Below are 143,725 nucleotides of genomic sequence, written 5' to 3'. Positions count from 1 at the left end.
CAAGTTAAACTAATCGCTTCTGCCAGTACATGGAAAATTACAGCTCAATACAGGCCCTTCGGCCCACAAAGTTGCGCCAACATTCAAACCTACTCCAGTATCGATCTAACCTGCTTGTCTATCATCCATGTTCCTGTCTAAGAGTCTCTTAAATGTCCGTAATGATTCTGTCACTACCACCACCCCTGGCAGCACGTTCCACGCACTCACCATTCTCTGTGTTAAAAAACCTCCCTCTGACACCCCCCCATCCTTTCCTCCAATCCCTTTAAAATTACCCTCCCCCCTCCGTATTAGCCATTTCCGCCCTGGGGAAAACATCTGGGGCTGTCCACTCTATGGCTTTTATCATCTATTGTACCTCTGCCAAGCCATATCTCCATATCCATTACCTGTGCGTTTAACAGCTTCTTAAACACCACTGTCTGACCCAGTACCACCATTTGCCTGTGTTAGTCCCAATTCTATCCAAGCCTTCCCTATCCCTGTACCTGTCCAAGTGTCTCTTAAATGTGGTAGCTGGCTAAACCACGTCCTCTGCTGGTGCATCACATACAGTAGATCTGCTACCCTCCATGTGAAAAAGTTACCCCTACCCCTCAAGACCCTTTAAAGCTCTCCCCGCTGGCACCTTTCAACCCAGCTCTCAAGTTTTACACAAGATAGATTGTAGATGTTGGACATAAGACCATAAGACACAGGAGCAGAATTAGACCATCTGGCCCATCGAGTCTGCTCCGGCATTCAGTCATGGCTGATCCTTTTTTCTATCTCCTCCTCAAACCCAGTTCTCGGCCTTCTCCCCATCACCTTTGATGCCATGTCCAATCAAGAACCTATCAATCTCTGTCTTAAATACACCCAGCGACCTCACCTCCACAGCTGCATGTGGCAACAAATTCCACAGATTCACCACCCTTTGTCTAAAGAAATTTCTCCACATCTGTTTTGAAAGGGCACCCCTCTGTCCTGAGGTTGTGCGCTCTTGTCCTAGACTCTCCCACCATGGGAAACATCCTTTCCACATCTCCTCTGTCTCGGCCTTTCAACATTCTAAAGGTTTCAATGAGATCCCCCCCCCCATCCTTCTGAATTCCAGGAGTACAGACTGAGAGCCATCAAACGTTCCTCATATGATAACCCTTTCATTCCCGGAATCATCCTTGTGAACCTCCTCTGGACCCTCTCCATTGCCAGCACACCTTTTCTCAGATGAGGGGCCCCAAACTGTTCACAATACTCAAGGTGAGACCTCATCAGTGCCTGATAAATCCTCATCATCACATCCTTAAATCCTGTATTCTAGACCTCTTGAAATGAATGCTAATATTGCATTTGCCTTCCTCACCACCGACTCAACCTGCAAGTTAACCTTCAGGGTGTTCTGCACAAGGACTCCCAAATCCCTCTGCATCTCAGATTCCAGTATTTTCTCCCCGTTCAGAAAATAGTCGGCACATTTATTTCTACGTATTACCAAAGTGCATGGCCATACATTTTCCAACATTGTATTTCATTTGCCATTTTCTTGCCCATTCTTCTAATCTGTCTTAAGTCCTTCTGCATCCTACTTGTTTCCTCAACACTACCTGCCCCTCCACATCGTAAGCAACACACACAGACTTTGCTGGAGGACATCAACAGTCGACGTTTCGGGTTTTGATGAAGAATCTCGGCCTGAAGCATCGACTGTTTATTCCCCTCCATAAATGACGCCTGACCTTCAGATTTCCTCCAACATTTCCAGCGTCCAAAGAACCTCTTAACTCCGCCACGGACGGTCCCAAGCCCGGCTGCGAAAGGACATGGACATGGGGGTGAGCAAACCCATCTCGTGGGCTCCAGAGACCTCATTCCTGGGAGAGGAAAGATCTTCGAAGATGGGCTACACCTGGAGAGAAGTTGAAAGACTGGCCCCGGACAGTGGACTCTGTCTGCGGTCACTGCCCCAATAGGGGTGATGGGCTGCAGTAAGTAATAGACCCTCTTGTGTGATCTTTCTGTGACTTTAGATCCCCCTTCCCCCGGGGAAATGGTTGCCTGCATCTCCCTCCCACGCAGGGGCAGGAAGTCGTCGTTACCCCGGAGAGATACGCACCGGCCCCAGCGTCGGCAGCCAGAATGCAATCATCGGCGATTCGGCAGCTGCATCGGTTTGTTAAACCCGCCCCCTGAACCAACTGCCCCCCCCCCCCACCCTGCCGGTCGAACGACCCGGCGGTGTTGCGCATGGTGAGCTGGGAGGTCTGCTCCGGGTGCGATGTCTCCGCCGCCGGAGATTCCGTGGGAAGAGGAAGTTACTAACATCTCTGCCGTGACGTGGGAGGCTGGATGTCCCACAGCCTCCCGGCACCCCGCTTGAGTACTCCGGGACCCCGCAATCACCCCTCACCCCGACATACACTCACCGTAGGCGCTCTTGCTCCGGATTTTGCGGGCCAATTTGCGAAACGGGCAATGCTGGGACCCCAGGCGGAACACGCACTGTCTGCGGCGCCGCTGCATTCTCTCGGTGGCTGCCATCCCGTCGCCAGCCCGGGAAGCCCAGCTCTTTCTCCTTTCCTCCCCCTGGGAAGCGACGCTCTCCTCCATCCCCTCCCTCCCCGCCTCTGCCGTTCCCCCGGGCGGATTCACGCAGCGGCGCGCCTCCCCTTAAAGGCACCAGCGAAGGAAACGACCGACACAAAATTTCACGGTGCGCCATGTCCTGGGTTACACCTCCAAACACTGGGACCATTCTATCCAGACCGAGGGAGCGCCGCCGTGTAAGAGGAGCGCCGCGCTGTGGGAGGGGCACTACAGAGGGAGCGATACATTAATGCCAGCGGCTATACCTCATTAGGAGCCCGGAGTGAGGAGATGTCACCAAAGAGCAGCGGATTTCTACAGCTGTACCTTGGAGAGCATTTTAACTGGCGGCATCACCGTCTGGTGTGGAGTGGCCGTGCACGGGATCGCAAGAGCGTTATAAACTCCGCCGGCTCCAAGACGGGAAATAGCCTCCCCACGACTGAGGACATCGCCAAGAAAGCGGCACCCTTCAATGGACCCTCACCAGCCGGGACATGCCCCCTTTTCGTTGCTACCATCAGGGAGGAGATACAGGAGCCAGAAGACACACACTCAGCGTTTGAGGACCAGCTTCTTCCCCTCCGCCATCATATTTCTGAATGGGGCCACGGACCCATGGACGCTATCTTGCTCTATTGCCCTGTCTCTGTTTTCATAAATAACTCGGTGATGATAAACCCGATCATGATTTTGTGTGTGTGTGTGTGTGTGTGTGTGGGGGGGGGGGGGTGGGGAGGGGTGGCGAGAAAGGAAGAGCGCACTGCGGTAGGAGCGGTACTGAGGGAGCGCCGCGCTGCAGCTGGGACATTGAGGGGGAAACGCTGTGCCTGTGGGCCGGGCTTCTCTTTGGATCTCTGGTTGACGGTAAAGGTTCCACAAATCCGTTCCGCAAAACAACAGGAGGCGTTTCCGCGGGGAAGAGCGACTTGCCTTCACTGAGTAACTGTTGGGGTTGTATCAGCCGATGGTGAGTCGATGGACTGTCCGAAGCCCGGCTGCGGAAGGAGGAGAGCCGCGGATGGGGGCTAGCAACGCCATCCCCTAAAAGCCAGGGGCGATAGAAACACCAACAGAAGCTTCCATGACCTCATCCCTGGATCTTCGAAGATGGGCTACCCCTGCAGGAAACGAGGAAGACTGGCCCCAGAACTGAGAACAAACACTGGCGCGGTGCTGTCAGCGGCCTGTGCCCAGCAGAGGCGAAGGGGCTCGAGAAGAAGAAGAAGAGGGAATATTGTGTTCAGTTTTGGTCGCCCTGCTACAGGAAAGGTGCAATTAAGCGCGGGGGGGGGGCGGGGGAGGTGGCGGGAAGGCGCAGAGGAAATTTAGGAAAACTCTGCCAGGATTCTGGAGAGTGAGTTATGGAGAGAGTTTGTACTCAACCCATCTGCTGCTTGGGACCTTTTCATGGGAGCGTCAATGACCCAGAGAGCTATTTCGGCTGCAGTCAGGGCTTTATGTTTTGGCTCTTGGAAGGGTCACCGAAGCCAAAAGAGGTTCATGGATAGAGGCCAGATTAACGATGGTCCACCGGTCCTCGAGGTTCAACCTGCCCCCTCAACCTCATCACAGAGCTGGAGTGAGGAGGAGGAGTATGACCGGGGTTGCGGCTTCCTGCCTGACCTCCTCATCTTCCGGATGATGGTCATCTGCTTAATGAGCGTGCACAGTCTCAAAATGACTGGCAGGGAGGTGGTTTTCTTCTTGGTGGGAGGAAATAGGTAACTGGTTCACACTGAAGGTCAGTAATCTTTTCTACCTGTAGAGGTTTCACTGTGAGAATCTCGTCTGGAGTCACAGGAACACACACAAATTGCTGGAGGAACTCAGCAGGTCAGGCAGCGTCCAAGGACACGAATTAACAGCTGATGTCTCGGGCTAAGACGAGTCCTGATGAAGGGTCTCAGCCCAAAACATCGACTGTTTATTCATTTCTATAGATGCTGCCTGACCTGCTGAGTTCCTCCAGAACCTTGTGTGTTTTGTTTCCATCCTATCCTGTCCCCTTTGTACGCATTTGCACTAAACCTTCCCTATCCCTGTACCTGCTGTAGTATCTTTTCAATGTTATTGAAGCTGCCTCAACCACTTCCTCCGGCAGCTCATTCTGACCACCCTCCGTGTAAAAGGTTGCCCCTCAAATTCCTTCCCTCTCACCTTAAACATCGCCCCTCTGGTTCTTGATTCCCCAATCCTGGGTGACCCTGACTACCTTCACTATGCTCCTCGTGATTGTATACACCTCTGTGTAATCATCTCTCAGAATCCTACGCTCCAAAGAGTGAAGTCCCAGACTGTCCAAGCTCTCCTATTCCTCAGGGCCTGGTAACATCCTTGTAACTCTTTTCAACACTTTTTCTAGTTTGATAACATCTTTCCAATTCTTCTTCTTCTTAAGCCCGTCACCTCTACTGGGGCATAGGCCACCGACAGTAGCTCACCAGAGTTCTCCATCCTGGGACAGTCTTTCAAGTTAGCACGATGCTCTTGCAGCTGAGGGTATTGGGGTTAAATTCCAAAGTAATCTGTAAGGAGGTTGGGTGCCCTTCCAGTGAATGGCTTTTGTGCTCTAGTTTGCACCTGCAGTCCAAAGACGTACCGGGTTAGGGGGTTAATTGTAGGTGTTCCTGTGATTAGGTTAGGGTTAAATCAGTGGGTTGCTGGGCAGCACAGCCCAAAGGGCCGGAAGGGCCTATTCTGTGCTATATCTCTAAGTAAAGTTGTCTCCAGGTGCAGCTAATCTTCCAAGATCGAGGTCTTCTGACCTGATGTTTCTGTAGCTCTGGGTTTTTACGGGATGGGGTTACGAGCCCCATGTCCAACTCTCCTCCTTTCACAGCCGGTGTTTGGGACCGTCTGTGGCGGAGCTACCTTTGTAACAGCTGAGCACAATATTGCAAGTGTGTCCTAAATTGGACATGGAGTTCATACCAAGTGTGGCCTCACCAATGTCTGTGCAACTTCAGCGTCCGGACCAATAAAGGCCAGCGTGCCAAAAGCCACCTTCACCACCCTAGCTACCTGTGACCCCTCCTCCGCCAGTGAACCTGAGAATTGTGCTCCAAGTCCCTCTGTTCGACGACACTCCCAATTTCTACAACATTCTGCATTCCACTCTTGTTTTCCCTTGTTCGGCCTCAACGAGCTGTGTGGTGATCTGACCTGCATGAAGAGTGTGCAAGATAAACTTTTCATTGTATCCTGGTACACGTGACCACGATACACCAATCCCAATAAAGAGACGGAGAGATCAAAGCACTGTGTTGGTAAACACGTCCACTAGAGCCAAAGGGAGTGCCTGAAGTACGTACCTTGACACCATTTTTATTTTATTTAGAGATACAATGCAGAAAAGACCCTTTCGGTCCCTCGAGCCACGCTGCCCAGCAACCCACGATTTAACCCTAGCTTAATATAACCATATAACAATTACAGCACGGAAACAGGCCATCTCGGCCCTTCTAGTCCGTGCCGAACTCTTACTCTCACCTAGTCCCACCGACCTGCACTCAGCCCTTAACCCTTCATTCCTTTCCTGTCCACATACCTAACCAATTCTTTTTTAAATGACAAAATCGAACCTGCCTCTACCACTTCTACTGTAAGCTCGTTCCACACAGCTGCCACTCTCTGAGTAAAGAAGTTCTCCCTCGTGTTACCCCCAAACTTTTGCCCCTTAACTCTCAACTCATGTCCTCTTGTTTGAATCTCCCCTACTCTCAATGGAAAAAGCCTATCCACGTCAACTCTATCTATCCCCCTCATAATTTTAAATACCTCTATCAAGTCCCCCCTTCTACGCTCCAAGGAATAAAGATCCAACTTGTTCAACTTTTCTCTGTAACGGGTCAATTGCAATGGACAATTAAGTTATGGACCAGTACGTCTTTGGACTTTGGGGAAAAAAACTTTAGCACTGGGAGGAAACTCATGCATTGTATGGGTAGGATTTACAAACTCTGAAATATGATCCCCTGAGCTGTAACAGCACTAACTAACCACAGTACATGGACTGGAAGGGTTTTGAGGGATATGGGTCAAATATGAGAAAATGGGACTTGCCTGTATTAGGTCTGTCTGGACTAGATGGGCTGAAGGGCCTTTATCTCAGATATGTGAGTCTATAAAATGTCGACTGTCATTTCCCCACCACCACCCTGGTTGCTGCTCAGTTCCTCCAGCAGCTCCAGGTTTCTGTGGCCTCAGTGTAGAGTACTGCAGAACAGACACAGGTCCTATGGCCTATCAAGTCCATGCCAAATTGTTGTTCTGCCTAGTCCGGTCAGCCCCCACCTGGACCACAGCCCTCCATATCCCTCCCATCCACGTACTTAGCCAAACTTCTCTTAAATGTTGCAATCAAACCCACTTGCGCTGGTGGCTCATTCTACACTCACACCACTCTCCGAAGAAGATCCCCCTCAGGTTCCCCTTAAATATTTCACCTTTCATCCTAAATCTATGACCTCTGCTTCTAGTCTCATCCAGCCTCAGTAGAAAAAGCTTGCTTGCATTTCCCATTCTATACACGTCATAATTTCGTATATCTCTATGAAAACTCCCCTCATTCTCCTCTGCTCCAGAGAATAAAGTCCAAACCTATTCAACCTTTCCTTATAACGCAGGTCCTCGAGCACTGGCAACATCCCTGTAAATTTTCTCCAACCTCTTTCTGTTTTGTTTTAACCTTTCCTGCAGGTAGGTGACCCGAATTGCACACAATATTCCAAATTTGGCCTCACCAACATCTTATACAACTTCAACAGGACATCTCAACTCCAGTGCTTTCCTGCATGTAGGTGACCAGAACAGCACATAAAACTCGCTTGGCCTCACTCACCACTGGCCAAGAGCCCAGCCACGGCTCCCTCTGCACCTGTGGGATCTTCCTGAGTCAACCATTTCCCACAATTTCTTGAAACTACGAGCTGCTTCCGGACATCCATGAAAGGGACAGGCCAGGCGTTTCGAAACTGCAGGCCAACTTTTCCCTGCAGCCTCAGGTGGTAACAGTTAACCGGGATACATCAGAAACTACAGAACCTCCCAGAATGTTTAGTTTATTCAGAGTTTGCCCAGTCGCCAGTAGCCACTCTGTTGCAGCCAAGAATGTATAGATGTGACACTATAAGAATATAAGACATAGGAGCAGATTTAAGCTATTCGGCCCATCGACTGCTTTGCTATTCGTGGCTATTTATTAATATGAAACAAAGGCTCACAAATTTATACAGAGGTACCACAGAGACCATTCTAAATGGTTGCATTACCATCTCATATGGGGCGAGGGGCACTGCACAGGATCCGAAAAAGTTGCAGAAAGTTATAAACTCTGCCGGCTCCATCATAGACACCAGCCTCCCCAGCATCTAGAACACCTTCAAGAGCCTCAAAAGTGTGGCCTCCATCATTAAGGATCCCCATCACCCAGGACATGCCCTCTTCTCATTGCTGCCATCAAGGAGGAGGTACAGGAGGCTGAAGGCACACTCTCAGTGATTCAGGAACAACTTCTTCCCCCTCCAACATCAGATTACTGAAGAGACAACCAACCCATGTACACAACCTCACAATTTTTTCTTTTTGTACTACATAATAATTCATATATGTGTGTGCGTGTGTGTGTCTTATTGCAATATTTTTAATTATGTATCGCATTGTACTGCTGCTGCAAAATAACAAATTTCATGACATATGCCGGTGATATTAAACCAGATTCTGAAGACGGCCAGGACGCTGACCAACAAAGAAACTCAAGAAGACAGGTTAACGTCCACTTTCCAAATACCGTTCACCCCCAGAACCTCTGGCGCGGGGCCTGACTCTGTTCCTCCTGGCTGAGGGAGGTCGAGAACATCTGATCGGGGGACAGCACGAACATGTAGCACAGATTGCAGATGAGTAGGCCCAGGATGGGGAAGAAGGTGAGGCCGTAGCCAAAACCCCTGAAGGTGCTGCTGATGGCGAAGGTTAGCCAGTAAATCAGCCTGGGGAGAGGGTGGAAGGGGAGGGAGTTACATACACACATTGAGATAAGTCAGCGTGGATCAGACAGAGAGTGAAGCTCCCGCTACATAATCCTATTGCACATTCCCAGGGTCAGGCACAGAGTGAAGCTCCCTCTACACCATCCCATCACACACTCCCAGGGTTAGGGACAGAGTGAAGCTCCCTCCACACTGTCCGATCACACACTCCCAGGGTCAGGAACAGAGTGCAGCTCCCTCTACACCATCCCAACACACCCTCCTGAGGTCAGACACAGAGTGAAGCTCCCTCTACACTGTCCCATCACACACTCCTGGGGTCAGACACAGAGTGAAACTCCCTCCACACCGTCCCATCACACACTCCCAGGGTCAGACACAGAGTGAAGCTCCCTCTACACTGTCCAAACACACCTTCCTGAGGTTGGGGACAGAATGAAGTTCCCTCTACACCATCCCATCACCCACACTCCTGGGGTCAGACACAGAGTGAAACTCCCTCCACACCGTCCCATCACACGCTCCTGGGGTCAGACACAGAATGAAGCTCCCTCTACACCATCCCATCACCCACACTCCTGGGGTCAGACACAGAGTGAAGCTCCCTCTACACCATCCCATCACCCACACTCCTGGGGTCAGACACAGAGTGAAGCTCCCTCTACACCATCCCATCACCCACACTCCTGGGGTCAGACACAGAGTGAAACTCCCTCCACACCGTCCCATCACACACTCCCAGGGTCAGACACAGAGTGAAGCTCCCACTACACTGTCCCATCACACACTCCTGGGGTCAGACACAGAGTGAAGCTCCCTCTACACTGTCCCATCACACGCTCCTGGGGTCAGACACAGAGTGAAGCTCCCTCCACACCGTCCCATCACATGCTCCTGGGGTCAAACACAAGTACAGCACAAGTCTCTGATGGTCATTTCTACCATTCATTCTGCTCCTATTTGGGTGTCTGGATGGGGTCTGTGGTTGGGGTGTCTACGGTCTGTTTACCAGGGTTTTCAAGGCAGAGAGCTTCCCGCTAGGGAGTGTTCGAGTACTTAAAGGGTAGGATTGAAGGGCTGTACGTAGATACTTAGACTTTGAGTTCATTGATACAAAGGGAGTTAACTGGTGTGCAAGACTCTTAGTGTTGTCAATGATCCCTCCCATCTGACCAACAACCTCTCTGACCCCCTACCATCAGGCAGGAGGTACTGTGGCATTAGGACAAGGACTGTCAGGATGGGAAACAGGCTGTGAGACTGTTGAACTCCCTGTCACATCACGTGTGAAGTGCCAGTAGTATTCTACTGTTTACTTTTTAACTTCTGTTGTCTACGCACCTTATTATTTGTTCATGTATTTCTGGTAATATAATTTTGTGTGTTATGTGTGTGAGTTACGTGTACTGTGTTGTGCACCTTGTACTGGAGGAACATTGTTCTGTTTGGCAGTATGCATGCGTACAGATGGTTGAATGATAATAAACAGACCGTGAATTTGAGCTTGTCTGTTGGTGTCCTGGGTCTTGTCTGGGAAATCTCTCTTCACCATCCGCTCAGAGGGACGGGGCGGAGAGAGTCGAGTGGGGAGGCGGGGGAAGACTCACCTGGCCAGGGCGAAGAAGGCCGTGAGGAGAGGCAGCAGTTTGAGCACCTCGTGCGGGAGGTAGGTGGAGAGCACCAGCAGGTTCACGAGGAACAGCAGGAAGAGATGGACCGAGTCCGTGAAGAAGCGCAGGTGGATCTCGACCTCCTCCTTCTGCTTATCGAACGGGTCAATCGAGGAGGAGCAGAGGCGCGCCAGCCCGTACACGATAATTCCTGTGGGGGGCAGGCAGGGGGGGAGGGACAAGGGTCAGCTGGTGGAGGCCGTAGGACCGTTCGTCGTGAGCCAGCCCCAGAGACAAACCCGGGGATACAACCTACACCAACCTGGCGGAGAGAGGAAAGACAGTCGTACTGTGGGCGGGGCAATGAGGGACGGTCATGTTGTGGGAGGTGTGGTATGAGGAAGGGGGGTGTTGAGGGAGCCGTGCCGTGGAGGGGCAGTGAGGGAGTTTGGCATTGTGTGAAGGGGCGGAGAAGGGGCTCTTCACTCTGTAAGCTGGGGGAACGGGGACAATGAGGAAACAGTGGGGGTGGGGGAGATGTTGAGGGAGCTCGGCGCTGTGTGGAGGTGGCGAGGGAGCTCGGCGCCGTGTGGGAGTGGCGAGGGAGCTCGGCGCCGTGCGGGAGGTGGCGAGGGAGCTCGGCGCCGTGCGGGAGGTGGCGAGGGAGCTCGGCGCCGTGCGGGAGGTGGCGAGGGAGCTCGGCGCTGTGCGGGAGGTGGCGAGGGAGCTCGGCGCTGTGCGGGAGTCAGGACCGACAGCATGCCGCATTATTGGGATGTGGATTTTTTTTGGATCCATGGTGACAGTCACCTCTCCCAGAGCTGCCCTCGGAGACGAGAGGAGCTGCTCTGTCAGCGACATGGTCAATAACTGCCCTTCGGACTGCACTGTTGGGGCATCGCCCGTAACCTGTCGGCGGGATTCCGCTTTAGGTCCTCACTGCGACAAGTCACGACACCGCCCACACCTTCCAGGCTGAGGGGAGGAGGGGGGAAGTGTTGCCCATCGGGCGGTGTGGGAGTCACATGGGGTGCGGGGGTTCAGAGGGGCTACCTGGGCAGGTAAAGAGTGCAGTTTGAAGGAGCCCAGGTAGTGAACAGAACCAGTGGCAGGGTTTCTGGGTGGGCTGTCAGTCTGGTGGGAGTGGGGGGAGTTTCAGCTGTTTTCTCCTGGACAAGGCTCAGCGTTCTCCCCATCAACGTCCCTCGGGCCACGACACCCCACCCTGTCACAGTTTTCCTTCTCCAGTGCCACCTCTCTGCAATCCTTGAGGGCTGTCGCTCAACCATTGAAGGCCACATCATCAGCCTGCATTCCCAATTCCCTCCTCCCCGACCCCCCCAAACATCTCTGCCCCTCTCTGTGAAACACTCTCTGACCCATAAGACATAGGAGACATAGGAGACATTTGGCCCATCAAGTCCGCTCCTCCAATTCGTCATGGCTGATTTATTTTCCCTCTCAACCCCATTCTCCTGCCTTCTCCCTGTAATTTGATGCTCTTACTTCAGTTCCACTACCCCAGTCACCCCCATCTGCATTGACCCCACCTCTAACCTTGTACCCCAAGCCGTCGGTTCTTCACTCATACCCACACGCCACTCCACCCCACCCATGCTGTCCGACCCGGCTCGGCCACCAGCTGCCCAGCATGGATAAGACGGGCCGAAGTGCCTTGCCCTTACCCATCAGGATGGGGACAGTGGCGAAGATGCTGCAGCGGAGGGTGTAGATGAGGCGGGCGCCGAGGTCGGGCATCAGGGGCACGTCGAAGGGCAGGAAGACATAGGCGCCGTACAGGAAGCAGGGGTAGACGAGCAGGGACCCCGCCAGGGCTGCCGTGCCCTTCAGGCTGGAGCGGCTGCAGCAGCCGCAGCAGCCCCTGTCCACCCCGTCCCCCTCGGCCTCCCAGGCCGCCTCCTCGTCCGGCTGCTCCCTGTCCATCGCAGCCCGGCTGCGGCTCCGGAACGCCAGGAAGGGCCGGTGCTCCGGATTGCTGCCCCCTTCCAAGGCCCTGCCTCCGTTGGCCAAGACACACACTTTCTCCTCCTCCTCCTCCTCACTGCTCCTCTGCGTCAGCTCCTGCTCGCTCAGCAGTGAGCCTCCGGGGACTACCCGTATGTGGACACTGGGATCGCAGAGATGCGGGGGTGGGGTCTCCGACCTCTCCTCCAGCAGGGGAGGGGCCTCGCCCGGTTCCTCCCCATCTGGCACCTCCTCGGCCGACGGGACAACCTCCAGGCAGCTGGGGCACTGCTTGTCACCTGGGTATTCAAGGGTTTCGGAGCTGTGCAGGGGGCTGCTGGCTTCCTCCGGAGGCATGGCGCTCCCCGTCCCCTCGGAGTCTGAGGCCTCATCCTTGAGATTATCCATTTGGTGCTCTGGATTGATCCGGACCAGTGGCAGAACGGCAGACATTCCGGGCTGTACCTGCAGCGGAGAGACAGAGTGATGTTTGTGCACGGATCAGAGCCCCTTACCCATGGGGACATCCACAGACACAGACTTCCCCCACCCCACATTGTCCAGAGACTCACCCCCCCTCCCCCAGAGTCAGAGTCAGGCCATTCAGCCCACCTGGCCCATGCTAGCCAAGACGCCCATCGAAGCCAGACCCCTCAAAGCACTGTCCCCAAGAGTACAGGCCATTTGGCCCACAATGCTGTGCTGACCTTTTAAACTATACCAAGATCAATCGTACCTGTCCTTCCCACGTCGCCCTCCGTTTTTCTGACATCCATGTGCCTATCTTCGAGTTTCTTAAATGCCTCTGGCAGCACGTTCCATATACCCACCACCCTCTGTGTAAAAAAAAACCTGCCTGACACCCTTCCCCATACTTTCCTCTAATCACCTTAAAATTAGCCTTGTATTAGCCGTCTCCATCCTGGGAAAAAGTCTCGCCCACTCAGTCTATTCCTTTTATCATCTTGTTCCCCTTTGTCAAGGAGCATCTCTCATCCTCTAAAAGAGGAAAAACCCAGCTCACTCAATCTATCCTCATTAGAGATGCTTCCTAATTCATGTAGCGTCCTGGTAAATCTCCACATTCTTCCTGTAATGAGGGAACTGACCCGAACACTTGTACTCCTTGTATCCCAAGTCAAGTCAATCGTTATTGTCATTTCGACAATAACTGCTGGTACAGTACACAGTAAAAATGAGACAACTTTTTCAGGTCCATGGTGCTACATGAAACAATACAAGAACTACACTAGACCAGGACTGCGTAAAGTGTACAAAACAGTGCAGGCATTACATAGTCATAGTCATACTTTATTAATCCCGGGGGAAATTGGTTTTTGTTACAGTTGCTCCATAAATAATAAATAGTAATAGAATCATAAATAGTTAAATAGTAATATGTAAATTACGCCAGGAAATTATGAAATAAATCCAGGACCAGCCTACTGGCTCAGGGTGTCTGACCCTCCAAGGGAGGAGTTGTAAAGTTTGATGGCCACAGGCAGGAATGACTTCCTATGACGCTCTGTGTTGCATCTCGGTGGAATGAGTCTCTGGCTGAATGTACTCCTGTGCCCAACCAGTACATTATGTAGTGGATGGGAAACATTGTCCAAGATGGCATGCAACTTAGACAGCATCCTCTTTTCAGACACCACCGTGAGAGAGTCCAGTTCCAGCCCCACAACATCACTGGCCTTACGAATGAGTTTGTTGATTCTGTTGGTGTCTGCTACCTTCAGCCTGCTGCCCCAGCACACAACAGCAAACATGATAGCACTGGCCACCACAGACTCGTAGAACATCCTCAGCATCGTCCGACAGATGTTAAAGGACCTCAGTCTCCTCGGGAAATAGAGACGGCTCTGACCCTTCTTGTAGACAGCCTCAGTGTTCTTTGACCAGTCCAGTTTATTGTCAATTCGTATCCCCAGGTATTTGTAATCCTCCACCATGTCCCCACTAACCCCCTGGATGGAAACAGGGGTCACCGGTACCTTAGCTCCCCTCGGGTCTACCACCAGCTCCTTATTGTTTACAATAAATAATAAACAAGACAATAGGTACAGTAGAGGACAGTAGGTTGGTGTCAGTGCAGGCTCTGGGTATTGAGGAGTCTTGTGGCTTGGGGGAATAGTCTGGCAGTGAGAGCCCAGTGCATTTTGCCAGATGGCAGGAGGGAGAAGAGCCTGGGGGCGGCAGGGGGGGGTCGGTCCTTCATAATGCTGTTTGCTTTACAGATGCAGCTTGTGGTGCATCAGCTGCAGGGTCTTGCGATCCGAGATGGTGCAATTTCCGAGCCAGGCGGCTCAGGATGCTCTCAATCCTGAATCTGTAGAATGTGGTGAAGATGGGGGTGGTGGGAACATCCCAGAATCCCTGAGGAAAAGAGCCACAGCAGTGTGACACTCCTTGATGGTTTCCAACACTCTCGTCGCCCTCCTCCTCTGGTTACGATGACCTGGATAGGTGGATTTGGAGGTGTGACTCCGCTTAGTGGTTTGCAAACTAGCCATAGGGTCCTGATGGGGACTTGATCCCCATCAGTGGGGTTGGGTTTAAGGGAGAAGGGGGTGTGCAGATTGGCGTGAGGCAGGAAAGGAGGAACGTTCTTCTCTTCAGCCCATTGAGACGATTTGACAGTCTTTATTATTATTCTTTTCTTGCCTGTGACGAGTGCTGTGTTGGTAATGGTTTTCGCACCCAGGCCCTGGAGGAACACTGTTTCCTTTGGCTGTGGTTCAAAGACAGGGAGCGTTCACGGATCTGTTCCCTAGCGGAGAGGCTGTGGCGGTGCTGGTGAAGAGTTCTGTGGGAGGGGCAGTGAGCGGTGCTGCGGGCCGGGCGGTGAGGGGGGGGGGGCACCATGCTGTGCTTCAAGTGAGATCCAAGACTTCTTAAGAGTCCAAGTCTTGTCACAGAAAAAAATCAATATATATCAGTTTAGTGTCAAATCAAAGCAGCGCGGTGGCAGCAGTGTAATAATTTTCCTGGGAAACTGGGGAATCCAGTGTTTCGAGGAGAATGCAGTGGGAATTGAACCCTCAACCCTGCTCTTAATGAAAGTTCAAAGTGAATTTATTATCAAAGTACATCGACAATCCTGAGATTCATTTTCTTGTGGGCAAGCTCAATAAATCAATAATAGAATAATAAAAATGAAATGAGTGAAACAACAGTTTAACATACCTGGCGGTGTAGGTGGTGTAGGTGTGGCGAGGTCCCTGTACATACCTACTGCAGGCAGGGCTGGCAGTGATTTCTCACTGAAAGTTTTGCCACAAGAGCTCGTTCAACTGGTTGGACGAGAGACCGGGAACAAACTTTCACTGCCAAAGCATTGCAACAGGGGCAAGCAGCCTTCAGATCCAAACTTCACCAAAGGACGGGCACCTCTCATACATTTTGTTTTAATTTTAATTTTCAATTTAGAAACACAGGCCCTTGCAGCCCAACGAGCCGCATTGCCTAATTACACCAATGTGACCTACTAACATTCTTTGGAAAACGGGACACCTGGAGGTCATGGGGGAACGTACAGACTGCGGCTGGTGTTGGAAGCAATGCACTACACTGCCATGATGCCCAAAATACTGAGAAGTGGCAGATGGAGTTCAACCCAGATAAGCGTGAGGTGGTTCATTTTATGATGGCATTAATGGTAAGACTCTTGGCAGTGTGGAGGATCAGAAGGATCTTGGGGTCCGAGTCCTTAGGACACTCAAAGCTGCTACGCAGGTTGACTCTGTGGTTAAGAAGGTGCACTGGCTTTCATCAATCAGATTGAGTTTAAGAGCCTGGTCAGGACCACACTTGGAGTACTGTGCTTAGTTCTGGTTGCCTCATTACAGGACGGATGTGGAGACCATAGAAAGGGTGCAGAGGAGATTTACAAGGATTGGGGAGCATGTCTTATGAGAATAGGTTGAGTGAACTCAGCCTTTTCTCCTTGGAGCGGCGGAGGATGAGAGGTGGCCTGATAGTGGTGAATAAGATGATGAAAGGCATTGATCGTGTGGATAGTCAGAGGCTTTTTCCCAGGGCTGAAATGGCTAACATGAGAGGGCACAGTTTTAAGGAGCTTGGAAGCAGGTACAGAGGAGATGTCAGGGGTAAGTTTTTTATGCAGAGTGTGGTGAGTGCGTGGAATGGGCTGCCGGCGGTGGTGGAGGCGGAAACGATACAGTCTTTTAAGAGACTCCTGGATGGCTACATGGAGCTTAGAAAAATAGAGGGCTATGGGTAAATCCTAGGTAGTTCTAAGGTAAGGACATGTTCGGCACAGCTTTGTGGGCCAAAGGGCCTGTATTATGCTGTAGGTTTTCTATGTTTCTACTTCATATTTAAAAAAATGCCCAACCCAGCTGTGCAGGCAGCAGGGAGCTGCGTGGCCTTGGTCATAGCGAGGGACTAGGCCTCAGGCCAGGGTGTCGCCTGTTTGCAGACATCCAGGAGAGAGGCATTGGTGCTGCCCCCCAGTGTTCACTTGGCAGAAGACAAGCTGTATTGTGTTCAACTGCAGACTGCTGCAATATTCATGGACTCAGGGACATTTTTTGTGTGACTGCATTTTACTGCCATCTTGTATGTGCTATGTGTGCCCTGTGCTGTGTATGAATGTTGGTACTGTGTTTTGCACCTTGGACCTGGAGGAACACTGTTTCGTTTGGCTGTATTCATGTATGGCTGAGTGACAATTAAACCTGAACTTGAACTACAATGAATTATGAAGACTTAAAATGCAGAACAGTTCAATGTCAGGTCATTGTTTTTCTTCTGAAGTCATGGTTTCCAAGCAATGAAAGTGTTGATTTGTGGGCTTCAAATTACAACGGAAAATAGAAAAGGCACGTTAAAAGTGCAATGTTGCGGTTATCATGGGGGATTTCAATATGCAAGCGGATTGGGAAAATCTGGTAGGGGCTAGATTTGAGGGGGAGTTTGTAGAATGCCACAAGATGGCTTTTTAGAGCAGTTTGTGGTTGAGCCCACTAGGGGAATGGCAATTCTGGATCAGGTGCTACGTAATGACCCAGATTTGATCAGGAAGCTTAAGGGAAAAGAACCCATAGGAGAGAGTGATCATAATATGAGAGTTCACCCTGCAGTTTGAGAAGGAGAATATAAAATCAAATGTGTCAGTATTACAGTGGAGTAAAGGGGATTACAGAGGCTTGAGAGAGGAGTTGGCCGAAGTTTTGTAAGGGGACACTACCAGGGATGGCTGGAGTTTCTGGGGGAATTCAGAAAGCGCAGGAAAGATACATCCCAAAGATGAAGAAGTATTGTAAAGTGAGGATGAGACAACCCTGGCTGAGAAGAGAAATCAAAAACAGCATAAAAGCAAAACAGAGGGTGTATGGTATAGAAAAATTAATGGGAAGGTAGAAGATTGGGAAGTTTTTAAGAACCAACAGACGACAACTAAGAAAGCCAGAAGGGAAGAAAAGATGAAATATGAAGGTAAGCTTATATTTTTGGTTAAAAATATTGAAAAGGTTAAAATGTTTTTATCAGATATATGAAGGGTCAAAGAGAGGGTAAATATCAGACTGCTGGAAAATAATGCTGGCGAGGTAGTAATGGGGGAACAAAGACACAGCCAAGGAAATCCATAAATATTTTCAGAATCAGATTCAGGTTTAATATCACCAACGTATGTTGTGAAACTTGTTAACTTTGTGCAGCAGAGCAATGCAATACATGATAACATTAAAAAACTGAACTGCAGTAAGTATATATGTATATTAAATAGTTAAATTAAATAAGTAGTGCAATAACAGAAATAATATTCTGCGTCAGTCTTCACCGTGTATGCCAGAAATTCGAGAGTATCGGGGGCAGAAGTGAGTGTCTAAGGAGAAGGTGCTTGGGAAGCTGAAAAGTCTGAAGGTGGATAAACCACCTGTACCAGAATAACTACTACTCCCTGGGTTCAGAAAGAGGTGGCTTAAGAGATTGTAGAAGCATTAATAATGATATTTCAGGAATCAATAGATTCTGGCATGGTTCTGGAGAACAAAAAAATGGCAATGTCACTCCACTCTTCGAGAAGGGAGAGAAGCAGAAGAAAGGAAATTATAGGCTAGTTAGCCTGACCTGACCTGGAAAAATGTTGGAGTCTATTACTAAGGATGAAGTTTCAGCCATATGATAAAGTAGCAAAATCAGCATGGTCTCTAAGTGGAAAACCTTGCCTGATAAATCTGTTGGAATTCTTTGAGGAAATAATAGGCAGAATAGATAAAGGAGAGTCAGTGGATAGTGTTTATTTGGATTTTCAGAAGGCCCTTGACAAGGTGCCAAACATGAGGCTGCTTAACAAGGTAAGAGCCAAGATGTTACAGGAAAGATACTAACATGGATAGCAGATTGGCTGACTGACAGGAGGCAAAGAATCAGAGTAAAGGGAGCCTTCTCTGCTTGGCTGCTGGTGACTAGTGGTGTTCAGTAGGGGTTGGCATTGCCACCGCTTCTTATCACGTTGTATGTCAATGATTGGAACGAAGGCTTTGTGGCCGAGTTTGCAGACAATATGAAGACAGGTAAAGAGGCAAGTTGTGTTAAGGAAGCAGGGAAAGTGCAGTGGGACTCAAACAGGTTGGTGGGATGGAGAAAGAAGTGGCAGATGGAATATAGTATCAGAGAGTGTATGGTCATGGACTTTGGTAGAAGGAATAAAGGTGTGGACTATTTTCTAAATGGGGAGATGGCAGTGATATCCTAACAAACTTTTCATGTGAAACTTTGTTTGTCCCAAAGATCTCAATTTAGCAATTAGATGCTTCCTTTGCTCTTCATAGAAACTGCATTCAAATAATATATGCAGCAAGTACGCTCCCTACAAATGCCTATATCATGCATATTAATTCTTAATAAGGTATTATTCCACCTGGTACGTCCAATACGCAAACATGTAAGTATAACTTCTCCCCTCTTTTTTTTTATACCCATCTCCCAATTGTGTACTTTAGGTTCTACATCAATCAGTGGTCACTTTGTTAGCTATACCTGTATACCCACTTGCTGATGCAGATATCTAGTCAACCAATCATGTGGCAGCAACTCAATGCAGAAAAGCATGCAGACATGGTCAAGAGGTTCAGTTGTTGTTCAGACCAAACATCAGAATGGGGAAGAAAATGTGATCGAAGTGACTTTGACCATGGAATGATAGTTGGTGCCAGACGGGGTGGTTTGAGTATCTCATCTCCTGGGATCTTCACAGATAATAGCATTTACAGAGGATGGTGTGAAAAACAAGAAACATTCAGAGCAGCAGCAGCTCTGTGGGTGAAAATGCCTTGTTGTTGAGAGAGGTCAGAGGAGAATGGCCAAACAGGTTCAAGCTGATAGGAAAGCGACAATAGCTGAAGTAACCACTGTTACAACAGTGGTGTGCAATAGAACATCTTTGAATCCACAACACGTCAAACCTTGAAGTGGATGGGCGACAGCAGCAGAAGACCACAAAACATACACTCAGTGGCCACTTTATTAGGTAGAAGGTATCCGTTAGTCTTGTGAGACCATGGATCTGCACCTGGAAAGTCTTCACTCTCCAGGGCGCAGGCCTGGGCAAGGTTGTATGGAAGACCAGCAGTTGCCCATGCCTGCAAGTCTCCCCTCTCCACAACACCAATGTTGTCCAAGGGAAGGGCATTAGGACCCATACAGCTTGGCACCAGTGTTGTCACAGAACAATGTTTGATCAAGGACACAACACGTTCCCTCGGCTGGGGCTTGAACTCACGACCTTTAGGTAGCTAGTCCAATGCCTTAACCACTTGGCCATGTGCCCATACAAGGTAGAAGAGGTATCTGATAAAGTGGCCACTGAGTTTAGAGTTTATACTAAGTCTATACACTGTTTATACACTGACAGTTTATACACTGACAGTTTATACACTGTCTTTAATCACAAGAAGCCGACTGTCAAGGTTGGGATGCAGGCATCATTGTGTCTCTCCATTATGGAGGGAAGGAATGCTTTACAAAAGCTACTTTTGGCATATTGAGGTAGGAATCTGGGGTTACATCTTGTACACACTCAGACCCCAAACACACGTAGAGGATGGTGTTTTTCACTAGAGAGGAACATGCCCACCTCAATCTAAAAACACCTCCCAAATCCCTTAATACAGAAATTAAGTTATGTCCCACTCTGCTTGGCAATAGAGGGAAGGGCATGGTGACTTCTGGAGATACTCAATCTACTGGTGTCATTTACAAACCGACTGACTTTCATAGTTAACTTGACTCTACCTCTTCCAACACTGTCATTTGCCCAAGGAAGCATAGAGGTTAGCCAAATGCTTTACACTACAGGTGACCCAGGCTCAATTCTTTCCATTCTCTGTGAGGAGTTTATACATTCTGCCCATGACCGGGTGGGTTTCCTCCAGATGCTCTGCTTTCTTCCCACATTCCAAAGATGTACGGGTTAGGGTTAATAAGTTATGGGCACGCTATGTTGGTGCCAGAGGTGTGGTGACACCAGTGGGCTGCCCCCAGAACATCCTTGGATGCTGTCGGTCATTGTTGCATACAGCACATTTCACTACATGTTTCGATGTACTTGTGACAAATAAAGCAAATCTTAATCTTATTGTCATGGTTTCCCGAGTGAATTTCCTTCAACTGCAAAGAGGAAGGTCCTCAGAATGAAGCCTTTCATCAGTTGACCTGTGGTCTGTGACCATGTGCCAAGGCAGGGAGACCCCAGAATGGGAATCAAGGTGCAATGCATGAATTCAGACAGACAAACAGACAGACAGACAGACAGACAGACACACACACACACACACACACAGTCTTCCTCAATCCCACTTCCCTGCCTTAAATGATCAAGGATGGCACACTGGGGACAAGAATCAAAACCCAGAGGGCACTGGCTTAACCAGTGAGGGGAGCGATTTAAACGGGACAGGGTCATGCAGATGTGTGTCGAGCTGACAGACGACGTGGTAGTGGCAGGTAAAATAATATTTAAAAGATACTTGGACAGGTCCATGGAAAGGAAAAGTTTAGAATCTTTCAAAAGTGAAAATAAAAGGTTTAGAATTTTTATAAAATGAATCTCAGGGTAGTATTTGGTGTCATATGTGGGGGTGTATAGGGTGTCAGGGACGGGTAGCGCCTCTGGTGGGGTAACATGTCGCGTCCTTTTCAAGGCAGTTAGTCCACTTTTGGTCCCCACCTGGCACTCAGCTCTCACCTGTGGCTCCCCGTAGCTGTTTGCATACGACAGCGGCCACACCCCGGGCAACGGCTTCGACAAGCCGGCTAAACCAGGTGAGGGTAGCTGATGGGTCTCAAACCCTCGGTGAGATAGGGAGTTGTCTATCCCAGCATGAAGACAGACTCCGGCGGATTGAGCGGATGAGACCAATGGAAGGTCCAACGGTCAAGAAGGCGGTCTCTGCAAGCGTCGTGGAACGTGTAGAGCAGGACAAGACACAGAAGACGTCCTGGTCATCCACTGCGCCTAGTCCCATCTCCAGCCGTCTAGACTCTGTCTTGCCACTGGATCCAGATGGGAATTGGGAAGAGAGAGTGAGGCTGACGCTGCGCAACTCTCCCTCACTTAAATCCAAATCACGCGCTAGTCTCGACACCATCAATGTTGAGGTCCTCATTGACGTACGATGGACAAACAACAACAAGAACAAGCACTTTGACAATAAATTTACTTTGAACTTGAGAGGGATATGGCCCAAATGTGGTCAAACTAGCTTTGATGTGCATCTTGGTCAGCATGGGCCAGTTGGGCCGAAGAGCCTGTTTCCCTGTTGTATGACTCTGAGGATTGCAGACTCAGCTGGAGAGGCAAGAGACAACAGATGCTGGAATCTGGAGCAACTCGGGAGGTCAGCAGGGGAAGGAATTGTCGGTGATTTCCCCAGCAGATAGTTTGTTGCTCCTAAAACAGCAGCTGTTTCTGTCTCCACAGACACTGCCCGACTTGCTGAGTTTTTCCAAGAGTTCCCATTTTTCTCCTTGCTCTGATCCATGCTCAGTTCACCATCTCTTCCTCAACCCACCACATCATCAGAATAAGAGTCAGTTCATCATCACTGATATATTTTATGTCCTGAAATTTGTTGTTTTTTTTGGCAAAAGTACATTGCAATATATGCAATGAATAAAATACATTATAAATTACAATAAAATATATATATGCTGTATAAAATTAAATTAGTGCAAATTCACACTGTATATAGAAACATAGAAACATAGAAAATAGGTGCAGGAGTAGGCCATTCGGCCCTTCGAGCCTGCACCGCCATTTATTATGATCATGGCTGATCATCCAACTCAGAACCCTGCCCCAGCCTTCCCTCCATACCCCCTGACCCCCGTAGCCACAAGGGCCATATCTAACTCCCTCTTAAACATAGCCAATGAACTGGCCTCAACAGTTTCCTGTAGCAGAGAATTCCACAGATTCACCACTCTCTGTGTGAAGAAGTTTTTCCTAATCTCAGTCCTAAATGGCTTCCCCTCTATCCTCAAACTGTGACCCCTCGTTCTGGACTTCCCCAACATCGGGAACAATCTTCCTGCATCTAGCCTGTCCAATCCCTTTAGGATCTTATACATTTCAATCAGATCCCCCCTCAATCTTCTAAATTCCAACGAGTACAAGCCCAGTTCATCCAGTCTTTCTTCATATGAAAGTCCTGCCATCCCAGGAATCAATCTGGTGAACCTTCTTTGTACTCCCTCTATGGCAAAGATGTCTTTCCTCAGATTAGGGGACCAAAACTGCACACAATACTCCAGGTGTGGTCTCACCAAGGCCTTGTACAACTGCAGTAGTACCTCCCTGCTCCTGTACTCGAATCCTCTCGCTATAAATGCCAGCATACCATTCGCCTTTTTCACCGCCTGCTGTACCTGCATGCCCACTTTCAATGACTGGTGTATAATGACACCCAGGTCTCGTTGCACCTCCCCTTTTCCTAATCGGCCACCATTCAGATAATAATCTGTTTTCCTATTTTTGCCACCAAAGTGGATAACTTCACATTTATCCACATTAAATTGCATCTGCCATGAGTTTGCCCACTCACCCAACCTATCCAAGTCACTGTGCATCCTCTTAACATCCTCCTCACTGCTAACACTGCCACCCAGCTTCGTGTCATCCGCAAACTTGGAGATGCTGCATTTAATTCCCTCATCCAAGTCATTAATATATATTGTAAACAACTGGGGTCCCAGCACTGAGCCTTGCGGTACCCCACTAGTCACCGCCTGCCATTCTGAAAAGGTCCCGTTTATTCCCACTCTTTGCTTCCTGTCTGCTAACCAATTCTCCACCCACACCAATACCTTACCCCCAATACCGTGTGCTTTAAGTTTGCACACTAATCTCCTGTGTGGGACCTTGTCAAAAGCCTTTTGAAAATCCAAATATACAACATCCGCTGGTTCTCCCCTATCCACTCTACTAGTTACATCCTCAAAAAATTCTATGAGATTCGTCAGACATGATTTTCCTTTCACAAATCCATGCTGACTTTGTCCGATCATTTCACCGCTTTCCAAATGTGCTGTTATCACATCCTTGATAACTGACTCCAGCAGTTTCCCCACCACCGATGTTAGGCTAACCGGTCTATAATTCCCTGGTTTCTCTCTCCCTCCTTTTTTAAAAAGTGGGGTTACATTAGCCACCCTCCAATCCTCAGGAACTAGTCCAGAATCTAACGAGTTTTGAAAAATTATCACTAATGCATCCACTATTTCATGGGCTACTTCCTTAAGCACTCTAGGATGCAGACCATCTGGCCCTGGGGATTTATCTGCCTTCAATCCCTTCAATTTACCTAACACCACTTCCCTACTAACATGTATTTCACTCAGTTCCTCCATCTCACTGGACCCTCTGTCCCTTACTATTTCTGGAAGATTATTTATGTCCTCCTTAGTGAAGACAGAACCAAAGTAATTATTCAATTGGTCTGCCATGTCCTTGCTCCCCATAATCAATTCACCTGTTTCTGTCTGCAGGGGACCTACATTTGTCTTTACCAGTCTTTTCCTTTTTACATATCTATAAAAGCTTTTACAGTCCGTTTTTATGTTCCCCGCCAGTTTTCTCTCATAATCTTTTTTTCCCCTTCCTAATTAAGCCCTTTGTCCTCCTCTGCTGAACTCTGAATTTCTCCCATATGTATTATATACCATAATATACTGCAAAAAGAATAAAAATATGGTTCATGGTTTATTCAGAAATCTGATGGCAGAGGGGAAGAAGCTGTTCATTGACTTTAGGTCTTCAGGCTCCTGTACCTCCTCCTTGATGGTAGTAATGAGGAGGGAGCATTTTCACGAGGCAGCATTTTCAAGAAGGCTGCATCCATCACTAACGACCCTCACTATCTTGACAAAGTTTAAGGGAAAGGGGGATTCTCAAGATTCCTGTAAACTATGGATTCAGTACTGACTATGTCTGTGACTGCAGTGTGTTTGAATAATGTCTCACAGCTGCCTTCTTTGGAGCAAGATGATTAAAGTTCGCCCAGATCCACATAGATGTCTCTGGGCTTTTCACACCTTTTGATTTTGACAAAAAGCAGTACCTGATGGAAATTAGACAGAACATTCCTTTCCTAATTAAAGCATAAATTTGACTGATGTTCTTATCTTTGTCATTAAGTTGTGACTCCAGCAAACCAGGTAGGACATTCCTTTCTTTAATTAAGGTGGCTGGAGTGTCTAACAAATTGATTATCTTTTGTATCAATAGTCCATTGACTTGGCCGGAATAGTTATCAAACTGATTGTTCTCTGTATCAATAATCCATTGACTTGACCGGAATGGTTATCAAACTGATTGCTCTTTTGTATCGGTAGCCTTATAACTTCTGACAATTTTGACATCGGGCAGTAAACTTGTAGAACCACCAGGGAGATGAGACAGGGTCGCTCCCTGATGTCAGGTCTAAGTTCATTCGCCGGCTGAGCTCGAAGAAATAAACAGATGAAAAGATAAGTAACAATCTTTTTGTGCTGTCGTTATTTGATCAAGCAAAGTTGTGTTTACAGTCTGGGAAATACCCTTTTCTGGTTACTACCATCAGGGAGAAGATACAGGAGTTTGAAGACACACACCCAACTTTTTATGAATATCTTCTTCCCCTCTACTATGAGATTTCTGAACGTTATCTGAACACTAATTACTCTTTATTTTGCATTATCTATATACTTTGTAATTTATTGTAATTTTTATGACCTGCAGTGTACAGCAAATTTCATGTCATAAAAGACAGCAATAATAAATCTGATTTCCCCCTCACTCTCCATTCTAGACTCTCTGGACTGTTACCTTGCTCTCTCCTGCCTCTCCCCAACCCTCCTCTGCCCCCTCCTCCATTTTCCCAGCCGTCCTCCCAGAGTAAAGCAGCTTGTTATAAACACAAGAGATTCTGCAGATGCTGGAAAACCAGAGCAACACACACAAAATGCCGGGAAAATTCAGCAGGCCGGGCAGCATCTATGGAGAGGAATAAACAGTCGATATTCTGTGCCAAGACCAAAATATCAAGTGTTTATTCCCCTCCATAAAAGAATCATACCATCACAATTCAGCCAACTCCATTATGGGCACTAGCCTCGAGGACACCTCAAAAAGGCAGCACCTATCAGCTAGGACCCCCGTTACCCAGGACATGCCCTCTTCTCATTGCTATCAAGGAGGAGGTACAGGAGCCTGAAGACACACACTCAACATTTCAGGAACAGCTTCTTCCCCTCTGCCATCCAATTTCTGAATGGGCAATAAATCCACGAACACCACCTCAGTATTTTTCGTACTACTTAATTTTAAAAATATATTTCTTGTTGTAAGTTGTAGATTTTATTACGTATAGCAATGTATTGCTACCACCAAACAACAAATTTCACAACAGGTGCCTGTGGTATTAAACCTAATTCTGCTCCACACCCTCCTCCCGTGACATCTGTCCCTGACAACAAGTCATCAGCTGCCTGCCCAGCACTGCCACTGGCTCCTGTGATTGAGTCTGTCATTTCCATGGGGTTTTCGGGGCCCACATATCTTCTCGAGGTGAGGTTGTGATGTGGCGCTCCCCTGAAGTGGCGGAACGAGGCCGCCCGTTTCCTCAGTAAGGACGGCAGTCATTCAGTCAACCATTCAACCGGCCCCAATGCAGAGCACGCCAGGGCGGTTCGCACAAAGCTCAGGGGACAGGGCGCCACGGTAGCGCTGGGGTCATGGAAATTCAATTACAGCTCAGGGTGTCAGAGTTCAGAGTTCAATTCTGGCGCCACCTTAACGGAGTTTGTACGTGCTCCCAGTGTCCGCGTGGGTTTCCCCCAGGTGCTCCAGTTTCCTCCCACAGTCCAAGGACGTACCGGTTAATAGACTAATTGGCCATTGTAAATTGTCTCATGATTAGACCAAGATTTAATAGGGGTGCAGCTCGAAGGGCCAGTTCCACACTGTATCACTAAATAAATTTGAAATTTATGAGAGGGAGAGAGAGACGTTGATGGAGGATTGGGGAGGGGGATGTAGGGTGTGGGGTGGTGGGAGAAGGGGTTGACTGGGAGAGTGGGATGGGGAAGGGGATAGGGAGAGAATGTGAAAGGGAGAGGGGAAGGGGTGAGTGGAGTTGGGGGAAGGAGAGGGGAACGTGGGAAGAGGTGTGTAAGGGAGGAGAGCAGCAGGTAGAGGTGCAGGTTGATGGTAGTGGGTAGATTAAATGGTTTCGGCATGGACTAGACGGGCAGAAAGGCCTGTTTCTGCGTTGTACTTTTCTATGACTCTATGGAGAGGGTGAGAGAGGGATAGATTTGCGAACCTTCACATTCTTCCCGTGAGATTTCATCCTCCTCGACTTAGGTCCGACACAGGTCTACATCTGTACTTGATTTCAGCGCAAATTTGGAGAACTAGGGAGCTCCTTGTTGCGAAGGGCTAGGATTGAGAGGGTGGGCAGCACAACGCATCGGAAATTTCATCTCTCAGGTGAGATGGTAAGTTGGGGCTGCATTTGACCTCTCGGACAGAGACCCGAGGGTGGTGGATCCCTGCGGGAACTGTCTCCGGTGAAGAGACGCAGCTCATCATCCCCACACCTTGCGTCCCACTTGCGACCCTACTCCGGGATTTCAGGTATAGCCCTTCACGCCCACCTCCTTCCACTGAGCGTTTCATTGGCGGACCTTCCTTAGGACCCCCACTCGGATTGGCTCTTGTTGCTGCTAATTATAAAATAGGTGGGGAAGAACCAATGGCAGGCGTTCCCTGTAGTGAGGGGCGCTCTCAATGGGATGTTGAAATGGAATTTCAGGAACGAAAACTTTTTGCTGAACATCGCAGCGAAACCAGAAGCAATTTTAGGGAAACAATTCTTACCTTAATCCTCCAGCAGATACACCGAAACCGATGAATTTAGATTCACCTCAAACACACAGCCAGCCTTGTTCTGATATTCAGTGCGTTCTAATAAACTACATCACTGCCTTCCATCAGAAAAAAAACTCCTATTTTCATGCCTTACTTCCTGCAGTCCACAAACCTGTTGGACCAGAACCCGTAATCGATCACCTTAAAGGGGAGGAGCATACAATTAAAGGGACAGGGAACTCTGAAAGGAATAGGTGTATTTATAATTGTTATTGCAACATGAGAAGGACGGCTTAGTGATTACTTCTCTGCGGGTTAACTTCAAGTTCAAGTTTATTGTCATTCAATCCTACACATGTAAACGAAACGAAATATCGTTCCTGTGGGGCTAAAGTGCAAAACACAATATACACAGTCACACACAGCTCATATCGTTATGATCCGGCACATACAGTCACAAAATAATATTAACACAAGACCCTGTGTGGTATGGCCTGAAGATTGACAGGTTGACATAAAGTGCAAGCTGCGTGATTACGTCAGACGGTATAACGTCACTGGCAGTATAATAACAAAATCAAAGGTTCAAGGGTTATTGCCAAAGTATGCAGGTACAATACAGCTCTGATATTCATCTCCTCCAGATAGTCATGAAATATGGAAAAAAAAGCAAGGGACTCATTGAAAGAAAAGACATCCACCCCCCCCCGCATGAAAAGGCAAAAGAAACAAAGAAACGAAACTCACAAACCTTAATCCCCCACCCCCTCCCTCACACAAAAGCGTGTAGATCTCCCACACGGATAACAGCGGATGGAACATCCAACCTCAAACCCCCAACACCCTGCCTTGCAAAAAACAATCAGCGACAATAACATCAAACCCTCTACCCCCTCCATGGCAAAATGGTACCATGGTAGTGGAGTGGTTAGCACAATGCTATTACAGCTCAGGGCCTAGGAGCTGGGAGTTCAATTCCAGCGTCATCTTTAAGGAGTCTGCATGTCATCCCCTGGAAATGCATGGGTTTTCTCCAGATGTTCCAGTTTCCTCCCACAGTCCAAATATATACTGGTTAGTAAGTTGATTGGTCATTGTAAACCATGCTGCGATTAGTCCAGGGTTGAATCGGGTGTTGTTGTATTAGACCATAAGATATAGGAGCAGAATTAGGCCATTCAGCCCATCGAGTCTGCTCCACCATTCCATCATGGCTGATTCGTTATCCCTCTCAACCCCGTTCTGCTGCCTTCTCCCCGTACTCCTTGACACCCTAATTAATCAAGAATCTATCAACCTCCACCTTAAATATACTTGGCATGCAAAGCTGGCTGTGACAATTAATTCCATAGATTCACCACCTTCTGGCTAAACAAATTTTTCCCCATCAGTGTTCTAAATGGACGTTCCTCAATTCTGAGGCTGTGCCCTCTGGTCCTAGACTTCCCCCAAGAAAAGAAACATCCACTCTATCTTGAATTGTATCTTTAAAAATAAAAAAAAGGGACTCATTGAAAGAAAAGATATCCACCCCTCCCCTCCTGCATGAAAAGGAAAAACAAGCAAAACTCGCAAACCTCAGTATGAAAAGTGACTCAGTTCAGGATGGGAGTGTGTTTGTGACTTAAGGAGTTGGGAGCATTCAGATAGGGTGTACATGTGTGATGGGTGGCAGCAGGCTGTTAAGAAATCTAACAAATTTCAAAGTTCAATGTAGATTTATTATCAAAGTTATTATATGTCACCATATACAACCCTGAGGTCCATTTCCTTGTGGGCAACCACAAGAAATACAAGAAACACAAGAGAATCAATAAAAGACCACACCCAACAGGATGGACAAACAACCGACAACAATCTGTGCAAATACAAAAAGAAAGGGAAAAAAATGATAATAATAAATAAGGAATTAATATCAAGAACATGAGATGTAGAGTCCTTAACCGTGAGTCTGTAGGTGGGGTGAGTGAAATTGAGTGATGTCCATGGAGGGGAGGCTGGATTCCATGATGTGCTGAGCTGTGTCCATGTAGAACAGTTCCCATGCCAACCTGTTATGTATCCAGACAGAATGCTTTCTATGGTGCATCGATAAATAATTGGTAAGGGTCGATCATATCTTCTGCTGTTACCCCTCTATAGTCAGCCATCTCCATCAGGATGGCTGCAGTAACGAGTACCTTGGGCAGAGGACCATGGATCCAAAACACTCCTCAGTGAGAGGTGCCCTCTCACCAGGGACTTAATGCACACAGGTATCTTTAGTGCAGTCAGAATTAATGGGTGGGAAACAGACAGCTTCCACATCACGTCAGGAGTCGGGCATGGCTCAAAGTACAAAAATTCAAAGTGAATTTGCTATCAAATTACATATATGTCATCATATACTACCCTGAGATTCATTTTCTTGCCAGCATTCACAGTCAATACAAAGAAACACAACAGAATCAATGAAAGACCACACACACAACAAAGACGCACCAAGTGCAAAAGAGAACAAATTGGATTACCCACTCTCCCTTTCTTGTTTGTGTGCTGTTTAGAACCGTTTGCTGAAGCCACCAGGAAGGACGAGAAGGTAATAGGTGTGACGTTGCCAGGTAGTAGAGGGACCTAGGAGAAAACCTCCCTGGACATGGACAAGATCTGCTTGGACGCTTCATCAGTTCTCAAACCGATCAGAAACCGCGACCAGTGTGAGTTGGCATCAGGGGCCAGAGTCAAACCATGTTCTTTGGCAACTGGCCCGACTGATCGAGTGCCCCCCTCACCATCAGGTTCAAGTACCTGAGCGCACTGGAGATTTGCTTTGGAGTGGCTGAAGCATTGAACGAGAATTGGTCAGAGCAGCTTGAAAAGGTCAAACAGAAAAATGGGTCTGTGAAATCAGCATTCTGTTAATAACTGGGAAGGACCTAGTCATCAGGTGCTATACTCAAAGTTCAAGATCGTTCAATTTCATCTCCAGCACACAAGTGCAAAGGAGAACAAAATAAATGTTACTCTAATCCAATGTAACACAAAAGAAACAATAAATGCTATATAGATACATAAGAAAGCTTATATACATAGACTGATTGTATATCCATAAAGCAATGCTAGGCACAGGACTGCCTGTACATAAAGTGACTCTGACAGGAAACGATTAAGTTCTGGTGGTCTCAGAGCTGCTGCACCTGGTGCAGTTGTGGCCTGTTCCCCACTGCTCTGCCTCGGCTATCACCTGGGAGGTCTTCCCGTTTATCTAGGGGTCCAAGATGGAGTGAGTCCAATGGGTCACAGAGACTGGGGGGGCAAAAGTGTACCCAATATTACCTCTTCCTGATGACCACCTTCATGTTATCAGTTAGTGTGTGGATGTAGAGTTCGCAGGCAACAGGTGTTCTGCACAGGTTAATAGGGTGGCCAAGAAAAAATATGGCATGCTGGCCTTTATTAGTAGTTGAGGCATTCAGTTCAGAAGTCAGGAAGTTATGTTGCAGCTTTTTAAAACTCTACAAAAAGAAAATCTGCAGATGCTGAAAATGCGAGCAACATACACAAAGTGCTAGAAGAACCCAGCAGGCCAGGCAGCACACGGAAAAGAGTAGAGTTGACATTTTGGTCCGAGACCTTTCACCAGGTCTGGAGAAAAAAAGACGAGGAGTCAGAGTAAGGAGGTGGGGGGAGGGGAGAAGAAACACAAGGTGATCTGTGAAACTGGGGGGGGGGAGGAGTGAAGTAAAGAGCTGGGAAAGAGAAACAGGGCTGGAGAAGGAGAGGACGGAAGGCCATGGAAGAAAGAGAAGGGGGAGGAACACCAGAGGAAGGTAATGGACAGGTAAGGAGATAAGGTGAGAGAGGGAAATGGGAATGGGGAATGATGAAGGGGATGGGGGCATTACTAGAAGTTTGAGAAATCTATGTTCATGCCATCAGGTTGGAGGCCACCCAGACGTATATAAGATGCTGCTTCTCCAACCTGAGTGTGGCCTCGTCACAACGGTAGAGGAGGCCATGGACTAACATGTCGAAATGGGAATAGGGAGTGGAAGTAAAATGGGTGGCCAATGGGAGATCCCACTTTTTCTGGCGGATGGAGCCCAGATGCTTGGCGAAGGTTCTCATTGATATACAGAAGGCCACACCGGAAGCACCGGGTACAGTAGATGACCCCAACAGACTCACAGGTGAAGTGTCACCTCACCTGGAAGGACTGTTTGGCACCCTGAATGGTAGTGAGGGAGGAGGTGTGGGAGCAGGTGTGGTACTTGTTCTGTTTGCAAGGTTAAGTGCCAGGGAGATCAGTGGGGAGGGACGAATGGACAAGGGAGTCACGTAGGGAGCGACCCTTGCTGAAAGCAGAATTTGGGGGGGGGGTGAAGATGTGCTTGGTGGTGGGATCCCATTGGAGGTGTCAGAAGTTTAGGAGAATTATGGGCTGGACACGGAGGCTGGTGGGGTGGTAGGTGAGGACAAAAGGAACCCTATCCCCGGTGGCGGGAGAATTGGGTGAGGACAGACATGCGTGAAATGGAAGAGATGTGGTTGAGGGCAGCATTGTTGGTGGAAGAAGGGAAGCCCCTTTCTTTGAAGAGGAGGGCATCTCCTTCGTTCTGGAATGAAAAGCCTCATCCTGAGAGCAGATGTGGCAGAGACGGAGGAATTAAGAGAATGGGGCCACATCTGGAGTACTGCATACAATTCTGCCAACCCCATTGTAGGAAGGATGTTGAGGCTTTGGAGAGGGTGCAGAAGAGGTTTACCAGGATGCTGCCTGGATCAGAGGGCATGGGCTACAACGAGAGGTTGGACAAACTTGGGTTGTTTTCTCTGGAATGGCGGAGGCTGGGGGGAGATCTGATAGAGATTTATAAGATTATGAGAGGCATAGACAAAGTAGGCAGTCAATATCTTTTTTCCAAGGGTTGAAATGTCTAATATCAGAGGGCAGCATTTAAGGCGAGAGGAGTTCATTTCAAGGGAGGCGTGAGAAGCAAGTTTTTTTACAGAGTGGTGGGTGTCTGGACTGTGCTACCTGGGGTGATGGTAGAGGTAGAAGCATTAGAGAGACATTTAGATAGGCACATGCTTGTGAGGAAAATTGAAGGATGTGGACATCATTGTGTAGGCAGAAGAAATAAGTTTAGTTGGCCATTTGATTACTAACTTAGTTGGTTTAGCCCTACATTGTGAGCCGAAGAGCCTGTTCCTGTATGGTACTGTTCTATGTTCGGAGTATCAGCACGTGCTGAGGGCGGTATCTGTCCTTGGTCTTGCTGAGGATAGACCTGGCCCCATTACCACACAACGGCCCAGTCCGCTGGATGTCGTCGCATTACGTGTCCTTTGTGGAAGAGACTTTTCGAGGAAACACCTTTGATCACAATTCCATCGGGCAGTGGTCAGTGCGGATGTCCTGCGGACACTGTGGGATGGGGGGCTCTATGGATTCTGTGGGCTTGTCAAGGAGTAGTGTTGCATCAATTGTCAAGGACCCCCACCATGTTCTCTTCTTGCTGCTGCCATCAGCAAGGAGGTACTGTAGCCTCCTTACACCACTGGGTTCAGCAACAGTTATTAGCCCTCAACCAACAGGATCCTGCACCAGAGGGATAACTTCACCCAACCCAACACTCAATTGTCCTACAACCTATGGACTCACATTTAAGGACTCTTCATCTCATGTTCTTGATTGATTGATTGATTGATTGATTTATTTACTTACTTACTTACTTTTTTTGTATTTGCAGAGTTTTGTTGTCTTTTCCAGATTGGTTGTTTGTTTGCCTTTGCTGTATGTGGTTTTGGTTCTTTTCTGTTTCTTTGTATCTGCCATGAATGCCCACAAGGCAATGAATCTCAGGGTTGTATATAGTGACACATATGTACTTTGATAATAAATTTATGTGGAACTTTGAACTATGCTCCCCAAGCAAACTATTTGGCAGAATGCCTCATCATCAGACGTAGCCAAAGAGCACCAAGACCCTGTGGTGAAAGGGACCCTCCCTGCGAGATCCTGTACAGACAGAATCTCATTCCCACTGCACACTGACCTCGGGGTGGCTGTGGTGGGCCAGAGACAGTCACCCACCTCTTGGCAGTCTCTGGCTTTGCTAATTGGGCAGGGAGACGGATGCAAGGTCCAGTGACCCGGTTAAATCCCATGCAGCTGGGTAAAAGAGGAGTCCCTGAACTATGGATTGATCCAAGGGACACACACCAAGAGAGACTTCAAGCGATCCTGGAAGATTATCAATTTTGCCTTGCCCTTTTGTTCTCCCGGCACAGCAAGATGTTTGTAAGGGAACGTTGCCAAGTGGCACAGCCCAGGCTGCAGGAGGGAGTGCTGACGGACATTGCTGGAGCTCAGTGCAGCCTCTGTGGGGAAGGACTACAGTCTGGGCTTCTTTCACCATTGCAAATGGAAGGGCTGAGTTGGGTGGGGAAGCTCCGCCAACAATGAAAGGTGTGTCACCTCAGGGAGACATGTGAGTGGCAATATGGGGCTGTATGTGAGTTTGTGGTTTTTCTTTAGTGTTTACATGACTGAACGTAACGACCGTGAATGTTCACATTTTCATTCTGCACCGTTTCTTTCTCTGCAAATTTGTTTAATCATGAATTAAGTCCATTTTTAAAATCTTGTCACTTACCCAGTGACAGGTTAAAGAACCAGCAGAAATGGAAAACACTTAGATTAGATTATGAACATATGCAGTCCTCTTTTATTGTCATTTAGTAATGCATGCATTAAGAAATGATACAATATTTCCTCCGGTGTGATATCACAAAACACAGGACAGACCAAGACTGAAAAAAACTAACAAAACCACATAATTATAACATATAGTTACAACAGTGCAACAATACCATAGCTTGATGAAGAAGTCCATGAGCACAGTAAAAGTTCAAAGTCTCTCAAATGTCCCAAATCTCACGCAGACGGGAGAAGGAATAAAAACTCTCCCTGCCATACCCGACCACGGTCCGACTCTGAGTCATCCGAAAACTTCGAGCTCTGATCAGCTCTCCGACACCGAGTACTGAGCGCCATTTCCATCCGAACGATTCGACCTCCATCTCAGTCGCCAACAGCAGGCAAGGCCGGGGATTTTGAGGCCTTCCCTCTGAAAGATTCCCGACCGTGCAGTAAGGACAGCAGCGAATGAGCGTTTCAGAAATTTTTCCAGATATTCCTCTGTGCTTTCACGTCCATCTCCATCAAATCAGAATTGTCCATGGCCCCTATTTAACGGATACGATATCATTTTCCACCGGAGGGCTGCGCACGCACAGGCGTGCCGCCATCTTCTCCTCCCGCCGTTGGAGTCCAGTATTGCTATTAACTAATGGTATTTATTAGTAAAATGCAGATAAATCAATCAGGTTAGCAATGATTATATATCTAAGTAAGTGTGGAAATATATGAAAACCAAGCTTCTTCAAGTCTAGGCGTAAATAGATAGTCTTACGATGATGAGTAAAGTTCATTTCAGTTCGTGGTATTGAGTTGAGTGGAGATGGAGAGAGAGAGAGGGAGAGATTTGAGTCTTCAGGTGAGCTGACGCCGTCCATCTTCCCGTTGTCCTCTGAAATCCTTTAGAAGTCACCGACTGTGACCACAACAAAGGGGACCGTTCTTCTGTGGTGGAATTATCAACCCAGGCGAGGGTTGGACACACGAATGACTGGAAAAATTGGATCAGCCCATGATTGAATGGCAGAGTAGATTCGATGAGCTGAATGGCCAACTTATGCTCCTATATCTTATACACTATGCTGCATGATTGGGGCAGGAGATTATTGCTGAGCAGTTTCTAACTAATATCAGTCGTGTGTACTTGTGTGGCTGTTAGACCCTACACGGTGCTTAGAGCAAAGAGTTTTTAGATAGCATCCATTGTGTTTTCATGTTCAAAAGACAGTGACTCTTGTCACTGATAGTTGGTGAGAAATAAATGGTAAGATGATTATAAACTATTTTTCTTCACTGTGGTTTCAAGCACTCAGACTTGGAGAGTCCAGAGTCGATTTCACTACCTCAACAAGTTGGGCACTACAAAGAATTTGAAGGTATTGACAATCATCTTGAATGTTACAATGAAAATGAAGATTTGGAGGATATAGCTGTTGAAAGCACTCTTTGAAGGCAGTCCACTATCCGTCCTTGGTGTCTGCACTGAATTTAGTCATAGTCATACTTTATTGATTCCGGGGGAAATTGCTTTTCATTACAGTTGCACCATAATTAAATAGTAATAAAACCATAAATAATTAAATAGTAATGTGTAAATTATGCCAGGAAATAAGTCCAGGACCAGCCTATTGGCTCAGGGTGTCTGATCCTCCAAGGGAGGAGTTGTAAAGTTTGATGGCCACAGGCAGGAATGACTTCCTATGACGCTCTGTGTTGCATCTCGGTGGAATGAGTCTCTGGCTGAATGTACTCCTGTGCCCACCCAGTACATTATGCAGTGGATGGGAGACATTGTCCAAGATGGCATTTTTTTCATTTACCGTCAATCAAAAGAACACATCAGCATCAATTGAATTAATTCCTTTGTCCATAACTATAAGTAACTGGTTGGCATCGGTTTGTCTCGAAGGACAATGGGTGATGATGATCAACACAAGCTTGGATGGAAGGTGTGGAGATCCTGAGATGCCCAGTCATCAAGATCCCCCTCTCAGCCTCACCCGTGCAGTCCAAAGGAAAGCTTATGAAGCAATATGTTATGAAGCAATATGTTTGAAGCAATATGTTTGGCACCAGATTGGCTACAGGAGCTGCCGGAAGGACGTTCAATGACGTCCAGCCACCTTAGGGACTCCACTCTGGATTTGCTGTCGGGGTTTACTCCCGTAGCCTTCGTCTCTCCCGAGGCAATGGGGCTATTTAGCTGACAGTAATACACAGTTTAAAGGAATCCAATCAAAAACAAGAGAAAATCTGCAGGTGCTGGAAAATCCAAGTGACACACGCAAACCGCTGGAGGAACTCAGCAGGCCAGGCAGCCTCTATGGAAAAGAGTAAACAGTCATCGTTTTGGGCTGAGACCCTTCAGCAGGACAGGAGAGAAAAAGATGAGGAGGAGATTTAAAAGCTGGGGATAGGGGAGGGAGAAACACAAGGTGATAGGTGAAACCGGGTGGGGGAGGTGTGAAGTAAAGAGCTGGGAAGTTGGTTGGTGAAAGAGATACAGGCCTGGAGAAGGGGGAATCTTATAGGAGAGGATAGAAGGCCATGGAAGAAAGAAAAGGGGGGGGGGTGGAGGAGCACCAGAGGGAAGTGATGGGCAAAAAGCAGATGGGAATGGTGAGGGGAGGGGCATTACTGGAAGTTTGAGAAATCGATGTTCATGCCATCAGGTTGGAGGCTACCCAGGCAGAATATAACGTGTTTCTTCTCCAAAATGAATGTGTCCTCATCACAACAATAGAGGAAGGCATGCATTGACGTATCGGCAAGGGAATGAGGTGGAACTAAAATGGGTGGTCACTGGGAGATCCTGCTTCTCCTGGCAGATGGAACGTGTGCTCGGGGAATCGATCTCCCATTTTACGTCGGGTCTCACCGATATACCGGAGGCTACACCGGGAGCACTGGACACAGTAAATGGCCCCAACAGGCTCACAGGTGAAGTGTCGCCTCACCTGGAAGGACCGTTTGGGACCCTGAATGGTAGTGAGGGAGGAGGTGTAGGGGCAGGTGTAGCACTTGTTCCACTTGCAGGGGTAAGTGCCAGGAGTGAGGATCAGTGGGGAGGGACGAATGGACAAGGGAGTCACGTAGGGAGTGAGGTGCGGGAACTATGATATTGTTGGGAGATCATTAGATCTAATAAGGTTGGTGATGGTGTGGGGTTTTCTTGGATTACCTTGCTGAAACTCAGTGACAGCTCTCAGACATCCCTTCTTACTTACCCCTTGCACAGGACCATGGCCTTCTGTCCTCTCCTATTACATTCCCTTCACCTGTGAAGACAGACTCTGGCGGATTGAGCGGATGAGACCAATGGAAGGTCCAACGGTCAAGAAGGCGGTCCCTGCAAGCGTCGTGGAACGTGTAGAGCAGGACAAGACACAGAAGACGTCCTGGTCATCCACCGCGCCTAGTCCCCTCTACAGCCGTCTCGACTCTTGTCTTGCCACTGGATCCAGATGAGAATTGGGAAGAGAATGAGGCTGACACTGCGCAACTCTCCCTCACTTAAATCCAAATCAAGCGCTAGTCTTGACATCATCAATAGCTGGCTGGTGGCATAGTGGCATCTGCACTGGACTTCAGGCGAGAGATCCCGAGTTCGAATCCAGCTGGCTCCCTTGCACGCTCTGCATCCGTGCTGGGTTCAGCGTTGAACTAGCAACTCGACTTTGTAAAAAAAAAGTATTAATGGTTTTGAGGTCTTCATCGATGACAATGGACGAACCTTATTAGATTCCCTCTTCTCCCGCCCCAATCAACTTCCCAGCTCTTTACTTCATCCCTCCCCATCCCGGTTTCACCTATCACCTTATATTTCTTCCTCCCTTCCCCCCAGCTTTTAAATCTACTCATATTTCTTTCTCCAGTCCTGCTGAAAGGTCTTGACCCGAAATGTCGACAGTACTCATTTCCATAGACGCTGCCTGGCCTGCTGAGTTCCTCTAGCGTCTTGTGTGGGTTGCACACTTTTATAATACAGTAGTAGTGTTGCTAGTGTTTTAATTTATTCTGTGTTTCATTTAAATACATAATTTGTTACCCAGTTAAATGATAGTTTGTCTGTTTTTATACTTTTTTAACTATTCCCATGAAACTTCGGCTAATTGGGGCAGCTGCTCAATTGGGCCAAAATGTACTGGTGCCAATGTGCCCCAGTTAACCGCAACCCACTGTACGTTGTTACCTCATCAAGAAGTATAAGATCTGCATTTAACTGTCCAAACAGCTATTATGTTATCTGATTAGTCCCCACCTTACCAAGTAAATAATAATCCTGTCCCTCAGAAAGGTTTACAATAATTTCCTTATTACTGCTGTGAGGCTCACGACTGAACTAGCTCACAGGTGACCTGACAGAGGTATACTAAATTGTAAGAGGGATAGACAGTAAAAATAATTTTTCCCTTGCTGGTGAATGTCTAAAATAAGAGGGATGTAGAACATAGAACAGTACAGCACAAGAACAGGCCATTCGGCCCACAATGTTGTGCCAAACCAGCTGAAAAGCAAATCAGAAACACCCAAACACTAATCTCTCCTTCCTGTATCATGTCCATATCCCTCCATCTTCCTCACATCCATGTGCCTATCCAAACTTCTCTTAATAGCCCCTAATGCATTTGCTTCTCCAGGCATCCTCGACTTTCTGAGTAAAAAAACTTACCCCTCACATCCCTCTTGAACCTAACCCCTCTCACCTTCAATGCATGCCGTCTGATATTAGACATTTCAGATCTGGGAAATAGATACTTTCTGTCCACTCTACCTATGCCTCTCATAATCCTGTAAACCTCTTTCAGATCTCCCCTCAGCCTCTGGTGGTCCAGAGAAGACAATCCAAGTTTATCTAACCTGTCGTGATAGCACATGCCCCCCAAACCAAGCATAATTGTTTTTTTTAAGTTTCTCTTACTTGCTTTTAAAGGTCTGGATGATCTGGGGTCAGAGTACATCACAGAATCGTCTTATAATCTTCCTCGAGCTCTCAGGTCTCTTATATATGACCAATCTCCCTCAGAAAATAATCGGCAAGTCAGCTTTTTTCAACTGCACTCCTACACTGTGAAATTGATACCTAAAACTATAAAGGATGCAGACTCAGTTGATACCTTTAAATACCAGCTCAAAAATATTTATTTAACCTTTAGTCATAGTCATACTTTATTGATCCCGAGGGAAATTGGTTTTCCTTACAGTTGCACCATAAATAATTAAATAGTAATAAAACCATAAATAATCAAATAATAATTTGTAAATTATGCCAGGAGATAAGTCCAGGACCAGCCTATTGGCTCAGGGTGTCTGACCCTCCAAGGGAGGAGTTGTAAAGTTTGATGGTCACAGGCAGGAATGACTTCCTATGACGCTCTGTGTTGCATCTCGGTGGAATGAGTCTCTGGCTGAATGTACTCCTGTGCCCACCCAGTACATTATGTAGTGGATGGGAGACATTGTCCAAGATGGCATGCAACTTGGACAGCATCCTCTTGTCAGACACCACCATCAGAGAGTCCAGTTCCATCCCCACAACATCACTGGCCTTACGACTGAGTCTGTTGATTCTGTTGGTGTCTGCTACCCTCAGCCTGCTGCCCCAGCACACAACAGCAAACATGATAGCACTGGCCACCACAGACTTTATTTTAACAAATATCTTTTTATGTTTTATTTTCATGTTTGTCTATCAATAATTTATTAAGTGAGTTATAGGAAGTTTGGAATGGATCTGAGGGACAACTTTTCCCCCCACAAAGAATGTTTTGTTCGTAGTGTATAGGAGTGTAAAAGAAGATGCAGATCGAAGGTGAGAGAACGTAAAACAATACAGCACAGGAATGGATCTTACGGCCCCTAATGTAGTGCCAAATGAATTAAACTGGGAATGAAATGCCTAACTGAGCTATTGTATTTGCCTCCACTGCCGCCCTGGTTGCATAATCCAAGCACCACCACTCTCTGCAAAAAGTACTTGTCCCACTCATCTCGTCACCTTAAGTGGATGCCTCTGGTATTAAACATTTCGACGCGGGGGAAAAGATGTCTACTCTGTCTACGCTTCCCATAATCTTGAGTTCAAATTCAAGTTCAGTTTGTTGTTATTTGATCGATACACGTATACTGCCAAGTTATAAAGCAGGGGTCGGGAACCTTTTTGCCTCTGTGGGCTGGATCGCCTACTAATGAGTGGACGGTGGGCCAGATAAATGCCATAAAAAACTTGAAATATGGTAATTATTCAATTAAGTACATCTAGTTATGTTTTGCCTCAAATTAATGAATTACACATGCTAGAAAATCATTTGTACTTAAGGTTGCCTACCCCTGTTATAAAGTCAACACTATAATGCTACTGGCTCTTCATACGTGATGAGTCGCTTTCTTTGAATCATTTTTGTTTTATAATTCTGCTCATTTCAGGTCTTCTGCCTGTCTCCTGCATGTTAAATGAAATTATTTTATGTAACCTTGCTTTTAACTAACATTTTAAAAAATCCTTTACCTTCATGTTTATTTTTAATTTCATTTTCATATTTGTACTTTTATCCAATTGTAAAACACTTTACTCTATAGCATCTGTATGAAAAGTTCTCTGTATTATTGTGCTGACTGCCACCTTGTAAAACTCTGTTGGGGAGGGGTTACAGAGTCAGGGAAAGGTGTAGGAGCCAGAGAGGGAGGGGTGTAGGGGTTCATAATGGATTACGGGGCAAAATGGGCCACAGAGACGGGGAGGGTGCAAAGACTGAAGAAGGTTAGAGAGACAGGGAGAGTATAGAGACTGGAGGAGTCACAGAGACGGAGAGGGGTGTAGGGGCTGGACGAGGTTACAGAGACGGGGAGCGTGCAGGAGCAGGAGAGTGTTAGAGATGGGGAGGGTGTAGGGGCTGGAGGGGGTTACGGAGACGGGGAGGGGTGTAGGGGCTGGAGGGGTCACAGAGACGTGGAGGGTGTAGAGACTGGAGGAGGTTACAGAGACGGGGAGGGTGGAAGGGCTGGAGGACGATACAGAAACGGGGAGGGGTGTAGGGGCTGGAGGGGGTTACGGAGACGGGGAGGGTGTAGGGGCTGGAGGGGGTTACGGAGACGGAGAGGGGTGTAGGGGCTGGAGGAGGTTACGGAGACGGGGAGGGTGTAGGGGCTGGAGGGGGTTACGGAGACGGGGAGAGGGTGTAGGGGCTGGAGGGGGTTACGGAGACGGGGAGGGTGTAGAGGCTGGAGGGGGTTACGGAGACGGGGAGGGTGTAGGGGCTGGAGGGGGTTACGGAGACGGGGAGGGTGTAGGGGCTGGAGGAGGTTACGGAGACGGAGAGGGGTTACAGAGACGGGGGGGTGTTGGGGCTGGAGGGGGTTACGGAGACGGGGGGAGGGGTGTAGGGAATGGAGGAGGTTACGGAGACGGGGAGGGTGTAGGGGCTGGAGGGGGTTACGGAGACGGGGAGGGGTGTAGGGGCTGGAGGGGGTTACGGAGACGGGGAGGGTGTGGGGCTGGAGGGGGTTACGGAGACGGGGAGGGGTGTAGGGGCTGGAGGGGGTTACGGAGACGGGGAGGGTGTAGGGGCTGGAGGGGGTTACGGAGACGGGGAGGGTGTAGGGGCTGGAGGGGGTTACGGAGACGGGGAGGGTGTAGGGGCTGGAGGGGGTTACGGAGAGGCGGAGACGGAGAGGGGTGTAGGGGCTGGAGGAGGTTACGGAGACGGGGAGGGTGTAGGGGCTGGAGGAGGTTACAGAGACGGAGAGGGGTTAGAGACGGAGAGGGGTTACGGAGACGAAGAGGGGTGTGGGGCTGGAGGGGTTCGAGACGGGGAGGGTGTAGGGGCTGGAGGGGGTTACGGAGACGGGGAGGGTGTAGGGGCTGGAGGGGGTTACAGAGACGGGGAGGGTGTGGGGCTGGAGGGGGTTACAGAGACGGGGAGGGTGTAGGGGCTGGAGGGGGTTACGGAGACGGGGAGGGTGTAGGGGCTGGAGGGGGTTACGGAGACGGGGCGGAGAGGGGTTACAGAGACGGAGAGGGGTGTAGGGGCTGGAGGGGGTTACGGAGACGGGGAGGGTGTAGGGGCTGGAGGGGGTTACGGAGACGGGGAGGGTGTAGGGGCTGGAGGGGGTTACGGAGACGGAGAGGGTGTAGGGGCTGGAGGAGGTTACGGAGACGGGGAGGGTGTAGGGGCTGGAGGGGGTTACGGAGACGGGGAGGGTGTAGGGGCTGGAGGGGGTTACGACGGTAGGGGCTGGAGGGGGTTACGGAGACGGGGAGGGTGTTGGGGCTGGAGGGGGTTACGGAGAGGGGTTACAGAGACGGGGGGGTGTAGGGGCTGGAGGGGGTTACAGAGACGGGGAGGGTGTAGGGGCTGGAGGGGGTTACGGAGACGGGGAGGGTGTAGGGGCTGGAGGGGGTTACAGAGACGGAGAGGGGTGTAGGGGCTGGAGGGGGTTACGGAGACGGGGAGGGTGTAGGGGCTGGAGGGGGTTACAGAGACGGGGAGGGTGTAGGGGCTGGAGGGGGTTACGGAGACGGGGAGGGTGTAGGGGCTGGAGGGGGTTACGGAGACGGGGAGGGTGTAGGGGCTGGAGGGGGTTACAGAGACGGGGAGGGTGTGGGGCTGGAGGGGGTTACAGAGACGGGGAGGGTGTAGGGGCTGGAGGAGGTTACGGAGACGGGGAGGGTGTAGGGGCTGGAGGGGGTTACAGAGACGGGGAGGGTGTAGGGGCTGGAGGGGGTTACGGAGACGGGGAGGGTGTAGGGGCTGGAGGGGGTTACGGAGAGGGGTTACAGAGACGGAGAGGGGTGTAGGGGCTGGAGGGGGTTACGGAGACGGAGAGGGGTGTAGGGGCTGGAGGGGGTTACGGAGACGGGGAGGGTGTAGGGGCTGGAGGAGGTTACGGAGACGGAGAGGGGTTACAGAGACGGAGAGGGGTGTAGGGGCTGGAGGGGGTTACGGAGACGGGGAGGGTGTAGGGGCTGGAGGGGGTTACAGAGACGGGGAGGGTGTAGGGGCTGGAGGGGGTTACGGAGACGGGGAGGGTGTAGGGGCTGGAGGGGGTTACGGAGACGGGGAGGGTGTAGGGGCTGGAGGGGGTTACAGAGACGGGGAGGGTGTAGGGGCTGGAGGGGGTTACGGAGACGGGGAGGGTGTAGGGGCTGGAGGAGGTTACAGAGATGAGGAGGGTGTAGGGGCTGGAGGGGGTTACGGAGACGGGGAGGGTGTAGGGGCTGGAGGGGGTTACGGAGACGGGGAGGGTGTAGGGGCTGGAGGGGGTTACGGAGACGGGGAGGGTGTAGGGGCTGGAGGGGGTTACGGAGATGGGGAGGGTGTAGGGAATGGAGGAGGTTACGGAGACGGGGAGGGTGTAGGGGCTGGAGGGGGTTACGGAGACAGGGAGGGTGTAGGGGCTGGAGGGGGTTACGGAGACGGGGAGGGTGTAGGGGCTGGAGGGGGTTACGGAGACGGAGAGGGGTGTAGGGGCTGGAGGGGGTTACGGAGACGGGAGGGGTGTAGGGGCTGGAGGGGGTTACGGAGACGGGGAGGGTGTAGGGGCTGGAGGGGGTTACGGAGACGGAGAGGGGTGTAGGGGCTGGAGGGGGTTACGGAGACGGGGAGGGTGTAGGGGCTGGAGGGGGTTACGGAGACGGGGAGGGTGTAGGGGCTGGAGGGGGTTACAGAGACGGGGAGGGTGTAGGGGCTGGAGGGGGTTACGGAGACAGGGAGGGTGTAGGGGCTGGAGGGGGTTACGGAGACGGGGAGACTGTAGGGGCTGGAGGGGGTAACGGAGACGGGGAGGGTGTAGGGGCTGGAGGGGGTTACGGAGACGGGGAGGGTGTAGGGGCTGGAGGGGGTTACGGAGACGGGGAGGGTGTAGGGGCTGGAGGGGGTTACGGAGACGGGGAGGGTGTAGGGGCTGGAGGGGGTTACGGAGACGGGGAGGGTGTAGGGGCTGGAGGGGGTTACGGAGATGGGGAGGGTGTAGGGGCTGGAGGGGGTTACGGAGACGGGGAGGGTGTGGGGCTGGAGGGGGTTACAGAGACGGGGAGGGTGTAGGGGCTGGAGGAGGTTACAGAGACGGAGAGGGGTTACAGAGACGGGGAGGGTGTAGGGGCTGGAGGGGGTTACGGAGACGGGGAGGGTGTAGGGGCTGGAGGAGGTTACGGAGACGGGGAGGGTGTAGGGGCTGGAGGGGGTTACGGAGACGGGGAGGGTGTAGGGGCTGGAGGGGGTTATGGAGACGGAGAGGGGTGTAGGGGCTGGAGGGGGTTACGGAGACGGGGAGGGTGTAGGGGCTGGAGGGGGTTACGGAGACGGGGAGGGTGTAGGGGCTGGAGGGGGTTACGGAGACGGGGAGGGGTGTAGGGGCTGGAGGGGGTTACGGAGACGGGGAGGGTGTAGGGGCTGGAGGGGGTTACGGAGACGGGGAGGGTGTAGGGGCTGGAGGGGGTTACGGAGACGGGGAGGGTGTAGGGGCTGGAGGGGGTTACAGAGACGGGAAGGGTGTAGGGGCTGGAGGGGGTTACGGAGACGGGGAGGGTGTGGGGCTGGAGGGGGTTACGGAGACGGGGAGGGTGTAGGGGCTGGAGGGGGTTACAGAGACGGGGAGGGTGTAGGGGCTGGAGGGGGTTACAGAGACGGGGGGGTGTAGGGGCTGGAGGCGGTTACAGAGACGGGGAGGGTGTAGGGGCTGGAGGGGGTTACGGAGACGGGGAGGGTGTAGGGGCTGGAGGGGGTTACGGAGACGGAGAGGGGTGTAGGGGCTGGAGGGGGTTACGGAGACGGGGAGGGTGTAGGGGCTGGAGGGGGTTACGGAGATGGGGAGGGTGTAGGGGCTGGAGGGGGTTACGGAGACGGGGAGGGTGTAGGGGCTGGAGGGGGTTACGGAGAGGGGTTACAGAGACGGAGAGGGGTGTAGGGGCTGGAGGGGGTTACGGAGACAGGGAGGGTGTAGGGGCTGGAGGGGGTTACGGAGACGGGGAGGGTGTAGGGGCTGGAGGGGGTTACGGAGACGGGGAGGGTGTAGGGGCTGGAGGGGGTTACGGAGACGGGGAGGGTGTAGGGGCTGGAGGGGGTTACGGAGACGGGGAGGGTGTAGGGGCTGGAGGGGGTTACGGAGACGGGAAGGTGTGGGGCTGGAGGGGGTTACGGAGATGGGGAGGGTGTAGGGGCTGGAGGGGGTTACGGAGACGGGGGGGGTGTAGGGGCTGGAGGGGGTTACGGAGACGGGGAGGGTGTAGGGGCTGGAGGGGGTTACGGAGACGGGGAGGGTGTAGGGGCTGGAGGAGGTTACGGAGACGGGGAGGGTGTAGGGGCTGGAGGGGGTTACGGAGACGGGGAGGGTGTAGGGGCTGGAGGGGGTTACGGAGACGGGGAGGGTGTAGGGGCTGGAGGAGGTTACAGAGATGAGGAGGGTGTAGGGGCTGGAGGGGGTTACAGAGACGGGGGGGTGTAGGGGCTGGAGGGGGTTACAGAGACGGGGGGGTGTAGGGGCTGGAGGGGGTTACAGAGACGGGGAGGGGTTACAGAGACGGGGGGGTGTAGGGGCTGGAGGGGGTTACAGAGACGGGGAGGGTGTAGGGGCTGGAGGAGGTTACGGAGACGGAGAGGGGTTACAGAGACGGGGGGGGTGGAGGGGCTGGAGGGGGTTACAGAGACGGGGAGGGTGTAGGGGCTGGAGGAGGTTACAGAGACGGGGAGGGTGTAGGGGCTGGAGGGGGTTACGGAGACGGGGAGGGTGTAGGGGCTGGAGGGGGTTACGGAGACGGGGAGGGTGTAGGGGCTGGAGGGGGTTACAGAGACGGGGGGGGTGTAGGGGCTGGAGGGGGTTACAGAGACGGAGAGGGGTGTAGGGGCTGGAGGGGGTTACGGAGACGGGGAGGGTGTAGGGGCTGGAGGGGGTTACGGAGACGGGGAGGGTGTAGGGGCTGGAGGGGGTTACGGAGACGGGGAGGGTGTAGGGGCTGGAGGGGGTTACGGAGACGGGGAGGGTGTAGGGGCTGGAGGGGGTTACGGAGACGGGGAGGGTGTGGGGCTGGAGGGGGTTACGGAGACGGAGAGGGGTGTAGGGGCTGGAGGGGGTTACGGAGACGGGGAGGGTGTAGGGGCTGGAGGGGGTTACGGAGACGGGGAGGGTGTAGGGGCTGGAGGGGGTTACGGAGACGGGGAGGGTGTAGGGGCTGGAGGGGGTTACGGAGACGGGAAGGGTGTAGGGGCTGGAGGGGGTTACGGAGACGGGGAGGGTGTAGGGGCTGGAGGGGGTTACGGAGACGGGGAGGGTGTAGGGTCTGGAGGGGGTTACGGAGAGGGGTTACAGAGACGGGGGGGTGTAGGGGCTGGAGGGGGTTACGGAGACGGGGAGGGTGTAGGGGCTGGAGGGGGTTACGGAGAGGGGTTACAGAGACGGGGGGTTGTAGGGGCTGGAGGGGGTTACAGAGACGGGGAGGGTGTAGGGGCTGGAGGGGGTTACGGAGACGGGGAGGGGTGTAGGGGCTGGAGGGGGTTACAGAGACGGAGAGGGGTGTAGGGGCTGGAGGGGGTTACGGAGACGGGGAGGGTGTAGGGGCTGGAGGGGGTTACGGAGAGGGGGAGGGTGTAGGGGCTGGAGGGGGTTACGGAGACGGGGAGGGTGTAGGGGCTGGAGGGGGTTACGGAGACGGGGAGGGTGTAGGGGCTGGAGGGGGTTACGGAGACGGGGAGGGTGTAGGGGCTGGAGGGGGTTACGGAGACGGGGAGGGTGTGGGGCTGGAGGGGGTTACGGAGACGGGGAGGGGTGTAGGGGCTGGAGGGGGTTACAGAGACGGAGAGGGGTGTAGGGGCTGGAGGGGGTTACGGAGACGGGGAGGGTGTAGGGGCTGGAGGGGGTTACGGAGAGGGGGAGGGTGTAGGGGCTGGAGGGGGTTACGGAGACGGGGAGGGTGTAGGGGCTGGAGGGGGTTACGGAGACGGGGAGGGTGTAGGGGCTGGAGGGGGTTACGGAGACGGGGAGGGTGTAGGGGCTGGAGGGGGTTACGGAGACGGGGAGGGTGTAGGGGCTGGAGGGGGTTACGGAGACGGGGAGGGTGTAGGGGCTGGAGGGGGTTACGGAGACGGGGAGGGTGTAGGGGCTGGAGGGGGTTACGGAGATGGGGAGGGTGTAGGGGCTGGAGGGGGTTACGGAGACGGGGAGGGTGTGGGGCTGGAGGGGGTTACGGAGACGGGGAGGGTGTAGGGGCTGGAGGAGGTTACAGAGACGGAGAGGGGTTACAGAGACGGGGAGGGTGTAGGGGCTGGAGGGGGTTACGGAGACAGGGAGGGTGTAGGGGCTGGAGGAGGTTACAGAGATGAGGAGGGTGTAGGGGCTGGAGGGGGTTACGGAGATGGGGAGGGTGTAGGGGCTGGAGGAGGTTACGGAGACGGGGAGGGTGTAGGGGCTGGAGGGGGTTACGGAGACGGGGAGGGTGTAGGGGCTGGAGGGGGTTACAGAGACGGGGAGGGTGTAGGGGCTGGAGGGGGTTACGGAGACGGGGAGGGTGTAGGGGCTGGAGGGGGTTACAGAGACGGGGAGGGTGTGGGGCTGGAGGGGGTTACGGAGACGGGGAGGGTGTAGGGGCTGGAGGGGGTTACGGAGACGGGGAGGGTGTAGGGGCTGGAGGGGGTTACGGAGACGGGGAGGGTGTAGGGGCTGGAGGGGGTTACGGAGACGGAGAGGGGTGTAGGGGCTGGAGGGGGTTACGGAGACGGGGAGGGTGTAGGGGCTGGAGGGGGTTACGGAGACGGGGAGGGTGTAGGGGCTGGAGGGGGTTACGGAGACGGAGAGGGGTGTAGGGGCTGGAGGGGGTTACGGAGACGGGGAGGGTGTAGGGGCTGGAGGGGGTTACGGAGACGGAGAGGGGTGTAGGGGCTGGAGGGGGTTACGGAGACGGGGAGGGTGTAGGGGCTGGAGGGGGTTACGGAGACGGGGAGGGTGTAGGGGCTGGAGGGGGTTACAGAGACGGGGAGGGTGTAGGGGCTGGAGGGGGTTACGGAGACAGGGAGGGTGTAGGGGCTGGAGGGGGTTACGGAGACGGGGAGACTGTAGGGGCTGGAGGGGGTAACGGAGACGGGGAGGGTGTAGGGGCTGGAGGGGGTTACGGAGACGGGGAGGGTGTAGGGGCTGGAGGGGGTTACGGAGACGGGGAGGGTGTAGGGGCTGGAGGGGGTTACGGAGACGGGGAGGGTGTAGGGGCTGGAGGGGGTTACGGAGACGGGGAGGGTGTAGGGGCTGGAGGGGGTTACGGAGAAGGGGAGGATGTAGGGGCTGGAGGGGGTTACGGAGACGGGGAGGGTGTAGGGGCTGGAGGGGGTTACAGAGACGGGGAGGGTGTAGGGGCTGGAGGGGGTTACGGAGACGGGGAGGGTGTAGGGGCTGGAGGAGGTTACAGAGATGGAGAGGGGTTACAGAGACGGGGAGGGTGTAGGGGCTGGAGGGGGTTACGGAGACAGGGAGGGTGTAGGGGCTGGAGGGGGTTACGGAGACGGGGAGGGTGTAGGGGCTGGAGGGGGTTACGGAGACGGAGAGGGGTGTAGGGGCTGGAGGGGGTTACGGAGACAGGGAGGGTGTAGGGGCTGGAGGGGGTTACGGAGACGGGGAGGGTGTAGGGGCTGGAGGGGGTTACAGAGACGGGGAGGGTGTAGGGGCTGGAGGGGGTTACAGAGACGGGGAGGGTGTAGGGGCTGGAGGGGGTTACGGAGACGGGGAGGGTGTAGGGGCTGGAGGGGGTTACGGAGACGGGGAGGGTGTAGGGGCTGGAGGGGGTTACAGAGACGGGAAGGGTGTAGGGGCTGGAGGGGGTTACGGAGACGGGGAGGGTGTAGGGGCTGGAGGAGGTTACGGAGACGGGGAGGGTGTAGGGGCTGGAGGGGGTTACGGAGACGGGGAGGGTGTAGGGGCTGGAGGGGGTTACAGAGACGGGGAGGGTGTAGGGGCTGGAGGGGGTTACGGAGACGGGGAGGGTGTAGGGGCTGGAGGGGGTTACGGAGACGGGGAGGGTGTAGGGGCTGGAGGGGGTTATGGAGACGGAGAGGGGTGTAGGGGCTGGAGGAGGTTACAGAGACGGGGAGGGTGTAGGGGCTGGAGGAGGTTACAGAGACGGGGAGGGTGTAGGGGCTGGAGGAGGTTACAGAGACGGGGAGGGTGTAGGGGCTGGAGGGGGTTACGGAGACGGGGAGGGGTGTAGGGGCTGGAGGGGGTTACAGAGACGGAGAGGGTGTAGGGGCTGGAGGGGGTTACGGAGACGGGGAGGGTGTAGGGGCTGGAGGGGGTTATGGAGACGGAGAGGGGTGTAGGGGCTGGAGGGGGTTACGGAGACGGGGAGGGTGTAGGGGCTGGAGGGGGTTACAGAGACGGGGAGGGTGTAGGGGCTGGAGGGGGTTACAGAGACGGGGGGGTGTAGGGGCTGGAGGCGGTTACAGAGACGGGGAGGGTGTAGGGGCTGGAGGGGGTTACGGAGACGGGGAGGGTGTAGGGGCTGGAGGGGGTTACGGAGACGGAGAGGGGTGTAGGGGCTGGAGGGGGTTACGGAGACGGGGAGGGTGTAGGGGCTGGAGGGGGTTACGGAGATGGGGAGGGTGTAGGGGCTGGAGGGGGTTACGGAGACGGGGAGGGTGTAGGGGCTGGAGGGGGTTACGGAGAGGGGTTACAGAGACGGAGAGGGGTGTAGGGGCTGGAGGGGGCTACGGAGACAGGGAGGGTGTAGGGGCTGGAGGGGGTTACGGAGACGGGGAGGGTGTAGGGGCTGGAGGGGGTTACGGAGACGGGGAGGGTGTAGGGGCTGGAGGGGGTTACGGAGACGGGGAGGGTGTAGGGGCTGGAGGGGGTTACGGAGACGGGGAGGGTGTAGGGGCTGGAGGGGGTTACGGAGATGGGGAGGGTGTAGGGGCTGGAGGAGGTTACAGAGACGGAGAGGGGTGTAGGGGCTGGAGGGGGTTACGGAGACGGAGAGGGGTGTAGGGGCTGGAGGGGGTTACGGAGACGGGGAGGGTGTAGGGGCTGGAGGAGGTTACGGAGACGGGGAGGGTGTAGGGGCTGGAGGGGGTTACGGAGACGGGGAGGGTGTAGGGGCTGGAGGGGGTTACAGAGACGGGGGGGTGTAGGGGCTGGAGGGGGTTACGGAGACGGGGAGGGTGTAGGGGCTGGAGGAGGTTACAGAGACGGGGGGGTGTAGGGGCTGGAGGGGGTTACAGAGACGGGGGGGTGTAGGGGCTGGAGGGGGTTACAGAGACGGGGGGGTGTAGGGGCTGGAGGGGGTTACGGAGACGGGGAGGGGTGTAGGGGCTGGAGGAGGTTACGGAGACGGAGAGGGGTTACAGAGACGGGGGGGTGTAGGGGCTGGAGGGGGTTACAGAGACGGGGGGGTGTAGGGGCTGGAGGAGGTTACAGAGACGGGGAGGGTGTAGGGGCTGGAGGGGGTTACGGAGACGGGGAGGGTGTAGGGCCTGGAGGAGGTTACAGAGACGGGGAGGGTGTAGGGCCTGGAGGAGGTTACAGAGACGGGGGGGTGTAGGGGCTGGAGGAGGTTACGGAGACGGAGAGGGGTTACAGAGACGGGGGGGGTGTAGGGGCTGGAGGGGGTTACAGAGACGGAGAGGGGTGTAGGGGCTGGAGGGGGTTACGGAGACGGGGAGGGTGTAGGGGCTGGAGGGGGTTACGGAGACGGGGAGGGTGTAGGGGCTGGAGGGGGTTACGGAGACGGGGAGGGTGTAGGGGCTGGAGGGGGTTACGGAGACGGGGAGGGTGTAGGGGCTGGAGGGGGTTACGGAGACGGGGAGGGTGTAGGGGCTGGAGGGGGTTACGGAGACGGGGAGGGTGTAGGGGCTGGAGGGGGTTACGGAGACGGGAAGGGTGTAGGGGCTGGAGGGGGTTACGGAGACGGGGAGGGTGTAGGGGCTGGAGGGGGTTACGGAGACGGGGAGGGTGTAGGGTCTGGAGGGGGTTACGGAGAGGGGTTACAGAGACGGGGGGTGTAGGGGCTGGAGGGGGTTACGGAGACGGGGAGGGTGTAGGGGCTGGAGGGGGTTACGGAGAGGGGTTACAGAGACGGGGGGTTGTAGGGGCTGGAGGGGGTTACAGAGACGGGGAGGGTGTAGGGGCTGGAGGGGGTTACGGAGACGGGGAGGGGTGTAGGGGCTGGAGGGGGTTACAGAGACGGAGAGGGGTGTAGGGGCTGGAGGGGGTTACGGAGACGGGGAGGGTGTAGGGGCTGGAGGGGGTTACGGAGAGGGGGAGGGTGTAGGGGCTGGAGGGGGTTACGGAGACGGGGAGGGTGTAGGGGCTGGAGGGGGTTACGGAGACGGGGAGGGTGTAGGGGCTGGAGGGGGTTACGGAGACGGGGAGGGTGTAGGGGCTGGAGGGGGTTACGGAGACGGGGAGGGTGTGGGGCTGGAGGGGGTTACGGAGACGGGGAGGGGTGTAGGGGCTGGAGGGGGTTACAGAGACGGAGAGGGGTGTAGGGGCTGGAGGGGGTTACGGAGACGGGGAGGGTGTAGGGGCTGGAGGGGGTTACGGAGAGGGGGAGGGTGTAGGGGCTGGAGGGGGTTACGGAGACGGGGAGGGTGTAGGGGCTGGAGGGGGTTACGGAGACGGGGAGGGTGTAGGGGCTGGAGGGGGTTACGGAGACGGGGAGGGTGTAGGGGCTGGAGGGGGTTACGGAGACGGGGAGGGTGTGGGGCTGGAGGGGGTTACGGAGACGGGGAGGGGTGTAGGGGCTGGAGGGGGTTACGGAGACGGGGAGGGTGTAGGGGCTGGAGGGGGTTACGGAGACGGGGAGGGTGTAGGGGCTGGAGGGGGTTACGGAGACGGGGAGGGTGTAGGGGCTGGAGGAGGTTACGGAGACGGGGAGGGTGTAGGGGCTGGAGGGGGTTACGGAGACGGGGAGGGTGTAGGGGCTGGAGGGGGTTACGGAGACGGGGAGGGTGTAGGGGCTGGAGGAGGTTACGGAGACGGGGAGGGTGTAGGGGCTGGAGGGGGTTACGGAGACGGGGAGGGTGTAGGGGTTGGAGGGGGTTACGGAGACGGGGAGGGTGTAGGGGCTGGAGGAGGTTACGGAGACGGGGAGGGTGTAGGGGCTGGAGGGGGTTACGGAGACGGGGAGGGTGTAGGGGTTGGAGGGGGTTACGGAGACGGGGAGGGTGTAGGGGTTGGAGGGGGTTACGGAGACGGGGAGGGTGTAGGGGCTGGAGGGGGTTACGGAGACGGGGAGGGTGTAGGGGCTGGAGGGGGTTACGGAGACGGGGAGGGTGTAGGGGCTGGAGGGGGTTACGGAGACGGGGAGGGTGTAGGGGCTGGAGGGGGTTACGGAGACGGGGAGGGTGTAGGGGTTGGAGGGGGTTACGGAGACGGGGAGGGTGTAGGGGCTGGAGGGGGTTACGGAGACGGGGAGGGTGTAGGGGCTGGAGGGGGTTACGGAGACGGAGAGGTGTTACAGAGACGGGGGGGTGTAGGGGCTGGAGGAGGTTACAATCAGGGAAAGGTGTAGGAGCCGGGGGTGGGGGTCACAGAGAGGAGGAGGTGTGCAGGGGCCGGAGGGAGACGGGTATAGGGGTCGGGGGGGTCGGGAGGCCGGGGAAATGAGGGAACGATCACACAGACGGCGACGAGAGGGTTAATTATCCAGCAGACACTCCGGATTGGCCCGTGTCTGTGACATGATGTCTGCTCGTTCCCCCGCCTACCCTCCCCCAACCCCTCGGTCCTCTCTGAAACTCGATCCCGTAGCGGGAGTCTCGCGAGACCGGGTGGTGGGTGCAGTTCTCGCGAGAGTTGCGGTGGTGAGGGCTGGAATGGCGGCGACGGTAGTGGTGGGGGGCCCGGGCGACTGAGGTGGCTGTGGTGGCTGAAGATGAGTCACCCCGATGGCGATGGGCAGCCTGAGGGCGAGCCCGATGCCAAGCTGCTCCACACCAAGCGGCTGTACCGGTGAGCGGGGCAGGCAACGGGAGAAGTGGGTGAGCATAGGAGGAGGGAGGGAAGGAATGGACGGGCGTGTGAGAGAGAAAGGGGGCGAGATGGAGAGGGGATGGAGAAAACAGAGAAGGGGAGGGTGGTGGAGAAAAGTAGAGAAGCGGAGATGGGGTGGGGAAGAGCAGGGTGAAGGGGAAGAGCAGGGAGAAGGGGAAGAGCAGGGAGAAGGGGGAGAGGGGTGGGGAAGAGCAGGGAGAAGGGGGAGAGGGGTGGGGAAGAGCAGGGAGAAGGGGGAGAGGGGTGGGGAAGAGCGGGGAGAAGGGGTGGGGAAGAGCAGGGAGAAGGGGGAGAAGGGGTGGGGAAGAGCAGGGAGAAGCGGGAGAGGGGTGGGGAAGAGCAGGGAGAAGGGGAGAGGGTGGAGAAGAGTAGGGAGAAGGGGGAGACGGGGTGGGGAAGAGCAGGGAGGAGGGGAGACGGGGTGGGGAAGAGCAGGGAGGAGGGGAGACGGGGTGGGGAAGAGCAGGGAGAAGGGAGAGAGGGGTGGGGAAGAGCAGGGAGAAGGGGGAGAGGGGTGGGGAAGAGCAGGGAGGTGGGGAAGAGCAGGGAGAAGGGGAGACGGGGTGGGGAAGAGAAGGGGAGATGGGGTGGGGAAGAGCAGGGAGAAGGGGAGACGGGGCGGGGAAGAGCAGGGAGAAGCGGGAGAGGGTGGAGAAGAGTAGGGAGAAGGGGGAGACGGGGTGGGGAAGAGCAGGGAGGAGGGGAGACGGGGTGGGGAAGAGCAGGGAGGAGGGGAGACGGGGTGGGGAAGAGCAGGGAGAAGGGGAGAGGGGTGGGGAAGAGCAGGGAGAAGGGGGAGAGGGATGGGGAAGAGCAGGGAGAAGGGGAGATGGGGTGGGGAAGAGCAGGGAGAAGGGGGAGAGGGATGGGGAAGAGCAGGGAGAAGGGGAGATGGGGTGGGGAAGAGCAGGGAGAAGGGGGAGAGGGATGGGGAAGAGCAGGGAGAAGGGGAGATGGGGTGGGGAAGAGCAGGGAGGTGGGGAAGAGCAGGGAGAAGGGGGAGCCAGGGTGGGGAAGAGAAGGGGGAGCCGGGGTGTGGAAAAGTGGAGAGAGGGGAGGAGGATTGGAAGGGACAAGGGGAAAGAAACTGAGGAGGGAAGTGGGAAGGGATGGGAATATCTGATGGGCAGTGGGACAGAGGAAATGTACTCTGATTTGAAAGATTTTGGGGGTGGGGAGGCATACCGAAATGCTCCCTTCCTGAGGAAAGGATGGAGGCAGTGAATACAGTCCAGCTCCTGCGGTTTAAGCTGTTGTCTCAAGGGGGACTGAGTGTGGGGAGCAGGAGACCTAGTACCTGGAGTGGAGGGTGTCTGGTCAGGTCAGACATCATCTGTGGGAAATGAATAAACAGTTGACTCTTCAGGCTGAGAGCCTTAATCAGAACTGGACAAGAAGGGTGATCGGCCTGGAACATTGACTGTTTATTCATTTCTGTAGATGCTGCCTGACCTGCTAAGTTTCTCCTGCATTTCATGTGTAGGATTTCAAGCATCTGCAGAATCTCTTGTGTTTGTGCATCTGCCTGCAGGCGAGGTGTGGAAGTGGGAGTAGAGGCAGGATAAGTGTTGGGGAGGGGGGAATTCAGAGAGTGTGGAGGAGAGAGAGAGGGTGTTCACGATGTATAGGATGAGGAGGAGGTTGGTACTACTGAAAGGAAATGTTAAAGGTTAGAGAGCACTGATTTTAACAGCAATATTTTACTGTGACTATTTAACTGCTGGGTGTGAAGCTTGGGTCCTTTTTCTACTAACCACATGAAGCCAAAGAAACATCCCACATAGACGGAGTGTCAGTGACCTGTTCCCTGCTTCCTATGTGTCAGGGTGAGCCTTTGTTCCCTCACGTTGCCTCTCTGACAATGGAACGCTCCTTCAACTTCTACTGCAGCAGGCAGTGAACGTACTTGCCCAGAATACAGTGCACTTGCACTGAGCCTGGGCTGACGATCTCGGGAAGCCACAACTTTTTTTTTGTTTATTTGACCTTCATAGTTAAGGTACAGAATAAAATCATCAGGGAGACAATTGTGCTAAGAAAGAACAATTGTAAATCTGTTGAGTTGACAGTAATTTTGGAGATGGGATTTCGACTTTTATGTTGCTCTTCGTTCTCTCGAGTCTGCAAAACTCCACTGCCCGTGTCCTAATTCAAGTCAGCTCCTGTGTGCTCAGAAGTTCAGATACAGATTCATTTTTTTTGTCACCTGTACAGTGAAATGTGTCGTTTACATTCACGACCAACACAACCATCATCAGGATCTCTCTTCCTCCCATGTGAGATATTTATCAGGAGCACTGTGTACGTAGAGCCCTTGGCATTGTCAGTGATCCCTACCATCCATCCAATTATCTCTTTGACCCCCTACCATTGGACAGGAGGTACCGTAGCATTAAGACAAGAACTGTTCGGATGGGAAACAGCTTCTTCCCCCAGGCTGTGAGACTACTGAACTCCCTGCTGCCACTGAGATCTCATCACACAGTGAAGCACATTGGTGTTACATTGTTTACTATTTAACTTGTGTCAGAAATGCACCTTATTATTTGTTAATTTGTGGTAATATTACTTTATGTTTTACGTGTATGTGTGGTATATACTCTGTTGTGCAGCCTGGTCTGGGGGAACATTGTTTCATTTGGCCGTGTATATGAGTTCAGTTGAATAACAATAAACTTCAACTGAATGATGTGCTGTGGGGGGGGGGGGGGGCTGCTCGCAAGTGTTTCCACACGTTCCGGCAGCAACAGAGCATGCACACAATGCTGAATCACACAAGTAACGGTGGAGGGACAGAGGGAGTGGGAAGGGATGGGGAGAGCAGGGTTGGGTGAAGGGATGTTTGATGGGCACTGGGACGGAGGAAACGTACCATGCTTTGCATGATTTTGGAGGGAGGTGTAGCGAAGGCAAGGAAACTCATCTGGAGGGAAAATAGCCACCTAGTCCTATGGAAGGATACAGTGAATCAGGGAGTGAGTGAGGAATTGGGTGCCACAGCGGTTACACTATTCCAGCTCGGGGTGTCGGAGTTCAGAGTTCAATTCCAACGTCCTCTGAAAGAGAGTTTGTATGTTTTTCCCATATGCGCTTTGGTTTCCTCCCACAGTTCCGGTTAGTAGGTTAATCTGTCATTGTAAATTGTCCCGCGATTAGGCTAGGGTTAAATCGGGGGTTGCTGTGCTCATTGGGGTGGAAGGTTCTGTCAACGCCGTATCTCCAAATAAAATAAATAAATGTTTGCTCCCTGAGGAAAGGAGGGAGGCACTGACTCACGCTCAAGTCGAGACTGTCTGTAGACTTCTAGTCCGTGCTGTTATCCTGTTGTGGGGAATATAGGGTTACCTTTTCCTATACTTGGATTGATTTTTGTGAAGACAGAATATTTAACAAAAAAGCTTTGTTACACACCTCATCTTTCAGTGAAATACATTGTTGTGTGGGATCAAATCCGCAAAGATTGTGCTGGGCAACCTGCAAGTGCCACTACTGTCAACATCGCATGACCACGACACACTGCCCTAACCCCTACGTCTTTGGAATGTGGAGCCAGAGTACCTGGAGGAAACCCATGTGGTGATGGAACGAACATACAGATTCCTTACCGGCAGCGGCAGGAATTCAATCCTGATTGTTGAACACTGGCCTGTGATAGTTTTACGCCAACCACTATGCTACCATGCCGTAGGTCTCTGATATATTGTAAGCCGCCGCCTTTTCTGGGGAATCTAGAAATGGGAGACTCTTGAGAAATGACGGGTGCCAATTTTAGATGGAGGCAGCAATAATCTCAGGTTTGAGAGTCTCTGAAAGCCTTTCTCCATCTTTGAGGAAAATTCTTTAATTATCTTGGATTCTGAAAATTGTTTTTGATTCAGTTGGTTCTTGTGTGTGTTGCTATGAATCTCAGGCATCTGCAGAATCTCTTGTGTTTTTTCTGGCTTCTGCCCCCTTTCTTTAGAGTCCTGATGAAGACTCCTGGCCTGAAACGTTGACAGTTTATTCCATAGATTCTTCCCCTCTCTCTTGTAAGCCACACATTACGTATTTGTTCCGGATTCTGTGTCGATGATTTGGGTAGATGGGGCTCATAGCCGTGGCTGGCCGCTCATTTAGGAGAAGGGAAATTCTCATCTGAAACCTCTGCTGCCTTGCAGCTGTACTCACTCAAGGAGAGGGTTTTGGGAGTAAACACCGAGGAAAAAATCCGGAGCAGGCCTACGTTGAGTTCAACCTGACCGGCAACTTCTGTACCACCGCTTAATGTAACAGAGAGAAGAGGATGTGGTATTCTTAGTTAGAAATCAGGCTTTCTTTTGGGAAACAGGAACTTTGTCTTCATAGTGATGTTCCAGGCATGTGCTGGTTTTATTATTCAATATGGCAGGGAAATCCCTGTGAGGTTTAGTGTTGGGTTGGATTTATTTGAAGGAAGATTAGTTTGCAGATTGAAATATTTGTGTTTTCTCCCTGCCTGTTCCTTTTACCAACACTGCTGTGCAACTGTTGTCTGTTCATCGGTGAACCCAATATCTGTTAACAGCCACAAACACAGAGCTGGAGAACCTCAGTAGGTCAGGCAGCATCTATGGAGGGAATTAAACAATTGACATTTCGTGCTGGGACCGGTCATCATACTGGAAAGGAAGGGGGCTGAAGACAGGATAAGATGATGGGAGGAGGGGAAGGGGTACAAGCTGGCAGGTGATAGGTGACATGAAGTAAGAAGCTGGGAGGTGTTAGGTGAAATGAAGTAAAAAAGCTGGGAGGTGATAGGTGGAAAGGTAAAGGGCAGAAGAAGGAGGAATCTAATAGGCAAGGAGAATGGTCCGTAGCAGAAAGGAAAGAGAAGAGAAAGGGACAACGGGGGAACCAGAATGGGGAATGGAAAAAGAGAGGTGTGGGGGGGGGGAATTACTGATAGATAAATTGATGTTCATGCTCTCAGGTTGCAGACTATCCAGAAAGAATGAGGAGTTGCTCCTACAACCTGAGAGTGTGTGGCATTCCACCATAGATGTGATCACGTAGGGGCCAAGTGCTTTTCCTGCTGTTTGCTGGCTGGTAATGAGCTGATGTCACTCCTCCACACCTCCCCGTGTCTCACTTTTCCTTCTCTTTCCACCAATCCCATCTCCTCAGCCAGCAGCTGAACTCTATTCATCCCTCCTGGCACATATTCCTGCAAGCAACAGAAAAGCTACACCTGCCCCTTTACATAGATTTTTTTTTCCCCCTCACTCCCTTCCCTCTTCTTCCCCACTCAGGCCTCTAACTTCTTCACCTCACCTGCCTATCACCTGGTGCTCCTCCTCTTTTTCCATGGTCCACTCTCCTCCTATTAGATTCCTTCTCTAGCCCTTTACCTTTCCCACCCACCTCGCTTCACCTATCACCTAACTAGTCCCCCTTCCACTTCCTTTTTATTCTGGTGTCTTACCGCTTTCCTTTCCTGTCCTGAAGTAGAGTCTTGGCCAGAAACATCGACTGTTTAGTGATTTCCCTAGATGCTGCCTGAACTGCTGAGTTTCTCCAGCATTTTGTGTGTGTTTCGCTGGACTTCCAGCATCTTGTGTTTATGAGCTTGTATTTCTGATTTCCTTCTTTGTTTACCAGAAGGAAAAGGGTGGACAATTGTCGGGCGCCTTCAGTGACCGGAGTGTTGCTTCACAGCCAGCGAAGTGTTGTTACAGTGATAGATAAATCCTTGGTTTTTATTTATTTAGAGCTACCGCATGGTAACAGGTCCTTTTGGCCCAATAAGCCTGTGGAGTCCAATTACACCCATGTAACCAATTTGTCTTACTTATATGTCTTTTGAATATGGAGCACCCGGTGGAAAACCACATGGTCACAGGGAGAGCACACAATCTCTTTACAGATTGTGCTGGTATTGAATGGAGAATGATTAAGACTGATGACCTCTGGGACCTTGATAGAGATCTTTGTATCTTCGTTAGCCTCCAACATGGTCCCACAAGTCACAGTCATACTTTATTAATCCCGGGGGAAATTGGTTTTCATTACAGTTGCACCATAAATAATAAATAGTAATAGAACCATAAATTGTTAAATAGTAATATGTGAATTATGCCAGGAAATTATGAAATAAGTCCAGGACCAGCCTTTTGGCTCAGGGTGTCTGACCCTCCAAGGGAGGAGTTGTAAAGTTTGATGGCCACAGGCAGGAATGACTTCCTATGACACTCAGTACTGCATCTCGGTGGAATGAGTCTCTGGCTGAATGTACTCCTGTGCCCACCCAGTACATTATGTAGTGGATGGGAGACATTGTCCGAGATGGCATGCAACTTGGACAGCATCCTCTTTTCAGACACCATCGTGAGAGAGTCCAGTTCCATCCCCACAACATCACTGGCCTTACGAATGAGTTTGTTGATCCTGTTGGTGTCTGCTACCCTCAGCCTGCTGCCCCAGCACACAACAGCAAACATGATCGCACTGGACACCACAGACTCGTAGAACTTCCATCAGTGACGGCAGTTATTGGAAAGATTCTTGGGAATGGGATCTACTCTTATGTGGAAGATCAAAGACTTATTAGGGATTGCCAGCATTGCTTTGTACAGGGAAGGTTATGTTTTATAAACTTGAAAGGCTTTGATGAGTCTATAACTCGTGCTGATCAGTATTTATGTATTTATTATTACTATTATTTTTTGTATTTGCACAGTTGTCTTTTTTGCATATTGGTTGCTTGTGAGTCCATGTGTAGTTTTTCATGGATCCTATTGTATTTCTACTGCGAATGCCTGTGAGAAAATGAATATCAGTGTTACATGGTGATTTACTCCCAATCAGGAAGGAGGCTACATCACATCCGCACCAGGACCACCAAACTCAAAAACAGTTACTTTCCCCAAGCCACAAGGCTGATCAACACTTCCACCATCACCACTGCTTTATCATTTCCTGTCAGTTACCTTCTGTGCAGACACTCCTGTGCCTTTATGGACAGACAATCTATGTATATACACTGTCTTATTTATTTATACTTACGTGTTCTTTATCTTTTGCTTTTGTGCTGCATCGGATTGGAGTAACAATTGTTTCCTTTGCCTTTACACTTATGTATAGGAAATGATATTAAACTATTTTGAACATATACTTTGATAATAAATTTTATTTTGAACTTGAACTTTTGAGGAAATTGGACAGATATGATTGAGGTTAGGACATTTACACCGACAGATGAACAGGCAGGGAATGGCTGGATATAGACCATGTGTAGGCAATAGATATTTAGTTCTCTTTGACATGTTCAGCACAGACATTGTGGGCTATAGGCCCGCCCCACCACACTTTGGGCTGATCACCAGGTCATTTCATTGGGTGCAGAATCTGGAGTAAAAACAAGCTACTGAAAGAACTCAGTAAATCAGGCAGCAGTAGTGACACCCGATTCAGTCTGAGGCCCCGTGTCATCACTTCACTGTAGTTCAGGAAGAATTATTGGTCCTGGTTCACCAGAGTGAATTCTCCACAATTTGAAAAAGGTGACATGGCAAATATTTCACCCCCTCAAGGGTAGTACAGTGTGTTCAACATCTGGAAAGTGGGATGCTGCACAGATTTCTACACAGAAAGCCAAATTGTATTCTGTGCTTGAGGCTCGTCTGGGACTTCAACTCTATATCGTTTCCACGGTCACCCTGATGCCCTCCATCCGAGTACTACCTTGAGATTCATTTTCTTGCAGACATTTACAGGGGAAAAAGGAAATACAGTAGAATTACAGTTTTTCGTAAAGCTCGTAAATGCAAGCAGGCTTCTTCCAGTGAGGGTGGGTGATACTGAAACTAGAGGTTAAGGGAGAAAGATTAAATATTTAAGGGGAACCATCGCTAGCAGTGGTGAGAGTGTGGAACGAACCGCCAGTGAAAATGGTGCATGCGGGTTCAATTTCAGCATTTGAAAAAGAAATTGGATAAGTACATGGATGGGAGGGGTGTGGAAGGCTTTGCTCCAGCTGTAGGTTGATGGGATTAGGCAGAGTAATAGTTCAGCACAGACCAGATGGATCGAAGAGCTGTTTTTGTGCTGTTCTATTACTCTATTGTATTACTTTTTCATCCTGTAAATGCCTGAAAAAAAAATTGACTCTCAAGGTAGTATATTGTAACGTAGTACTTTGATAGTAAATTTGGTTAGAACTTTCAACAGTTACTTTGAACTTGAACTTGTCACCCGGCTGTTGGTGGGAGTTTGCTGAGTACAAGTAGATCTACATTTTATTTTGTCGAAATAAACATTATTCTAAGCTGTTCTGACCTGTGTTGCAGGGCTGTGGTGGAAGCAGTTCATCGATTGGACGTGATTGTTAGCAACAAGATGGCGTACCGAGAGGTATTCAAACCCGAAAACATCAGTTTGAGGAACAGGTGAGTGTGGGTAGGAAGCAGTTGAGCCTTTGTGTCCAATCCAATGGCTTGTTTTACCAACCTCTTGACCCCATCGCCCCTGCTGGGGCATAGACTGCCAACAATAGCTCCTCAGAGTTCTCTGTCCTGCCCGAAGGTCGATCGACCCTGTGGCTTCTGCTTTCACCACACAACTTTATACATCTTCAAAATTCAAAGTAAATTTATTAGCAGACTGAATATACGTTGCCATATACAAAACCCTGAGATTCATTTTCTGGTGGGCATACTCAATAAATCCATAACGGAATTATAACCATAATGAAAGACTGTACCAACTTGGGCATTCAACCAGTGTGAAAAATACACAAACTGTGCAATATAAAGAGAAAAAAATAACAATATTCAAAAAATGAGATGGGGTCCCTGAAAGTAAATCCATAGGTAGTGGGAATATTTCAGTGATAAAGTGAAGTTGACTGATGTTATCCCCACTGGTTCAGGAGCCTGCTGATTGAGGCGTAATAACGATTCCTGATCCCGGTGGTGATGGGTGCTGCCTCCTGCTACAATGTTTCGCGTAGATGTGCTCAATGGTGGGGGAGGGGCTTTAACCCTGATGGTCTGGGCAGTATCCACTACTTTTTGTAGGATATTCCATTCAAGGACGTTGGTGTTTCCGTACCAGGCTGTGATGCAGCCAATCAATATACTCTGCACAACGCATCTGTAGCAGTTTGTCGAAGTTTTACATGTCATACTGAATCTTTGCTAACTCCGAAGGAAGTGGAGGCACTGCCATGCTTTCTTTGTAATTGCAGCTGCGTGCTGGGCCCAGGGCAGGTCCTCTGAAATGATAACACTCAGGAATTTACTCTTGCTGACCCTCTCCACCTCGATCCTCCAATGAGACTGGCTCCTGGATCACTGGCTTCCTGCTGAAGTCACTAATCAGCTCCTTGGTCTTGCTGGCATTGATTAAGAGATTGTTGTTATATCACCTCTCAGCCAGATTTTCAGTCCTCTTGTATGCAGGTTCCTCACCATTTTGGCCTACAACAGTAGTGTCTTTTAAGTAAAGATCCTTTCTGTCTCAGGGATGAGGTCTTTTGAGTTTCTGTAGCTGTGGGTTTTTACGGGATGGGGTTGCTAGCCACTTACCTGACCCTCCCTCCTTTCATGGTCAGGATTGGGACAATCCATGGTAGAGTTTGTTTCACTAATGCTTTCCATTAATGGAGGGTGGGGGCTGAGTGGTTGTTGGATGTTGTAGACACTGAGGCAGATGGTCTGTAAGAATTCTTGAATTGATTAGAAGTAGCAAAGAGTTTACAGAGTTAAGGAGCAGGTCTTGAGGTAGATGGTGAGATTGGCAGTGGATTATCAGTTTACTTTCTCAAATTGCTGAATCAGAATCAGGTTTAAAATATCTGACATATGTTGTGAAATTTGTTGTTTTGTGACAGCAGTACATTGCAATACACTTTGATTGTATCTTTTCAAGATGTGCCTGTGTGCGTCTGCGTGCCTGTGCATGCGTCGGTGATGATGAATTTTTCATGGCTTTTTCCAAGCCGCAGAGTGAGAGCGAGAGAGAGACTGTGTGACGGGCCTCTCCTCACACAGACATTTCCGCAGTATTTTCTCTTTGTTTTACGAGGTCGAGTTGCTGTCTCCACACTCAACCCGTGCCGGAAAGCGTACTTGGGGGCAGACCCGACCAGTTTCAAACCCGGGAACTTCTGCTCCTGGGTCCGGCACCGATGTCGTTACGCCACCAGCCAGCCCATCCATGTCATTCTCAATTGCCTAATTACCACCAGATCAGAAAAGAACCTGCCCGAGACACAGTGCTGTTTCAGCCCTGGAAAATGCACCATCTATATATTCGCTGTCCATCAAGTTAAAAAAAAGTGTTGAACCTTGTCTTCATAGACTTAGCCAAGGCCTTTGACGTGGTTAACAGAGGTTGACTCCAGATACTCCCCATCTGGGGCATGCATACATTTCTGGTCACCTCACTATCGGAAGGATGTTGAGGCTTGGGAGAGGCTGCAGAAGAGGTTTGCCAGGATGCCAGAGGGTATCTGCTGTCATGAGAGGCTGGACAAACTTGGGTTGTTTTCTCTGGAGCGGCAGAGGCTGAGGGGGAGATCTGACAGAGTAGACGGAATATCTGTTTCACGGGGTAGAAGTGTCTAATACCAGAGGGCATGCATTGAAGGTGAGAGGAGGTATGTTCAAAGGGGATGTGAGGGGTAAGTTTTTTTTCTCATGGATACCTGGAATATGCTGCATGGTATGGTGGTTGAGGCAAATATCTTAGAGGCTTTTAAGAGATGTTTAGATAGGCACATGAATGTGAGGAAGATGGACTTGTATGGACATGGTGTAGTGAGGAGGGATTAGTGTTTGGATATTTTTGATTTACTTTTTAGCTAATTTGGCACAACATGTGGGCTGAAGGGCCTGTTCTGTGCTGTATTGTTCTCTGGACAATCTTATTAAAGTTGGCCACGCAACTTTGCCAGTTTTACCTGCCTCTTCCACGACGATATGATGGCCATTTTCTCTCAAGTGGAGGAGCCTCAGCAATGGCATAAAGCAAATGTGTTTGCTGGCCTCTTTCACGTGTACATAACCACACGATCAGTGACCTTGAATACGGGCTGTACTTACAGAACAGACTTGATGGACCATTGTTTCATCTGCATCACCTAAAATACAAATCTAACACTGTTAAGAGTTACCGTTAAAGTACTCGACACAATGACTGCACTCTAATGGCCCGCATGGAGTCCAGTCTTGTTATTGACAGGTTCACAGAAGCCTCACGTCTGGTTGGCCTCACTATTCGTCTGGACAAAACAGTGGCCTTAGTTCAGCCTGCCCTTGGAGGCATCGCTATGTGCATTCCATCATTATTGAAGGCACAAAACTGAGAGTAGAAAAGGAATTTAAATACTTTGGCAGTGTCATCTCCAGTGAGGGTTCCTTGCAGAAAGAAATCGATGCCAGGATTTGTAAGGCCAGTCAGAGTCTGGGCCGCCTGTGATCATGTGTACTAAGCCAGCACAATATCCAGATGTCCACTGAGATCAATCTATATAAGGCTGTTGTCCTTACAGGCCTCCTGGGTGCTTGTGAAACGTGGACTGTATTCAAAAGGCAACTCAGACTGCCAGAGTGCTTCATGTGCAGCCCGAGATCCATTTGGGTATCCGCTGGCACGACCGTATCACAAACCTGGAAGTCTTCGATAGGGCAAAGAGTACCATTATAGAAACTGTGATCCTGAAAGCACAACTTTGTTGGGTTGGACACGTTATATGCATGGAGGACTCCTTACTCCCTAAGCAGCTGCTGTCTGGCCAGTTATCACGGGGAAGCAGAAACTGGTGGAGCCTAGTAAGAGACTGAACTCCAGGATTGTTTATAGTGGGCTTGCTCCCTGGCATCAGGAACATAGGGCAAGAGACAACTGGTTGGTGAGCCTTACAGCAACTTGGTAAATAGGCGTCACGTGAAGCTGCAGACTGCCCGACAGAAGAGGAAAGCAGCAGCAACATCCGTGCCTATGGAATCGGGACAACTCCCTCCTCTGCACTGTGAACGTCTATGCTGCTCAAGAATTGGCCTCTACAGTCACCTCCAAACACATTTGATGAGCTGCACAAAATTGAATATCGATATGTGTAACTAGGGGTGCCGTGCACAATCTGAATTTGATGGAGACAGCCGTGAAAATGCAGAGGAACATCTGGAGAAACTTCTGAAACGCCTGCTTCGCTGCTGCTGCTACTGTGCGATCAAGAATCTCCGGAGATGAAGGCCCCAAATCCTTGGCTTTGCGTGTCGCATGTTGCCGGGGTCGAAACGCTTGGCAGAGATGGTGCCTGGTGCATCGGTGTCGGAAAGCTAGTCAGAGGCTCGGAGTTTTCGGACGGACTCAGAGTCGGACTGTGGTCGGATGCTTCCGGGATGCTGCATTGGCAAGTTGGAGGCGCTGGAGGTTTACCGTCTGCGTGAGATGATGAGACTTTCGAGAGACTTTGAGATTTTTACTGTGTCATGGCCTGTTCTTATCAAATTATGGTATTGCTTTGCACTGTTGTAACTCTATGTTATAATTATGTGGTTTTTGTTTTTAAGTCGGTTTGTCATGTGTTTTCGTGATATTTTGGAAAAACATTTTTATCATTTCTTAATGCATGCATTACTAAATGACAATAAAAGGGGACTGCGTGTCCTCATAATCATCGTAAAATTGAAGGACAACCAGTACATTACAATACATAATAAAAACTATAATTACAACACGAAATGTATATTGAAAAATTAAATAAGTAGTGCTAAAAGAGGAAAAAATACTGTGGTAGTGTTCATGTGTCATTGTCCATTCAGAAATCTGGCGGAGGGAAGAAGCTGTTCCTGAAACAGGGTCCTGTACCTTCTCCTTGATGGTAGCAATGAGAAGAGGACATGTCCTGGGTGGATGATAGATGCTACCTTTTAGAGGCATTGCCTTTTGAAGGTGTTCTCAAGTCAGTCATACTTTATTGATCCCGGGGGAAATTGGTTTTTGTTACAGTTGCTCCATAAATAATAAATAGTAATAAAACCATAAATAGTTAAATAGTAATATGTAAATTGTGCCAGGAAATAAGTCCAGGACCAGCCTATTGGCTCAGGGTGTCCGACCCTCCAAGGGAGGAGTTGTAAAGTTTGATGGCCACAGGCAGGAATGACTTCCTATGACGCTCTGTGTTGCATCTCGGTGGAATGAGTCTCTGGCTGAATGTACTCCTGTGCCTACCCAGTACATTATGTAGTGGATGGGAGACGTTGTCCAAGATGGCATGCAACTTGGACAGCATCCTCTTTTCGGACACCACCGTGAGAGAGTCCAGTTCCATCCCCACAACATCACTGGCCTTACGAATGAGTTTGTTGATTCTGTTGGTATCTGCTACCCTCAGCCTGCTGCCCCAGCACACAACAGCAAACATGATAGCACTGGCCGCCACAGACTCGTAGAACATCCTCAGCATTGTCCGACGGATGTTAAAGGATCTGTTTCCGTGCTGTAATGCTCTACAACCCTCCACAGCACAGTAACAGGTCCTTCCAGCTCAAGGAGCCCACACTTACACCCATGTAACCAATTAACCTACTAACCCGCATGTCTTAATGCTGGTGAGGCTACCGCCTATAATGGAGCTGGCTGAGTTCACAACTTTCTTCAGCTTTTTCCTGATCCTATGCAATGATGCAACCAGTTAGAATGCACTCCACGGTCCATCTGTAGAAATTTGTGAGTGTCTTTGGTGACATACCAAGTCTCCTGAAACTCCCAATGAAATATAGCCACTATCATGCCTCCTTTGTAATTGCATCAGTTTGTTGGGCCCGGGATAGCTCCTCAGAGATGTTGACACCCAGGAACTTGAAACTGCTCACCCTTTTCACTTCTGATCCCTTGATCAACGCTGGTGTGTGTCCCTTGACTTACTGTTCCTGAAGTCCACAATCAATTCCTTGGTCTTATTGTTGAGTGCAATGTTGTTGCGACACCACTCTCAACCAGCTGATCTAGCTCACTCCTGTTGTATGCCTCCTTGTCACCGCCGCACTGGGAGTTGAAATTCTGATGGAGGTGGAGGAGTTACTAAAAAGGCTCAGCGTGGTGGTGTAGCAGGTAGCTTAATGCTCTTACAGCACCAGTGTCCCACGTTCAATTCTCACTGCTGTCCATAAGGAGTTTGTATGTTCTCCCTGTGACTGCATGGGTTTCCTCCCACTTTCTAAAGACCTGCGGGTTAGTAGGTTAATTGGTTACGTGGGTGTAAGCGTGGGCTCTGAGCTGGAAGGACCTGTTAACTGTGCTGTAGAGAGTTGTAGAGCATTACGGCACAGAAACAGGTCCTTCAGCCCACCTAGTCTGTGCTGAACTGTAATTCTGCCTAGTCCCATTGACCAACACCTGGACCACAGCCCTCCATACCCTTCTGATCCAAGTACTTAACCCAGACATCTCTTAAATGTTGCAATGAATGTTTTATCTCCAAAAAAAAACAGAGTTGTTGTCCAGAGCATCCCGCGAAGCAGAATTGTCAGTACTGATCTCTCCCCACGTACCCAGCATCCCCCAGTGCTGGCTTGCTCTTGTTATTTTGGCTCTTGCAGTCCATACTCAGGAGATGCGACAGTTTTCTGCCCAAGGCTGCACCAGAGAACTTGCCATTTAGTTCTCTATCTCATGGTTGTTTTGTCCTCTTGGCTTGTGAATGTAAGGCGAAGTGGGTCAGAGGTACAGGCGCTGAGAGTGAGTGCTGTTGGTATAGGTTTATTGTCACATCTACCAAACTTTAAAAAAACTGTCTTGTATACTGCTTATACAGATCAAATCATTACATGGGGCTTTGAGGTAAAACAATAATGAAGAGTAAAGTGTATCTATAAAGATGTAGTGCATTAGGCCATTTGGCCCATCTATCCTGTGCTGCTGACAAAGCCGTGTTTGTGTTCTGTGCCCACAGGTTGAGGGAGCTCTGCGTGAAGCTCATGTTTCTGCATCCGGCAGAGTACGGCCGCAAGGCGGAGGAACTGCTGTGGAGGAAGGTTTACTACGAAGTCATCCAGCTTGTCAAAACCAACAAGAAGGTAGTTCTGATTTCACTCCGTCCACCGCAGAGGGCAGCGTCTCCCGGTAGCCATCCATTTAAATTCCCATTCTGACATTTTCGTCCATGGCCTCTGCTACTGCCATGAAGAACGGGGTTGGAGGAGCACACCTCAAAGGGCCTGTACTGTGCTGTAGTATTCTACGTCATAAAAGCTGAGGGGGCTGGCCCTCAGCCTGTGCAGCTGATACCATAATCTTGCCTCCTGTTGCAATTCTTGCCCTTGAAGCAGTTAACCAATTCAAAGGTTCTTGCCGAATGCACTTCTGCTGGCCTATCAGCTAGCTGATCCCAAATCACAACAACTTGCTGTGTCAGAATAAATAATTTTCTTCTCCTTTCTGGGTATTTAGATTCTGTTTCAAACTGTGTTTATCAACTGTGTTTAAACCACCGTGACTTTGAGCACCTACTAAATCTCCCCATAACCTTATTAGGAAGAGTGCCTCAGATTCCTGAGCTTTCACTCATCTGTTGGAACTGTTTATTTAACTCTATATCAAGCAGTTTTTCAAAGTCCTGATATCTTTAGTTCAAATTCATTGTCGTAGAAATTGTGGGCAGCACAGTAGTGTAGTGGCTAGCATAACAATATTACAGTGTCAGTGACGCGGGTTCAGTTTCTGCTGCTGTCTGTAAGAAGTTTGTACATTCTCCCCGTGACTGTGTGGGTTTCCTCTAGGTGCTCCGGTTTCCCTCCACTTTCCAAAGACCAGTGGGTTAGTAGTTTAATTGGTCACATTGGGCGTTGGGGGATTGTTGGACCAGAATGGCCAACTGTCGTGCTCTAAATCTAAGTAAATAAATGTACATATACGTGCTGCAAATAATTAGCTTTTTTGTAGCACCAACACAGAACATTACAAACATAAGTTAGCTAAGGAATGGGTGCGATGGTTGTGGAAAAACACAGAAATTTCCAGGGTTTCACTTGCAGTTCTCTTTTGAAACCCTCACTGTGACTCTGTCCCGGTCTCACTGTCTTGTGTTCTCTCTCGCAGCATATCCACAGTCGGAGTGCCCTGGAGTGTGCCTACCGTACCCACCTGATTGCGGGCATTGGCTTCTACCAGCACCTCCTCCTGTACGTCCAGTCCCACTACCAACTGGAACTGCACAGCTCCATTGACTGGACCCATGTCACCGACCCCCTGATAGGTCAGTGTTTTGACCCAGAGAGAACGTAGGAGAAGGGAGTTGGTGGGCTGGGTCAGTGGGATGGGCGTGTTACCCTTCTAGCATTGGGACTTCTTAAAGATTAGCTTCGTTTGTCACAGGAAAATCAAACCGTAAATTGAAATGTGTTGTTTTGATTGAATGACCAACACAGGCCGAGGATGTGCTGGGTGTTGTCCGCAGTGCTGTCACACTTCTGGCACACATTGCATGCCCATAACTTACTAACCATACCCTGTATGTCTTTGGAATGTAAGAGGAAACTGGAGCACCTGGAGGAAACCTGTGCATTCTCGATGAGAATGTACAAACACCTGACAGACAGCGGCAGGAATTGAACCCCATCTGCTGGTGCTGTGAAGAGGTGTGCTAATCCCTGTGCTACCATGCCATTGACACCTGGTGCTAGTATCAGGGAGCCCTGCTGTTTGATCTGGTTCTGAATGTAACCGCAGTGGGTGTGCAAGTGGCTCCAGGCGTTTGATCACACTATGGACTCTCAGTGACTCGAGTGATGGGGGCCAGCTCACGCTGTGTGTCTGGGGATGGTAGGTGGTTGGTGGGAGTATTAGTGTTGGGTCTGAGAGAAGTCGAGGGCTTTCCAGTGTTTTGGTAGGATGTGAGGTGGTCTTGAAGTACACTCAAAGTGAATTACCTGGAAACTATTGGTAGTACAGCTGTGTTGCTGTATAAAACTTGGGTACAGTACAGTACCGGTGGGGATGGGTCTGTCATTGTATAACACTGGGGTACAGTACTGGTGGGGACAGGTCTGTCACTATAACACGGGTACAGTACTGGTGGGGATGGGTCTGTCACTGTATAACACTGGGGTACAGTACCGGTGGGGATGGGTCTGTCATTGTATAACACTGGGGTACAGTACTGGTGGGGATGGGTCTGTCATTGTATAACACTGGGGTACAGTACTGGTGGGGATGGGTCTGTCATTATATAACACTGCGGTGCGGTACCGGTGGGGTTGGATCTGTCACTGTATAACACTGGCGTACAGTACAGGTGGGGATGGGTCTGTTTCTGTATAACACCCGAGTATAGTACCGGTGGGGATGGGTCTGTTGTCGTATAGCACCGGCCTACAGTAAGCAGCGTACAGTACCGCTGGGGATGGATTTGTCACTATATGACACTGGGATACAGTACCAGTGGGGATGGGTCTGTCACTGTATAATACTTGGGTACAGTGGAGAAGGGTCTGTTGATGTATAATATCCGGGTACAGTACCGGCACTGATGGGTCTGTCATTGTACAACACCGGTACAATGACCCATCTTGGGTACAGTACTGATTTGTACCCACCAGAATATTGTTATATAGTAACAATCTGTTGAATAATACTGAGGTTTGAGGTCCTCTGTTGGTTGGAGTCGACTAAAGATTCGCATCCTAGCTGTCTACGTGATATGTGAGCCAGGGCAGTATGATATGGGGAGCAAGCTGTTACTCATGCTGCAAGCTCCTCTCTCCACGTAGCTGTTGAACCCAAAGGAACGGCAGAGACCGATACAGTTTGGCAACAGTGGTGTCGCAGGAGTTGCCAGTCAGCACTGAATTCAATGTAGGACTCTAGCTCGGGATTTTTCCTTGGGGTTTACTCCCGAAGCCTTCCCTAATGAGTAGGTGTAGCTGCAAGGCAGTAGAGATTTGAAATCGGAGTTTTCCTTCTAGATGAGCTTCCTAAAGAGACTGGTTTTAAGGCATCAGTAACCTGCTGGACTTGGTAGCTGAGCCGCATGTGAAGACCAGGAGCTGGACTCAGTTGTCAGAGGCTAGTTGAGATGCACACCATTGGGAGCATTTAATAAGAAGTGGGAACGTATCCCACTACCATTATGCTGCTCCCCCGCCCAGCTATAACAACCCTAAGGAAGTATATTGAGGTGTATTTATACAAGGTATACTATACAGTAGTGATGTGTGAAGTACAGTAGTAGCAGTATAGTAGAGAGTAGTAGGGTATAGTGTTATACAGTAATAGGTTAACACAGTGTATGCTAGAGTCAACTTGCCAGCATGGAGTCATAGTCATAGATTATGAACAGAAAGAGGCCCTTCAGCCCATCTAGTGTGTACTGAGCCATTTAAAATGCTTACTCCCATCAACCTGCGCTGGGACCATGCCTCGCCATACCCTTACCATCCAAACTTCTCTTAAATGTTGAAACCGTGTTTGCACGCACTACATACATTTGTAGCTCATTCCACGCTGCAAGTGAAGAAGTTTCTCTTCATGTTCCCCTAAACTTTTCACTTTTCACCCTTAACCTATAACCTTGCCCAGCCTCAGTGGAAAAAACCTGCTTGCTTTTTCACTGTCTACAGATATCCCTCATATTTTGGTATACCGCTATCAAATCTCTCCTTAATCTTCTACATATCTAGGAATAAAGTCCTAACCCATTCAATCTTCCCTCATAACTCAGGTCCTCCAGTCCTGGCAACATCATTGTAAATTTCTTTGTGCTCTTTCAACCTTATTTACATCTTTCTGTAGGTAGGTCTAAAACTGTACACAATGCTCTAAATTAAGCAACACCAATGTTTTATACAAATTCAATGTAACATCCCACCTACTGTACTCAGTACTTTGATTTATGAAGGTCAATGAGCTAAAAGGTTTCTTACGACCCTATCTACTTGTGACAACTCTTTCAATGAATTATAGACCTGTATTTCCAGATCCCTTTGTTCTACTGCACTATTTCTACTTCTCTTCGTTCTAGTGCCGTAACCTTCACTGTGTAAGACCTACCCTGGTTGGTCTACTGAGGTAAAATACCTCACACATGTTTGCATTAAATTCATTAAGTTCCACCTGCCATTTTCCAGCTGGCCCAGCTTCTGCTGCATGCCATAGTAGTCTGCCTTGCTGTCCACTACACCCCCAATCTTGATGTCATCTGTACATTTGCTGATCCAGTTAACCACATTATCATCCAGATCGTTTATATAGATGACAAACAGTAACAGACCTAACGGTGATCCCTGTGGCACTCCATTAGTCTACACTGCATGCCTTATTGCTGTGGCAAGTCTACCACCCTGGGCTCATAGAACATAGAGCATCATGAGGATAGGCACTTTAGCCCACAATGCTGTGCTGAACCAATTTTTTTTTTAGATTATGAGAATACTCGGTCCTCTTTTATTGTCATTTAGAAATGCATACATGCATTAAGAAATGATACAATGTTTCTCCGGAGTGATATCACAGAAAACAGGACAAACCAAAGACTAACACTGACAGCAACACACATCAAAGTTGCTGGTGAACGCAGCAGGCCAAGCAGCATCTATAGGAAGAGGCGCAGTCGACGTTTCAGGCTGAGACCCTAAGTTAGTCCTGACGAAGGGTCTCAGCCTGAAACGTCGACTGCGCCTCTTCCTATAGATGCTGCTTGGCCTGCTGCGTTCACCAGCAACTTTGATGTATGTTGGTTGAATTTCCAGCATCTGCAGAATTCCTGTTGTTTGCGTTTAAACTAACACTGACAGAACCACGTAATTATGACATATAGTTACAGCAGTGCAAAGCGATACCATAATTTGATGAAGAACGAACCATGGGTACGGTAAAAAAAAAGTCTCAGGTCCCCGAGTCCCTGATAGCAGGTGGCAAAAGGGAGAAACTCCCTGCCATAAACCTCCAGGCACCGTCAACTTGCTGATGCCTTGGAAGCAGCAGACCACAGCCGGCACTGAGTCCGTCCGTCTGAAAACTTCGAGCCTTCGACCAGCCCCTCCGATATAGCCTCCCGAGCGCCTTCGACTTAGCCCCGGCCGCTGAAACAAGCAAAGCCGAGGATTCGGGGCCTTCTGCTCTGGAGATTCTGGTTACCACACAGTAGCAGCAGCAGCGAAGTGGGCATTTCAGAAGTTTCCCAGATGTTCCTCCGTACTCTCACGTCTGTCTCCATCAAATCAGAATTGTGCACGGTCCCCTACTTGACAGATTACAGATATCATTCACCAGAGAGACAGTGCGTGCTGTTGTCGCGCCGCCATCTTCTCCTAATCTTCTCCTAATTTACTAATTAAATTAGTAATGAAATGTCTAACTAAACTAATCTCTCCTGCTTACACAATGTCCATATCCTTCCATTTTCCTTGCATTCATGTGTCTATCTAAATGTTTCTTAAAAATCTCCAATGGTTCTGCTTGTACCATCACCTCAGGCTGCGCATTCCAAACACCCATCACCCTGTGTATACACCTGCCCCTCATATTTCCTTTGAAATTGCTCCTTCTCGTATTAAGTGCCCTCTGGTATTATACATTTCAACCCTTGGAAAAAGATATTGTCTGTCTACTCTCTGTGCCTCTCATTTTTACAAACCTCAGATTTCCCCTCAGCCTCCGCTGTTCCACTGGTAACAATCCAAGTTTGTCCAACATCGCGTGTTACCACGTATCCTCTAATCCTGGCAGCATTCTAGTGAAGCTCTTCTGTACTCTCTCCAAAGCCTCGACATCCTTCCTATAATGCATGACGATATTTCCAAGTAACTCATCTACTTTCCTGTCCTGTTGATGCTGAGAGTCTAGAGACACTTTGAGTGTCTCTTCTGTCTTGAGGATCTAAAGGTTTTGCCTCTCTCCCCCGGACAGGTCGTAGGAAGCTGGTTACTGCCTCAGGCAAGGAAATGGAATGGGCTCAAATGGCTTGTCACAGATGCCTGATGTACCTGGGAGATCTTGGTGAGTGTTGACGGAACATGAGCCCGCAGTCTGCTTGCAACCAAGGAATACTATTTGCATTTGTACAGTACTATGTGTGAGGAAGGAGTTTTTAAGGAACTGAGGGACAAAATTTTTATTACACTGTCGCTGTATAATATGTTAATATGTAATAACAAGTTTGGATGGTTCCAGTCTTTTCTCCAGGGTGGGGGAGTGCAAAGCTAGCAGGGTATAGATTTAGGGTGAGGTAGGAGAGATTTAAAAGAGACATGAGGGGTAACTTTTTCCAAATAGTTTGGAGAGTATGTAGAATTGCGAGAGGAAGTGGTTGATACAGATATAATGGTATCAATTAACAAGTGCATGAAGGGTGGGGCTTAGAATGAAATGGGTCAAATGGTCAAGGATTACATTGTGAGTTACTGGCCTGGAGACACCTCTTTACTAAGGGTTCTCTAGTAAGATTGTGTTTCGATGTACATGATTAATAAATGATTCTGAATCTGAACCCCTTCCCCTTTTCTTCCTCAACCCTGCCTTCGTCTCCTCCCTCAACCCCCACCCTGGCTGCCTCCCATCTTCCCCCTCAGCCCCCACCATCCTCCACTGTTCCACCCTCAATCTCTGTCTCCCTCCACTATACCTGACTGTGGAATAGCCGGGTCGTTGCCATACCTTCATGTGTATTTCCTCCTGCCTTTCAGCGCGGTACCAGAATGAGCTGGCGGGCGTAGATACTGAGCAGCTGGCCGAGAGGTTTTACTACCAGTCGCTCTCGGTGGCGCCTCATGTGGGTGAGTACAATACCAGGCTGGGAGAATGGGCTTGTTGTTGGTGCGGGGAGCCTCCAGCAGAGGCCTGTTCGTAGTATCAGGCCAGCATGAGGAGGAAGCAAATCATTTTTCCTTGACACGAGCTTGAATTTTGCCAACCTTCTCATTACTACAATACAGGTAAACAAGAAACAGCTTACCTTGATGCCTTTCAAATTATTGTTGGGAACTTCAATCAGGCTTGTTTGAAAATAAATTTCTGCCCAATTATCAGCGTTTAACCTGCAGCACAAGGAGTCCCAACACACTCGACCACTGCTATACTACTATAAGGAACACCTCCAGTTCCATGTTCAGACTGCATTTTGAAAAATCTGATTGCTTGGCTGTGTTACTCCTACCTGCATATGGGCAGAGGCTAAACAGCAAGGCTCTAGAGTTAAGGACAAGAAAAAGGTGGTTGCAGGAGGCAGAGGAGCGAGTGGCTTGTTGGATTGCTTCGAGCTTCGAGTCTGTGGACTGGGCAGTGTTCATGGACTCATCAGATGATCTGAATCAATACACCATGGTTGCCGTAGATGAGTGTGTCCCCACAATAATCATTCAGAGTTCTCCCTTGACCAGATGACCTGGATAAACCGTGAGATCTGCAATCTGCTGAGGACCAGATTAAGTAGCATTCAGGTCTGGCAACCAGGTAAAATACAAAAGGTCGAAGTACAATCTTTGGAAAGCCAATTTTGGACCAAACGTAAATCACTGAAGAATGCTTGAAGCTATGGTGGGGCTTGAATGCTATCATCTCCTACCAACTTTGCTCCTAGATTTTATCCTTGCTCTGACCGCTAAAATGTGGTGATACCTTCACGAACTCCCACAGCCCTGATGACCCTGTGATTTCAGTCTCTGAAGCTGACGTGAGAGCATCTTTCATGAGGCTGGACCCATGGAAAGCATTTGGACTAGACAGGGTGCTGATCAGCTGGCTGGAGTGTTCACCAATACCTTTAACCTCTTGCTTCCGCAGACTGAGGGTCCAGCACTTATGTGACATTACGAAGAAAGCACCGTAGTGCCTCTAATTTCTTAGAAGTTTGCGAAGGTTCAACGTCGTCTAAAACTTTAGACAAAATTCTATAGATGTGTGGCATATTGACTGGGTTTCATCATGATCTAGCATGGAAACACAATGTCCCTGAACAGAAAAACCTACAAAAGGTAGTGGATATGGCCTAATCCATCTAATGGGTAAAGCCCACCCCACCATAGAGTACTTCCACATGGAGCACTGTTGCAGGAAAGCAGCATCCATTATCAAGGCCCTGCACCATTCAGCATCTTGCTACTGCCATCAGGAGGAAGGTACAGGAGCATCAGGACGTGTACACCAGGTTCAGGAACAGTTATTACCCCTCAACCATCAAGTTCTTGAACCAGAGGGATAACTTCAGTCTTGCCCCATGACTGAACTGTTCCTACAACCTATAGACTCACTTTTAAGGACTCTTCATCTTGTGTTCTTGATATATATTACTTATTTATTTGTTAATAGTATTTGTTTTATTTTTGTATTATGTTCGTTGTCTTTTGCACGTTGATTGCTTGTCTGTTCTGTTGGGGCGGTTTTTCATCGATTCTATTGTGTTTCTTGTATTTATTGTGAATGCCTTCAAGAAATTGGATCTCAGGATTGTATATGGTGACATATATGTACTCTGATAATTTACTTAGAACAGTCAGAAAGAAGGTACTAAATGTTGTTGTTCGGTCGTTAAATCGAGTCCAACTCTTTGTGACCCCATGGACTCCTGCACACCAAGCCTTGTTGGATACTACCTGTCTAATATCCCCAAGGTCATACACATTGTCTGAGTGATATTTATCCATTGTAGCCTCTGTCGTCCTCTCATTTTACCTTCTGTTTTACCTAACATGAGAGTCTTCTCCAAGGAATCCTGTCTTCTCATGATGTGGCCAAAATATTTGAGCTTTTGTCCAATAATCAAGCTTTCTGTGAGCGGTCTGGCTGTATTTCAAGTATTGACTTTTTGGATCTTCTTGCTGTCCAATGAACTCTTAACACTTTCCTCCAGCCTCCAAGTTCAAAGGCGTCGATTCTTTTATATTCAGCTTTACTAATAGTCCAGCTGTCAGCCATCCATCACAACTGGAAATACCAGAGACTTGACTGTACGGATCTTCGTAGACAATGTTACGTATCTGCTGTTCAGTATTTTATCTTAATTTGCCATTGCTGCCCTCCCCAGAAGTAAACGTCATTTAATTTTGTGGCTGCAGTTGCCATCTACAGAAATCTTTCAACCGGGGAAGACAAAATCAGTCACTGCTTCCACTTCCTTTCCATTTATTACCACGGAGTTAATAGGGCTGGTTGGCATAATCTTGGTTTTCTTAATATTGAGCAACAAGCCAACTTTTGCACTTTCTTCTTTCACTTTGATTAGAAGCTTCCTCAGATCCTCCTCACTTTCAGCCATTAGAGTGGTATCATCTACATATCTGAGGTTGTTAATATTTTGTCCGACAAGTTTGATTCCAACATTTGAGTCTGTAGACCAGCATTGCTCATTATGTGTTCAGCATATAGATTAAATAAATAGGGTGACAGTATGCAGCCTTGTCGTACTCCTTTCCCAATCTTGAACCAGTTTGTTGTTCCGTGTTCAGTTCTAACTGTTGCTTCTTGATCTTTGTACAAGTTTCTCATAAGGCAGAGATATCCTCTATTTCTTTAAGGGTTTGCCATAGTTTATTACTTTTGAAGGCTTTAGAGTAGTCAGTAAAACATAGATAAATACTTTATGTGGGTACTAAATACCCACACTCAATTCAGGAACAGCTTCTTCCCTTCGTCGTCAGACTTCTGAGCAGTTCATGAACACTGTCCCTTATTTCTTTTGCAGAATTTATTTTGTGATTTCTAGCACTTTTGTCTTTGTTATATACTGCTGCTGCAAAGCAATATGTCATATAAAGATTAGCTGTATTTGTCGCATGTACATTGAACCATACAGTGAGATGCGTCATTTGCATCAACAACAACGCAATCCAAAGATGTTCTGGGGTCAGTCTGCAAGTGTTGCCATGTTTCTGGCGCCAACTTACCCATACCCACAACTGTCTAACCCTAACCCATACTGTAAGTCCTGGTGGAAACATGTGGTTATGGGGATAATGTACAATCTTACAAACATTGGAATTGAACTCGGGTCTCTGGCAGTGTAATAGCTGCTCACTACTATGCCACTTGTCTCTCTTTGCTGATACACAAGAAAGCACTGGAGGCTGCTGTCCTAGGCAAATAATGTGCCAGCAACGTAGAGTGAAGTACGGGAGGACAGGTTGCTTCAGGCTCCTGGCGTGTCAGTGTGAAAGGGAGAAGGTAGCGAGTGCTTTGGGAGTGAAAGCAAGCGCTTTCAGATGAGGGAGGAATATTTTGCTACCAGCATTGGTCTGTGTGTAATATCAGAATCAGAATTCTTTATTATCACCAAGTATGTGGACGCATACAGGGAATTTGATGCCGGTTTCCCTGAGCTCTCACTGTACAGAATCAAAAAGCAAACAAAACAATGGTGCAAATAATCGTGAACTATATACAATGAGGTACACCTGTGTATGTACAGGTGGACTTATTTTATAATAGACTAAAATTCACGTGTTCATAAGACTGATGAAAGTCTTCAGTGAAACTAAGTGAATGATGCAGCTTCCCAGGCAGTCTCTGTGGTTACTGCAAACGCAAGGCGTATCTGGAACCCCTGATTGTTTTTGTTATTGAATTGTGTAGCTGCTCCAGGTTCGTTATTGCCTCTAATTTATTTGGTGCTCTTTCTTTCCAGGCATGCCCTTTAACCAGCTTGGGACACTGGCCGGGAGTAAATATTACAACGTGGAGGCCACTTACTACTACCTCAGATGGTAGGTTGTACTGAGAGTTTGTAACTGCAGAGCCCTCATAATTCTGATTTACTGTTACGTCTGGGGTGAATGTGTGGTGGAAGGTGTAGGTGATGTCCTCCCGTTGCAGCTCCACCCTCTGGTTTCCCGTCTCCCCCTTCCTCTCCTCTCTTATCAGATTTCTTTCTTCTTCATCCCATTGCCTCTTCTGCTTGTACCCTGCCAGCTTCTTACTTAATCTCCGTACCCCACCACACCTAACCCCTTCCCTGGTCTCATCTATTAGTCGCCAGCTCCTTCACTTCTGTTACCACCTTATTCTGGCATTTTCCCCCTACTTCCTTTCCGGCCCTAATAAAGGGTCTTGGCTTGAAACACCGACTGTTTATTCCCCTTCGCAGACGCTGCCTGACCTGCTGAGTTCCTCCAGTATTTTGTGTGTGTTCCTCAAGGTTTCCAGCATCTGCAGACTTTCTTGTGTCTGTGCGACCATCCCATTTTATGCAATGATCCAGGAGGTATGGGGCAATATCTTGATGCTTTCTGCAGGTGACATCATTGGGTGTGTGTTAACGTGTGGCATTCCTGCCTCTGGAGTGACGTTCGCACTGTTAAGGGACAGTGGTGGGTAAGCACTGTGCCTTTGGAGATGTGTTGGAAGGATATGCACTGGAGGGGTGGTGCTGAGGGAACATGGCAACGTTTGAGAAAGGGCATTGAAAATGGGATACTCTATTGAAGAAAAATTTTGGAGATAAAGGTTAGCTTTATTTGTCACATGTATTGACACAGTGAAATGCAGTGTTTGTGTCAACGACCAATGCAATTCGAGGATGTGCTGGGAGCAGCCTGCAAGTGTACCGGGCTTTCGGTGACAATGTAGCATGCCCACAACTTACTAACCCCAACCTGTACATCTTTGGAATGTGGGAAGAAACTGGAGCACCCGGAGGAAACCCATGTGATCGCAGGGAAAACGAACAGACTCCTTACTGATAACAGCGGGAATTGAACCCTGAACACTGGCACTGTAAAGCATTGTGCTGTCTATTATGGAGCACAGAGGAAGCACTCAATATCAAGGGACATTAGTGATGGGGCAGCCCACCAGTAACCATGGGTGGCTGGGGTTTGGGAAGGAAGGAGTGCTGTCTTGTCAGCAGTGTGGTTAGCGTTCCTATAGTGTGTGTACCTCTGGCACAGTAAAGATTAGAAGTTAAAAGAAAATTTATTATCAAAGTATGTATATATTACCATATACTACCCTGAGATACATTTTCTTACCAGCGTTCACAGCAGAACACATCCATGTTTAAATAAACACTGTTCTCTGGCTGTGTTGAATAAGGGCTGCTGGAGGAACTCGGCCGGTTGGGTAGCATATGTGGCGGGAAACATTCAGTACTTCGCACAGACGCCCTCCCCCCATGCTGATGGATGGTCTTGGCCCGGTGGCGTTGACTGTGCATTTCCTTGCATGGATGATATCTGTCCCGCTGGGTTCCTCCAGCAGTTTGTGTATTGATCTATACTTCTGTAGTTTGTTTACTGAGGGTGGGTGGGAGGCTTGTTCTGTTACTGTTTTGCTGTTGTTGCTTAAGTTCCGCTGAACATTGTGAGCATACTACATTGGCGCCGAAATGTGTGGCGACACCTGCGGGCTGACCCCAGCACATCCCTGTGTGTGTTGATTGTTAATGCAAACGATACTTAAGCCCATCACCCCTACTGCTGACAGCGACTCGCCAAAGTCATCTGTCCTGGGCCAGTCTTTCAAGTTGTCCCCAGGTGTAGCTCATCTTCGAAGATCCTTCTTCTCCCAGGGATATGGTCTTTGGAGCTTCTGTTGGCAATTGTGTAGCTCTGGGTTTTTACGGGTTGGGGTTACCAGCCCCATGCCCTACCCTCCTTGTGCAACTTGGCTCCATGGTGGAGATAATGCAAACGATGCATTTTGTTAGTTTGTTTTCATGTACGTGTGCTGGACCTGAAAGTCTGAACATGGCATTTAGCAAGTTGTTAATTATGCTCAGTGAGCCTGCATTGCAGTTATGGTGTGTGTGAGATTTAAAGGGGATCTCCTCTTCTGTTTGTTCACCGTGACTTACTGTTGCATCTCTTTCGCACTCCTCACCATCCCACCAACAGCATCCACTCCGAAATGCCTTTCGAAGGAGCCTATGGGAACCTGAACCGGCTCTTTGAGAAAGCTGCCAAGGCCTACCACCAGATCCGCAGGACAGACACGAAGAAGCTGTCAGTGAGCAGGCAAAGGTGAGGTATATTGCTGCTCGTTCAAACACTGAACTCATTTCATTAGTAAGTTGGGAACCAGCTTGTTTTGATGCCCTGGTGATGGGACTAAAGCTGAGACCTCCTGTGATGTTAGTGATGTTAGGTAGTTGTGGATCAGCGTTGTCAGTTAATACCTGTGCTGTGACACTGCATCTTACCAGATTATTAATGCAGTGTCCTCAGCCAAATCACTCCCTATTTGGAGGTGCCACCAAATATGTGGCATGAAGCCCCCTGCCCCTTCCCTGAGCTTGAGAGAGATGGACAGGTCAGGCAGCATCTATGGAGAGGAATAAACAGTTGGAAGTTTTGGGTTGAGACCCTTCAGGGTGATGTGTGTGTAGCTTAAGATTTCCAGTCATCTACAGAATCTGTAGTGTTGATGTTGGGAGTGTTTTCCTGCAGTCAGGCAAGGATTACAGCCTGATGTCTCACTTTAATCTGGGTTCTTGAGCTAGTGTGTAGTCACAGGGATATTCAGCATGGTATAAATCTTTAAACCCTAACTGGTCCATGCTGGCTAGCATGCCCACATAAGCTAGACCTATGTGCCCATATTTGCACTGTACATTTAAACCTTTCCTATCCAAGTATCTTTTGTACACCACCTCTACCACTTCCTCTTGCAGCTCATTTGATATATCCACTGCCCTCTGTGTGTTGCTTTGGTCAGGACATTATTAGAACATAGAACAGTACAGGCCCTTTGGCCCACGATGTTGTGCCAGCCTTTTAATCTACTCCGAGATTATTCTAACCCTTCTCTCCCACGTAGCCCTGCACTTTTTCTTTCATCTTTTTGCCTGTCGTCTTTAAGATTCTCCTAAATATCCCAAATGTATGTGTCTATTAACACCACTGGCAGAGAATGGTGATAGAGGCAGATACATTCTCTGTGTTGTTAAAAAAAAAAACTTTGCCTCTCATATTCCCCTTGTACTTTGCTCAATAACCTTAAAATCAGCCCCTCATAATAGCCATTTCGGCCCTGGGAAAAGACTCTGTTTACTTGATTGATGCTTTATGTATCAAGTCACCTTTCACCTTCTTTGCTCCAAAGAGAAAATCCCAAGCTTGCTCAACTTTTTCTCATAAATCATGTTAAACCAAATCTGCATCTGCATTTACTTTTTTGCATGAATGTAGTAGATAGCATGGTTTCTCTTTCCTGTGAACAGCATGATTTTGGGACCGTGTAGCAAGGCAGTATAATCTGACAAAAATAGATTTGAGGTGAATGTACTGGTACTGCAGAAATGTAGAAGTTATAACTCCTGATGAAGGGTCTCGGCTCAACACGCTGGCTGTTTGTTCCTCTCCATAGATGCTGCCTGGTCTGCTGAGTTCTTCCAGCATTTTGTGTGCACTCTGGATTTCCAGCATCTGCAGAATCTCTTGTGTTTAGAAGTTTAGAACTTTTTTAAAAACAGCAGCTACGGCTGTAACTTTGACTTCCTGTGTTTCCTACCAGGACGAGAGACATCAAGCGTTTGTTGGTGAGCTTCATGTACCTCCAGAGTTTACTTCAACCCAAGAACAGGTACGTGTCTCATCCCATTCATCGGTTCTTGCAGTGTGTGTGTGTGGGAGAGAGACAGAATTTTCTTTACAAAGGAGCTCAGTGCCACGCAGCCGGGGTTTCCTGCCTTGTGTTAGCGTGGAGCTGCTAAGACGAATTGCTGTTGGGAGTTGCAGACTGTGATTTGCTGCTGATTATCAACAAAGGGGAATGGGAAATGTACAGTCTGCGATTCCCTCCAGAAGGAGTGTCCAATCCATAGTAGGGCAGGTGTGTGAAGATTGAGATAGTCATAGTCATACTTTATTGATCCTGGGGGAAATTGGTTTTCATTACAGTTGCTCCATAAATGAAGCATCATTTTGCAGTCCAGAGAATTCATGCATGAGGCAATGGCATTAAATGTACAGTAACCTGCAGCCCACTGGCTGGAACGATGTAGAAGCGTTTTTAACAATAACTTTTAAAATGGGGAATTGGATATATAGAGTCGGTTAAAATTGGGGCACACTGGGACTAGTACATTTTGACCAGTTAAGTGGCTCCCCTAGTTAGCTGATGATTCATGGAAATAGTTTAAAAAGGGATTTAAGAAAGTCAAATTGCTGTTTAACCGAGTAACACATTATGTACTTAAATGAAATGCAGAACGAATTAGAATATCACTGATGCTACTACAATACAATAAAGCTGTATTAGTTCCTAATAGTTATAAAACAGGAGTTCAGCCAGCGTATGATGCATTGTTCTTTCTGATTGGCTAGAAATGAACAAAACCAGCGCAGGCACCTTGTGTAGATATTGGGCCACTTTCATGCAATGCTATCAGTTGCATCCTCCAAATCTTTTTCATTGTAACATTGGAGATGATTGTTGATGCCTTCAAATTCTTCATTAGTTCCTGACTTGAAGTAGTGAAATTGTTTCATTTTCATTCCCAGGCCTGAATGCTTGAAACTACAGTGAGCAAAACAGTTCTGAATTTTTTTTTTCAGCTTATTTCTTGCCAACTATTAGTGACAAAAATCACTGCTTTTTGAAAGAAGCACATGCAACTGATGCTATTTAAAAACTGTTTGCTCTAAGCACAGTGTAGTGTCTAAAGGCCACACAAGTGTCCGAGACTGACTCCAGTTAAAACCTATTCGGTAACATTCTTCTGTCCCAATTAATAGGCATGTTGTCCCAAGAAACTAAGGGAATCCTGGTTACTTTCTCCATTAATTTTTGGTCTTTAAGATTTGTCCAAAATAAGCGGCTGCCCAGATTAACTGATGACCCAACTAAGTGGAATACATTGTACACTGTTTTGACAACTGCTGTAAATGTTGTGCTACATGTTCCTTTATTGATAACCAACAACAATAAGAGACAATATCATTGCTGTGCTTGGAAAGATTCCAGTTACCCCTACTAGGGCACAGTCCACAAGGTGCCTGCGCTGATTTTGTTCATTTCTAGTCAATCAGAAAGAACAATGCATCGTACGCTGGATGAATTCCTCTGTTTTATAACCATTAGGAACTAATACAGCTTTATTGTATTGTAGTAGCATTGGTAATGTTCTAATTTGTTCTGTATTTCATTTAAGTATGTAATACCTTAGTACATAAGTCCATTACCTCTACTAGGGCATAGGCTGCTAACAGCAGCTTGTCAGAGTGTTCTATCCTGGGCCAGTCTTTCAAGTTGTCCCCAGGTGTAGCCCATCTTGGTGAGAGCTTCAAGATTGCATCACCATGTGTTATTTGGCCGGCCCTCTTATCAGCCTGTGGCTTTCACCACATGTCTTCTAGGCAAAGATCCTTCCTCTCCCAGGGATGAAGTCTTTGGAACTATTGTTTGCATTTCTGTAGCTCTGGGTTTTTATGAGATGAGGTTGATAACCCCATGTCCAACACTCCCCCTTTTGCAGCCGGGCTTGGATCTGTCCATGGCGGAATTGAGCAGGGATCAGGCAGAGGCCTTAAAGGTCAAACCCATGATCAGCGAGTCCTGGGGTAGATACGCAGAGGTTGGCAAACCATGGAGGGCAAAGGTCAAAGTCCAGAGCTCTGCAGGTGTGCAGAGGTTGAGGCCCCTGGGTCAGCTTGTCCAGAGGTCAGGGGCCTGATGTCCGAGAGTATGGGCCAGGGACTGGAGGTCATGGGCCCGACTGGATGACTGAAGGTGGTCTACCCTGAGTTTAAAGGCCTGTCGGTGTGAGTGGGTGGGTGGGTGGGAAGAGGGTTTGTTTTCCTGTTGTTGTTTGATTATGTGTTGAACATTGTGGCTGTGCTATATTGACAGCAGATTGTGTGGCAAAACTTGCAGACTAGCCTCTCCACCCCCCAGCACATAAGACTATTAAGACATAGGATCAAAATTGGGTCATTCAGCCCATCGAGTCTTCACCACCAGTTCATCATGGCTGTTTTATTATTCCTATCAACCCCATTCTTCCACTTTCCCTATGTAACCTTTGATGCCTTGACTAATCAAGAACCTATCAATCTCTGCTTTAAATATATCCACAGATGTGTCCTTCACAGCTGTACATGGCAATGAATTCCACAGGTTCACCACCACCTTGCTGAAGAAATTTGTCCTTGTCTCTGTTTGAAAATGACATCCTTATATTCTGAGGCCAGAGATGATTTACTCTGTGGCCTCTAGTCCTAGTCTCCCCAACTGTAGAAAAGATTTCTCTATGTCCACTTGAATTAGGCCTTATAATATTTCATAGGTTTCAATGAAATCTCCACCCCCCCCAACCCACTTACTCTTCTATACTCCAGTGAGTATATGCCCAGAGCCATCAAAAGCTCCTCATATATTAACCCTTTTATTCCCAAGATCTTTCTCATAAACGTCTTCTATGTGCTGTCCAATGGAAGCACATCCTTCCTTGTATACGGAGCCCAAAGCTGCTGACAGCAGTCCAAATGTGGTCTCACCAATGCCTTAAAGCCTCAGTATTATATGCTTCCTGATATATTTTAGTCCGAGAAAGCAGAAGCAGGCTTTAACACGTCACCAGCTCCAAGGCTGAAAGGTCACCCCCAATCCCGTGCTGTAGGATTTTGACCTATTTTGATCCTATTTTCTAGGGAAGATGACCTTTGCTCAGAAGGATATTTATCACTTGGATCGCTTTTCTGGTCTCCAGACCCCTGCTATGCTTTTCAAAGACCTTTCTTCCCTGGGCTGTCTACTTGCTTGGACAGTTTGTTAACCCTTACCTTACCACAACTTCCACACTATTTTGGACTGTCTTTTCACTGGGATGGTGATAGAGAGGGACATGTGGTCACTGTGCAAAGCTGTTCCTGGGCCTATGGCATGTTGTTATGCTTTAAACACCTGGAGGAGTGTAGGGCTTCATTGGGTGCCACGCTAGCAGAGTGGTTAGTGCAAGCTTGTGGCTTCAAAAGTTTGGAATTCAATCCAGGCATCTTCTTTAAGGAATCTCTGTACATTCTCCCCATGCAAAGAATATTCTGGGTGGTCTGGTTCCCTCACACAGTCCAAAGAGGTACCAGGTAGGTTAATTGGTCATTGTCAATTGTCCCATGATTCGGTTAGGGTTAAATTGGGGTTGTCAGGGGCTGTTGGGTGGTGTAGCTAAAAGGGTTGGTAGGGCCTGTTCGCACTATCTCTTAAATAAAATAAATGAGTTTACGTGGTGTGGTGGAACTGTTCAGAGAGAAAAAGGAGCATCAGTTAAGGGCATTAAGTTGAAAGGTTAGCTTTAATTGTCATGTGGACATCGAAACATCCAGTGAAATGTGTCATTTTTCATCAAATCAAATCAGCTGGGCAGCCCGCAATTGTTGCCACATTCTGGTGCCAGCATAGCGTGCCCATGACTGACCCTAACCTGTATGTCGTAGAATGTGGAGGAAACTGGAGCACATGGAGCAATTCCAAGCGGTCGTGGGGAGAACATACAAACTGTTTACAAGCAGCAGAAAGAGTTAAACCCTGATCTTCCAGCTGGCACTGTAATAACTTTATGCAAACCATATGCTACCATGCTGTCCTATGACACTGGCATCCTAGTGAATAGGTCAGACATGTAACCTTTCTCCCCCTCACTAGGTGAGACAGTTTTGCCTGGGGAGCACTGTCCCGAATGCTGTGGGGGAACGGTGGGAACTGGACGAGGACGGCTGAAGGTCAGCTCAATATTCCGAGACTGCTCCTCGGCCCTGATTGGATATGCAGTTCTCCACTCTGCTGATTCTGAATCTTTCTCCCCGTTCTCTCCCTCCGCAGTAGCACTGCAGATGTGGAGGTGACCTCCATCTGCCAGTCGGTCCTGGAGGATTTCAACCTGTGCCTCTTCTACCTGCCTTCCAACCTCAATCACAGCGGCTCGAGCGAGGAGGAGGAGGAGTATGACCGGGGTTGTGGCTTCCTGCCTGACCTCCTCATCTTCCGGATGATGGTCATCTGCTTAATGAGCGTGCACAGTCTCAAAAAGACCGGTAGGTAGACGGTTACCTTCCTGGTGGGATTTGGGGTGGCTGGGGTGGCGGGGGTGATTGGTTCACACAGAATCAGTACTAGGTCTAATATCACTGACATATGTATTGTTTTGTGGCAGCAGTACAGTGCAATATGTAAAAATATTACTATTATTTACAATGGGAAATATATTAAAAACATTTCTTATTTCTCACTGCCCAAAGAAAAAGTAGTGAGGTAGTGTTCATGGATTCATGGACTGTTCAGAAATCTAATGGTGGGGGCGGGGGAAGAAGCTGTTCCTGAAATGTTGTGTGGGTCTTCACGGCCCTGTACCTCCTCCCTGATGGTAGTAATGAGAAGATCTGGGTGGTGAAGGTCCTTACCATCTTCGGGCATCATCTTTTGAAGAAGTCCTTGATGGCAGGGAGGGTTGTGCCCATGATGGAGCTGGCAGAGTCTACAACCCTCTCCAGCTTTATCTGGTTCTGTGCATTGGAGCCTCAAAGAGATGACGTAGGATTGGAAGATGTAGAACCCTTGTGGGTAGAGTTGAGAAACTGGAAGGGTAAGAAGACCTCGATGGGAATTATATACAGGAGCTAGGATGTGGTCTACAAATTACAGCTGGAGATAGAAAAGACGCGTAAAAAGGGCAATGTTACGTTACTCGTGGGATTTTAATCTACAGATATATTGGGAAAATCAGTTTGATGCTGGATCCCAAGAGGGATAATTTGTGGAATGCCTTTGTGGTTGCGCCCACTAGGGGAATCAGCAATTCTGGATTGGATGTTTCAAAGTATGTTAAAAACTACAGTATGTATCCACTACACAACCTAAAATTTGTCCTCTTCACAGACTTCCACGAAACAAAGAAACCCCCTAAAATGAGAGAAACATCAAATCCCTGAATGCCAATGTCCCTCCCCCTCCCTTCGCAGAAGCAGCAACTAAAAGCATCAACCCACCTGCAGAAGTACTGACCCCCCCGCCCAACCCATGGATCCAGAGTCCATCAAGCTACATACAGTCCACAAGGCAGCACTTTGGTATCTCAGACAGGCTGTCTTACTCCTGCGAAGGGGAGAGAGGTCACTCCTGCAACAACGGGAGCAGAGACCAGCAACTCGCTGTTCCGATGTTAGAATCTTCCATGTCGCTTCTCTAAACCCCCTGTCTTGACGATCGAGAGAGAGGGGGGAATCGCTGAAGTACAGGAGCCTTCTTCTGACAGCAGCCGGTGATTAGAAAGCACGTCGCCTGCTGTACCAATGTTTCAATGTCCCACGACGCTTCAGTTGGCGAAATTGATGAGGAACCAGGTCGCCCACAAGACTGCTTCCTGACTTGCAACTTCCCAGAACAGAGGGCGTGCCTCTTCCAGGCCATTCCTGGAGAGTGCAAAGCGCAAGTCTGCACAGTCAGTCCACCAATCGCGAATAACTATAGTTTGAACTGCAGATCATGGACTTCAAAGGAATCACAACCACTTTGAAAAGAAAAGAAAGGCGAGAAATGTGCTGTTTCGTGGACAAACTGGGAGAAGTTGCCTGAGTCTGCAGATTCCACCTGTAGCATCTTTCCTCACTTCCTATTGTGTAATGAACTGGATTTAATTAAGGAGTTTAAGGTAAAGGAACCCTTGGGAGGCAGTGATCTTAACATGATGGAATTCACCCTGTAGTTTGAGAGGGAGAGGTTAAGTCAGATGCTTAGTATTATAGTAGAGTAAAGGGAATTACAGAGGCCTGAGAGAGGAGCTGGCCAAAGTTGATTGGAAGGGGATACTAGCAGGGATGATAGCAGAGCAACAATGTCTGGAGTTCCTGGGGGCAATTCGGAAGACGCAGAATAGATACATTCTAAAGAAGAGGAAGTATTCTAAAAGGGTAGTGAAAGCCAACCTAAAAGCAAAAGAGGGGGTATATAATAGAGCAAAAATTAGTGGGAAGTTAGAGGATTGGGAAAATGTTAAAAACCAGCAGAAGGCAACTAAGAGAACTATAAAGGAGGAAAAGATGAAATAAGCTAGCCAATAATATCAAAAGTGATTCCAGAAGTTTTTCAAGTATATAGAGTAAAAGGGAGATTAGAGTAGGTATTGGACCACTGGAAAATGATGCTAGAGAGATACTGATGGGAAAAGAATTGGCAGACAGACTGCATAAGTATTTTGCATCACTCTTCACTGTGGAAGACACTAGTAGTATGCTGGAAGTTAAAGAATGTCAAAGGGCAGAAATGAGTGCAGTTGCTATTACTAGGGTGATCGTACTTGGGAAACTGAAAGGTTTGAAGGTAGATAAGTCACCTGGATCTGATGATGTGCACCCCAACATTCTATAAGAGGTAGCTGAAGAGAATGTGGAGGCATTAGTAATGATCTTTCAAGAATTAATAGATTCTGTCATGGTTCTGGAGGACTGAAAAATTGCAAATGTCTCTCCACTCTTCAAGAGGGGAATCTATGGTATAGCCACTGGCCTGCCTTTGTAATTGCATCAGTATGTTGGGCCCAGGATAGATCCTTGACGATGTTGATACCCAGGAACTGAAGCTGCTCACCCTTTCCATAACTATGGCACATAATCTTGAGAGCAGAGGCTGATATTCAGAATGATAAGAAATTCCTTCTTGTGGACGGCTGAGAATCGTTTGTAATCTTTCTCATAGGACTGAGGTCAGTTGAGCATTCTCAAGGCTGGGATAGGCAGCTGCTTATTCACTGAGATCGGGGCTGGAGGGGTTGTGTTGGCTGTGATCTATTCGATGGCTTACAGCAGCTGAGACTTCAGAAAGGGGAAGTCAAGGGAACGCCCACACCAGCCTCATTGAGGAAAGGGTGAGCAGTTTCAAGTTCCTGGGGTTCAACATCTGAAGATCTATCCTGGGCCCAACATATTGATGCAATTACAAAGAAGGCATGGCATCAGCTATATTTCATCAGAAGTTTGAGGCAACTTGGTATGACACCGAAGACTCTTGCAAATTTCTACAGTTGTACTGTGGAGAGTATTCTTACTGGTTGCATCACCGTCTGATATGAAGTCATCACTGCACGGGATCAGAAAAACTGCAGAAGTTGTAAACTCAACCAGCTCCATCATGGGCACTAGTCTCCCCAGCAGCCAGGACACCTTGAAAAGGCAATGTGTCAAAATGGTGGTGTCCATCATTAAGGACTTCCCATCACCCAGGACAGGCGCTCTTCTCATTGCTACAATCAAGGAGAAGGTACAGGAGCCTGAAGACACACATTCAACATTTTAACAACAACTTCTTGCCCTCCATCATCAGATTTCTGAATGGACAATGAACCCATGTATACTCCCTCAATATTTTTTGTACTAATTTAATTTAGTTAATAAAAATATTTTTTTGTAATTTATAGTTTTTATTATTACGTATTGCCATGTACTGCTGATGCAAAACCACAGATTTCACGACATGTGCCAGTGATATTAAACCTAATTCTGATCTTTGCATTCCTGCCACCATGGCTATGTGCCAGTGCTTTATCTGGTTCTGTGGATGACTGATTGCAGGAGAATGTTGGTGAATACTGCTGGAATAACTCACGTTTGAGCTGTGCCTGTGCAGACTGCCTCTGTGTCCCATGGGGTGGGGGTGTTGGGGGTGACAGCAGTAGTTCAGCAACTGTTGTCATGTGTGTTGCAGGCCTGAAGCAGTACAGTGCAGCCATCGCCTTCACTCTAGCCCTCTTCTCCCACCTGGTGAACCACGTCAACATTCGGCTGCAGGCGGAGCTGGAAGATGGCGACAATGCTGTTCCTTCCTTGCACCCCGAGCACATAGGTAACTTGTGTTCCTATCTGTTCCCATCTCTGTCGAGGGAGTCCCGGTTCAGTCGGTTCCCCCCACACCCCCCCCTTCTCTCCCCCTCCCCACCCCACTCCTCCTTCCCTCCACCCTCTCTGCCCCTCTCAACACATTCCTGTGATGCTCCTGCTTTCAGCCAAGGGGGCTATGATTGCCTGACCCTGTTTTTTCTCTTCTCTCCCCTCCCCAACCCCCAGATGAAACAGAGGTGAAGGAGGTGCCGTCGAGGGGCCCAGAGCCCGAGGTACTGAATGGACCAGTGGAGCCGGATGGCAAGCCCAAGGGCCGGAAGTATTCACGGATGTGGCAGCTGCGACGGCGGCGGCTGCGGCAGAAGGCCGACGAGAGTGACCTGAGTGAGGGCTTTGATTCGGACCCCAGCGAGGATTCGGCCAAGGAGAGCGAGCATTCCGACTCCGGCTCCAACAAGACGGATGAAGAGGAGGAGGAGGAGGAGGATGAGGAGGCCGAGGCGGCCTTCGATCTGGAGTCTGACTCTGACATGAATAGTCAAGAGTCCCGCTCTGATCTGGAGGACATCGAGGAAGGGCCCCGGGGTCCTGGCAGGGGAGGTGAAACCGGCCCTCTCCCTGCCCGTTCCCCCGATGTCTCCGAGCCGCCGACCAATGGGCCTGGCACTGCCAACGACGCCACCATCGCCAGCAACCTCCAGGCCCTATCCTCCCAGATGTTCCAGCCCAAGAGGTGCTTCCGCCTGGCCCCCACCTTCAGCAATATGATGGTTAGACCTCCAGTGGAGGACCAAGCCCCTGCCACACAGCAGGAGAAACCCTGTGCCAATGGCGTCCTCCAGAGCCCCGGGGTGACTGAACACGGTAAGCTTCCCTCGGCCTGGGGCAAAACCTCCCCTGGCACAGCACAGGTGTGTTCTATGCTCTCCTGCCAGTATCTTTCCTTTAATCCATAACAACCGAGCAGAGTCTGTGAGTCTAACTCTTCCATGCTGACCGTATTGCCCAGTGAGCTAGATTGCACATAGCCATCCAACAAAAAAAATTTTCACAACATATCAGTGATATTAAACCGGATTCTGATCTTGACCTCTTCTATCCATGCACTTTTTGAGATGGCTTTTAAATGCTCCTAATGTGTCTGCCTCAACCATTATTTCTGGCAGCTCATTCCAAATACGCACCACCCTTTGTGTGAAGACATTGCCCTTTCACCTCTGATTTATTTATTTAGAGATACAGGCACTTCTGGTCCTTTGAGCCGTGCTGCCCAGAAACCCCTGATTGAACCCCTAGCCTTTATCGTAGGGTAATCTACAAAGACCAATTAACTTACCCACCGGTTCATCTTTGGACTGTGGGAGGAAACTGGAGCACCCGGGGGAAACTCAAGCATTCCACGGGGAGGATGTACAAACTCCTATCAGAGGACGCCACGATTGTACAATATCTGACTTCCCAAGCTGTAATAGCGCTGTGCTAATCGCTGTGCTGCTCTTTTTTAATCACTTGTTTTTTTTTTTTAGCATCCCTCTCTGTGAAAAAGACTGTGTGCTTTCACACTGTTTGTGCCCCTCATGATCTTGTATACCTCTATAATTTCACCCCTCTGTCTCCTATACTCCTGGGAATAAAGTCACACTGTGCGCAGCCACTCCTTGTAGCTCAGTTCCACAAGTCCAGACAACATTCTGGTAAATCTTTCCAGTTTAACCACATATTTCCCATAACAGGGTGACCAATGCTTTAATCACAAATGGCATACAACTGCAGCATAATATCCCAGCTCTATACTCAGTACCCTGACAGTTGAAGGAAAGCATGCCAAATGCCTCCTTTGTCACCCTGCTGTTGTGCATGTGCCCTGCATTACAGAGGTCACCAGAATTACTTTAGTGCCTATAAGTGGCCTTGAGATATCATGGGCATTGACGTGGAAAGTGATAGAAGCAATGAATTAAGAGTTCTGTGGCACAACAGCATAGAAACAGGTCCTTTGGCCCATCTAGTCTGTACCAAATCTATTCTGCTGTCCTGTTGACCAACCTTCCACACCCCTCCAATCTGAATTTCTCTTAAATGTTGCAATTAAACCCGCATCCACCACTTTCGCTGGCAGCATGTTCCTCTTAAATATTTCCCCTTTCACCCTTAGCCTATGACCTCCAGTTCTAGTCTCACTTAACCTCAGTGGAAAAAGCCTGCTTGCATTCACCTTATCTATACCCCTCATAATTTTGTATACCCCTATCAAATCTCCTTATTATTCTATGCCCCAGGGAATCAAATCCAAACCTATTCAACCTTTCCCTACAACTCAGGTCCTAAGTCCCAGCAACATCCTTGTAAATTTTCTCTACTCTTTCAGGCTCATTGATACCTTCCCATTAGGAACTGCATACAATTCAAATTTTGCCTGTTTGATGTTTTGTACAACTTCAACATAAGTTTGCAACTCCTGTACTCAGTACTCTGATTTCTGAAGGCCAGTAGCCGATGTGCTAAAAGCTCTCTATACGATCCTGTCTGTCTTTGATGCCACTTTCAGGAAATTATGGATCTATATTCCCAGATCCCTGTTTGATTTCTTGCTGATCATCTTGTTCTGAAGGCCCCTCACTCTGATCCCCACCCCCATGTGGATTATTAAATTAACATTTGACCCCTTCAAGGCAGCATTTCCCGCTTGTGGACCAATTGGATTAAAGATTAGCTTTGTTTGTCACAGGTACATCAAATCAGCAAAACAGTGAAATGCGTTGTTTGCGTCGATGAGCAATACAGTGCTGGGGGCAGCCCACAAGTGTTGCCATGCTTCTGGTACCAACATAGCATGCCCACAATTTACTAACGCTAACCTACATCTTTGAAATGTGGGAAGAAAACAGAGCACCCGGCAGAAACCTACAGGATCACAGGAGAACATACAAACTCCTTACAGATGGCAGTGGGAAGTGTAACCCAATCTCTGTAAAGCATTCTGTTAACTGCTACACTACTGTACCACGTGTGGGCATGTGGCCAAGTGGTTAAGGCATTGGACTAGCTACCTGAAGGTCGTGAGTTCGAGCCGCAGCCAAGGGAACGTGTTGTGTCCTTGAGCAAGGCATTTAATCACACATTGCTCTGCGGTGACACTGGTGCCAAGCTGTATGGGTCCTAGTGCCCTTCCCTTGGACAACATTGGTGTCGTGGAGAGGGGAGACTTGCAGCATGGGCAACTGCTGGTCTTCCATACAACCTTGCCCAGGCCTGCACCCTAGAGAGTGAAGACTTTCCAGGCGCAGATCCATGGTCTCACAAGACTAACGGATGCCTTTATTGTACCACCCTTTGTACTTAGTCGTAGTCGTACTTTATTGATCCTGCGGGAAATTGGTTTTCGTTACAGTTGCACCATAAATAATTAAATAGTAATAAAACCATAAATAGTTAAATAGTAATATGTAAATTGTGCCAGGAAATAAGTCCAGGACCAACCTATTGGCTCAGGGTGTCTGACCCTCCACGGGAGGAGTTGTAAAGTTTGATGGCCACAGGCAGGACTTGCGACACAGTTCATGGTGGCTGACCTGAGGAGGACCCATACTGTCCTTTAGACATGGTTAAAGTAAAATCCCTTGCCTCTCGGCTACTTAGACAGGATTTCAGGAGTCTCATTTTAGAGAACAACTGCGGTGGTCTCCTTAACATCTTGTCCTTTATATCCGCCCCAACATCAGGCAGCAGGGTAGCTTAGCGGCTAGTGCAACACTTTGCTGCGGCAGCAATCAGGGTTCAGTTCCTGTTACTGACCGGAAGCAGTTTGTCCCTTCTACTCGTAACTGCTTGGGTTTCCTCTGGGTTCTCCAGTTTCCTCCCACAGTCCAAAGACTTACTGGTTAGTAGGTTAATTTGTCACATGGGTGTGGGCTCATTGGGCTAGAAGGGCCTGTTACAGTTCCACATTCCAAAGTCTATGGGTTAGGGCTAGTAAGTTGTGGGCATGCTATGTTGGCGCTGGAAGTGTGCCCCTAGCTCATCCTTGGACTGTTGCTTGATGGAAGCAAGCAATGCATTTCAATGTACATGTGACAAAGAGAGCTATTTTTACTCTCTGAAAAGCAGTTGTCATTAAGTTGCCATTTGCGACCTTGTTGTTCGTGATTCACCACTATGCTCCCAGTGAACCTGCTATTGAAAGGAATTCACGGGCTCTGGGATGTTTGACAGGTAAGTGCAGGGTTCTCTGAGAATGCTGGTCTGCTGGCCTGTTGCTGTTCTCTTGTTTTTTTTGCAGGCTGAGTCAGTGCAAATGTAGTATCAACTTTCATTTTGAAAGGATCAATGATATAATGCTGAGGATTTAATGGGCATTGGTCAGACCACACTTGGAGTATTGTGAGTTGTTCTGGGCGGCTTGCCGACGAAAAGATGTACTGGCATTGAAGAGGGTCCAGCGGAGGTTCACGAGATGATTCCAGGAATGAAAGAGTTAACATACAAGGACCATTTGATGTCTTTGGGCCTCTACTCACTGGAGTGTAGAAGAATGAGGAGGTGGGGGGGGGGAGTGGCAGATCAGACTCGATGGGCCAAATGTCCTAATTCTGCTCCTATGTCTTACGGTCTTGATGTGGGAACTCTTTCTCCCTCTGTGCTACTGTGTTCCCCTGTCTTGTAGAGAGAGTGGTTCTTGCTAATCCCTTACATGCTGACTCCACAGCAGAAAACTGGATTCCAGGATTGTGCCTGTTTGCCTTGGCTAATGTTTTGTCCCCTCTGCAGACACAGGCTCGGACTCAGAGGCCAGTGATGCCAGCAACAAGTCACTTCGGAGGGAGAAGACGCCTCTGGAGAAGCTGGAGATCCTATCCCACGAGGGGCTGCTGACCACTGTTAAGGTCCTGTTGGATTGGCTGCGCAACAACACCGACATCATCCTCATGTGTGCACAGGTGTGGGACCTCCAGGCCAGAGCGACATCCCCAACCAAGCCTACCCCCATCCTCTCTCTTCCTAATTCCGCCCCTCTCTCCTTCTTTGGCTCGCCTCCGCACCCCCTCCCTTTGGCTCCCCTCTGCACCCCCTCCCTTTGGCTCCCCTCTGCACCCCCTCATCCCCCTTCGGCTCCCATCTGCACCCCCCGCCCCCTTTGGCTCCCCTCCACACCCCCCCCGCCCCCTTTGGCTCCCCTCCGCACTCCCCCGCCCCCTTCGGCTCCCCTCCGCACTCCCCCGCCCCCTTCGGCTCCCCTCCGCACCCCCCGCCCCCTTCGGCTCCCCCCCGCACCCCCCACCCGCCCCCTTCGGCTCCCCCCCACACTCTCCACCCGCCCCCTTCGGCTCCCCTCTGCCCCCCTTAGGGCTGAGGGCTTGTTGGTCGGTAGAACCACTGCTTTTGAATGGGCTTTCAACGTGACCTTCTTTTGTTAAATTCTCTAGAATTCCCTCCTTCTGCTAGTGGAAAGGAGATGTCCACCCCCTATCACTACCAGTGGAGATCAGCCCAATCTCCTTCCTGCCATCTGGCTGTCAATTTCTGCAGTTCCCTTTCCCCTGTATTCTTCCCCTACTTTTCCCTTCCTCTAGCTATTTGGGCCCTGAACTATGGACTCCCTCCATACTCCAGACCCCTGGCTCTGCAGGACACCTTCCTGTTTGACCCCATGTCTTGTCTCCTGCACCATCCCTCTGATGAAGTACTAGTGAGCAATAGGAGTTCCCGGCGGGGTTAATTAAATGTGCAGTCCCTTGCTCGCTGGGTCCCATCATCTCTACGTAGAACAGTACAGGACATTACAGGCCCTTGGCCCATTATAATGTACCAACCCTTTGATCTACTTTACTATCAATTTAACTCTTCCCTCCCACATAGCCCTCTATTTTTCTTTTGTCATTGCGCCTATTAAAGAGGGCCTTAAACAGGGGTGCAGTGCTAGCCGGAGTGCATCCGGCACCTCTAAGAAAAAAGCCGAAATAAGCAAGCTAATTAATTAGGTGCCGCCCAGGCTGAATTGAGTATCTCAGAAACCTCTGATCTCCTGGGATTTTTACGCACACAGACTTTGGAGTTTACAAAGAATAGTGCCAAAAACAACAACAACAACAAAAAAAAAGAAATCCAGCGAGTGGCTGTTCTGTGAGTGAAAGCATCTTGTTAAATCCACTCGTTGGATTTTTTTTGTTTTTGGGCACCATTCTTTGTAAACTCCAGAGTGTGTTGTGTGTAAAAAATCCCAGGAGATCAGCAGTTTCTGAGATACTCAAATCACCCTGGGCGGCATCTAATCAATTAGCTTGTTTATTTTGGCTTTTTCTTGGAGGTGCCAGACGCGCTCCGGCTAGCACTGCACCCCTGGCCTTAAATGTCCCTAGTATATCCACCATGACCCCTGGCAGGATGTTCCACACATTCACAACTTTTTGTGTATTTAAAAACAAACCTACTTCTGACATTGCTCCTATACTTTCCTCCAAGCACTTTAAAGATATATCCCCACCTATTAGCCATTTACACCCTGGGAAAAAGTCTCTGGCTCTTCGTTTTAGCGAAGACTTTTATTACCTTGTACATTTCTATCAAGTCACCTCTCATTTTCCTCACTCAAAAGAGAAAAGCCCTAGCTCATTTATCCTATTCTCAAGACATGCTCTGTAATCCATACGTCATCCTCTGCATCCTTTCTTAAACCTCCACTTCTTTCCTATACTGTGGCGACCTGAACTGAACACAAGATTCCAAGATTCCATGGCCAAATGTTTTAACTCTGCTCCATTGTCTTATGGTCTAAGTGTGGGCTAAATAAAATTTTACAGAGCCACAACATTACCTCAGATCTCTTGAACTCAGTCCCCCGACTAATGATGGCCAACACACCCCACACTTTCTTAAGCACCCTATGACTTGCCCAGCAAATTGGATCTATAGATGTGAACCCCAAGATCCCTTGGTTCCTCCACACTGTTAAGAATCCTGCGATTAACCTTGTGTTTTTCCTGCAAGTCGTTTTGCCCAGTCTCCCAATTGTGACACTAAACTAGTTACTTCCGTGTTGCATGTGTGTGATCTGACTCCCCGTCTTTTGCAGAGCTCTCAGAGTCTGTGGAATCGCTTGTCTGTGCTGTTGAACATGTTGCCTGAAGGAAGGAAGATGAGAGAGCCAGGTGTGTATCCTTCAGTTCGCTTAACTCACTCTGCTTACTATTCAGTGACATTGTGTCTGTTTCAACTTCCCCTTGTCCATGGTCCCACCTGCTTCATAACACTTGGTTCCATGACTGATCGGTGGTTTCTCTGAGCCTTGAATGCACGTGAGGATTCAGCCTTTATAGGTTTCCTGGGTAGGAATTTTAAAGCCGTGGATTTTGTGTAGTTTTGGTTGAAGCTTTGGGGAGGATGCAGAAGAGGTTTACCAGCTTGCTGTCTGGATTAGAGGTTGGACAAACTTGAGGTATTTACCCTGGAATGCTGAAGATTGATAGGGAGACTTGATAGTTGGAGTTGGTGCTGCCTCCCAGTGTTCGCTTGGCAGAAGACAAGCTGTATTGTGTTCGATTGCAGACTCCAGCAACGTTCATAGACTATATTTTTGTTGTGTGATTGTATTTTACTAATATCTTGTATGTGCTTGTTATCTTACATGTGCCTTGTGCTGTGTGTGACTGTTGGTACTGTGGTTCGCACCTTGGCCCTGGAGTTTGGTTTTATTGATGGGTATTCATGTGTGGTTGAATGACAAATGACCTTGAACTTCAACTAGAATCTTTCTCCCAGGGTAGAAATGTCAAATACCACACCATGTGCATTTAAGGTGAGAAGGGGAAGGCTGAAAGCAGAGTTTATAGATGGGAATCTTATAGAAATAGAGGTTGAAAGTTGTTTCCACTGGCAAGTGGGACTACAACTGGGGACATAGCATCAGGATTCAGGGGAATAGATTTAGGTTGGAGAAGTTTTTCCCAGAGACTGGTGAATCTGTGGCATTTTCTGCCTAGGAAGCAGTAGAGGCCACCTCATTAAATATATTTACAACACGATTAGTTAGATTTTTGCATAGCAGGGGAATTAAGGTTATGTAGAAAAGGCAGGTAGGTGGAGCCATCATGGCTGGTGAAAAGTCTCGACCTGAAACGTAGATGCTGTCTGACCTGCTGAATTCCTCCAGCATTTTGCGTTGCTGAAGATTTCCAGCATCTCTTGATCTGTTCTTTGTGTGGGTGCTTGGAAATGCTTGCCAGGGTAGTGGTAGAAGCAGATAGTGAAGTTTGTGGCTTCAAGATTGATATATGAATATAAGGGACACGGATCTTGTGCAGACAGGTTTAGTTTAATTTGGCATCATGTTGAGCACAGACATTGAGGGCCAAAGATCCTCCGCCTGTGTTTTACCCTTCCATAAGACAAGGGTGGCTCTTTTTCTTTTAAAACTTTTTCTTTTTCTTATAAAACTAAGACCTTTAATTTATTAAGGTCTTGTTCTAGAAATGCAATGAACATCTATAGAAAAACAGATAAAGGCAAGACTTGTGCACAGTAAGGAATGGAAGTGTACATGAAACATCTGATGAATGCAGTCTTAATACACAGTGTGGGATTGTCATAGCTGGGAGGGCGTATTGGTGATAATAGGTTCCACTACCTATTAAATGCTGTCAATGGCATGCATCTCAAATAGCCTCTGATAACCAAGTCCAGCCCCTAGCCTTCACGTGTGGCTTAGCAAGAGTTGCCAGTCAGCATTGAACTGCAGAACCGTTTCTACTGACAGGAGAAGGGACAAAGGTGGGTTACTGATGCCTTAAAACCAGTCGCTTCAGGCAGATGGGGCTCATCAACCATGGATGGCAGCTCATCTAGGAGAAGGAAAACTGATTTTAAACCTCTGCTGTCTTGTGGCTATGCACACTCATGGGGAAGTCTTCAGGAGTAAACCCAGAGGGAAAAATCCAGAACTGAAGTTCCTAAGGTAGTCAATGCTGACTGGCAGCTCTTGTAACGCCGCTGGTGCCAAACTGTTCTGGTCTCTGCCATTCCTTTGGATTCATCAGCTGCGTAGAGAGGGTGAGTCTGCTGCATGGGCAACAGCTTGCTCTCCTTGTTCTACTGGGCTGGCTTGTGTACTGGCTCACGTATTGACTTTGACAGCTAGGATGGTCAACCAACGGAGGCCAAGAAGGGGGTCTGTGACAGGGCTGGTGTGGGAAATGTCTATTTCTCTCAGAATGAGCGCTTGCAATGATTATCCACTTGTTATTAACTGTACCAGATTGAATGCCAGTCTGGAGGTGGGACTGCACGCAGGATCAATTCACACTAAGGTGGGATGAAGGGGGCAGCAATGAACAGGGAACAGCTCCCAGCACACAGGCTGGAAGGCTGATGGTGGGGGTAATTACCAGGTGGAGGACTGAACTGAGCATGAGATCAGTTATCAAATTTAAGGCAAGCTGAACTCGTGATCAGTTATCTGATTGTTGACCACAAACAGGATCAGTAACCAGGCTGGAACACAATGGCATTACTGAAAGTGGGGGGGCGGTCAGAAACACCTTGAGATGGAGTTCACTGGTGCTGCAGACACTGGATGCCCCCTCGCTCTGATTTAATTTTTTTTAAAGATTAGCTTTATTTGTCACATTAATATTGAAACATACAGTGAAATTCATTGTTTGCATCAATGGCTAACACAGTCCCAATACGTGCTGGGGGCAGTTCGCAAGAGCAGCTCCACTTCCAGCGCCAGCATAACGTGCTCACAACTTAATAAACCCAACCGGTACGTTTTAGGAATATTGGAGGAAACCAGAGCACCCGGAGGAAGCCCACGCAGTCATGGGGAGAACATAAAATCTTCCAGACAGAGGCGGGAATTGAACTCTGGCTGCTGGCGTTGTAAAGAGTTGTGCCAACTGCTGCATTACTGTACCGCAATTTACCTGAATATATTGTTTTCCCTGGTCTCTCTGTCCTCTTTGCGCTCTCCCTCACCCATACCCCACACTGATCTCCAGGTATATGCGTCAGTGATGAGGTCGCCCAGCTGCTGAGCCACTGCGAGGAGCCAGATCTGGCCCAGGTCGTGCTGCTTCCCGAAGACATGGCACTCCGCTACCTTCCCGTTCTCCGGACTGTGCATCGGAAGCTCGGGCCAGAGCAAATCAGCTTGGCCACAGGCACGCTGGAAGAGGTGAGGAAGCGGAGGAGGTGGGCATGGTATACACTTCTGGTGATGTACGCTGAACTCTGACAATGCCAAGTGGGTCAGGGAGCATCTGTAGGGAGAGGAGCAGATTGGAAAGGCAGACCTTTGTGTCCTCACCAGCAGTAGGTGAGGTCTCCGAGGACTAGAGAGTAACAAGTGTTGTTCCTTCATTCAACAAAGTTATGTTGCAGCTTTGAAAAGCTCCAGTTAGGCCACATCTGGAGTATTGCATACCGTTGTGGTCGCCACGTTGTAGAATGTGGAGGCTTTGGAGAAGGTGCTGAAGAGGTTTACCAGGATGCTGCCTGGATTAGAGGGCCTTTGCTATAATGAGAGGTTGGACAAACGTGGGTTGTTTTCTCTGGGGCGGCGGAGGCTGCAGGGAGATATGATAGAGGTTCATAAGGTTATGAGGCATAAAGTAGGCAGACAATATTTATTTCCTAGGATTACCAGAGGGCATGAATTTAAAGTGAGAGGAGGTAGGTTCAAAGGAGATGTGAGGGGCAAGGTATGGGGGTGCCTTGAATGCACTGCCTGTTGTGGTAGAGGCATTTAGATAAGTACAGTATATGAATGAGAGGAACATAGAAGGATATGGACATTGTGGAGGCATAAGGGACTAGTTTAGTTGGCCATTTGATCACTAATTTAACTGGTTCAGCACAACATTGTGGGCCAGAAGGTCTGTTCCTGTGCTATGCAGTTCGATGTTCTAATGTTGCAGGTAATTATCTGTCAGTGGAAGGGAAGCTATTGGAGAGAATACTGACAGATACAATCCATGTATATTTGCAAAGGCACGACCTGCTTGGGGTCATTTGGTGTGACTTTGTGCAGGGCCTTATAAACTTGATTGATGTTTTTGAAGAGGTGATAAAGGAGTTTGATGAGGGCTAAGGCAGTGAACGTTATCTGCGTGGACTTTAGCAAAACATCTGATAAGGTCCCTCATGGTAGTACGATTCAGGAGGTAAAGATGCATGGGATCCAGTGTGAATTGCAAGTTTGGATTCTGAACTGGCTTGCCCCGTAGATGACAGAGAAGGGTTTGAAGGGTTATTCTGACCGGAGGTCTGTGACCAGTGGTGTTCTCTGGGGATCAGCGCTGGGCTCTTTTGTTTGTGATGATATATTGTTGTCATTGATTAACTGGACTCTGACAACTTGCATTCATTCCTCAATCGCACTTCATTTATTTGTGCACAATTGACCCTGTCACCACACTGCTCTGTAGATGGATCAAATAAATGTCGTTTTTATACAGAAATTGACCAGTTGTATGCAAATACAGTAGATTCCAGTTAATCGGGATGCTTCGGGGCTCGTACATTTTGGCCCAGTTAAGTGGCTATCCCAAATAGCAAACGTTTCATGGACATAATTAATTTAAAAGGCAAATTTACATTAAACTGAGGCTACGTCCACACTACGCCGGGTAATTTTGAAAACGAAGCTTTTTCTCTTCGTTTTGACCCTCCGTCCACATTGAAACAGCGTTTTCATCCCCTAAAAACTGGGCTTTTCTGAAACACTCTCCAGAGTGTGTAAATTTGAAGAAAACGATTGTTGCGCGTTGTAGTGTGGACGGGGTAAACGGAGAGATTTAAAAACGCTGTCATGCCAACACCAGAACAACAATACTTTTTCTGCTTCTGCTTGGTACTGCGCAAGTACTGCTGGATGGCCGTTATAATGTGCAGTCAGTGTGAACGATGTGAGAGTTAAATTGTAAAGTGAGCTTTTTTGACTATTTAAAAACGCTGTCATGACGTGTCGGAACAGATGGCGACAGCACGGCATTTCGTTGTTTTCTTGAACATAACCCCCCACATAACCTAACAAGTTCAGAACAGACAGCAACGAGACTGAAGCCAGAAGAGTTAGAAATGTATTCACCAAATACTTTGACCCATAGCTTACTGAATAAATAAGTATACTCACTTTGCCCTGTTTTCTGTCCTTGCTTGTATGAAGGTGGTTTACCTATTTATGCAAGTACTTCTCTGACAATAGATGTGTAACAGCCTAATGTAACGTTGTGTGGAAATACAAGATAACACTGATGCAGACATGTTTTATACATTTAACAAGGTGCTTTATTAATGCAACAGAGTTAGTCAGTTTTTCAATGTTCGTCGTCAGCCGGGTCATACTGTCCATGAACTCCCTGTCGGTTGCCTCCATACGCTCCCGTATTTGTTTTTTAGTTTTAAGTCCTCCTGTGCGAGAGCCAATAGCAACTCCTTTAAAGTTTTTCTACTCTGTAACTGGACAAACGTGCACCAAGTATACCGTTTCCTCTTCGCTTGTTTTCTGTGTGTCCTGCGCATGCCCAGTAGGAGGAGATTCGCCCAAATATCCATTCTAATGTGGACGGAGATATTTTGAAAAATGCTTGGTGTGAACGCCTGTCGTTTTTACTCAAAACTGGCGTTTTCAAAATTATCCGGTCTAGTGTGGACGTAGCCTGAGTACCAAATTATGAATAATTATGAATAAATTAGAACACTATCAAATTTACTGTAGTATCTTCAAACTGTATTAGTTCCTAATAGTGATCAATGGAGGAATTTGTCCACTGTATGCTGGCATGATTGTAAATAAGGAAAGTCAGTGCGGACGCCTAGTGCAAATAATGGACTGCCTCTGTTGCCTTCCGACATGAAGTAGTGATGTAATTGATCAATACATTTCCTGGCATCCTGTGTAGTCACTAGCTGAAGTTCAGATGTTTCATCTTCATCACTTTCCTCCATTTTCTTTAAAAAAACACCAAAATGATCAAAAATCACTGCTTTTTGAACTGGTGTCTGTTGGCCCAGATGAATAACATAATACAAGCACACGCAACTGGCACTATTTAAAAACTGGTGTAGTGCCTAATGGCCACAAAGGTACATGCAATTGATGCTAGTTAGAAACTGTTTGGCAACAGTCTCCTGTCCCAAATAAGTGGCATAGTGTCCCAAAGTTTCTCAATTAGCTTTTGTTCTTCAAGGGTTGTCCCAAATAAGCGGCTTCCCTGATTAACCAATGGCCCAATTAACCAGAATCTACTGTATTGATATCACAGAAGGTCTGTGCACTTTTGAATCCTGTCATTTGCATATTTAAGTACCAATCATAATTCAGGTGTTAATAACCAATTAAATCTGTGTTAAAGGCAAATAATATTTGAGAATTAGTAAAATAAACTGTCCAATAGTATTTGTTGCCCTAGAATCCTTGGTTTGCTTCTTTATCTTGTCTCAGTATGCTCATTTCCCAGGTTTGAACAGAAAGGCTGTACCACAGTTTGATTTTCAAAACCTGTGTCCAAGCTGGATGACTGCACCATGTCTGCACACTGTCTCTGTCAGCTTATCACAGAGAAACGCTGTACAAAGTGCCTTGGCTCTGTTTGGTTAACACACAGTTTCACCCTTACCTTGCTGAAATATCAGTGATTCGGATGAAAACGTAGATGGGTGAATTGACATGTTTGTGGATGACACCAAGTTTGAGAATCAGAATCAGGTTCAATATCACTGGCATACTTTGTGAAATTTGTTGTGTGGCAGCAGTACATTATAATATATAGTAAAAACTGTAAATTACCATAAGTGTGTATATGTGTGTGTAATGGCCTTTTCACTATAGACCTCTTTCGCACAGCTTACTTCATAATTGGAAATGACGGTCAACCATGTATATTTACACAGACAGTCCTGTACCACCTCCCTGAAGGTTGTAATGAGAAGAGGGCATGTCCTTGGTGATGGATGCTGCCTTTTTGAGGCATTGCTCCTTGAAAATGTCCTGGATGCTGGGGAGGCGAGTACCCATGATGGAGTTGAGCGAGTTTAGAACGTTTTGAAGCTTATTTCAATCCCGTGCAGTGCCCCTCCTCCCCTCCCATAACAGATAGTGATGCAGCTAGTTAGAATGTTCTCCATGGTACATCTGTAGAAATTTGCAAATGTCTTTGGTGATGTACCGAATTTCCTCAAACTCCTAATGAAATATGGCCGCTGTTGTACCTTTGTAGCTGCATCGATTTGTTGGGCCCAGGATAGATCCTCAGAGGTATTGACACCCAGGAACTTGAAGTTGCTCACTCTCTCCACTGATGATTGCTCAATGAGGACTAGTGTGTGTTTCTTCATCTTGCCCTTTCTGAAGTCCATGGTCAATTCTTTGGTCTTACATTGAGTATAAGGTTGGAATTGTGGACACTGTAAAGGACTATCAAAGAATACAGTGGTATATAGATTAGTTTCAGATATGGGCAGAAAAGAGGCAGATGTGGTGTGGTGGTTAGCACAATGCTGTTACAGCTAGGAACATCCCAGAGTTTGGAGTTCAATTCCGGCATCATCTGTAATGGAGTTTGTACGTTCTTCCTGTGAGTGCGTGGGTTTCCCTCAGGTGCTCTGCTTTCCTCCCACGGTCCAAAGATGTATCGGTTTGTAGGTTAATTGGTCATTTAAAATTTTCCTGTGATTAGGCTGGGGTTAATCAGGAGTTGCTGGGTGGTACGGCTTGTTGGGCTGGAAGCTTGCTCCATGTTGTATCTTTAAGTAAAATAATCCAGGTGTGTGAGGTGTTGCACTGTGGGAGATCAAATGAAAGGAGAAAGTATACTACAGTTAATGGCAGACCCCTTTATATCACTGAGGTACAGAGGGATTAAATGCCAAAGGTAAAGTCGATGGATTGTGGGACCGAGACTGAAGGCATTACTCTTCTGGGTTCCAGTGGGCTGAGTTGCAGTCTCCTATGTTGACAACTGAAACTCCTACAAATGGCGGGATGGTAATGTCTAGATCGGCCATTGAAGTGCTGGTGGAACTCTGTGTGTGAGGCAGCATCTGGGGGCTGAGAGCAGAGCGTGCCATTTTCAAAGCAGAACTCAGGGAATCTGGGGGTTGGGCATTTGCCAAACACGGTACAGTGCAATATTTAGTGAATACTTTGCCAAATATACTAAATGTAATCCGTGCTATTTGTTATGTATTGCACTAATATAGTGTAATTAGCAAATGTATCATGGGACTTATTGATTGAGATACAGTGCAGATTAGGCCCTCTGGCCCAAGGAGCTGAGCTGCCCAAAATCCCCAGATTTAATCCTGGCCTAACTGCAGGACAATTCACTATGACCAATTAACCTACTAACTGGTACTATGGGAGGAAAACCGAGCACATGGAGAAAACCTACACATTCCATAGGGAGGATGTACAGACTCTACAGTTGACGTCGGAATAGAATTCGATGCTGTGAGCTGGGATAGTGTCATGCTAACAACTGCGCTACTGTGGCGCCCGATATTTAGTGAAGTGTAACATGTAGTGACTATGTTGGGAAAATATATTTATACTAAATATATTCCGTAATATATTTGCTGAAATATATATTAATATAGTGTAATATTTAGCAAAGATGCTGTGGAATATAATGTAATGTTGAACAAATATATCGCCAAATAAATTTATACTTAACCTCCTACAAAATATTTACTAAATCATGACGTAGTTTTATATTTAGGTGAATATATTATAGAATATACTTAGGATAATGTAGTGTAGTGAGTGAATATAATGCTGAATATATTTTGACATCATTGAAGAGCAGGAGATGCACACATACCTGGTTTATTGTTGGATCTGAACTCCAGGATACTGTGTTTTCTCGGGGTTGCACTGTAGGCCGATCTAGACATTACCATCCCGCCATTTGTAGGTGTTACCGTTCCTGTCTGTGCCATGTGGGCTGGGCACCACCCCCAAAACCAGTGAGTTAGCCTTTGAGCTGGAGTGGAACCACTGTCACACTGTGTCGGGGTGGGTGGGTGTGGCTGTCTCCTTTCCACCTCCCACTTTCTCCCTCATTTCTCTCCATCCATTACAGTCCGTGGTCCGTGTCTGCTGCATCCGAAGCTTTGGCCACTTCCTCACACGTCTCCAGAAGAACGTTCTGCAGTACAACCGGGAACTGGGGATCTTCATCAGCATCAGTCAGTGTGAAGAGGAGACGCTGATGGAGCAGACGCAAGCCCAGTTTCGAATGGTGAGCTGCGGCCTGAGGCTGTAATCACAGCTAGTGTCCTGTACACTACCCCTGTTCCGCTGTGCGCAGTGCCGTGGTCCTAGCTGCAAGCTGCCCAGCGTACATCGCACCGTGCACTCTGCTGCAAGCTGCCTGTCGTATGCAGTGCCATGCTCCTTGCTGAAAGCGCAGGTCTGAATAATGAGCCGCTGCCTGAGGCTGTGATTTCGGCTGGTGTCGCGTACACTGCAGCTGTGCTGCTGTACGCATGCTGTGCTCTCTGCTGGAAGCTGCCCATTAGAAGCAGCGCTGTGCACTCCGATGCAAGTTGCCTGTCGGAAGCAGCACTGTGCTCCCCACTGCAGGCTGCCCTTGCAAACAACACCGTGCAGCTTGCCTGTTGTACGCAGGTCCGCACTCCCCTCTGCAAGCTGCCTGCTGGAAGGAGTTCTTTGTTCTCCACTGCAGGCTGCCTGTTCGAAGCAGTGCCGTGCTCCCAATTACCCTTTTATTTCTTCTACCAAAGTGCATGACCATATACTTCCTGACACTCTGTTCTATCTGCCACTTCTTTGCCTATTCTCCTAATCTATCCAAGTCCTTATGTAGCCTCTCTGCTTCCTCATATCTACCTGCCCCTCCACCTATTTTTGTATCATCCGCAAACTTTGCAACAAAGCCATCAAATCCATCATCCAGGTCATTGACATTTAATGTAAAAAGAAACAGTCCTAACATGGACCCTGTGGAACACCACTAGTCACCGGCAGCCGACCAGAAAAGTCTCCTTTTATTCCCACTTTCGGTCTTTTGCCAATCAGCCACTGCTTTATCCATGCTAGCATCTTTCCTGTAATACCATGGGCTCTTATCCTGCTAAGCAGCCTCATGTGCGGCACCTTGTTGAAAGCCTTTTGAAAATTGTGTACCACTTCTCCTTTGTCTATCCTGCTTGTTATTTCTTCAAATAATTCCAACAGATTTGTCAGGCGAGCTTTTCCCTTGAGGAAACCATGCTGACTACAGCCTGTTATCATGTGCCTTCAAGTACCTGGAAACCACATCCTTCGCAATCGACTCCAACATCTTCTGAACCACTGATGTCAGAGTAACTGCCCGATAATTTCCGTTCTTCTACTTCTCTCCCTTCTTGAAGAGTGGAGTGACATTGCAATTTTCTCATGTTCCGGAGTCATCCCAGAATCTATTGATTCTTGAAAGATCATTTCTATTGTGTCCATGATCTCTTCAGCCACTCCATTCAGAACTCTGGGGTGTACACATTGGTGGATGTTGTGGTCCACATGACTATTTAGCTTCAGACCTCTCAGTTTCCCAAAAACCTTCTCTATAGTAATAGCAACATCACACATTTCTGACTCTGGACACTCTCGAACTTCCAGCCTACTGCTAGTGTCTCACAGTGAAGACTGATGCTAAATACTTATTCAGTTCCTCCACCATTTCCTTCTCCCCAACTGCTACCTCTCTTGGCCAGGCTGCATCTATGGAAAGGAATAAACAGTTGACGTTTCGGGCCAAGACCCTTCAGGACTGGGGAAAAAAGATGGGAAGTTAGAGTAAGAAGATAGGGGAGGGGAGGAGAGGAAGAAGTACAAGGTGGTAGGTGATAGGTGAAACTGAGGGGAGGGGGTGAAGTAAAGAGCTGGGAAGTTGATTGGGCTGGAGGAGGAGGAATTGGATAGGAGAGGATAGAAGATTATGGAAGAAAGGGGAGGAGGAGGACACCAGAGTGGTTGATCAGCAGGTAAGGGAAAAGGTGAGAGAGAAAAACAGGAATGGGGAATGTGGGGGTGGGATGGGGGCAATTATGAGAAGTTCAAGAATTCTATGTTCATGCCATCTGGTTGGAGCATAGAATATAAAGTGTTACTCCTCCAACCTGAGTGGGGTCTCATTGCAGCAGTAGAGGAGGTCATGAAATGACATGTCGCAATAGGCAGTAGAATTGAAATGGGTGGCTACGAGGAGATCCAAATTTTTCGGGTGGATGGAGCGTAAGTGCTCAGCAAAGTGGTCTCCCAGTCTATGTTGGGTCTCACCGATGTATAAGAGGCCACACAGGGAGCACCAGATACAGTACATGACCACAACTGACTGAGGTGAAATGTCGCCTCACATGGAAGGACTGTTTGGAGCCCTGAATGGTTGTGCGGGAAGGTGTGGGGGCAGATGTGGCACTTGTTCCGCTTGCAAGGCTAAATACCAGGAGGGAGGTCAGTGAGGAGGGACGAATGGACAAGGGAGTCACGTAGGGAGCAAACTCTGCAGAAGAATGCCTTAATGGTGGGCTCTTGTTGGAGATGTGGAAGTCACAGAAAATTGTGTTGGACATGGAGGCTAATAGATGGTAGGTGAGGACAAGAGGAACCCTATCCCTGGTGCTGTGGTGGGAAGATGGGGTGAGGGCAGACTTGTACAAAATGGAAGTGATGGGAATGAGGGTGACATCCTTGCAAGCAGAACAAGTGCCACACCGGACTCTACACCTCCTTCCTCACACATCACTCCTCCTTTTGTGCTTCTCCTCCTTCCTTTTCTTCCATGGTCTTCTACCCTCTTCTGTCAGATTCCCCCTCCTCCAGCCCTATTTTTCTTTTACCAATCAACTTCCCAGCTCTTTACTTCACCCAGCTCCCCCTCTCCTGGTTTCAGCTATCACCTACCACCTTGTATCTCTTCCTTCCCTCCCTCCACCTTCTTAATCTGACTTCTCATCTTTTTTTTCCAGTCCTGATGAAGGGTCTTGGCCCAAAACATTGTATGCTTATTCCTTTCATTAGATCCGGCCTGGTCTGCTGAGTTGCTCCAGCATTTTGCTTTGTATTTCCAGCATCTGCAGGTTTTCTCTTGTATGTAATTTTACTACATCTCCAGCATTGTTTTCCAGCAGTCCAATGTCCACTCTTGCCTCTCTTTTACACTTCATGTATCTGAAGAAACTTTTGGTATCCTCTTTAATATTATTGGCTAGCTTACTTTCGTATTCCATCTTTTCCTTAATAACTTTTTAAGATTTCTTCTATTGGTTTCTGAAAGCTTCCCATTCCACTAACTTCCTACTAATTTTTGCTCTATTATATTCCCTCTTTAGCTTTTATGTTGGCTTTGACTTCTCTTGTTAGCCACAGTTGTGTCACCTTGCCTTTAGAATAGTTTTGCTGAATGATGAGACGCTGCCTGATGCTGTAGTAACAGTCAATGTCCAGTATGCTGTACCTGTCCTGTTGTACATAGTGCCGCACTCCCTGCTGCAAACTTCCTGTTGTACGCAACACCGTGTTCCCCACTGCTAGCCCAGTTTCGAGTGGTAATCTACAACCTGCGGCTGTAATCATAGCCGCTGCCCTGAACACCGCCCCTCCCACCCCGTTCCGTTATACGTAGCGCCGTGCTCCCCACTGCAAGCTGCCCAATGCTGCACTGACAGGCAGAGTGATTTGCCTTTGTGTGCATTGAACCCTAGGCCGAGGAAGAGGCTCGTAGGAATCGTCTGATGAGGGACATGGCTCAACTCCGTCTCCAGGTAAGTGAGGGTTTTGCTGCCCAGGGTGATGGTGTGAAGCAGGTAAATCACAAGATCCTTAAGATATAGGAACAGAATTAGGCCACTTGGCCCATCAACTGTGCTATACCATTCCATCATGGCTGATTTATTATTCCTCTCCTGCCTTCTCCCTGTAAACTTACTGTTCAAGAACGTATTACTCTTACTGATCAAGAACGTATTACTCCCCGCTTTAAATATACCCAGTGATTTGCCCTCCACAGCTGTCTGACAATGAATTGCACAGATTCACAACCCTCTGGTTAAAGAAATTCCCCCTCATCTCAAGGGATGTCCTCTAGTCCTAGACTTTCCCACTATTGGAAACATCCTCTGCACAGCCATTCTATGTAGGTCTTTTTAATATTAGATAGGTTTCAATGAGATCTCCCCTCATTGTTCTAAACTCCAATGAGTACTGGCCCTCTTACGTTAATCCTTTTGTATCTGGGATCATTCCCATAAATCTCCTCTGGACCCACTCCAGTGCTAGTACCGCCGACTGCAGTGCTGTGTGTTGGCCAGCAGAGAGCAGTCAAGGACTGTGTACTGTACCTCGCACCCAAATCCGTCAGTTGCCCTTCAGCTCTGAGTCACTGAGTGTTGCTCCTGGAGCAATGCACTGGCTGCTGGATAGCTCAGCAGGTTGTGGGGGGTGAGGAGGGAGGGATGGACACTGGAATTTTCCATCCAAAATATTCACTGTTTGTTGCCCTCCAGCTGCTGTCTGACTTGCTGAGTTTCTCCTGCAGCTTGTGCTGGCACCTTGAGAACTTAGGAGTCCTTGTGGAGGATTTCCGAAAGGTTAACCTGCAGGTTGAGTCAGTGTAAGGAAGGCAAATACAATGCTAGCATTCATTTTGGGAGGGCCAGAATGTAAGAGCGAGGATGTAATGCTGAGGCTTTATAAGGCATTGGTGCGACGGCAAAGGGTGTTGCGAGCAGCTTTGGCCTCCGTATACATATAAGAAAGGATGTGCTGGCATTGGAGAGCATGTAAAAGAGGTTTATGAGAAAGATCCTGGGAATGAAAGTGTTAATGTATGAGCTGCATTTGATGGCTCTGGGCCAATGGTTGCTGGAGTTTAGAAGAATAAAGGGAGATCTCTTTAAAACCTATCGAATATTGAAAGGCCCAGATAGAGTGAATATGGAGAGGATGTATCCAATAGTGGGAGTGAGTCTAAGTTCAGAACGCACAGCCTCAGAATAAAACAACATTTCTGGCAATGAATTCCAGGGATTTACAGCAGCTTCTGGGTAAAGAAGTTCCTCTTCATCTCTGTTCTAACGACGTGTCCTATTCTGAGGCTATGCCCTCTGGTCTTTGACCAGCACACCATAGGAAACATTCTCTCCATGTTCACTCTATCTAGGCCTTTCAAGATTCGATAGGTTTCAATGAGATCCTGCTCATTCTTGTGAACTCTGAGTGCGGTCCCAGAGCCATCAAACACTCTTTATACATGAAGATGGGAGTGGATTGTCCCTGCTCAGAGGATGCTTCATGACCTTTGGGCCCCTGTGGACACGTCCTTGGTTTACAGTGGGTTATCTGTGAGCTGGTTTGTGCACAGCAAGATTGCACAAGTATAGATACCTGGGTGGAACACAGCAAATGCTGGAGACGTTCAACCAGTCGGGCAGCATCTGTGGAAAGACGAACTGAGTTTGTGTTTTAAGGCTGAACTCTCGTGGACGGCAAAAGTAGAGGACATCTTAATAACTTGTTAACTTTTTTTTTCTTCTTGCTGCTGTTCCCTCTCCATGTCCTGTATTTTCCCCCTAACCTTGCCTTCGACCCTTTTCCCTGTGTCTGTTTTCCATGCCCCCCACCCCCCCATCCGCTTCAGCTGGAAGTGTCTCAGTTGGAGGGAAGCCTGCAGCAGCCAAAGGGCCAGTCCACGATGTCTCCATACCTGATCCCCAACACACAGGCCATCTGCCAGCAGCTGGCCAACATCAGGCAGCTGGCAAACAGCAGCCGGTTCATCATCATCATCCCCCGCACAGGTGGGCTTGCGTCTGACCCTGGGTGTGTCTGATGGCAGGGTGCAGAGAGAGCTTCATTTTGTGCCTGGTCCGGGGAGTGTGTGACGGGAGCTTCACTCTGCATCTGATCCCGGGAGTGTTTAATGGGATGGTGTTGTAAAGGGTCCTGCATTCTGTGTCTGACCCCAGAGGTGTGTAAGGGGATGATGCAGAGGGAGCTTCACTCTGGGACTGACCTTGGGAGTGTGTGATGGGACGGTGTAGAGGGACCTTCATTCCATGCCTGACCCTGGGAGTGTGTGATGGGACGTGTGAAAGGAGCTTCACTCTGTGTATTCCATGTGCTGGGGTGTTACTGACATGGTGGATCCATTGAGTTCAGAGAACGGGCGACCTTCACTGTTGTTCTCTTGTCCTTTCTACAGTGATCGATGGATTGGATTTCCTGAAGAAAGAAAATTCAGGAGCGCGCGATGCCATCCGATTCCTGGAATCTGAGTTCAAGAAGGGAAACCGGTAGGGAGCCGTTTCATGGGTGGATAGGAACTGGGGTGGGGTGTGCAGTGTTAGTCAGGGGTCCTCCTACCCGTCTCCCTCGACACAGAAACTCTGCTGAACAGGACCCAGCTTCTTACTTCATCTCCTCCCACCCACCTACCCACCTCACCTGGTCTCACCTTTCACCTGCGAGCTTGTATTTCCATTCCCTCCCCTCCCACCTTCTTCCTTTCCAGTCCCGATGAAGGGTCTCAGCCTGAAACGTTGACTGTCTATTCCTCTCCACAGATGTTGCTGAGTTCCTGCAGCATCTTGTGTGTTGTGATTTGTACCTCTCACCTCAAAGTCATGCCCCAGTGACTTCTTGGGAGCAGCAGTAATCAGATCAGGGTTTAAAGCTGTGATTTATTACTTGAAGTAGTTCATTTTTAGATGCTTCTCCCTGCAAATGATTTGACAGTTTTGGAGTGATGCTGTGGCTGGAAAGCTAACCATAGTGCTAAAGCAGCACCTGCAGCTTTAGTGAGACCTCACTGCCATTTCCCATTATAGAGGTGGGAGTCAGAATTGTCTTCTGTGGGCAGAAGAAAAGTTTTGTTAGAAGATAATTTTTGAATGCACGTTGACGCCTTTGTCTGGGTGTCTGTCGTAGTTACGTCTGCTGCCAGTGGGAGAGTGGCAGGACCGAGACCCTTCTGTAGTCAAGACTTTACCGTGTCCGTTTCTGCGGTCAAGTCAGGGCTTTCTGTGTCCATTTTCCCACTGTAATATTGGGTGGAGTAAGGTAGAATGGGATAAATGATTGTCTTCTATGGGCAGGAAAAGGTGGTGTCAATGATTTTCAAACACGTGAGCCAAGGTATTGACACCTTTGTCTGGATTTCTGTCACAGTTACATCCGTTGCCAGCGGGAGAGTGGCAGGACTGTGGATAGGCACAAGCTGAAGAGGCAGGATCTGGATGCGTGGTAAGGCCCTGCCGAATGAGTTTTCAGTCCTTGCCTCCCCAAACCACGAGGGCAGCAGGTCACCACTCCCACCTCCTGCAGGGGAGACCCCGCCGCAGTTGGCAGGGGACCAGTTTCCACAGAGAGCTGGCTCCCTGCCCCGTTTGACCAGCCTGGTTGTGCCAGTGGAGTCCGGGAGTTGGACCATCACGATGCGTGGATGTGCGGGCGGCAGCCTGCAAGTGTCATCATGTTTCAGGCACCAACGTAGAGTGCCCACAGCTCACTAACCGTAACCCGTACATCTTTGGAATGTGGAAGGCTGATTTATTATCCCCCTCAATCCTATCTCCTGCCTTCACATCATAGCCCTTGACGCCCTTACTGACCCCATCAACCTCTGCGTTAAATAAACCCAATGATTTAGACTCCAGCCTTCTGTGGCAATAAATATCACAGATTCACCACCCTCTGGCTAAAGAAATTGATATCTTTCTACTCTGTGGCTGTACCCTCTGGTCATAGACTCAAACACTATAGGAAACATCTTCCCAATGTCCACTCTATCCAGGCCTTTTAATATTCAATAGATTTCAATGAGTTCCCCTCATCTTTCTTCAAATCTCCAATAACTACACACCCAAAGCCATCCAATGTGGCTCACATGTTAGTATTTTCATCCTTGCAATCGTTGTCATGAAACTCCTGAACCCACCAATGCCAGTTATATGAGCGAAGCTCCAGTGGAATGTGGTTGGGCAAGGAGTGTGATAGGGAGAGTTCACCATGTAACTGTCTTGCTACTGGGCTCGAGCCTTCTGTGATGTCTGTTAGAGTCACTGCGGTCAGATTCAGTCCCGGAGACTGCCGTTGATAGGGCCGTCTAGCGAGCCGTGTACATTACCTGTCCCAGAATCCCAGCTGGGACATCCACTGTCTCCCAGCAGAGTGCAGAGTCTTAGAGTCACACAGTCATGCATCCCTGAATGTGGTCCTTAACCCACCCACAGTTACCCAACCTACAACTGCCCATTTATAAGTAACTCCACATTAATGCTATTTTCAAATACTCCCCATGCTCTTATCAACCCACTCCAAATTCTACCAATTCCCTTTTTTTTTGAGGAAGGTAAGCTTTGTATGCTTTATTCATCATAGGTACATCGAAACATATGGTGAAGTGTGTTGTTTACATCAATGACCAACACTGAGGATGTGTCCACAAGTGTCACTGTGCTTCTGGTGCCAGTATAGTATGCCCACAACCCAATTTGTACATCTTTGTAAAGTGGAAGGAACCTGGAGCACCTGCAGGAAACCCTTGTGGTCAATGTACAAACTCGGTGGGAATGAACTGCAGTCACTGCCACCGAAAAGCCTTGCACCAAGCCAGTGAGCAGAGTATCACAGCTTGTCCAGTAAAGCATCTTCTCTTGCAGGCACCTGTATAAAATCCTGGACAGCTGCAAACAGTTGACGGTTTCTCAGGGCAGTGGTGAGGAAGAGGTGGCAGGAATGGTCACCATCTTGACGGAATTCTCACCGGATGATCCCGGATCGCTCTCCAGCAATGTGCAGGTAACCTTGTATTTGCACTTGTCACACTCCTCCTCTCACGCCCCACCCCCCTCGCGCTGCTGATATAAGGGTGGCTGGATGGGTCAGAGAATGAGGTGTGTGTGTTTTACTTGTGGAGGTTTGCGGCAGAGCGTGGGGACATTGGTCTGTTGTGAACTCGCTGTCTGCTGGCAGAGATTCCAGGAACTGAACAGCTCCTCGCCCTCTAGGGTGGTTTATGTAAAGAGCAAAGTGCTAGGTTCGTACAGGAGCTGGCCCTTCAGCCCACCACATCCAGGCTGACCCTTTCTTTGTCCGTCTACACTAACCTCTCTTGCTTGCATTGGGTCCACGTACTTAGAATCTCTTTGGATTGTAGATAGTGGAAGTCACAGCAAGATAAAGTGCAGAAACGATCCCTTCGGCTCCTGAGTCTGTTAGTTGAAACTGGGCTCTGTGTGAAGTTCCCCTACTCAGGTTTCCTACTCAGGCTTAAGGTCATCACACTGACCCATGTTACTGGATTTGGCCCAAGGCTACAAGCATCACTGCTTTAAGGCTTTTTCGCCCAGTCTTGTGCCCTATGTAATTTCTAAACGCGAGATTCTGCAGATGCTGGAAATTCAGAGAAACACACACAAAATGCTGGAGGAACTCGGCAGGTCAGGCAGCATCTATAGAAATGAATGAACAATCCTGACGAAGGGTCTCAGCTGAAACATTGAATGTTTATTCATTTCTATAGATGCTCCTTGCCCTGCTGATTTCCTCAAAAATTTTGTGTGTGTTGCCCAAGGTGTCATTGTCTGGTACAGTGGGGGGCACTGCACAAGATCAAAATACGTTGCAGAAACTTGTAAAATTAGTCAGCTGTATGTTCTCAGAAGGTGGCTTCCATCATTCAGGATCCCCACCACCCAGCACATACCCTCTTCACACTGTTACTGTTGGGAAAGAGGTACAGAAGCCTGATGGCACATACTCAGTGATTCAGGAACAGTTTCTTCACCGCTGCCATCCGATTCCTAAATGGATATTGAACTCACTACTTCTAATTTCTACTTATTTTAACTTAACTATTAAATAGATGTATATGTACTTAATATCACCCATTTTTTCCCTCTATTTATTTAAGGTGTATTTTATTGTACTGCTGCTGTAAAGTTAACAAATTTCACGCCATATGCCGGTGATATTAAATCTGATTCTGAGGTGATTTCTTTTGTTTTTTCCAACTCAGACTGGTTTAAACCAGTTCAGCTAGATCAGCCAAACACTGGGCCCAGGTGACCAGATCACAGGCTGTGATTACACGCCTGCGACTTTACATAATAAACAGCTTCTTTTCTCAAATTGGTCTCAGGTTTAGTAGATTATGAGCAGAAAACTTATTGTGTCCACATTCGCTTGCTTTGATTAAGCTATCCCTGACCAAGAGCCAGTTCACAAAATAGCAGCTGCAAGGACAGTCTGACAAAATGACTGCCTCCAATCCTGCAACCACTTGGCAACAACAAAGACTTCAGCTTTGTCTGTTTTAACTACATAGAAACATAGAAAATAGGTGCAGGAGTAGGCCATTCGGCCCTTTGAGCCTGCACCGCCTTTCAGTATGATCATGGCTGATCATCCAACTCGGAACCCTGTACCAGCCATCCCTCCATACCCCCGATCCCTTTAGCCACAAGGGCCATATCTAACTCCCTCTTAAATATAGCCAATGAGCTAGCCTCAACTGTTTCCTGTGGCAGAGAATTCCACAGATTCACCACTCTCTGTGTGAAGAAGTTTTTCCTCATCTCGGTCCTAAAAGGCTTCCCCTTTATCCTCAAACTGTGACCCCTCGTTCTGGACTTCCCCAACAGCGGGAACAATCTTCCTGCATCTAGCCTGTCCAATCCCTTTAGAATTTTATACGTTTCAATCAGATCCCCCCTCAATCTTCTAAATTCCAACGAGTATAAGCCTAGTCGATCCAGTCTTTCATCATATGAAAGTCCTGCCATCCCAGGAATCAATCTGGTGAACCTTCTTTGTACTCCCTCTATGGCAAGGATGTCTTTCCTCAGATTAGGGGACCAAATCTGCAACAATACTCCAGGTGTGGTCTCACCAAGGCCTTGTACAACTGCAGTAGTACCTCCCTGCTCCTGTACTCGAATCCTCTTGCTATGAATGCCAGCATACCATTCGCCTTTTTCACCGCCTGCTGTACCTGCATGCCCACTTTCAATGACTGGTGTATAATGACACCCAGGTCTCGTTGCACCTCCCCTTTTCCTAATCGGCCACCATTCAGATAATAATCTGTTTTCCTATTTTTCCCACCAAAGTGGATAACCTCACATTTATCCACATTAAATTGCATCTGCCATGAATTTGCCCACTCACCTAACCTATCCAAGTCACCCTGCATCCTCTTAGCATCCTCCTCACAGCTAACTCTGCCGTCCAGCTTTGTGTCATCCGCAAACTTGGAGATGCTGCATTTAATTCCCTCATCCAAGTCATTAATATATATTGTAAACAACTGGGGTCACAGCACTGAGCCTTGCGGTACCCCACTAGTCACTGCCTGCCATTCTGAAAAGGTCCTGTTTATTCCCACTCTTTGCTTCCTGTCTGCCAACCAATTCTCTATCCACATCAATACCTTACCCCCAATACCGTGTGCTTTAAGTTTGCACACTAATCTCCTGTGTGGGACCTTGTCAAAAGTCTTTTGAAAATCCAAATATACCACATCCACTGGTTCTCCCCTATCCACTCTACTAGTTACATCCTCAAAAAATTGTATGAGATTCGTCAGACATGATTTTCCTTTCACAAATCCATGCTGACTTTGTCTGATGATTTCACTGCTTTCCAAATGTGCTGTTATCACATCTTTGATAACTGACTCTAGCATTTTCCCCACCGCCGATGTTAGGCTAACCGGTCTATAATTCTCCGGTTTCTCTCTCCCTCCTTTTTTAAAAAGTGGAGTTACATTAGCCACCCTCCAGTCCTCAGGAACTAGTCCAGAATCTAAAGAGTTTTGAAAATTTATCACTAATGCATCCACTATTTCTTGGGCTACTTCCTTAAGCACTCTGGGATGCAGTCCATCTGGCCCTGGGGATTTATCTGCCTTTAATCCCTTCAATTTATCTAACACCACTTCCCTACTAACATGTATTTCCCTCAGTTCCTCCATCTCACTGGACCCTCTGTCCCCTACTATTTCCAGAAGATTATTTATGTCCTCCTTAGTGAAGTACAGAACCAAAGTAGTTATTCAATTGGTCTGCCATGTCCTTGCTCCCCATAATCAATTCACCTGTTTCTGTCTGTAGGGGAGCTACATTTGTCTTAACCAATCTTTTTCTTTTCACGTATCTGTAAAAGCTTTTACAGTCAGTTTTTATGTTCCCTGCCAGTTTTCTCTCATAATCTTTTTTCCCCTTCCTAATTAAGCCCTTTGTCCTCATCTGCTGGACTCTGAATTTCTCCCAGTCCTCAGGTGAGCCACTTTTTCTGGCTAATTTGTATGCTTCTTCTTTGGAATTGATACTATCCCTAATTTCCCTTGTCAGCCATGGGTGCACTACCTTCCTTGATTTATTCTTTTGCCAAACTGGGATGAACAATTGTTGTAGTTCATCCATGCGATCTTTAAATGCTTGCCATTGCATATCCACCGTCAACCCTTTAAGTGTCATTTGCCAGTCTATCTTAGCTAATTCACGTCTCATACCTTCAAAGTTACCCTTCTTTAAGTTCAGAACCTTTGTTTCTGAATTAACTAAGTCACTCTCCATCTTAATGAAGAATTCCACCATATTATGGTCACTCTTACCCAAGGGGCCTCTCACGACAAGATTGCTAATTAACCCTTCCTCATTGCTCAAAACCCAGTCCAGAATAGCCTGCTCTCTAGTTGGTTCCTCGACATGTTGGTTCAGAAAACCATCCCGCATACATTCCAAGAAATCCTCTTCCTCAGCACCCTTACCAATTTGGTTCACCCAATCTATATGTAGATTGAAGTCACCCATTATAACTGCTGTTCCTTTATTGCACACATTTCTAATTTCCTGTTTAATACCATCCCCAACCTCACTACTACTGTTAGGTGGCCTGTACACAACTCCCACCAGCGTTTTCTGCCCCTTAGTGTTATGCAGCTCTACCCATATCGATTCCACATCCTCCCGGCTAATGTCCTTCCTTTCTTCATTCCTATTTGTAGATTGCAGTTCCTTCTGGCCAACACTGTCTATAGAGGGAAATGGCCAGTCGATGTTTACGAAGGGTCTCAGCCTGAAAAGTTGACTGTTTATTCGCCTCCGTGAATGCTGCCTGACTTGCTGAGTTCCTCCAGCACCTTGTCAGTTCACCTGTTGGATCTGATATCCCCTATAAAGCCGTTCTCACTTTTACCATTCAGTTATACAATCCTGTGAGCTCCTTTGTCGGCATTGCTGATGTAGGTTTTCATGGTGCATGTCGGTATGGTTTCATCAGTACCTTACTGATGCAGATACGTAGTTAACGCGTGTTGACAGGGGATTTTACAAGCATGGAGTGCACCAGTCCTGTTAACACATGGGTAGCAGAATGGAAGGGGCTCGTATGCAGGCCAGTTCAGTTGCTCATCTTCCTGCAGAAGATGGCAGCAGATGTGGAAGCATTGAACATTACAGGCCCTTTGGTCCTTAATGTTCTACTGACCTTCTAACCTACTCCAATATCAGGAGGGCTATAGGAAGACATTAGATTGCTCTGTTGATATGAAGGAGAATCCTAAGGACTGTTATGGATATATTAAGAACGAAAGCATAGCCAGGGACAAAATTGGTCCTCTGCGTGGTGCCGAAAGAGATGGCGAGATCTTAAATCGAATTGTTTTGTACCTGTATTTATTCGGGAAATGGAAGAAGTCTATAAACGTGAGTTAATGCAGCAGTGAGATCATGGACCCTGTACAGAGTACAGAGGAGGAGGTTTTTGCTATCTTGAGGCAAATTAGGGTGGATAAATCCCTAGAGCCTGACAGTTTGTTTCTTCAGACCCTGTGAAAGGCAAGTGCAGAAATTCCAGGGGCCATAGCAGAGATATTTAAATCGTCGTTAGCCACGGATGAGGTGCCAGAGGGTCGGAGGATAGCTAATGTTCTGTTGTTTAAGGGAGGTTCTAAGAGTAAGCCAGAAAATTATAGGCCGGTGAGCCTGACATCAGTAGTGGGAAAGCTATTGGAAGATATTGTGGGGGACTGGATCTATAGACAGGGACTGATTAGGTAGGGATAGTCAAGGTGACTTTGTGCAAGGTAAGTCGTGTCAAACCAATCTGTGAGCTTTCTGAGGAAGTTACCGGGAAAGCTGATGAAAACAAGGCAGTGAATATTGTAAATATGGATTTCAGCAAGGCACTTGACAAGATCCCGCATGGGAGGTTGGCCAAGGTTTAGTTGCTCGGCATTCAAGATGAGTTAGTAAATTGGATTGGACATTGGCTTTTTTGGAAGAAGCCAAAGAGAGGTTATGGATGGTTGCCTCTCTAACTGGAGGCATGTGACTAGTGGTGTGCCTCAGGGTTCAGTGCTGGGTCAGTTGTTGTTTGTCATCCATATCAGTGATCTGGATGATAATGTGGTAAACTGGATCAGCAGATTTGTGGATGACACCAAGTTTGGAGGTGTGGTGCACAGCAAGGAAGATTTGATTTTGACCTCCTGGTGAAATGGGCAGATGGGATTTAATGCAGACTGTCAGGACCCCGTAATTTCATTAGGCAGAATTCACCTAGACTGTGAAGGGTTAAGTTTGCCATGTACGTTACGTGTTGCATTGTATGTTATTACATTTTGGGGGCAGGGTTTTTCTTGTGTATGCGACACTGGGGACAACAGGCCAACCAAATTCACAATCACGTGGTCAAGGACCGCGATAGGAGCCAATGGAGTCTTGGTGTGTTGATGCACCTTTGCGCGTGGGCACATCAAACAAGCACCAGCCCAGTCCCTGACGTCCTTCTTAAGCCCATACCACACAAACTTTTCTGTCACCAGTTTCTGCGATACGCTCTGGCTCAGATGAGAAAGCCTGTGGACCGCATTGAAAACGCACTGCCGCCAGCTCGCTGGCACACTCGGCCTGGGTTGTCCCATCGACGCATCAGACAGTAATGAAACACTGCTGTCACTGAAAGCAACGGTCACCAATTTCAACCCTGTGTCTGCCGAACGCAGTGCCTGCACGCTCGGGTCCGAAACCTGGTCCACACCCAAATGGACAGCACCAGTGAAGGACCGGAAAACGCAGTCAGCCACCAAGTTGTGCTCTGCTATGACATGCTGGACGTCCGTGGTGAACTCTGAAATAAAAGAAAGATGGCACTGCTGTTGAGCAGACCAAGGTTCGGAGACCTCAGTCACGGTGAATGTGAGGGGCTTATGATCGACAGAAGTCATAAATGGACGGCTCTCTAGGAGAAAGTTAAAATGTTACACTGCCAAGTACAGGCCGAGAAGCTCACCGTTGAACGTGCAGTACTTGCGCTCACAGGAGCGAAGCTGACGGCTAAAAAGGGCGAGAGGCTGCCAAAAGCTGTTGACCAACTGCTCACGCACTGCGCCAACCGCGCAATCCGACACATCCGTGGTAAGAGTGATCAGCTCGTCTGAGAGGGGGTGCACCAGCAGCATTGCATTAGACAATGCTTGATTAGAGTCTGAGAACACCTTGGACCTTTCCTCCATTCAGTCCATGACTTGCTTGGCCGCTTTGCCCTTAAGGGCCTCGTAGAGAGCGCGCACGAGGCGAGCCGCTTCGTGGACAGCGTTTCTGTGGAGTGTCTCGAGCCTGCCCGTTTGGACCTGGACTGTCCAGCGGAAGTGGCACAGCCCCCATCGAGGGGCTGGCCTCCCACCTCCAGAGCTCCTGACATTGATTGTTCTTCCTCCCTGGCACCTGCCAGTGAAAAGGATTAGGTTTGGCTGAGTTTTGTGGGGCTCCTGCTCATTTGATTTTGTCTGCTAGGGTGAATTCTGCAAGGGGGGATTATGGGTGGAGCATGTGTAGGGCCTCCTTAATTTCATTAGGCAGAATTCACCCAGACTGTTGAGGGTTAAGTTTGCCGTGTACATTACGTGTTACATTCTACATTATTACGTTTTGGAGGTGGGTTTTTCTCGTGTACAACGCCATTTGTTAGCAAGTAGAATAAGGTGTAAGAAGTAATTACACTCGTGTCAATTTTTGCCAACACTCCCTCAAGACAAATGTGAGGTGTTGCACTCTGGGAGGACTTGCATAGTGAGCAGTAGGGCATAGGGGAGTGCAGTAGAACAAAGGGATCTGGGAGTACGAATCCCTAATTCATTGAAAGTGACGTTACAAGTAGATAGGGTCATAAAGAAAGTGGCCTTCATGAATCAATGCATTGAGAGCAGGAATTGACATGTTACGTTGAAATTCTATAAGATGCTGGTGAATCTTAACTTGGAGTATTATGTGCAATTTTGGTCACTGACCTACAGGAAAGGTGTAAATAAGATTGAAAAGAGTGCAAAGAAAATTTACAAGCATGTTGCTGGGACTTGAGGACCTGAGTTATATGGAAAGATTGAACAGATTAGGACTTTATTCCATCGAATGTAGAAGATTGAGGGAGATTTGATAAGGTATACAAAATTATGAGGGATATACGTAGGTAGTGAAAATGCAAGCAGACTTTTTCTGCTGAGGTTGGGTGAGACTAGAACTAGAGGTCATGGGTTAAGCGTGAAAGGTGAAATGTTTAAGGGGAACATGAGAAGAAAGCTTCATTAAGAATGTGAGAGTGTGGAATGAGCTGCCAGCACAAATTGTGGGGTAGATTTCAACATTTAAGAGAAATATGAATAGGTAAATGGGGGGTGGGGTATGGAGGTGTGTGGTCCGGGTGCAGATTGATGGGACTTGGCAGATTAATACTTTGGCTGGGCTGAAGAGCCTATTTCTGTGATTAGTGTTCTATGACTCTATCATATCAATATAACCCTTTCCTATCTAAGTCTTAAATGTCTACCCACTTTTCCCCTCACCAGCCAGCCTCCTTCCTTTCCCCCTGCCTTCTTATTCTGAGTTCTACCCCTATCCTTTCCATTCCTGATGAAAGTCCATAGATGCTGTATGACTTGCTGAGTTCCTCCAGCAGTTTGTGTGTGTTGCTCAAGATTTCCAGGATCTGCAGAATTTCATGTCTTGGTACAATTCCCACTGTTGTCAGTATGAAGTTTGTATGATCTCCCTGTGATCGCGTAGGTTTCCTCCATGTCCTCTGATTTCCTCACACATTCCAGAGATGCATGGATTAGTAAGGTCGTTGGTCACATGGGGGTAATGGGCTGTGCGGGTCAGAAGGGCCTATTACCAGCTGTATCTCTAAACCAGGGATTCCCAATCTGGGGTTCATGGACTCCTCGGTTAATGATAAGGCTCATGGCATAAAAAAAGGTAGGAAATCCCTTCTCTAAATAAAAATTATTAATGTCCCGAATGTATCTGCCTCCACCACCAACCCCTGGCAGTGCATTCCATCCACCTGCCATTCTGTGTTAGAAAATAATCTCTGACATCCCTCCCCTCTACTTTCCTCCACTCACCTTAAAGATTCAGGTTTAATTATCACCCAACCATAAATGAATACAGCCAAACGAAAAAGACCATGAATGGCACGGCCTGAAGGTGATGGTGCATGGGACATTGTCCTGGTCTAGCTTGGTCTTCCACTGAGTGAACTTCAGAGGCACTGAAACAAGCCCGTTTTGTATTGGACATCGATGCTCTGGGGAAAAAGGTGCTGGCTGTCCATTCAATCAATGCCTCTTGTAGTCTGATACACAAAGAAACTGCTTCCCATGTTAAATGGAGACTTCATTAAAGAGCTACAGCTCTGGCAGTTGCATCTGTACAGTGCGATTACACAGTAGGTCTCAGGCTGCTTTACTGAAATTGTGACAATGCACAATTTTCACAAGCAGCAGCTCGGTCTCAGCTTACCAACCCTAAGCCGTTCGTCTTTGGAATTCAAGGGTACAGCGCAGAGTTGGCCCTCACAGCCCTTCGAGCCCTGCTGCCCCAGCAATCCCGACTTAACCCTAACCTAATCACTGGACAGTTTACAATGACCAGTTAACCTCCCCTGTCCGTCTTTGGACTGTGGGAGGAAACTAGAGCACCTGGGGAAAAACCCATGCATTCCACAGGGAGGACGTAAAGAGATTCCTTACGAAGGAAGCTAGAATTGAACTCTCAACTCTGACACCATGAGCTGTAATGACGTCATGCTAGCCACTGGTGAATATGAGAGGAAACTGGAGCACCCAGAAAGCCCACTTGGTCATGGGGAGAAGATGCAAACTTTACAGACAGTGGTGGGAATTGAACCCAGGGTGCTAGTAGTGCCTTAATAGTGTTACACTAGCCACTAAAGGTGAATTGGGAAAGTAACCTAAGGCAGGGGTCCCCAACCTTTTTTGCACTGTGGACCGGTTTCATATTGACAGTATTCTTGCGGACCGGCCGACCGGGCTGGGGGCGGGGGGGTAGGGTTGCCAACGGACAAGAGTAGCAGTCAAATACGTTGTTTACACTCAGACACTACAATGACCATGAAGCCTTGCGCGGGCACCAGTGCGCATGCATGTACGTGCCAATTTTTTCTATACATCTTGTTTTTGGCAATTCTGTTTGGGGGGGAGGGGTTAATCACGACCGGAATGTAGGTGATAAGTGGCTAATACACTCAATTTCGTTTCTAAAAGACTTTATCTAACGAATTTAATATTAAACACACAGCGCATATTTTCCTCGCATGAATATAGCGGTAAGTCAATTATCAGGGGAGCTTGAAGTAAGTGTGGAACAAGCTTCCAGTAGAAGTGGTAGAGGCAGGTTCGATATTATCATTTAAAGAAAAATTGGATAGGTATATGGACAGGAAAGGAATGGAGGGTTATGGGCTGAGTGCAGGTCGGTGGGACTAGGTGAGAGTAGCGTTCGACACGGACTAGAAGGGCCGAGATGGCCTCTTTCCGTGCTGTAATTGTTATATGGTTATATAAGTAAGTCAATAGCATCATAACATTTTAAGTAACGTTTGGATATTAAACACACAGCACATATTTTCCCCGTATGAACATATAAAATCATTGCAACACACCAATATCGCTGAATCAGTGGGAGCCCTGGGCTTGTTTCCCTGCAACAAGACGGTCCTATCAAGGGGTGACGGGAGACAGCGATACTCGATAGAGGTTCCTTATGTCCAGTCTATTCTGCAATTTAGTTTTCGTTGCATTCATTGCAGAAAACTCTGCTTTGCAGCGATATGATGTTGGAAATGGAAGCAACGTTTTCAGTGCTTTCGTGGCTATCTCAGGATATTTCGCCTTGACTTTGATCCAGAATGCCTGCAGAGATGTTATCTCAAACATACTTTTCAGCCCGCCGTCATTTGCAAGCTCGAGGAGTTGATCTTCTCCCTGCGCTGACACGGATGACGCGCGGGTAATGACCTCGCATGCGTACTGGCTCAACAGTGCGTGACAGGGAATGAGGAAAGGTGCAGCTGACTCCCATCGCCAAATCATATCGTTTCCTCGTGGCCCGGTAGCGCATGCTTTGTGACCTGGTACCGGTCTGTGGCCCGGTGGTTGGGGACTGCTGACCTAAGGGACATGTCAGTAGATAGCAGTGTTAGATATTCAACAGCTGGTCTGTAAGCAGGAACTTATCCCAGTTAAAGGGATACAATTGGTGGGTGACAATAGAGGTCATGGATAATGTTAAATTGAAGAATAGGACAGACAGTGGTAAGGCAGAGGGAAGATTTCAGGCCCTGGCTGTGAAAGACTAAATGAATGTGAATGTGAGAGTGTGTGTGTGTGTAGTGTTGGCGCGTGGCCAAGTGGTTAAGGCGTTCGTCTAGTGATTTGAAGGTCGCAAGTTCGAGCTTTGGCTGAGGCAGCGTGTGTGTCCTTGAGCAAGGCATTTAACCACCCATTGCTCTGCGACGACACCGGTGCCAATCTGTATGGGTCCTAATGCCCTTCCCTTGGACAACATCGGTGGCGTGGAGAGGGGAGACTTGCAGCATGAGTAACTGCTGGTCTTCCATACAACCTTGCCCAGGAAATCTTCCAAGGTGCAAATCCATGGTCTCATGAGACTAACGGATGCCTATTTATTTACTTTTGTTGAAGGCTGCAAGGGCAAGTGCCCATGATGAAGCTGACTGACCTTACAACTTTTTGTAGCTTATTTCAATCCTGTGCAGAGTACCCATATCAGATGGTCATGCATCCAGTTAGAATGCTCTCCATGGTACATCTGTAGAAATTAGTGTGCATCTTAGGTGACATACCAAATCTCTTCAAACTCTTAATGAAATATAGGCGCTGCCATCCACGTGTTGGGCCCAGGACAGATCCTCAGAGATGTTGACACCCAAGAATGTGAAATTGCTCACCCTTCCCACTTTTGATCCCTTGATTAGGTTGAAAAGCTCAGGAGAAAGTTGATTTACAGCTGGTGCTGTAAAACGCTATACTAACCTTTACACAACCATGTAAACCTTCACCCACACATCAGGGGCAACCTAAGGCAGTCCAGTGGTCGATTAACCCACAAGCTGTGTGTTGAGGATGTGGGAAGAAATCAGAGCACCTGGGAGAAACCACAGAGTGTGGCAAACTCCGTACAGACCTGGGATCATCCCCAGGGTGCTGGAGCCTTGAGGTGACAGCTCTACCCACTGTGTAGGGGGCACAGTAGCATCGAGGTTAGTGTGATGATATTACAGCTTGGGTCATCAGAGATCGGAGTTCAATTCCAGCGCTGTTTGTAAGGGGGTTTGAATGTCCTCTCTGAGAACTGTGTGTGTTCTCTCTGCATTCCAGTTTTCTTCCACAGTCCAAAGATGTATTAGTGGATTAATTGGTCATTGTAAATTGTCCTGTGATTAGGATAGTGATAAATAGTTGGATGGTATGGCTCGTTAGGCCAGAAGAGCCTGTTCCTTAGATAGATAGATAAATAGAGGAAAGTGGTAGGATGGAAAAAGAGGTTGTGCATAGGAAGAGTCTGAACACGGATTCAAGATCGTTTAATGTCATTTCAGTACACAAGTGTAAATAATTGTTACTCCAGATCCGATGCAGCACAAAAAAAACCTCAAAGTGATAGTTAGGAACTTAAGAATAAAAAAACACAATAAATATATAAGATAGCTTATATACATAGGTTGATTCTATGTCCATAACGTTATGCTAGGCTCAGTAATGTCTGTACCCAAGGTGACTCTGACAGGAAGTGATAAAATAGTGTGGTGGGATGTGGGTTAGTGGTTAAGGCATTGGACTAGTGACCTGAAGGTCGTGAGTTCGAGCCCCAGCCGAGGGAACATGTTGTGTCCTTGAGCAAGGCACTTAATCACACATTGCTCTGTGACGACACTGGTGCCAAACTGTATGGGTCCTAATGCCCTTCCCTTGGACAACGTTGGTGTTGTGGAGAGGGGAGACTTGCAGCATGGGCAACTGCTGGTCTTTCATACAACCTTGCCAAGGCCTGCGCCCTGGAGAGTGAAGACTTTCCAGGCGCAGATCCACGGTCTCGCAAGACTAACAGATGCCTTCATCTTTATCTTACGGTGGTGGGACGTGGGTTAGTGGGAGGAGGTGTTGATCAGCCTTACTGCTTGGGGAAAGTAACTGTTTCTGAGTCTGGTGATCCTGGCGTGGATGCTATGTAGCCTCCTCCCTAATGGGAGTGGGACAAGCAGTCCATGAGCAGGGCGGGATCCTTCATGATGTTACTGGCCCTTTTCCAACACTGTGCTGCGTGTATGTCCCTGTTACAGTTAGGCTGGTACTGATGGTGCATTGGGCAGTTTTGGCTACAGATTGTTTGGTCTTCCTGTTCATCACAGTGCAGTTTCCATACCATGCAGTGATTCAGCACTTAGGATGCTCCCTCCTGTGCACCTACCTGCAGTTCAGCTCTCTTCAGCCTCAGAAAGTAACAGTTGATGAGCTTCACACATAAAAGTTGCTGGTGAACGCAGCAGGCCAGGCAGCATCTCTAGGAAGAGGTGCAGTCGACGTTTCAGACCGAGACCCTTCGTCAGTTGATGAGCTTATCTGATTGTGTAGTCTGTGTTTGGGACCAGGAGAGGTTGTGCAAGATGTACACTCCCAGGAGTTTGAAACTGCCTGCATTTTCCACTGCTGTGCTGCTAATGTAAGGAGTGGTGTGAGTTCTCCTGAAGTCGATAACCAGCTCCGTTGTCTTGTTATCATTGAGGAAGGGGGCAAGGGTTTATAAAGTTAGGACCAAAGGAGCAAATTAGAATGTTAAATGTAATCCATCTGATAATTGTCTCCTTGTCCCATCCCGACCAGGCTGCCCTGCAAGCTGCACACAATTCCGGAGTGGATGTCAGGAATGTTCTGGATTTCTACAGGCAGTGGAAGGAGATGGGCTGAAGTGGAGACAGCGAACTTCGGGACTCACGACCTCGGGAGAACGTCTTCAGACAAAATCAAAAACCACGCATACACAGCAAAGGTGCCTGAGGGAAGCTCGCTGGAACTGCTGTGGCGTTCACCGTCACCCGCTGCCCGATCTACGCGGCACGAAAATCGAGCGGAGACCGCGCACCCGTGAGGGGAAACAAACTTTAAAAAAAAAAGAAATTCATGATGCGAAGGGTGGAGTAGTAAAGGCTGGATACCTCTGCCCCCTTGTTTTAAACACAGAGCCCTGCAGAGAAACAGTGGAGGGAGAATGGGGCCCCTCTGCCCTGCTGACATGGTGCTGCCATCTCCCATCCTGGGCTCGTGAAGTGGGAACCTTTCAGCGATTTCTCCAGCATCCCAGCCTGCCAGCCCATAAGGGTACTGCGCTGAGTAGACTGAGCCCCTTTTGTTTCCGGTGCTCTTCCCCAACCCCGCCCCGCTCTCCACTCCCTCCACAACCAGGGATGTCTCTCCACGCCCTGGTTTCACCCCACATCCCAACCATTTGCGGTCAGTGGGTTAATCGATCACTGCGCTGCTGTAGGTTGTCCCTCATGTTTGGGTTGCACTTGTTGGCTGGACCCCTTCCCCTCATCCTGAAACCCCTTTTGCAATGCTGCTCACTGAGGATCAACTGCAGCCACTTCCTGGGGGAGTTCAGGGGTGGGGAGGTGATGGTGGGTACAGAGTGCCGGGCTGAGTGTAAGGGTAAGGGGAGGATTTTAGAGGGAAGAGAAATGTGATTGAGGTGGGGGTCCATTCGCCTTTCTGTTGCCTCTGCCTTTGACAGTATTCCCCCTCCCATCCTGAGGAACAACCCAGCTCTAGTACCACTCTTGGCCCAAGAACTTCCTTGAGGCTTCCTGCAGCCCAGATCCCTGTGAAAGTTCCTCCAGAACCTGCCTCTGCCACCCCCTCCCAGGCAGAGACGAGGTATCTCAGCTTCTCTCTGAAAGAGGAGGAGGCAGGGTTGAGTTCTGGAGGGAACTCATCCCTGCCTCCAATCTCACTAGTCTGATTACTGAACTGAGAAAGACAATATCACACCCTGGGACTCCTCCCCTCCAGCATCCAACCCCATTCAGTTCCTCCTTCCCAGCTGTTCAGTGAAGGGAGTCTCATTTGATTGGCGTTGCTGTGATCTGGGCCCTAAGCCAATTGTTCTGCACTTTTAAGATTCAGGTTCCCTGAAGCAAACTCAACCTCAAAAAGGGCCACCATTTGCTGATGGGAGATGCACCAAACCTACCTTCCCTCACCCTGTACTCAGGAGTGTTAGACACCCTTTCACACTCTGTGTTCAGAGAATACTTGCCTAGCCCGTCACCTCTACTGGGGCAGAGGTGACTGACAACAGCTCACCAGAGTCCCCTGTCTTGGGCCGGTCTTTCAAATTGTCCCTAGCTCATCTTGATTAAGATCCTTCCTCTCCCAGGGATGAGGAGCTTCTGTTGGCATTTCTGTGGCTCTGGGTTTTTTATGGGATGGGGTTGCTAGGCCCATGCATAACCTTCCTCCTTTCACAGCTTGGGGCTATCCATGGCAGGGTTGGTCCAGAGAGTGGGGCCAGTAGAAACCTCGGAACTGGGCTCTGTAAATCTCAGGCTGAGTGAGGAGAGTTTTTAGACGGGGTAGGGGGAAGGGGTTCAGGGAGAGGAGAAGGGTAGATTGCTGGGAAGAGGGGGCCTCTGGTATTACTCCTACCTGGTTTGTGTTTCTTTGTGCTCTGTTGCTTGGTGTTGCCTGCTGTTGTGATGTGGAGTGTGGCTGATGTTTGGGAGCTTACTGTGAGAGTTTGGTGTCAGGGCGCTGGCAGCTTGAAGTGGTGCTGGGCTGAGGGTGGGCACCGGTTCAGGAGGTACCCACTCCCCAGACTGCCCTGCTTTCACTGTCTTATGAAGCGTCATTTCTCTTGTGAAAACAAAAGATGATCCAAAAGTGTTTCTCAACCGTAAGTTTAAAAAGAAATTTCAAGAATCCTTTCAATTCCAGTTTAAAAAAAAGGCAATAAAGTCTTGAAATTATTGTGGGAAAGGAACACGTGACTCTTGTGTGGTTTGTTTGTGAGGATGTGTACATCCTGTTTCCCTGTGGCCAGATTATAGGTTTCCCCAATGTCTTGTAAAGCGTTGGTTTTACATCCTTACTTTTATTCTACTCCTGAAATTCAATTTGCCTTCTTGACCACTGACTCAACCTGCAAATTAACCTTCCGAGCATCCTGCATGAGGGCTCACAAGTCTCCTTCACCTCTGATTTCTAAATTTGCTCACTATTTAGTCTATGTCTTTATTTATTCTACCAATGTCATGACCATACATTTCCTGACACTGTATTCCACCTGCTGCTGCTTTGCCTATTCTCCTAATCTGTCCAAGTCCTGCAGACTCCCTACTTCCTTAACACTGTCTGCCTCTCCACCTGCTTTTAGATCATCTGCAAACTCCATACTGTATCTCTGAATAAAATAAAAATTAAAAATAATATGAGACGGGAGCTGGGGTCCTAACACTTGAGTGTGGGACACTGCTGAGTGCAAGATGTCTGCTAGATCTATGTTTGCAACAGTGTGATTTCACTGGAGCGGCGGATAATGCTGATGATGCTCACTCCTTCCATTAAATGTGTTAGTCTATCAGACTGATGAAATTATGTTAATCTGCCTTGGCCCTTCATATTTATCAAGTCTTAATTTAGCAGCAACAAAGCAATGATAATTCCTGATAATGAAATGAAGGACCAGGCAGGAAATAATATCATAAAATAAATTTCTGTTAATGGGATTGTTGACAGGCAACTAGAGCCATCTGTCTGTGCGCCTGTAAGATTGTGTGACTCAGGATGGCAAACGTGGCACCATACCAAAACTTCATGGAGAAGGTAAGAGTCTCCTGCCTGACAGTGTGTTCCTGACCACCTATGCCTTGCCTGTGAGGTGGCTGAGTGTTGCAGGGAATAAACTGGCCAGTTTGGGCACAGCCTTGGGGAGCAGCTTAACTGTTTATCCTTGCCGATCAAGTTAGACATTTCCCAAGGAGCGATGTCACAGACCTTCTATATAGGAATTATAAACCGATTGAATTCCTGCCACACTTTGTACAGTTGCTGGAAATGCACAACACACATGCACTTGCATGCAAGCACACCCCCTCAATAAGATTGAAGTTTGTACTTTCTCCTGTGACAGTGTGGGTTTCCTCCAGGTGCTCTGGTTTCCTCCCACAGTCCAAAGAGGGTACCAGTTAGTAGCTTAGTCACTCTGTTGTCCTGTGATGATGTTAGACCTAAACTGGGGATGGCTTGTTGACTGGAGGGGCCTGTTCTGTGCTGTATCCTTAAATAAATAAACCAAACAAAGTGCTGGGGGATATCTGCAAGTCAGGCACCATCTATGGAAATTAATAAACTCAACATTTAAGGCACCGAGTTTGGAGAGGAAGGGAGAATAAGGTGCGAGGGGTAGGAGTACCGTGGGGCAGGGTCTAGGTGAGAAGAAGCTGGGAGGTGACAGGTGGAAGAGGTCAAAGGCTGTGAAAAGAATCTGATAGGAGAGGGAAGAGGGCTGTGGGAGGAGTAGGAGGGGTGCCAGATGGAATTGATGGACAGGTGAGGAGGAGAAGAGAGGGTTGTACTCCAACTATATAAAGCATTGGTCAAGCCTCAGCTGGAGCTCTATATGCAGGGTATGGTGGTGCTGGAGAGGGTGCAGAGATGTTCCCTCAGATGGAATGTTTCACATGTGATGGGAAACTGCAGAAACTGGGTGGGTTCTCCTTGGACTGTAGGAGGTTCAGAGGGGTTGAGACTGGTGTGTATAAAATTGCAAGGCACAGATTGGGCAGACTACAGCAAACCTAAGCGCATTGCGGTAAATAAGAACAGAGCATTTAGGTTTAGGGTGAGGGGAAAGATTCAGATGGTATCTGAGGGGTGACTGTTTTCACCCAGAGAGTGGTGAGCACCTAGAATACACAAACAGGTGGAGGCAGGGTAGATAACATCTAAGAAGTGTCAGAAAGAGGCCTTGGATCTCCCTGGCACAAAACGTTATGGCCAAGTGCTGGGAGTTGGCATTACATGGGTGTGAACGTGCTAGGCGATTTGCCTGGCTCCATTATCAGGGCAGAACCTGGAGCTAACTCCATTACCAAGTGGTCCTTGATGTGGGACCAAGGGCTAAATGCACATATACCACCATGATCTGTGATGTTGTTCATCTCATCAGATATTTTGCGGTGAAATTTCAACATTTGATGTGAGAGGTGGAAGGCATGGCGTTTTTGCATCAACAGCTCTTCTGGCACCCACCCATACCACAAGAAAGCAACAGCCACCATTAAGGATCTCCTCCATCCAGGATATGACCTCCTCTTGCTACTAACATCAGGCAAGAGGTACAAGACATACAACTCCTATGCCACCAGGTTCAGGAGGTTATTACCTTTCAACCATCAGGTTCCTGAACCGGTGGGGATAACTTCACTCACCTCAACGGTGAACTGACTTCACAACCTATGGACTCTTCCAATGATTCTACAACACGTGTTCTCGGTATTTATTTATTTGCACAATTTGTCATCTTTTGTACATTAGTTGCTTGTCAGTCTTGTTTATGTGTAATATTTTGTAAATTCTTTATTTTCTTTTCCTGTAAATGCCATCAAGAAAATGAACCTATGTACATTTTCTATGTACAAAGTACTGTACTTTGTTAATAAGTTTACTCTGACCCCATCACACCCTGTTAAACCCCACATAGTTCACTTACATCAGACTGCCCATCGATGATCATTTGTAATGTTGACTCATTCTGCTATCAAGATGGGGTTGAATTTTCTGAGGAAGATAGAGTGTCTCTAGATTGGCATTGATTTCTTCCTAACCCATTGAAGCACTGGTTCTCATTATGTGCGTGAGTCACTCCTATCTTTAGAACAGAGATGAGGCGGGATGCCTTCAGCCAGAGGGTGGTGAATCTGTGGAATTGATCTCTATGAACGGCTGTGAAGACCAAGTCATTGGGTATATTTAAAGCAGAGGTTGATAGATTCTGGATTAGTAAGGGCATCAAAGGTTTCATGGGAAAAGCAGGAGAATGGGCGTGAAAGGGAAAATGAATCAGCCATGATGGATGGGCAGAATAGCCTACTTATGCTCCTGTGTCTTAAGGTCTTTGCCAATGTGTTGGTCTCTCTCCAGTATCTGAGGGAGTGGTGTATGGCATCTAGTCTGTGAGACCAGAGGCTCCGATTCCTCTTTCCTGTGCCTTTGACCCTTTAAGAACAGTCAGAAATGCCAGTGCGTTCACTCCCTAGCGTCTCCACGCCCGTGATTTTGAGTTTAGGAGGCGGCACGTTAGTGTGGCAAACACTTTACAGCGCCAGCGATGTGGGTTAAGTCCCACCGTTATCTGTAGGAGTTTGAACGTTCTACCTGTGACTGCGTAGGTTTCCTCCGGGTGCTCTGCTTTCCTCCCAGATTCCAAATATGTACAGGTTAGTATGTTAATTGGGTGGCGTCGCCTGTGCTGAATTTCAAAATAAATAAGTATAATTAGCAAACAAATGCGTATCCTTCAATCAACACTTCTAAAGTTACCTAGTTCTATCATATGACAATTCGTGGGAGGTTTCTGTGTATAATTTAAGTACTGTTTCCCGCCATGAGTTAAGTTGATTTGAAAGGCGCTACCGAAATGAAAGATCTTCAACGAGAGCTCAGGCATACTTTATCAGGCTGCAAATTAAGATTAAGATAAGATTACCCCTTTGCCCTTAATTTTAAATTGTGTTTTTATTACTTAAAGGGAGAGCGCGGTGCCCCCGCGGAACTTTGAAATATCGAATTAGTTTAAGAAGAATGCAACCATGATAAAATTCATCCATTTCCCTTCACCAGTAACCCGACGACATATCAGTGTCACTACATACTTCAGAGTTACCGATTGCTTAGAAGTTCGGATGCAGTTACCACGAATACATTGTTTCCAGTCCGCACTTAGTCTTTATCCCCTCGTTCACCATGTTTGTTGGGGGTGGGGGTGGGGGTAGGGGTGGGGAATGAAATGAGAAGCTGTGAAGAGATTGGTGGAAGAGTAAAAGATTGAAGAAGAAATAATCTGATAGGAGAGAAAAGTGAACTACAGGAGAAGGGGAAGGAGGAGGGGAAGCAGAGGGAGTAATAGGCAGGCCAGGAGAAAAGATCCAACTGTACAAAATATTGTTCTGATGCCTGATAACCTGCGAGGATTCGGATCACCGACCTTGTTAATCTTGGCACTGTCATTCGCGTGCCTGGCATAGCCACATGGGCCGAATAGCCTGTTTCTATACTCTTCCGACTCTCTGAACGTTTCATCCCATGGTATCTAATTCTAACAATTCCACTGGTCATTTCATTCAGCGGCTCGGCAGTCTGTAACTTTGAGGACGTGGGGTGAATCTCGGAGAAGAGCCACCCTGTGGACACACCCTCCATCACTCTGCCCGGAGCCGTGTATCATCGTAGGGGATCGTCATTCCTATAAGATCTTACATTGCCCACCGCCCCCTCAATCCGAATTAACTTTAGTAAAAGACCCAGGAAGTCCTTATTGGTGTCCTGGAACGGAGAGGTGTCCCACATTTAATGTCAGTAAATCAGGAGACCACGTGCAGCTTCTGAGAACTTGCTGCGGAACACAACCCCAGGGCAGTGGAATGATTGTTTGGAGATAGTCGACCGGGTCTCGCCCCGAAACGTCGACCGTGCCTCTTCCTAGAGATGCTGCCTGGCCTGCTGCGTTCACCAGCAACTTTTAGACAACCGGAAAAGTTGACATCCACTTATCTGAATATCTGGAACTAAACAAAACCCAAAGTTTCTATAATGGCAGGCAATCAATCTTGATTTTAAACATCGGGCTCACCAGTAGAAGCGGGCGACTGCGTGATGTCAATCCCGAGGAAATGGTTTTGCTTTGGAAATGACCCAAAAGTCGGGAATGGCAGAAAGTGCTTCTCTCCTGCGAGGTCCACATCCCCCGAACTAAGGAAAATTTGGATGGGATGGAAGTTTCCGCGTTCTACCAGCGTCAATGGGTTCAAAGGGACTCAGTCGCCGAATACAAACCTCGCCTTCCTCAATTCAGACAGGCATTGAGGTTGAGTTCTCCACCCGTTTTCCATTCACTTTTCTGTTTGTACGCGACTGATCTCATCACCTTCTCCTCTTTCCACGTTTTACGTGTCGTGCCCCACGTTGGAGCGGACGAGAGAACTAACGGGTGGCGCGGATGTGGCGGCATCGAGCCCTCTTCGCCAGTAGTGGGCAGCTGTCTACTAACACCACGTTAAAGTTATCTGGCCTGTTGTTCCCAGCGTTGTTTCATTCCTGTTCGATGAAGCACATTGGCTGTTTAACAGCCTTCTGACACCCTCCTGGAATTTACTGAGGTTTCAGCTTATGGTGCACAACCTCATAAGTACTTCCTTTAAAACCCTTGGGTCCATTCTATTGGCTTCTAGTGACCTGTCCACGGTGAGTCTTTCTAATATTTTATCCCTCGTGATTGTTTTTTTTAAAAGTTCTTCCAGATTATAGGAAGGTTGTGGAAGCTTTAGAGGGGGTACAGGGGAGCTTTGCCAGGATGCTGGCTAGATTAGAGAACATATCCAATTGGGAAAAATTGAGCGATCTAGGGGGTTTTCCTCTTTGGAGTGAGGGATGATGAGAGGTGACATAATAGATATGTACAAGGTGAAAAAAAGCATAGATAGAGTGAACAGCTAGAGACATTTTCCCCCCAGGGTGGAAATGGCTAATGGGAGTGGCATAATTTTAAGGCGATTGGTGAAAACTATTGAGGGGAGACGTCAGGGGTAAGTTATTTACACAGAATGTTGGGTGCATGGAACTCCCTGCCGGGGGCGCTGGTAGAGGCAGATACATTAGGGCATTCAAAGAATTCTTAGATAGACACATGGATGATAGAAACATGGAGGGCTATGTGGGAGGCGAGAATTAGTTTGATCTTAGAGTAGATTATAAGGTTGGTACCACATATATTCTATATTCTGCACTTAGGTTCCTGGGCCTCAGTGCGTAGAATCAGGAGGTAAGAATTGATGGGAATAACACGAATAAGGTTAGCGTCAGAATTTAGAAGATTGAGGGGGGATCTTATTGAAACATATAAAATCCTAAAGGGACTGGACAGGCTAGATGCAGGAAGATTGTTCCCGATGTTGGGGAAGTCCAGAACGAGGGGTCACAGTTTGAGGATAAAGGGGAAGCCTTTTAGGACTGAGATTAGGAAAAACTTCTTCACACAGAGAGTGGTGAATCTGTGGAATTCTCTGCCACAGGAAACAATTGAGGCCAGTTCATTGGCTATATTTAAGAGGGAATTGGATATGGCCCTTGTGGCTAAAGGGATCAGGGGGTATGGAGAGAAGGCTTCTGAGTTGGATGATCAGCCATGATCATACTGAATGGCGGTGCAGCCTCGAAGGGCCGAATGGCCCACTCCTGCACCCATTTTCTATGTTTCTATGTCAGCGGCATCGAGTGCTTGATGTAGGCGCAACTCGATAGGCTGAAGGGCGTGTCTCTGTGCTCCAGAACTGTGTGACGTAAGCACTCTATACTTTTTTCGCACAAAATTTCTTAAGTGGGGGTATCTATTTTTGAACATATTGTTTGCCCTTTCACTGCGGTACCTCACGGGGAACATCTTAGTTTGACATATAACATAAAACTGTACCCACTATGTTGTGCCTAGTCAATTAAATCCTACTTAAATAATGAAACTAATCCATGCTACCGACACAGTGTCTATAACTCTCCATTCTCTACACAATCATTGAACATTACAGCCCTTTTGCCCACGATGTTGTGCCGACCATTTAACATACTCCAAGAATTAACCCTTCCCTCCCACAAAGCCCTCCGTTTTGTTATCATCCATGTGCCTATTTAAGGGTTTCTTGAATGTGCCTAATGCCTAATGCCTCTACCACCACCCCGGGCAGGGCGTCCCACCACTCTCTGCGCAAAGAAATTACCTCTGACATTCTCTCCTATCACCCTAAAATTATGCCCACTTGATTTGGCAATTTCTATCCTAGGGAAAAAAGCTTCTGCGTACCCATTCGATCTATGCCTCTTATCATCTTGGACACCTCTATCATGAAACCTACCCAGTCACGGGGAGAACATGCAAACTGCACGCAGTGGAAGCGGTGATCGAACGCGGGTCTCCTGAGTTGTGAAGCAGCTGCTCTACGCGCGGCGCCGGCGTGCCTCGCCGATCCTTGACAGTCGATGAATGTCCTCGACGGGGTGTGTTTGGGGATCATCCTCCCAGAAGTAGGGGGTGACCTGTCCCGCACAACAAATACAAACCAGCTCCTGATGAACACATTCGGGAAATCGGGATCAGCCTCTCCGGTGGCAAGCACCTTTCCCGCGGGGATAGGGGGCATAAATGTCCGAGAGAGCTGAGTAAACCGGCGGGGAATGGAAGGGTGAACCGTAGGATATAGTAGAGGTCCAGTGTGGTGCACCACAGGCTAGAACCATTTTCTTCTCTGGCCCGCGAAATGCACCGTGCGTTCCTCGGATAGCTGAGTTTCGAGGAGGGCGAGGTCAGGGGGAGGGGGGAAAAACTTGTGATCAGTTCCTCTGCACCACACTGGTGCTGGTTCCGGGCAACGTGTCGCCTCTTCTCTCCTGCGCGCCGGAGACCGGTTGAGCGTCCATCTGGTTCAGGGGGATGGCAACCTGGCTATCCCCGCTTGGGTCCGCGCTGCGGGCGGCGGCCGTGCTCAGCCACGGGTGGCCGGCGGAGCACATCCTCCGCAGCAGGGTCTTTAGAGACTTCCGGAAGTGCTTGGTCACTAGGCAGTAGATGATGGGGTTCAGGCAGCTGTTGGTGTTGGCCAGCAAGATGCTCAGGGGGTGGATGTAGCTGTGGGCGATGTAGTAGGACGCATCCCACGGCGCCATGTCCAGCTTCACCAGAACCCCCCAGAAGGTTATGGTGTGGTTCGGGAGCCAGCACAGGAAGAAAACCAGGATCAGCGTCGTGACGGACTTGGTGACTTTGGAATGTCTTCTGGGGTTGTTACTCCGTAGATTATGTCGCCGCAGGAAGTTCAGGATCAACAAGTAGCAGACGGAGATGATAACCAGGGGACACAGGAAGGCCACAGTGACCTTCAGAATATGGTAAAGCGCCAAAGAGTATTCCCCGTCCGGGAACCTTTGGATGCACAGACGCTCGCCGTTGAAGTCCACAGTCCGGGAGTAAATGGTAGGGGGTAGACTGGCGAGGCCGGCCGCCGCCCACAGGCCCAGGCTCACCCACTGCAGAGTGCGCCTTCGCTGCGGCTTCCTGCCGGCTCTGACGGTCTGCGACACCCAGCAGCAACGGCTGACACTCATGGCGGCCAGAAAGAAGGCGCTGGCGTACATGTTGAGGGAGGTGAGGAAGAGGGCGATCTTGCACATGCTGTCGCCGAAGGGCCACTGGTGGTCGAGGGCCAGTTCGGCCGCCCACAGGGGCAGCACTAGTACGAACTGGAAGTCGGTCAGCGCCAGGCTGAAGACGAAGACATGGATGGAGGGCTGGGAGCGTCCGCTGCCTCCCCGCACCAAGTACATGACTAGAACGTTTCCCAGGAGCCCGATGGCACACAGCACCGAGTACAAAAGCACTGTCACTATCCGCAAAGCAGCGTCAACCGGCCCGGCGGGTCTCAGCTGGGTCAGGTCGTAAAGGAATGTGTTGTTCAATTCTTCCAAGTAGCTGCTGTTCCAGACGTGCTCCAGATTCCAGTCGTCCATCATCGTAGCGCGTTATGGTGCTACGTCTTCAGCGGGACCCACGGGCAGACGCTGCGACGGTCTGACTCTCATGATACGGGTCCAGCGCCTATTCGGCCTCTCAGCTGGATGTACGGAAGCACAGGGAATCCTCCCCGGAGCTCCGGGCTCAATATTTATCCCACAGTCACCAGAGCAAAACGATCGCACCGGCCAGTGTCACATTGTTGTTCGCATGGTTTCCAATACTGTAGTAATGACGCCTCTTTATCCTTGGTCGTAAATACCGCGGCGTCTTGTAAATAACGCCTAATCCTTCACTGGATGTGAGTCCTCGGAGCCGAGTCCCTTATCAGGAGCGGTTTGGAAAATCTTCCCGTTAATTACTGACATCATTCCGCCCGCGTTGGATTCCCGAGGAGAATTTCAAGGAATGTCACACAAACTATTCCCCAGGTACAGCATTCTGCGCCATAAAGCGGCTCGACATTCACTTAATTCTCTCTCTCTCTCTCTCTCTCTCCACATTGACTTACTCACCGGGAGTCCGCTCACTGGTCGAAATAGTGCTGGGAGTTCGGAATCCCGTTTCTCCTGTCATTGCCTTTTGAGAACTGTGTTCAGCGTGTGCTGTAGGTTAGCATCAGAGCGACCGGGCTACAGTGTATCTGTGAGTTTCTCCTGCTCTTGCTGCGCCGATCACGACGTTAAAGGTTCAGTGTGTGCCCACCCTGGGGGTCGAGTCGCTGTTAACGATGCTGAAGTCACGAAGGTGCCCAAGTATTGTGTTCTCACCGCCCTACCAAACCGAGAGCTCTCCAGGGTGCTGACGTCCGCTGGCTGAGCGATGGGGTAGTTTAATTGCTCGGCGGAGTACACGCGAGATTCCAGGGCTGAACCCGACTCCATCACCGGCTTTGCTGCGCGGCTGAAACCGCCTCGCTAATTTCGCCAAGGAAATAGGCGTCTGACGGCGAATCCTGGTCTGGCGACTAAGATAGCATTAATTCAGGAAACAATATTATTTTGAACGCTAACCGTTTTGTAGAAAAAAAATCATGATATAAACACCGACCCCTCAGGCGTGTCAGACAGGTGGGAGAAGATGGGCGAGAGGGATCTGAGTGATTTACCGATTAACAGCCCCAGCGTGGCCGAGGCAAGAACAATTTGTTAACGGAAACGCCGACAAAACCCATGGAGCTATAGGAATGAGAGGCAGGTGACAATGAGACATCTCAGATGTAAGGGTCACATATTCTCTAAATGGAGCCCAAATATTAGAGATGGACTTAAGAAACGAGCCGAAATTAGTAACAGTGACTTCAGTCATATCAGAAAGCTACAATGTGAGCATAGATTATTTGTGTTACAGTGAGGTGTGTGTATTCTATCGGAGTGGCAATATGGGAAATGTTAACTTTTCATTAATAAGGCAAATACTTTTAAATCAATACAAGAAAAATATATGACTCGTCAGGTCCCTGAAGGAAAAAAAAACAATTACCCTACCTGATTCCACTTCCAGGTTACTGAGATACATTCAACCCCTCAGTATAGAAATGGCACACCCACACTGTTACACTGGTACACTCCACAACACTCACTATAATAATAACAAGACACCCAACACCCCTCACTGTTACACTGACATAATCCATGCTTCATACTGCAGCACTGACACAACCCACACCTTCCACTGTAAAAATAACACACCCCACTGTAACACTGACACACCCATCCCTCTTACTGTAACACTGACACACTCAAACACCCCTCAGTGTGACAATGACATACCCCACACCCCTCACTGTGACACTGATACACCCACACACCTCACTGTGACACTGATACAACCACCCCTCTCACTGAAACACTGCTAAACCCCACACCTCTCACTGTAACACTGATACACCCCACACCCCTCACTGTAACACTGATACACCAACACCACTCATTGTGACACGGATACACCCGTACCCCTCACTGTAACACTGATACACCCACAACTCTCACTGCAATACTGACACACCCACACCCCTCACTGTAATATTGATAAACCCCAAACACCTCACTGTAACAACGACACACCCAAACCTCTCACTGTAATAATGATACACCCACACCACTCACTGTAACACTAATGCACTCACATCCCTCACTGTAACACTGATGCACCCACATCCCTCACTGTAACACGGATACACCCAACACCCGTCACTGTAATGCTGATACATCCACACACCTCACTGTAACACTGATACACCCACACTTCTGACTGTAACACTGATGCACCCACACCCCTCACTGTAACACTGATACACCCCACAACCCTCACTGTGACACTGATACACCCAACACCCCTCACTGTAATACTAATACTCCCACACTCCTCACTGTAACACTGATACACCCCACCCCCCTTCACTGTAACACTGATACACCAAACACCTCTCACTGTAATACTGATACACCCACATCCCTCACTGTAACACCGATACAACCCACATTTCTCACTGTAACACTGATACAACCCACACCCCTGACTGTAACACTGATACACCCATACCCATTCACTGTAACACTGATACACCAAACACCCCTCACTGTAACACTGATATACCCCACCCCTCACTGTAACACTGATACACCCAAACCTCTCACTGTAACACTGATACACCCAACACCCCTCACTGTAATGCTGATACATCCACACACCTCACTGTAACACTGATACACCCACACCTCTGACTGTAACACTGATACACCCACACCCCTCACTGTAACACTGATACACCAAACACCCCTCACTGTAACACTGATACACCCTACAACCCTCACTGTGACACTGACACACCCAAAACCCTCACTGTGACGCTGATACACACAACACCCCTCCCCGTAATACTGATACTCCCACACCCCTCACTGTAACACTGATACACCCCACACCCCTCACTGTAACACTGGTACACCCCACACCCCTCACTGTAATACTGATACACCCACATCCCTCACTGTAACACTGATACACCAAACACCCCTCACTGTGACGCTGATACACCCCACACCCCTCACTGTAACACTGATACACCAAACACCCCTCACTGTGACGCTGATACACCCCAGACCTCTCACTGTAACACTGATACACCCCACACCTCTCACTGTAACATTGATACACCCCAGACCTCTCACTGTAACACTGATACAGACACACCTCTCACTGTAACACTGAGACACCCAACACCCCTCACTGTAATACTGATACATCCACACCCCGCACTGTAACAATGATACACCCCACACCACTCACTGTAACATTGATACACCAAACACCCCTCACTGTAACACTGACACATCCCACACGCCTCACTGTGACACTGACACACCCAAACCCCTCACTGTGACGCTGATACACCCAAACCCCTCACTGTGACGCTGATACACCCCACACCTCTCACTGTAACACTGATACAACCACACCTCTCACTTTAATACTGATACAGACACACCCCTCACTGTAACACTGAGACACCCAACACCCCTCACTGTAATACTGATACACCCACACCTCTGACTGTAATACTGATACACCCACACCTCTGACTTTAACACTGATACACCCACACCCGTCACTGTAACACTGATACACCCCACACCCCTCACTGTAATACTGATACACCCACAGCTCTCACTGTAACACTGCTACACCCCGCACCT

The 143,725-nt window shown here is 48.6% G+C and overlaps 3 protein-coding genes and 1 pseudogene across 5 annotated transcripts; 1 reads left to right on the top strand and 3 right to left on the bottom strand.

The window, feature by feature from the left end:
• Positions 1-5,858: 5,858 nt before the first annotated feature.
• On the bottom strand, positions 5,859-27,695 carry LOC134342957 (transmembrane protein 79-like). Of its 2 annotated transcripts, none has more exons than XM_063041699.1 (4): positions 15,323-15,444; positions 11,854-12,598; positions 10,166-10,379; positions 5,859-8,558 (listed from the first exon to the last, which is right to left on the bottom strand). In XM_063041699.1, exons 2-4 carry the CDS (start codon positions 12,584-12,586, stop codon positions 8,363-8,365), a joined length of 1,143 nt encoding a protein of 380 aa, XP_062897769.1. In that variant the 5' UTR covers positions 12,587-12,598; positions 15,323-15,444; the 3' UTR covers positions 5,859-8,362. The 2 variants fall into 2 exon arrangements, with proteins under 2 accessions (XP_062897769.1, XP_062897768.1); XM_063041698.1 differs by lacking the exon at positions 15,323-15,444 and adding an exon at positions 27,525-27,695 and having other exon boundaries at positions 5,862-8,558.
• A 2,965-nt stretch (positions 27,696-30,660) lies between these two features.
• On the bottom strand, positions 30,661-43,876 carry LOC134358008 (uncharacterized; annotated as a pseudogene).
• A 9,071-nt stretch (positions 43,877-52,947) lies between these two features.
• Positions 52,948-131,252, top strand: smg5 (SMG5 nonsense mediated mRNA decay factor). Of its 2 annotated transcripts, none has more exons than XM_063041696.1 (22): positions 52,948-53,118; positions 61,464-61,562; positions 68,081-68,204; positions 69,226-69,382; positions 74,032-74,121; positions 74,808-74,897; positions 78,740-78,818; positions 80,946-81,071; positions 82,564-82,632; positions 86,869-87,080; positions 90,742-90,879; positions 91,101-91,739; positions 95,643-95,812; positions 97,945-98,020; positions 100,868-101,043; positions 106,952-107,110; positions 110,577-110,636; positions 112,511-112,670; positions 113,075-113,165; positions 114,040-114,114; positions 115,533-115,671; positions 129,080-131,252. In XM_063041696.1, exons 1-22 carry the CDS (start codon positions 53,042-53,044, stop codon positions 129,161-129,163), a joined length of 3,090 nt encoding a protein of 1,029 aa, XP_062897766.1. In that variant the 5' UTR covers positions 52,948-53,041; the 3' UTR covers positions 129,164-131,252. The 2 variants fall into 2 exon arrangements, with proteins under 2 accessions (XP_062897766.1, XP_062897767.1); XM_063041697.1 differs by having other exon boundaries at positions 53,026-53,147.
• A 7,598-nt stretch (positions 131,253-138,850) lies between these two features.
• Positions 138,851-140,026, bottom strand: LOC134358002 (relaxin-3 receptor 1-like). Its single transcript, XM_063069864.1, has one exon. It carries the CDS (start codon positions 140,024-140,026, stop codon positions 138,851-138,853), a length of 1,176 nt encoding a protein of 391 aa, XP_062925934.1.
• Positions 140,027-143,725: the final 3,699 nt, after the last annotated feature.

Source organism: Mobula hypostoma, chromosome 2 (genome assembly GCF_963921235.1).
Source record: "Mobula hypostoma chromosome 2, sMobHyp1.1, whole genome shotgun sequence".
In the NCBI taxonomy this organism is placed as follows: Eukaryota; Metazoa; Chordata; class Chondrichthyes; order Myliobatiformes; family Myliobatidae; genus Mobula; species Mobula hypostoma.
Note: the sequence above shows the minus strand (reverse complement) of the source record. Positions and strands in the feature narration are given on the sequence as shown.

Coding starts and splice junctions, on each gene's coding strand:
- LOC134358002 (XM_063069864.1), bottom strand. CDS start 140,026: ATGATGGACGACTGGAATCTGGAGCACGTCTGGAACAGCAGCTACTTG.
- smg5 (XM_063041696.1), top strand. CDS start 53,042: ATGAGTCACCCCGATGGCGATGGGCAGCCTGAGGGCGAGCCCGATGCC. Junction 53,119..61,463: donor CACACCAAGCGGCTGTACCG/GTGAGCGGGGCA, acceptor CCTGTGTTGCAG/GGCTGTGGTGGAAGCAGTTC. Junction 101,044..106,951: donor CCACAGGCACGCTGGAAGAG/GTGAGGAAGCGG, acceptor CATCCATTACAG/TCCGTGGTCCGTGTCTGCTG.
- LOC134342957 (XM_063041698.1), bottom strand. CDS start 12,586: ATGTCTGCCGTTCTGCCACTGGTCCGGATCAATCCAGAGCACCAAATG. Junction 10,380..11,853: donor CACTGTCCCCATCCTGATGG/GTAAGGGCAAGG, acceptor TGCCCCCCACAG/GAATTATCGTGTACGGGCTG. Junction 8,559..10,165: donor GCCTTCTTCGCCCTGGCCAG/GTGAGTCTTCCC, acceptor CCCTCTCCCCAG/GCTGATTTACTGGCTAACCT.